The sequence below is a fragment of the Vombatus ursinus genome, unplaced genomic scaffold (genome assembly GCF_900497805.2).
Source record: "Vombatus ursinus unplaced genomic scaffold, bare-nosed wombat genome assembly UNPS02014861.1, whole genome shotgun sequence".
Taxonomy (NCBI): Eukaryota; Metazoa; Chordata; class Mammalia; order Diprotodontia; family Vombatidae; genus Vombatus; species Vombatus ursinus.
Genome location: NW_020954639.1, coordinates 9,789,755 through 9,933,933, shown reverse-complemented (window position 1 = coordinate 9,933,933; position 144,179 = coordinate 9,789,755). Strand labels below are relative to the sequence as shown.

General features: G+C 37.5%; 1 protein-coding gene across 5 annotated transcripts; it reads right to left on the bottom strand.

The window, feature by feature from the left end:
• Positions 1 to 25,759: 25,759 nt before the first annotated feature.
• Positions 25,760 to 131,186, bottom strand: EPC1 (enhancer of polycomb homolog 1). 5 transcript variants are annotated; one of them, XM_027841537.1, is made up of 15 exons: positions 130,908 to 131,186; positions 58,157 to 58,316; positions 51,821 to 51,966; positions 51,515 to 51,721; positions 51,005 to 51,153; positions 50,042 to 50,201; positions 46,894 to 47,070; positions 46,713 to 46,802; positions 46,476 to 46,624; positions 43,498 to 43,850; positions 33,823 to 33,941; positions 33,656 to 33,742; positions 32,462 to 32,603; positions 31,987 to 32,353; positions 25,760 to 27,127 (listed from the first exon to the last, which is right to left on the bottom strand). In XM_027841537.1, the coding sequence occupies exons 1-15, from the start codon at positions 130,908 to 130,910 to the stop codon at positions 27,055 to 27,057; spliced, it is 2,382 nt and encodes a 793-aa protein (XP_027697338.1). In that variant the 5' UTR covers positions 130,911 to 131,186; the 3' UTR covers positions 25,760 to 27,054. The 5 variants fall into 5 exon arrangements, with proteins under 5 accessions (XP_027697338.1, XP_027697335.1, XP_027697340.1 ...); XM_027841534.1 differs by lacking the exon at positions 130,908 to 131,186 and adding an exon at positions 97,521 to 97,947; XM_027841539.1 differs by lacking the exon at positions 130,908 to 131,186 and adding an exon at positions 96,730 to 96,850.
• Between the last annotated feature and the right edge of the window lie 12,993 nt (positions 131,187 to 144,179).

The following is a 144,179-nucleotide window of genomic DNA, read 5'->3' as shown; positions in this document are numbered from 1 at the left end:
ACAGTGCCGGCCACATAGCAAGTGCTACATAAATAATAGCTCGTATTAGCTATTAGTATCCTGGGAAAGTCACTTAACCTCTACCTGTCTCAGTTTCCCCATTTATAAAATAATAGCATCTACCTGCCAGGGTTTTTGGGAGGACCCCGTGAGACAGCACATGTAGAGTGCTTTGCAAACCTTCAATGCTACTTGATGGTGGTTATTATCATTAGTATTTCTCACTTTATTTTCTCTCTTGATAAGGTACGAGACAAAACAGGGTATTGCTAAAGTCAATAAATTTTAGTAAGGGAGACATGTAGACTAAATGGGAGCACAGTCAGGAGGAATCATAAGTGATAGATGGACGTTACCCAAAGACTGTTGATTAGTGGAACATTGTTAACATGCAATGAAGTTTTGTTTGTAATGTGCTACAAGGCTTTGTCCTTGGCCCTAGGCTATTCAACTACTTCTTTAGTTTTGGATAAAGACACAGATGGAAGGGGAGAGGGAATAATCATTTATTAAGCACCTACTATGTGCCAGGCATTGTGCTAAAAGCTATCTCTTTAGAGAGCATACTTACCAAATTTGCAAATGTCACAAATTTAAGAGGAATAGTAACGTCAGATGATGGAATCAGTATCCCAAACTATCCTGACAGGTTGGAACGAAGGACCAAATCCACTAAGAAAGAGTATAAGAGGGATAAATGTAAAGTTGTGCAGGTAAGCTGTAAAAAATGAACCTCCAGTGGCTGAGCAAACTGTGGTACAGAAATGGAATGCCATGGCATTGTAAGAAATGATGAACATAAGGAATGCAAGGAGGCATGGGAACTCTTACAGGAGTGGATGCAAAAAGGAGTTAGCACACTCAGAAAAACAATGTAAACAATTACTACAACAATGTAAATAGAACAATGAAAAAATCAAAACTCATGCTTTCTAATTATAATAGTAATTGTGATTTATATAGCAGTGGTATTCATAATTGTCAGATCCTGAGGAGATATGAGAAGGTACCACCCTCCTGTCTTTGCAGAGGTGGGGGACTATGGATGTGGAATGCTGCATATACTCTTGGATTTGATTGATGTGCTGAGTAGGTTTGCTGAATTGCTTTTTCCCCCTTTTCTTTTTTCTTTTTTCTTTTGTTGTTGTAACAGATGGTTCTGTGAGTTGTGGGGGTGGGGTCGGTTGGGAGAATTAGGAGAGGGTGGTATATATTGGCAAATGATGATAATGTTAAACCAAATATATCAATAATTTTTTTTAATTTTAAGAGAGAGAAAGTTGGTTTAATAATACCTCATATGAAAAAAGCTCCGGAGTATGGATAGCCATTGTTAGGAGGTTGGTGGTGAGGGGCTCAGGTTACACATAATGGAGCAGACATATCTCAGAAATAGATTTACCATGACAGATGTGATGAGGAGGAGTTTGAGACCTGGCAGGTTACGCTGACCAAAGTCAACGATGAACCAATGGGTCCCTAAGACCCACTTGCTGTCTGAGCCTGAGTTGGGGAACCTATGGTCCATTACATCAGTGGTGTCAAACCCAAACAGAAAAGAGGACTACTAATTGTATAAAAGAATTCCTGCAGGCTTCATACTGACTTTGTTGTTGTTTGGTTGTTTCAGTTGTGTCTGACTCTTTGTGACCCCGTTTGGGGTTTTCTTAACAAAGATATTGAAGTGGTTTGCCGATTTCCTTCTCCAGCTCATTTTACAGATGAGGAAACTGAGGCAAATTAGGTTAAGTGACTTGCCCAGTGTCACAGAGCTAATACATGTCTAAGGCTGGATTTGAACTCAGGTCTTCCCAACTCCAGGCCCACCACTGTCACCTAGCTGTCCCTTACTGACTTAGCAAACCACAAATTAATATTATCTATGGTGCATTGTATTTTTATTTATTTTGTTAAAAACTTTTTTCTAATTACATTTTAATATGCTTTGGGCTTCCCTGGGGGAAGGAGTTTTGTGGGAGCCTCTGTGGTGGGGAATTCAACATCTATGGTCTACATGATCTCATTTTTCTACATTCAACTGTAGTTGGGTATTGGCTGTAAGTCACAGTACACCTTCTGGAAGTCTTTGAACTTCCAGGAATATACTGAGATGGTTTCCAAAACCATCTTCCAAAGAAGACCTTACCACTCATATGCCACCAGAGAAAATATGGAAACCAGCCATGGTATTCATTACTTTTATTTTCCTCATAAATGAATTTTTTAATTTTCTGTAGATATGAAATAAACATTACTTATTTGGAGACACATTCAGCTTGGGAGAAGAGAGAGAAGAGTAATTCATAACATATGCCAAGCAAAATCTGCTTCCTATGCTAACATATGCAAAACACCACTCACTTCTCCCCTGGTTTTGCCAGTGTTTATTGTATATCATGTTTTGCTTCACATGGGATAATTTCACGCTACATTAACCATATAAGGAATGTTTACGGCAAATGAAATCGAACAGTCGCAATTAGCAGAAATGAATGCCAGGTGTGTGTGTGGTGTGTGATAATTGTAATTAGAGAGACACTAACCTTGTTCAGCAAGTACCCTAGTTACACAAAACATTATTTTAACATCTGCCTAAGTCATATTCATTAGTGAGCATTTGCAGCATTGTGAATAGAATACCGATTTCGAAAGACAAAGCAATCAACAGTTGCTTGAATTAGAAACAAAATGAGTCGTGTTATTTTACATAGCAGTCCCACTACACCGACAGGGGAACCGGTTGTTCCCCTATAGCTGGGAGGAAACAAACCTGAAGAAGTGGTGGGTGGGTGCTCACACTAGTGTGAACTGGAACCAGGCTCACTTCCAGTACGCCGTGAAATGGGAACACAGTTTTCTGATTCAGCTTTCCAGGCTTCCCTTTCTAATCGTGGATTATTGCATTTGCCTCCAAGTCCACAGAATTTTGGAGTTGGAAGGCACGTCCATGGCCATGCAGTCCAGTTCCAAGAATCCTGTTAGAATAAACTTGAAAAGTGGTCATCCCAGCTCTGCTTGAAGTGTTCCAATGGGGGTAACCCATTAACTCCTTAGTCAATCCATTTTACTTTTGAATAGCCCTCATTGTTAGGAAGTTTGTCCTTATAACGATCTTAAATTGGTATCTTTGCAACTTCCATCCATTCTTCCTGGTTCTGCTTTCTGAGATTTGTGAAGTAAAACAAGCCTTATCTCTTTTGCTTGTGAAAGTCCTTCAAATACGTGAACACACCAATCACTTCCACTCTTCCTTCCTTAAGGATAACTATTCCTAGTTCCTTGAACTCTTTCTATTATGATATGACTGATACCTTTCACCATCTTGCTCATCTTCCTCTGGAAACTCACCTGTTTATCGATGTCCTTCCAAAATTGTGGCTCCTAGAACAGAACACAGTATTTTGGATAAAGTCTGATCAGTGCAAAATAGAGTGGAACTATCACTAGCTTGGTGGCAGCTAGGTGGCACCATAGTGCATAGAACACTGGGCCTGGAGTCAGGAAGACTCATCTTTGTGAGTTCAAATCTGGCCTCAGACATTTACTAGCTATGTGACTTTGGACAAGTCACTTAACCCTGTTTTCCTCAGTTTCCCCACCTGTAAAATGATCTGGAAAAGGAAATGGCAAACCACTCCAGTATCTTTGCCAAGAAAACCCCAAGAAGTCACAAAGAGTCAGACACAATTGAAAAATGACCAAACAACAAAATTATGTAGTATAACGTAAGCTCTTTAAGGGCTGGAAGTATTTCATTTTTGCTGGTTGAATTCTTTTTTTTTTTCTTCTTTTTCTTTTTATTTATTTTTTTTTTCATGTAGAAGATGGGATTTTATTTTTTTTTTAATTTATTTATTTTTAGTTTTCAACATTTACTTCCACAAGATTTTGAGTTCCAAATTTTCACCCCATCCTGCCCCTCCCCCATCCCAAGATGGCATGCATTCTGAATACCCCTTCCCCTAGTCTGCCATCCCTTCTATCTCTCCCCCCCTTCTCTTATCCCCTTCCCCTTCAATTTTCCTGTAGGGCAGGATGGATTTCTGTACCCCATATCCTGTATTTCTTATTTCCCAGTTGTGTGTGAAAACATTTTTTTTAACCATGTGTTTTTAAAACTTTGGGTTCCAAATTTTCTCCCTTTATCCCTCCCCACCCACCCTCATTGAAAAGGCAAGCAACTCAATATCGGTTATACATGTGCAGTTATGCAAAACACTTCCACAGTAGTCATGTTGTGAAAAACTAACTCTATTTCCTTTAATCCTATCCCACCCCCCCATTTATTCTATTCTTTCTTTTGACGCTGTCCCTCCTCAGAAGTGTTTGCTTCTGATTACCCCCTTTTCCAATCTGCCCTCTTCTCTATCATTCCCCTGCTCTCTTGTCCCCTTCTCCCCCTATTTTCCCGTAGGATAAGACAGATTTCCATACCCAATCAAGTGTGTATGTTATTCCCTCCTTAAGCCAAATCCTATGAGAATAACATTCACTCATTCCCTCTCAACTTCCCCTGTTTCCCCTCCACTGTAAGAGCCTTTTCTTTTCTGTTTTTTTTATGAGATAATTTAACCCGTTCTACCTCTCCCTTTCTCGTTCTCCTAATACAATCCTTTCTCACCCCTTAATTTTATTCTCCAGATATGACCCCTTCATCTTCAACTCACCCTGTACCCTCTATCTATCTATCTATCTATCTATCTATCTATCTATCTATCTATCTATCTATCTATCTATCTATCTATCTATGTATCTCTCTCTCTCTCTCTCTCTCTCTCTCTCTCTCTATATATATATATATACATGTATATAATTTTTTCCCTCCAACTACCCTAATACTGACAAAGGTCTCATGAGTTATAAATATCATCTTTCCATGCAGGAATATAAACAGTTCAACCTTAATAAATCTCTTATGATTTCTCTTTTCTGTTTACTTCTTCATGTTCCACTTGAGTGTTGTATTGGGAAGTCAAATTTTCTATTCAGCTCTGGTCTTTTCATCAAGAATGCTTGAATGTCCTCTATTTCACTGAATGACCATTTTTTCCCCTGCAGGATTATACTCAATTTTGCTGGGTAGGTGATTCTTGGTTCTAACCCTATCTCCTTTGCTCTCTGGAATATTATATTCCATGCCCTGTGGTCCCTTAATGTGGAAGCTGCTAAATCTTGTGTTATCCTGATTGTGTTTCCATAATACTTGAATTGTTTCTTTCTGGCCGCTTGTAATGTTTTCTTCTTGACCTGGGAATTCTGGAATTTGACTACAATATTCCTAGGAGTTTTCCTTTGGGGATCTCTTTCAGGAGGAGATGGGTGGATTCTTTCAATTTCTATTTTGCTCTCTGGTTCTAAAATATCAGGGCAGTTTTCCTGGATAATTTCTTTAAAGATGATGTCTAAGCTCTTTTTTTGATCATGGCTTTCAGATAGTCCAATAATTTTTAAAATCTCTCTCCTGGAGCTATTCTCCAGGTCAGTTGTTTTTCCAATGAGATATTTCATTGTTTTCTATTTTTTCATCATTTTGGATTAGTGTTACAGTGTCTTGATTTCTCATAAAGTCACTAGCTTCCAATTGCTCTATTCTAATTTTTAAGGAAGTATTTTCCTCAGTAATCTTTTGGACTTCCTTTTCCATTTGGCCAATATTGCTTTTTAGGGCATTCTTCTCCTCATTGACTTTTTGGACCTCTTTTGCCATTTGGGTTAGGCTATTTTTTAAGGTGATACTTTCTTCAATATTTTTCTGGGTCTCCTTTAGCAAGCTGTTGACTTGTTTTTCATGATTTTCTTGCATCACTCTCATTTTTCTTCCCAGTTTTCCCTCTACTTCTCTTACTTGCTTCTCAAATTTTTTTTCTGAGCTCTTCCAAGGCCTGGGACTGATTCATATTTTTCTTGGAGGCTTTGGATGTAGGAGATTTGACTTTGTTGTCTTCTTCTGGTTGTATGTTTTGATCTTCTTTGTTACCAAAAAAGGATTCTATGGTCTGACACTTCTTGAGAGGTTTGCTCATGATCCCAGCCAATTACTTCTGTTATAAACTATTAAGGTAGAGGACTGCTTACAATGCGGAGAATGTATTGTCCCAAGCTTTGGGGGTTTGTACAGCTGTTTTCAGAGATACTTCTAGGGACCTGCAAATTTTCATTTCTTCCAAGGTGGTATGATAAGGGGGGAGGTGTTTACTCCTTTCCTGGCCTATGGTCTGGTATGTGAGTGACCACAAGCACTCTTTTCCATCTTGGAAGTGTGAAGAGGATTTCCTCTCCACGGCCACTACAAGCTCCACCACACCAGTGCTCCTCCTCACCCCAGGATTACCACCAGGACTGTGACCCAGATCCAAGCACAGGCAAAGCAAGAGAATCCTGCGCCAGCCTGCATTCCCCCTCTGATCAGGCTGGTTGAATTCTTTAGGAGACCCTAATGGACTTTAAACTCTAAACATTCCAGTCTCTTCCAGTCTTTGTATCCATATTATCACTGTTGTAAATAAAACCAGAAGACATCAAGAAGTTGCAGTTAAATGGAAGAAAACCTCACAAGACCTTGAAGAAAAGAGTAAAGGTGGAATTGGTTTCATTGTGTGTCCAAGGGCAACAAAAATATCACTTTAATAGGATGCTTGGTCATCTCATTTTCAGAGCACATGATAAATATGGGAATATCATGTGGATCATCATCATTATCAATAAGCATTTATTGACTGTCTACTGTGTGCCATTAAGATCATTATCAATCAATCAACAAGTATACAATAATTGCAGCTTGTGTGCCAACATCATGAAGTAGGAAATGTAGTATGAAGTAGGAAAATTTTGTGAAGAAATCAGCAGGACCTTCCAAACCAGGATAATCATTCAATCAATCAATCAACAAGCATTTGTTAAGTGTACGTTATGTACCAGGCCATGTGCTAGGCCCTGAGGGTACAAGCACAAATTTGAAGTGGTTCTTGTCCTCAATGAGCCCTCCCCTGGGTCAGAGGAGACGACATTTACATACCTAGGTATATAATAATAGTAACAATAACAATAAAATTAGCTAGCATTTATATAGCACTTTAAGATTTGCAAAGTACTTTACAAATATTATCTCATTTGATTGTCACCACAAACAACTTTGGGAGACAGGTGCTATTATTATCCTCACTTTACAGTTGAGGAAACTGAGGCAAACAAGTTAAGTGACTTGCCTTGGGTCACATAATATACAATACATGAAATATACATAATATTAGGTATAAAATAGACATAAGATAATGAGGAGACTAGCAGCTTGGAATACCAAATATCAGTTAAATCTTCATAGTAGAAGGTGGCCCTTGAACAGTGGTTTGAAAGAAATGGGATTCTAAGAAACAGAGATGAGGAAGGAGTGCATTCCAAGAATGGAGACCTTTTAAGTGCAAAGACAGAGGGGAAATAGATTGTTATAAATGAAAAATATTAAGAAGACCAAGTTGGCTGGACTCTAGTGTGTGTCAACAAATAGTGACTTTGATGCTAAGGAAAGCACAGGAGAGATTATAATAAAATATAAATAAATAATAATATATATTTGGAAAATATGATTCAGAATTCAGAATGAAAGAGATCAAAGGCTTGTCAAATATTCAAGGGTCTGCATCTGTTCGTAATGAATACTTTCATTAAGAAGAAAGTTGGAATCTGCTAGATATGGTAAGCACCAAACAACACCACAAAAAATAAAATGGACTTTTTCCAAACAGGAAATGACCAATATTTACTGAGTGCAGTCTAGTATTCACTTTATACTCTTCTACCACTTTGTGTATTTTGAACAATGAGTTTTTAATCAGTTGTCTTTGTCATATGTGTGTATTCTACCCACCCTGTTGCTTTTCTTTTGATATTTTTCAGTATGCAAATGTTTTTGATTTTGTATATTCAAACACATGCTTCTTGTTTTTAATGATACTATCCATTTCTTCCACAGTCATGGATTTCTCTTCCCTCTGCAGCTGGGGAAAATGGGCTATTCTGGTTTTTTTCCAGTTTTTTTTTTAATTGTTTGTTTAACTCTTTGGCTAATCTGGAATTTATTATAGTGTATGGTGTGAGGTAGGGACCCAAGTTAATTCTCCACCCCGTCAGTTAATGTTCTCAAAAACTTTTATTAAAAAGTGATTCATTTTCTTCATTATTGTTACTTCTGGTTTGTTCTTTATTAAGTTCTCTCATAATTTGTTTCTATTTCTGGAATCTCTATTTTACTGATCTTTTTTTGTTTGTTCCTAAACCAATGCCATTTTGATGATTATTGAGGTGCAATATTTTAAAAACTGGTAGGGCAAGTCTATCATCCATATTTGGCTTTTTAATATACTTTTTTGGCATTTTTCCAAATTAATTATACTACTAATTTGTTAAATTCTATTACAAATTCTAGGGATATTTTAATTGACATTACATTAAATGCATATCAATTTAGGATGCATTGTTATTTTTATCATGTCCAGTTTTTTAAGACAGGTGCAACTTATCTCTTTATTTATTCCCATCTTCATTTATTTCACTATTAGGTATATATATTTTATACAATATATACAAACTAAATCTCTTTCTATGCCCCAAGCTAACATACAAGTGTTTAATATCTTTGGTGTCATTATGGAGGGATCTTTTTCATAACTATATTTTCTACCTAGCTATCATAGGTAAATATGGATCTAATTTATTATTGTGTATTTCGCTGATGATTTTCCAGATCTATTTAAGTCATTTATTCATTCACAATTTTTTGTTCATTTACTTGGACTTTCAAGATATATGTTAAGGGGCAGTTTTGCCTTAGTAAGATGGACAGCTGTCTCTGGTAACCAAGAAAACTTGGGTTCAAGCTGTACCTCTGAAATATACTAGATGTTTGATCTCAGGCAAGTCTCTTATCACCTCAGTTCGAAGAAAAGGTGCCAAACTGCATTAATAGAGGGACTTTCCTTGTCCAGGAGTTCCCTATATCTTTGAAGTCATAGGTCTAGTCAGTATCCCTAGAAATAATCATGTTTATCTGTATATAAATGACCAATTAAATAGATGTAACCTGTGTGTCAAATGAGACTCCTAGACCTTTCCTTTCTCGGCCAATGAACCAGATTCAATCTTGGAGAACTTGACTCTAATATCAGTTAGTATAACTTGATGTTTACTCCTAATTAGAACTTTTTCTAGGAACAGCTTAATTTGGCTCATTTCCAGCCTGGGTATTCAATGATATTATGTGTAGGAAGAGCAAAATCCCAACCTCTTCTTCCATGAATGTTAGACTAATTTTTCCTTAAAAGATATTGAGACCCTTCACGAGACTTAATTGGCTCAGGGGACTAAAGGCTTAGGCTATTGATGTTACTTCTTGGTCACCAGAGTACAAAACAACCACAAGGAGCTCCAGGAGCCCTTTCTGATAGTTGGCTGGTGGAAAATGATGGACAGCTTAGGTAAGGGACTTTCTCTCAGCTAAATCAACTTGAGGCGTCCTCAATACTTACCCTTGTTGAGTATCCTTCTCTTGCTATGGCTAAGTAAATCTCCTTTCGTGAAGTGCTGAATGATTTATGAGTGTCTTATGTTGTTCCAACATCGAACTTAAGCTTCTAGGACAGTGGCACAGCCCAGAACACCATGCAAGCTCTGAGATCCTAATAGGCACTTGAACAAAGAACAGGAATGAGACTCACATCTGATCCAGACCAGCAAGAGAACATTATAAATTTAGAACTGGAAGGGACCTTAGAGACAGACCATCAAGTCATACATCTTTGTTTTACAGATGAGGAAACTGAGGCATAAAGAGGTTAAATGACTTGCCCAGGGTCACACAGATAGTAAGTGTCTGAGAAACAAAATAATGAGTAGGGGAATTCCCAGTACTTTAGTGTGGGTATATTGGTATGTGCAAGATATATATTTCTTACGTATTTATTTATTTATATATTTGTAATGGAAAGTAACCTCAGAGGGCAGCTACTGGGAGGGAGGAAGGGGACGAACCAAGAAAAGCCTTCTGTGGAAGGTAGGATTTGAGTTGAGTCTTGAAAGAACCTAGGAAAGTCAGGAGAATAAAAATACGACATTCCAGATGTGAGCAACAGCCAATGAAAAGTCATGGAGTCAGGAGATGGAGTATCATGGGAGAACAACAGCAAATAGTCCAGTGTACCTGGATTGTAGATTACATGGAAGGTAATCAAGCAAGAAGACTGGAATGGTCACTCTTTGAAGGCCTTTAAATCTCAAAGAAAGGATTCTACATTTGATCCTGGAGGTGATGGGGAACCACTGGAGTTTATTGAGTAGGGAGGAAACACATTCTAAACCATACTTTAAGAAAATCATTTTGATAGCCTAGAGAAGGATGGATTAGAGTGGAGAGAGATGAGTTAAGAGGCCAACCAACAGGCAATTGAAGTAGTCCAGGAGTGAGGAGATGAGGGCCTGCACTGGAGTGGGTAAGTTTGAGAGAGAAATTGAGGATAGCCAGGAGATTTTGAGCTTGATTGATTGGGAGGATGGTGGTGCTCTCAACAGCAATAGAAAAGTTGAGAAGAGGGAAAGGTTTGGTGAGGAAAGTTAATGAGTTCTGTTTGGGACATGTTGAGTTTTGAGATGTCTATGGAACATCCAGTTTGTGACATGATATGTGATAGGAGACTGGCTTCAGAAGAGAAGTGGAATAAATAGATCTGAGAATCATCAGCATAGAGATGATAATTGCACCCATGAAAGCTGCTCACTAAGTGAGATAGTAAAGGGAGAAGAAAACAGGACCCAAGACAGACTTGGGGGACACTCTTGACAAGAATGAAGATCCAAACATCAGATAAGGAGGAGGAGAACCAGGATAGAGTAATGGTAGGAAAACCTAGAGAGAAGAGTATCAAAGACAAAAAGGTGATTCTAAAGTGTAAAACATTGCACTGAGGTCAAGAAGGGTGAAGGTTGAGAAGAGGTCATTAGATTTGGCAATGAAAATATCACTGCTAACTTTGGAGAGAGCAGTTTAGAGTGAATGATGAGATTTGAAGGCAGATTGCATAAGGTTTAGAAGCTAGTAAGAGGAGAGGAAGTGAAGACACCTAGTGTTTACAACTTTCTCAAGGAATTTAGTGAAGGAGAGGACAGATATATGTTAAAAGCAACATTGATAGATCAAGTAAGGTTTTTTTTGTTTGTTTTTGTTTTTGTTTTGAGAATGAGGAGACTGGGTGCATTTAGCACAGTTCCTGGCATATAGAAGATGTTTAATAAATGTTTACTGATTGATTGACTGAGCCAGTACAGGGAGATATTAAAGATTAGAGAGGGGGGGGGATATGATAGTGGGGATAATCAAAGAAGATGAGAGCTTATGATCAAAGGAAAGGGGTATGATCTAAAGAACATTTTGAAGAGCTTGCTTGGTCAAGAAAAAGGTCCTCCCCATGGGAAACAAAATGAAAGAAGAGATAGTAGGGAAGTATGTCTCAGTGACATATGAGTTGGAGAGAAGAGACAGCTTCTGCCAAATGACCTCCTTTTTTTTAGTGGAAATATGAGCTGAGGTCCTCAGTAGGGAGGGTAGGTTGAGGCAGTACTGTGGTTCCTGTTCCTCTTCTCCTCCCACCACACTTAGTTGAGATAGTCATAGAATATAATTATAAATGACAAAGTGTTAATGTGGTGTCAACCCTTTGCTATTACTTTATGAAGTATGGACACCTTTCTGAGTGAGTCAGAAGGAAGTAACAGTAATTGTATATTATACATCACTTAGGACTTTGTCATTCTTTAGGTGTCCCCCTCCTCCCTTCTTAGGACTTTCATTTTCTCATCTGTAAAATGAAGAAGTTACATTAGAGTAGAAGAATGAAAAGATTGCTTTGTTGTGGTAAGACCCCAGGTTATTTCGTAGCCTGCAAATTTGCTAAAGCTATTAATCATTACAATTAGTATATTTGCTAATTCCCTAGAGTTTTCTTAGTCATGTCATCAACAGATAGGAATAGTTTTATCTCCTCCTTACCTATCTTTACCCCTTTAATTTCTTTCTCTTATTGCTATTGTTGGCATTTCCAGAACTATATCAAATAATAGTGGAAATAGTAGGTATCCCTGCTTCCCTCTCATATCTATTGCAAAAGGTTCTAATATGTCCCCATTGCACTTGATACTTGCTTTTGGATTCAGATAGATGTTTTCTATGATATAAAAAAAAAGTCCTTCTATGCCCGTACTTTGTAGGGTTGTTGTTTTAGGTTTTTTTTGGGTTTTTGTTTGTTTGTTTTTTAGCATAAATGAATGTTGTATTTTATCAAAGACTTTTTCTTCATCTCTTCTGTATAGAGCACTGGGCCTGGAGTCAGGAATACCTGAATTCAAATCCAGCCTCAGAAATTTACTAGCTAGCTGTGTGACCGTGGGCAAGTCACTTAATCTCTGCCTGCTTCTGTTTCCTCATCTGTAAAATGGGAATAATAATAGCACCTACCTCCCAGGGTTGCTGTGAGGATCAAATGAGATAATACTTGTAAAGTGCTTAGCACAGTGCCTGGCACATAAGTAAGCACTATATAAATGTTAGCTGTTATTAATATGATAAATTTGTTGATTGTTTTCCTAATGTTGAATCATATTTGCTTCCCTAGTATAAATCCGGCTTGGTCAGATTGAATGATGTTTTGGATATATTGCTGTAGTCTGTTTGACAGAATTTTATTTAAAAATTTTTGAATTGATATTCATTAATAATCTTCTTTAAAAATTCTCCTTCTGTGCTTATTCCTTCCTCATTTTATGTCCCATAAAAAGAATCTGGTAAAGTGCTTTCCTTCTCAGTTTTTGAGAATATAATACATATTTTCCTTTGGTAATTCTTTTACAGCTAGTTTGTTTGGAATTGGGTTATTTAAGATCCCTATTTGTAGTTTCTGTAAATATTGGTATTTTATATTTTTGAAGTTATTTCTGTATTTCTTTTGTGTTCTCAGTTTTATCATATAACTGATGTCATTTCTATAGGTTTGTTTTTCCCAGTTTATATGTTTCTCCTCTAATTTTTAATATTTCTTCTTTTATGCTTATTTTAGTTTTTTTAAATGTTAGTTTTTTAATTTTGAAAATTCACATTCAGTATATTAATTCTTTCTTTTTCTATTTCATTTATGTATTTTTGTAGATATGTTATTTTTTATCTGACTGCATCCTGGAAACATTGGTGTATTGTTTCATTAGTATCATTTTCTTTTACATGATTATTGTTTCTATGATTTGTCCTTTGACACATTCATTATTTAGGATTTCATTATTAAGTCTCTGCTTTGGTCTGTTTTTTTTTTTGTTTGTGCTTCCTAAACTGATAATGTTTTTTATTGCATCTGTAAAGGATATATTTACTATTTTTGCATTTCTATATGTTAGTAATGTCTCTGTGCCCTAGTACATATTAAGTTTTTGTAAAAATTCCATATGATACTGAGAAATGCATTTATTCTTTAGCAGTCCCATTTTCAAAACTCCAGGAATCTTTTTTAGCTCTGATTTTTTCCCAACTATTTGTCAAGTTCTTTATTTTTCCTTCTGTTCATCTTTCTACAGGACTTACTCAAAATTGAAAGAGCAACATTGAAATGGCCACTACTGTGTTTCTGTCTGTATTTTCTTGTAATTCAGTATATCTTTCCTTTGTGAATTTACATGCTAAGGCATTTGAAGCATATAAGTTTAAAATAGATATTGGTTTGTGGTCTGTGGTTTCCATCAGCATAATGTAGTTACCTTTTTATCTCTTTTTATGTTTTGAATATTTGTTTTTGCCTTGTTTGATATCATCATTGCAACTTCTGCTTTTTTGGATTCACTTGAGGCACAGTAATTTTTTTTCCAGTCCTTCATTTTAAATTCTGTGTATGTTTTTGTTTTTCTATAACATATTTTCCTGTAAACATTGTGGGATTGTAGGATTTTCTTTTACCTATCCACTTTGTCACTCTCTACCACTTTATTGGATTGTTTAATACATTCACATTTAAAGTTAGGAGAGTGGTTTTACTTTTCTTCCATTTGTCTCTAATTTTCCCCCCAAATTAGTATTCCTCCCTCCTTTGTAAACACAGTACCATGTCTCTTATTTTAGCTTAATTTATTTGAAGACAACCCTATTCCCAGCAGTTTATTCTCAAGCCCCACCTCTTCAATTTGTTATCCTTTTCCCTAGTTTAGGAATTTTATTTAACTTATTAATTCTTTATTCTTTCTTAATTGTATAGAGTTATTTAATCCTTCCTCTATTTTTCCTTTATTTTAAGTAAAATAAAATCAGCCTTCCTGACAACCCCCTTCAACATGTTGTTAAAATCTAATTTTCTGAACCTTTTCCCTAGAAGCACTTTTTACTCTCATTTTCTTCATATTTACTTTCCTTTTCCTCTCTGTTCTAGGCTCTTATTCTTTGATTCATGGTCCTTATATTTATTTAGTTCTTTTTGAGTCCTTATATTCTTCATAGAATTAAAGTTTCTAAGGTACCTATGTCGGGTTCTTCGAAGTAGTTTCTGCTTTTTCCTTATAGATTTTGCTCCCCAGCCTGCTCTTTTCTCTTGTGCATCTTAGAGATACTAGTTCTTGCAGGTGTTAGGGTTTTTCTATGTCCCCGTTTGTGTAATTCATTATTGACCTTTGCCTGCCACTGGGTCATTTCCCTTCTGATTGCCTTGACATCTCCTCCTTGGGTCCTTGCCCTTCCCCTCTTGTGGGTGTCAAGTGACATGCCCAGAGTCACACAGTTAGTGAGAGTTACCTGTCTGAGGCTGAATTTGAACTCAGGTCCTCCTGACTTCAGGGCCGGTACTCTATCCACTGGGCCACCTAGCTGCCCCTATAAAGGGTCTTCTTGAGCAATAAAATGCCTGCCTGTTATTCCCATAGTTATCCCCTTACTATTCTCCTGTAGGCTCTCTGTTTCCTGAGAGACTATAGGGAGTTAATTTCCCTTCATTGTTGTATTGTTGGCAGTTTTTACTGAGCTTTGATTTTCTCATTTTTAAAAGGAGAGGATTGGACGAGATGGCCCCTGAGACTAAATTTATGATACTCTGATGTTCTCAGGAGGACTGGTATAGTTGGTAGAGTTCTAGAATCATAGTCAAGAGATCTGGGTTTGAATCTTGCCTTACTAGTTATGTGGTCATGGGCAACTCATTTAACCCCTCTGAGCTTCAGTTTCCTAATTTGTAAAATGGTAGTAAGGGAAAACTAGGAGGCATAAACGGATAGACTTCTGGGTCTGAAGTCAGGAAGACCTGAGTTCAAATCCAGCCTCAGGCACTAGTTGTGTGATTGTGGGCAAGTCACTTCACCCTGTTTACCTTAGTTTCCTCATCTATAACAGGAGCCGGAGAAGGAAATGGCAAACCATTCCAGTATCTCTGCCAAGAAAACCCCAAATGGGTCACAAGGAGTAGGACAGGACTAAAACAATGGGGAAAAGTGGTATTAGCCTGTTCCATACAGCTCACAGGCTTATTCCATGATAGGCATCGTGCTTGGCACTGGGGATACAAATATAAAAAAAAACAATTAACCTTTACTCTCAGGAAAGTGCTTTGAAATCTTCTGTTACTATGATTATTAATGATAGTAAGAGTAGTAGTGGATTCCTTGAAAGCCAGATTCCACATTCCAAAACCTTGACTTTTATCACATCCATAGGGTGAAATGAAATGCTTAGTCTTTGGTTCTATAGGTATCAAATAAAAGTGGTTTGGCAGATAATGTGCTAGAAGAAAAATTTTATAATACTATCAAACGAACTGGAGCACTTTTTAAATGGAACGCTGCATCTGACAGTCTTCCCTTCAAGTGGAGAGCTGCCTCACTTAAGGAAAAAATCATGGTAAACATTTTGCAGCTGGAGCCTGAATTAGCAATCTAATCACTGCAAACACGAAAACATCTGGCACCAGCAGACTTCATGTTGAGTCTTGAATGGCTTTCAAAAATAAGTGGAAATAGAGCTATAAACAAGCCATGTTTTTACTGAGGGCAAAAACAGGTTTTGTGTGTGTGTGTGTGTGTGTGTGTTGGGGGGGAAGGGTATTGAGGGTGCAGCTGCACCATAAAAGTGGTTGATGGAGAAGGTGACCCAGGAAAGGGTGCCCTGGCAATGGAACGCTGGGAGTGGCAGATGCACTCCATAGCACCTCGGGTGGTAGATAATGGGGGCAGCAGCTGCCCAGAGGACCAAGAGATTAGCCGGAGGTTGTCTCATTCTGGGGATAGCCCAAGAAGGAAGCATTTCCCCCAGAAGAAAGCACATTCTACTGCCACCTTCACTGAAGGTCTAGGATCAAACCCTGCTTATTCCATGTTAGTATGCTTCTGGGAAGCCACGTGTTGCAATTGAAGACCCCTATTTCTGGAGTCAGAGAATCTAGGTTATAACCACAGCTTTGGTGTGTGTGTGTGTGTGAACACATATAAGCCACTTAACTATCTGGGACCTCAGTTGCCTCATTTCTAAGGGCAGATCTTCTCTACCTGCTCAGTCCACATGGAAGTTTGGGAGCTTGGGTCTGATTACGATGACTCAGGGTTGGTACTGTGTGTGCTGATGAAAAGTCTTCTAATTGGCTAAAGAGTCTGAACAACTGAGGATTCAGAAACTCCTTATCCAAAACTGAGTATACATTAGGGGGAAAAAAGTTGCAATTTCCTCCTCCTACTGCCAAATCTCTTACTCGTTTTCTTGTCAGCTTGGAGTCAGGGGAACCACTCGAGGTGGTGAGTTGGAGAGAGACAGCTAGTTGCATTCTCCCACCTGGCCACCTCGTGTCTGCAGTGCAGGGTCCCTGTTTGTACACATGGATGAATGTGCGTGCGTATGTGTGTGTGTTTACTCTTTCCTGATCTTAGGCATATTCTGAGGTATTCTGAGATAAGAGTCTTGTCAACCTTCTGAGATGGGAGTCTTATCTTGCCAACCTGAGTTGGTGGGATCTAGAGGTCCCACGGAGGACTGGCTAGCAACTGGAGTTGGTAGCTCTAATGGAACTGATGACAGTAGCCACAACCAAGCAGTGACCTTGAGATGAATGCATCCAGGCAGTGACCTTGTGGGAAGTGCGAGTCTGGAGAAATTACAGGCTGTGAAATGGAGTGGCAAGCACAGCAGCCAAGTCTGATGAGGGGGTCTGGTGGTTCAGTGCTTGACCCATCCCAGCAGCAGACTGACCCATCTAGCCATGACCCCATGGCCTGGGAATAAGCAGATCAGTTTAGCGAGGGAGACACTAGTCCACCGGCAATGTCCCACTCTACCGCAAACTTGATTTGCGGATTCTTCACTACCATTAGACTTTAAGTTTGAGATTACTCTCCTCAGGGACCTTGTGTATGCAAGGGAAGAATGTGCCCTGATTTGGGAGGAATTAAAAATCTTAATTAAATTAAAAATTAAATTAATTATTATATCACATTAAAATAATTATATTAAATTAAATTTAAAAATAACTATTGTTCTCACTATACCTTCTCAGTAAATACCTTTTCTAAGAGTTAGTGGAGTTCATCTGGTTTATTGCTAATGGGGGGCACACCATTAGAGGTCAGTGAATCTCTTAGTTACCCATGGAACCATTTGTAAGGAGTGGTCAACTAATCCTCTGGAGACCCCGACATGTGAATCTGAATGCAAGTAGGGAGAGTGATCCCAGAGGGGGTGCTGCATATGTAATCATGGTATTTTCTGTCATTTTGACAAGAATGAATAAAGCATTTATTAAGTGCTTACTATGTGCAAAGCAACAGGGATACAAAGAAAAAATGGGCTATTTTACTCAGATAAATGAGTCCTGTGCTAACAGGACTAGAGTTGACCTAGGTGACTTAGTGTCCAGTTTGAATAGATCCTTTGAAAACCCCAAAAGAGAAGACATCAACTAGAAGATCTGAAAGTGGCAGTGGGGAGCAAGAATTATGCTAACTCCTTTTGGCTAGGGTGTAGGTGGTGAGGGGTGGAAATGAGAGAAGATCCAACCCACAGTGGATACAATGGTCAGGGATGAGCTTTATTTATTTATTTTTAAAAAGAGGCAAGTTTCCATGAGAATCAGAAGACAGAAAAAATGTGAGATGAAGATATCTAGGGTGGAGGGAAGGTTCTTAAGAGTAGAGCATGAGATCCAGAGGGTATGAGGAATGGGTGAGCAGATGACTGAAGTAGGACTGAGGTGCATAAATGTTCAAGAGCATGAGGAGATGTAGCAGGTGAAAAGGATTTGTTTTTTTGCCTTAGGAATCAGTGATTTTGACCTACAGGGAGCAAGGGAGCAGGATGGAGGAGTTTGCTAGCCATGGGACGGGGAAGGAACTAGTCAATTAGGGCCCCAAAGTATCAGGAGTGACCGCATACTACATCGGTGGTATCAACTCCTACCTCTTGTTACTATCAACATTGGGAAGATGGAAATAGAAGTGTCCGTGAGCTCTGGCTGGGCAAGTGAGCCTGAAAATCAAGCAACCAACCAATAAGTATGCATTATGTTCTTACTATATACCAGTCACTGGGCTAGGTGATGCAAAAGCGAACAATGAAGCCATCCCCACGTTCAATCTTACATTCAAATGAAGATAACAAGTACATATATAGGCACACACAGCATAAATATACAGCGAATAAATCGAAATAAGTGTGAAGCAGTTAACTACAAGACGGTTCGAAAAGGAGGGAGCTAGCAGTTGGGGAGGTCATGAAAGGCTTTACGCTTGAGCTCTGTTTTAAAGAGAGGAGCTCTATGAGGTGGGTCTAAAGGAGGGAGTGCCATCCTGGCATATGGAATGGCCAATGCAAAGGCACAGTGATGGTACATGAACCTCATGATTGGACCCTCAGAATTGGATCGAACTCGTGCTAGACATGCGTGTAGGCAGGAGGAAAAGAAAGAAGAGATTCAGAGACATTGCAGATGAGAGAAAGGGTAGGAATGACATGCCATAGCTCTGCAGCTTCATCTCAAGATGGCCAGGGAACGAGGCACACCCAAGAGACACCCAAATGCAGCACACAATCAACTCCCCCATTTCAGTAGTTCTTGGTCTCTAGCACTGCCATCCGTCTTTGCTTTTGATGCTTTTCTTGATGATTCTAAAATTTTCTAGAAACCGGGGCCCAGATTCCTTTGCTTTTTTAAATTTTGCCGGATGTGACTAATTCTGAGGTTGTTGTAACCTTAATTATGTTGCTTCTTTCTATGGAAAGCCCACTTTCCCCTCCCCTCCTGTGTTGGGAATAATGTGTCATGAGCTTCTTAGAGGGTGAAGCTCCATGGGGTGGCTTAGATGCACAAGCTACCAGCTGGGGCTCTAATCACCGGCTGTGGGGCCCGAGCTATCCTGTGCACGTGTTCGTGTCATTCATGTCTCCCCAGGCTTTTCCCTCTCAATATTTTCACTATTCGGTTAAAGTCTAAGAGTAAAGATATTCTTATTACAATTCACTGGCCTCATTTTAGCCTCCATCCCATTCAGATCACTCTCTCTTTTCTTCTCTGGATGTGAACCCAGCAAGCATTATCCTCTGACATTTAGGTTAAATAAATGCACATGCAGAACAAAAAGTTATAGCCACGAAGTAGTTTTGTGGGGGGGAGTAGGCAGCCTAGCCCCCTCACCCATCTCTGAACCTGGGTTTCACAGGTATACCCAAAAGACAAGCATTGCCTTGTCCAGGGATCACAGGTAAAAGCATATCATCTCCCTACCCTCAGCTGCTCCAGGACAACCCCTTCTTAAATACCCAGTCATGCTCTGAGCCAAGGCCCTGCTTAATACCCTTGTGAGATGGTCAGCTTCCTTCTCCCGGCTAGTCCACGAGAGTGACTGACCATCTTCCAGGGACCTGTTGTGAAGACAAACCCCAGGACCCCAAGAGAGGTACAAAGGACCGTACAGTCCTTTCAGAGGTACCTCAGGAACATCTGGTGCAACCTTTTGTAATCCCTTTACAGTAATCTTCTAAAACTATTTAGCCTCATGCTTCCTATTTCTTTGTTGTCTCCAGATGTGGGAAAGGGAGGGGGAAACATGCCAGCTGCGTAGTGGGAGATAGCCATAGCAAGTGTAACATCTGTGCGTTTTCCAGTTATTCCAACAATAAAAGTATCATCTGAACTTGTTTTTGATGTCGGCAATTTTATTTTTAACCATATTGGTATTGGTAGCTTCTATTGATGATGGAAATTTTCAGATACTCTATTATTTCCTAAACATGGGTCATTTCCTCCTCATTAGCTCTTCTCAATATTTTTAGCATCTTTAAAACTTATTTTAAATTTCCAAAAGGTCTTCTTTTATTTGCTCTTTTGATTTTCTTCCTGGGGCTAATTCTTGCTTGAAATCGTTAATTACAAATAACATATTATTAACATATTTGAGGGTATCTTTTGATATATCTTGAATTATTTTTTTTCTGTCTTCATTGCTTTTGATACTTTATTTCATTTGTTCCATGGCACTTTTTTGAGGGGGGGTTGCCAATGGGGTTAAGTGACTTGCGCAGGTCACACAGTTAGTAAGTCGTACGTGTCTGAGGCCCCTCCATGGCATTTTAAAAACTGTACTGGCACTCTGCTTTATTCATTTAACTTTTGTAATACCATTGAATACTGTTGTGGATTGTGGAACTTGCCTGCCAGAACCTGATTTCTGCTTTCTCCTCTCCTCAGATTTATTTATCTCCTTCCTGGGTATGTGTATGTGTATGTGTGTGTGGAGGGGGGTAGTTCAGATATGATTTTTTTCCTTTTTTTGTTGGCCACCTTCCTCTATTTCCTATCATCCCTGGGAGTTGGGGTGGGGAGAGGGATTTAATCAGCTATATTCAACAATTAGAACAGTTACTTTTCAGCCTATTTTTCAATATGGTGGCTCTTAGATCCATATGCTGCCCTCCTCTGCTGGTTTATGGAGTTTATATCCAATGAAAAGTTAGTGGTACCATCATAATAGCTCAGAGACCCCAACTGGGAAAATTGCTAACATTCAGATGTTCAGATCTCTGCTCTAATTTAAATTTTTGTGTTATCTTCAACTAACCCCAACCTCTCTATGGATGAGGCATAATTAAGACACAGGAAACATTTAGATAAAAAGAGCACAATATTATAGTATCTGTTACTAGAGAGCCATGGGAAAGGGTAGTTGGAGAAAGATCAGATCTGCCCTCAGTCCTTGAAGAGGTAAGTACAACTTTTAGCGTCAGTCTGAATTTTCTATTCCGAGATGCCTGTAGGGAACCAATCTCTTCCTTCTGTCACACCTCTGCCCTCTTTTGGTTTCTCCAGTTATTGTCCTTTGCATCACTAAATGCTTTCTAGTTAGGCTCATTAATTCCTGGAAAAGGCCAGAGGTGCTGTCTCTCTGCTCCCTCCTCTCAGTCTGCTCCCTCATACACAATTCCCAAGTATGATTCAAATCCTCCTTCCAAACTCAAATCAAGTTAGCCATTTCTGCTCAGCACCACTTCTTGCTCTTCAATCTCTTGCCCCTATGTGTCACGGATACTTACCTATTGCCAAACTCGGCCCTAGAGCCCTCACCTACTGCCCCCACTTCTACTCGAGCTATTGAATGCAACGACAAGCCTCAGAACCATGTTGACTGAATTCATTACAAATTTATGTTATCCAGCCTCAAATAGGTTCTCATTGCAACAAAGCTGTCCTTTTATTCTTCCCTAATTTATTCCCTGTCTCACTCCCCCCCATAAACTATTCCAAACATTCTCTTCCTTCCTCAAATCTCCCATAGGTCCATTTAACCCCCTTATCAGTTGAGGTCCTCACTTCTTATTTTCCTGAAAAAACAGACCATTAAATGTGATCTGCCTCTTCTCATTCTCATCTCAAAACCTTTTGACATCATCTCCCATTCTCCTCATTCCCCTCCCATCCCCAATCTCTGACAAAGTCTTTCTTTTTGTCAAGCCAAGCCCTCTACATGTACATTTTATCCTATTCCCTCATATCTTCTCCAACAAACTGCATCTTCCATCAACTTCCCTCACCCTCACCTCAATTTCTCTTGACTCAACTGCTTCCTATCCAGATTCTTTTCCTACTGCCTTCAAATATGCCCCATCCTTAAAAATATAACAATCTTCATAAGACCCTACCATCCCCTCAAGGTATATCTACTGTACCTCTCCTCCCCTTTCCCGCTTTTCCCAAACTCCTTGAAAAACCTGCCTACACTTCCTCTACTCTCCCTCACACCTCACTCTTTGGGATCTCTCTAAAGTTACCATTGATTTCTTAATTGCCAGATTAGTCTTTTTCCTTTCTTAATCCTATCTGCTTCATTGGATACTGTCTACCATCCTCTCCTGGATACTACCCTTTCTCCATTTGTAGCTCCGCTCTCTCCTGGTTCACTTCTATGACTGCTCTTTCTCAGTTGCCTTCATCATCTACACCACATTCCTGCAGGAGTTTCTCAAGGTTTTATTCTAGATTCATGATCCAAGAGATAATTGGAATTACAAGAAATTTTCCTAACCCTCAATAATTCCTGAGACCATGGATTCTGAATGATTGCAAAACACAAAAAGAATAGACTTAATGTTACAAATCTATTGTAACATACACATAGATAGATGTAAAAACATATTTACACACATACAACACATGTAGGTGATGTATTTGTGTCATTTAACCTGAAACCTTCAGTTTCCTTATCTGTACAATAAGAGATTGGACTAGATTCTCTCTGAGATTCCTTTCACTTATAAATCCTGTGATTCCATATCCTTGGATATAAGCTTCTAGTTTTTCTATTTCACAGACACTTTCCAGACTCTACAACAAAAGTGAGAAGAATCTTTTTTCTAAGAGCCACTGAGCCTCAGGAGAAAAAAATGACATGGATTATTTTTTACAAATAAAAAGTAATCGACATAAGGCATTTTTGTTTTCAAGTAAAATAGAAGCACCAACAAACTCCAGGTAGTTCCGCAATCCTGTCTGCAGTCCTTTTTCAGTACCCTAGCTGGAACTGTCCTGGATCAGAGTCGAGTTCATTAAGGGACTCCAGATGCTCACTTAACCTCTTCTCTCCACTTGGGTTTCAGTTCCCTGTTGACTACTTTGTTCTCCCCTTTTCAGTCTGAAAATCATAGGATGTTAGCATTGGAAGGTTATTATAGAAATTCAATCAACTTTCCTATTCTGCACACAAGGAAATTGAAGACTATAAAAAAATTATTTGTTCACGGTCATGCTGGTTCCAAGTGGGAGAGAATTTGAACTCAGGCAGGCCTTTTGACTCCAAAATGCAGTATGGTATCATACCGCCTCTCCTCCACCCTCCCTAAAAGTAGCCCTCTCATTCTCTCTCTACCCCACCCCAAGAATACTCCTAGCCCTTAATTACCAATCCTTTTGCTCCCAACACACCTTTATAAAGTTGAGAATGCTACCCTTTTTCATCCTTTTGATTATCTTTGGCTACAGACTTTCAATAAATGCTTGAGAACCCAATGAGTTCAAAGTACTGTACCGGGGATAAAAGTTGTTAGGACCCTGCCAGAAATTACAAGACAGGTACAAAAATGCCAAGTATCTATCTTTCCCCCTTCTGTTGCTCAGAATTTAAGTTCTTTAAGGGTTGGGACCCTCATATTTGTCTTTATAGCTTCAGGACCTAGCATAAGCACGCACAATACATAGAAGGTGCTTAATAGATGTTTGGTCAATTGAACGGTGTAGAAAAGTGAAATATGACTCTCTAGCTCCACATTTTTGAGGTGCACAGTTCAAACTGCATTTAGCATATAATCATGCTCACGTCACTGTGCACGAGGATAAGATGTTTTGTTTACACAGTATCTTCTGAGAACGATCTAATTTCTACAGCAACTTCTCATGGGAACACCTTATCCTCGAAGTATTTCATTATTATAATTACTTTTGGTTTTAAATTACTATATATATGTATGTGTATTTATGTGTATCTATACATGTCTATCTATGTATATGTATATACATATATATATGTATGTCTATCTATATCTATAGATCTCCAAAGTAACATGATGTTTCTGCTCACTGTCAGGAAATACTCTTCCAAGATTTTTCTTTCAAATTATTTCCAGTCAAAGGGTAAAGTTTTTCAGCAAGTATCGTTGTAGGGACAAATCCTATTGATTTATCCAGTCTGTGGTGTTAGAGGACCACAGGATTCAATTCCCAACTCTGTATAAGCTCGGACGGGCCTTTCTGGGTCTCAGTTTCTCTATAATGAGGGGACTGGACTGGCTGGTCTCTGAGGCCCCTCCCAGCTCTGAGCACATGCTCCTAAAGTAATCCTACAATTGAATCAGTTTATAGAAATTCAAAGGTTTTCAGAACACTTACACATTTTTCTCTTTTTGCTTATGTGTTTCATTCAGCAGATACCTTTGCGTTAAACTTCTATTTTAGTTCAAAATAAGTGACCTCGCCCGTTGCCTGATGAAGGAACCTTTCCCAGATTAGAAATGCTGGCTCTAGACTTCCCTTCTCTAAATTTCTAACTGCCCCGCTGATACTCCCAACCCCACCAACAAAACAGAATGACTATTAGTAGCCTGAAGGGCAGAGCCATATTCTATTCACATTGAATGCAAGTTTTTGTGTGGGCACATTGGTCAACGCCAAGGACTTCAGGGAGACTTTAGAGGAAAGTGTCAGAGTGTCCACCACCAATTTCACATCTCTTTTCCCTTCCGCCTTTTTATTCTACTAAACATACAGAACCATTGGGGATCGACATCACTGGCTCTTCTGGGCAGAGGTGGCCTCAAGGCCTTATTAATCAGGGGCCACAAGCAGTGGCTGAAGCCCAGAACCCTGCCTGCCTGCTTAGTGGTCCAGACTAGAGGATGTCAGTGAGCAGGTAAAAAGGTGCACGTGTGGCCTCCAGCATTCAAAGCACAGAACTAGGTATATGATTATACAAACTTCTGGTGCTAAATACTGCTAGGGAATGAACATCAGCCAATGGGGAACCATCTGTTACTACTTATCTTTTTTTTTTTTTGGAGTTAAGTGACTTGCCCAGGGTCACACAGCTAGTAAGTGTCAAGTGTTTGGTCTGAGGCTGGATTTGAACTCAGGCTCTCCTGACTCCATCCACTGCGCCACCTACCTGCCCAGGGGTATACTGCTGGGTGATAGAGCTACAAGCACCACCTCTTTCCGCAGCTTTTCCTTAAATCCAATGGCAGAGTGAGCAGTCATGACTAGCTATGGGCCTCAGGGTAAACCTACTCCATGCATGACTCTAGTGTCCAAGCTTTTTCAGAAATTAGGCAGTCCTAAAGCAAAGGAGAAGGGTTTCCACCTCAACAGCTGCAAAGGCCAGAATGGAATTTCTAAAGGGGCAGAGGACATTTATATTATGAAATTGCTGCTTGGTTTGGATCAGTCCAAGAGTGAAGGAGTGGGATGAGATAGGTGGCCCTGACAGAGACCTAAGATGCTTTGGAGAAAACCAGAACTGGTTACCTTGGAAATTTGTCACTCCCAGTTACTTCTCCAAAGTATTGGCCTAGAACTGAAATCCCAACCACCCCACAGTGACCTCTGGTTCACACCATGACTTTTGTGATAAGTAAGTGAGCCATCCCCAGCCTCCCTCCTTGTATAAGTCACTGATTTAAATTAATCATACAACAGAACCGATTATCTAAAAGAAAACTGAACACCACGACACGTTAGCCAACATGTAATGCCCTGGGTTTATTTTGTGAGAGTTCTGTCACAATTTTTCCAGGTGGGATTAAAAACCTTAAGGATAGTGTACGCCGTTGGCCTGGGCATTCAGACTTCGGTACTGACAAAGCACTAGTCTAGTAGATGTCTGTTAAGTACCATTCTCTTCACAGAAGAGAGGTCAATATTTCCAAAGGAAGGCACCCGATAGTTGTGGTTCTGGCCTTGCAGCCTTCTGGAGAATCTTAAAAGGAAAAAAGCTGGCTGGCTGTTTTTAGAAACTGGAATGATGATACACGTACAGCAATTACTGCATTCTTCTCCCTTATATCCTTTTTCTGAAGAACAAGTAAAGAATGAAGTCTTTTTAAACAATTCGACAATTAAAAAAAAATACAATTTTGTGTGCTAAAAAAAGGGCAAGACAACATAAACTCCAGTTGTAAGGACTCCATTTGCATACTTGATTTAACACTTTTTGGTGTGGAAGGAAATGGGACTAACTGGGCTGTTTGTGGAGCAGCAACATAACCTTAGTGCTTTCAGTACCAGAGACCACCCACAGCTCCGTGGGTGAGTGGGGATGGGAAGATTCAAGAGACTTCATCTTTAGCTTGTTACTTATCTTAATGACAGTAGACCAGGAAGATCCCCATTTAATAGTACATTCCCCATTTTAAACTGATGCCTTTTTTTGTTTAATTCTGTATGTATGTCACCATTTTTTTTTCACATGATACACAGAAAACTCAGGGACCCAGAGGGGAACCAAGTTATGTTATACCATTTACAAAATACCAAGGAGTCCACAGCTACCTAACACATTTACTACAGCACAGGAACCAATGAAGGTACAGTGTACAAAAAACTGTAAACACGGCACAATAAATAGATAAAACAGCAGGTTCCGCACCATGCACATGATGTGATGACACTTCATCTCTATACAATCTCACATCTCACACTCTTTGTTGCAATTTGTTTCCCTCCCTCCCTCCCCCCACCCCAAGTGCAAAGCATCACAAATGAACATTTCTGTATTCAAGTAACATATATACAAGGGTATTACAAATATGCAGTACTGTACAGATAATTGCTGTATGCTTAATTTACAGATGTTGATTCTTTCCTATTAACAGTAAGAAAAGAAAATCAAAGCATGAGAGATGTGCATTGCTGTCTAGTCCCCACAGCTGCCACGAAACGCATGTGTTGCATTCCATCATCCCCTGCATTCAAAATGCTACTGATGCATAGCACCTAATCAAGTCCCCAAGGCTGCAGTGCATTCCAGTGGAAACTACGTCACCTCCATCGCTACTGTATTGTCCGCTATGTTGTTCAGTGCTGGCTTTTCTGCTTCGTGGTTTTCCCTGTTGAAAAGAAGATGCATTGTTTACTTAATATGTAATATAAAAATGCAAAAGACCAATAAATGTTTCACCACAAAATTTGTTAAAGTTGTACAAAAAAAAAAAAAGAGAAAGGAAGGAAGAAAACAAAGCTGATATCTCAGAAAATTATGCTCATATTAACCCCTCTCAGGGTAAGTTATAAACAACAGTTTATAAATATTCATTAATAACCAGTTCATCAGTATTTAATCCCCTATGAAACTTAAAAATTAACAATGTTGCTGGTAATAGTATAATTACTTGAATAACACAGAATTTTACTAAAAAGATAATTATTTGAGTTTTAATTCATAATCTCAATCTTCTACAAAACCTTTAGATATTGTTAAATTGCACAAAAACCATGTTGTTCAACTTTAATTTTCTTCATTTTGACCCTAGTAAGAAGTATCAAAAAATGAATGAAAAAATGCATCTAAGTCAGTAGGAGAAGGGGCAAACAAATAGCTAGATCTTTAGAACAGTCCTATCCTAAAGCTAGACTTTAGAATAATTAAGAATTTTATTTAATGGAGTTTTGAAAACATCCACTATAGAGACTCTGAGCATTTAAAACAAAAGAAAAGGAGTCCAGAATACATATGATATTAAATAGTTACATTTGGGGTTCTGGTTTAACATTTTTATTATAGTTTACCACACCAAATAGATTCTTTAAAAATCACTGGTTAACTTATTTCTAACATATTGGATGTTGTTTCAAAAATATATTCTACATGGCTATGTTCAGAGAAAAAAGGCTTTTTTGAAAACAACTGAAGTAGGATTCAGAAATTTGGATTTTTAGTTCTGGCTCTCTTAGCTATGTATCTTTGGACAAGTTTCCTCATTCATAAAATTGAGAGAACTACAGTATGAAATTCCCAAGTTCTCTGTCCAGTTCTAAAATTCTATTACAGCAACAACCATATCATTTTTAAGTAAGATAGAAACATGCCTTCTATGTCTTGAAAGATTTAATCCACCCTCTCAAGCACTGTAGCAATGGTACAAAGAAAAAGTGAAGGCGTTGCCCTAAGGGAGGGCAAGCTATTGTTTGACAAGGCTTCTTGAGTAAGTACAGCAGAACCACTCTTGGGGGGAGGTAAGGAAGAATGAAACAAGGTAGATTTGTCAGCGTCACTGTGGGAGCCAGGGAGGGCAGTCCTGATCATGACAAAAGGGAAGAATTCAACTATTACTCACAGCATTTTTGTCATTTTAAAGACAGCTGCTGCTTCTTAACAGTAATATTACAGGGTATATTCTGCTTTGTGATTCACCACAAACCTGAGAATCGGTCTGGCCAATCTCTTACTTTTTTTCTGGATGTGAATCATGTACAACATTTATTCTTATCAGTTCCATTAGGGACAAAATAGAGGAGATGAGTTGAAAACTTAGATTAGTTATAAGCAAGAATTTCTTGATTTTAAGGACTAGAATGTATGTGAAATTATAATGATAATAATAACAACAACTGACATTTATATAGTGCATACTATGTGTCAGGCTCAATGAGAAGTACTTTACAATTATTATCTCACTTGACCCTCACAAAACAATCCTGCTAGGTAGATTCTATTATTATCCCAATTTTACAGATAAGGAAACAGAAGCAAACAAGTATTAAGTGATTTGCCCAAGGTCACACAGCTAGTGAGTGTCTGGAGCCTGGATCTGATCCTGATAAAGGATGTTTCTTTCCCTTAAACCACCTACAACAGATACGGGTAGTCTCACCTGGAATCAGGGAGATGGACTGACATTTTGAAGGTAAAAGTTCAAGTCGAAGAACAGTTTTTAACTAAAACTTGTTTTGAACTTGTATCTACTATTTGAGCCACATCGGCTCAGCTCCTGTCAGTCCTACTGGTTTTTTTAAATCTCTCTCTTACCTAACCCCTTTCCATTTCCACTGCTCAGAATCACGGTACTTAAAGCTGGGAGGCACCTTAGAGATTCTAGCCTAATCCCTAGTCTAAATCCTAATGGACTTCTTCCAGGTCACTTTGTTGTTGCTGTTGACTCATTTTTCAGTTACATCTGCCTCTTCACGACCCCATTTGGGGTTTCTTGGCAGAGACACTGGAGTGGCTTGCCAAAAAGTCACACAGCTACTAAGTGTCTGAGGCCAGATTTGAACTCAGGAAGAGGAGTTCCAGGTCACAAAGAAGTACTAAGAAGCAGAATTGTCATTCACATACCAAATACAGTGCTCTTCTTATTACACTGTGCTTCAGATTCCTATCACCTCACACCTGAAATATTACAATTGTCTCCTAAATAGTTTTCCTACCAACCTACTGCTTCAGCTTTATTACTAGCTGCTCCCCTTCCCAAATCCTCCAAGAGTCAGACAAGTCTTACTCACTGTTCCTAAAATTAAACAAACTTTCATGTTTTCCTGGGCAGTGAGGTGACATAGTGGATCGAGTGCCGAGCCTAGAGTCAGGAAGACCTGAGTTCAAATCTGGCCTCATGTACTTACTAGCTATGTAACCCTAGGCAAGTCACTTAACCCTGTTTGCCCCAGTTCCTTCATCTGTAAAATAGGAAAACCAGTCTAGTATCTTTGCCAAGAAAACCCCAAATGGGGTCATGAAGAATCAGACATGAGTGAACATCATGTTTTCCCATTTCTGCATTTTCATACCTACTGTTCCACCTTCCCAAAATGTTTCTCTACAGCTAACTAAGTCATGGGGCAGTTAGGTGGATAAAGCACCGGACTGGGAGTCAGAAAAAACTGAGTTCAAACCCCTCTACACAGGTTTATCAGCTGTGTGATTCTGTGCAACTTGTATCACCTCTCTCAGCTTCAGGTTCTTCACTTGCATCATCTCCTACCTTACAAAGAGGGTTTATATGTCAGGCTGAAATAGGTAAAGCACTTGGCAAACCTTAAAGCACTATGTACTAACCTTTTAAGAAAAAGATCAACAAAACAGGAAAATGCCAAATGTTGGAGAAGATGGGGGAAAATTGGAACACTAATTGGTGTTGGTGGAGTTGTGAACTGATCCAACCATTCTGGAGAGCAATTTAGAACGATGCCCAAAGGGCTATAAAAATGTGCATATCCTTTGACCCAGCAATAGCACTTCTAGGGCTATATCCCAAAGAGATCATAAAAAATGGGAAAAGGACCCACACGTACAAAAATATTTATAGCAGCTCTTTCTGTGGTGGCCAAGAATTGGAAATTGAGGACATACCCATCAATTGGGGAATGGCTGAACATGTTGTGGTATATGAATTTAATGGAATTAAGAAATGATGAGCAGGTAGACTTCAGAAAAACCTAGGAAGACTTGTATGGACTGATGCTGGGTGAAGTGAGCAGAACCAGGAGAACATTGTACATAGTAGCAGCCAAGTTGTGTGATGACTAACTTTGACAGACTTATCTATTCTCAGCAACGCAAGGATTTAAGACAACTCCAAAAGACTCATGATGGAAAATGCTATCCACACCCAGAAAAAGAATTATGGAGTCTGAATGCAGATGGAAGCATACTATTTGCTCTCCTTTTCCTTTGTTGTTTTGTTTTGTCCTTCTTTCTCGTGGTTCCTGCCATTAGTTCTAATTCTTTTTTACATCACGACTAATGTGAAAATATGTTTAATAGGAATGTATATGCAGAGCCTAGATCAGATTACACCCCATCTTGGGAAGGGAGGAGGGAAGGGAGAAGGAGAAAATTTAAAACTCAAAAGCTTATATGGAAGTGAATGTTGAAAACTAAAAATAAAGCAATTAATTAAAAAAAAAAAAGAAAAAAAAACCAAATGGAACCTTTATAAATATTCCTCTGCCCTCTCTCTCTACCCCAGACTAAAATGAAGGCTCTTTCTTTGCATTCTTGTGGCAGGTATATACTGTACAATTCATTTTGCAATTATAGTGATCATTTTAAGAAATCTCTTCAATTATCAATTTAAACATTTTGTTATGACTCTTAGCAGTATTGGATAGTACTTTACAACTCTTAGCACTCCCCCCCCCAACGTTAAGCACAATACCAACACCTAGGACCCATAGTCCAATACATATCTGCCGATTTCCACCATCACTAGATTTACCTGAAGAAATATTCTGGACTCAATGAACACTGACTGGAAAACAGTATTAACCAAAGATTGCTGCAAAGAAAGCATCTTGGTACTGAAAGAAGGGGGGAAGGAAAGGGAATACATTGATATGGCATCTTCTATGTGCCAGGCACTGTGCTAATAAGCACTTTACAAATATTATCTCATTTGATAACTTGCAAATGATTGCTAAGTCACCTTCAGTGATCTTTGAAAGTTCAGAAGGAATGGAAATTGTACCTCAAAATTGGAGAAAAGCAAATTCCTCAAATTTCAAGAGAAAAAAAAAGAGGAGAATACGATATGCAAATCAGTCCAGTATTAAGACATGGTTGACTTACCTTTGCTAACTGCAGCAGTGAGAAGGAACAAATCCAAGAAATGTACCCTAAGGACTATTACTGGCCTTAAGAAAAAGGAAAGGCAGAAATACTCCAGAATCATGATAGAGATTTAGAGAAAGTGGTAAATATTTTGATGAAACAAAGGAAATTACACATGCAAGATGTATATGTGACATCTCATGGTACTGCCTCAAAATCTAAAAGAGAATTATCAAAATATCCCCCAATTTAATCGCCCAACCAAGTGAAGAACTGATTTTTAACCTATATTTTAAAAAAAATTGTTGTCACTGTTAGGGGCGCCTTTGGGAGCATCAACAATTGGCATCGTTTAAGTTAATAACTGTCATTTCCAAAAGACAAAATGAACAAAAGGCAGAGGATGCATTTCCTACTCACCTTGGAACTGTATCAACAGAAGATGAAGACGGGACCTTGGGCACCTGACAATTTGCTGCTGCAGACAGCTTTAAGGCAGATGATGGAACAGCACTTATAGTCCTAGGTATATGTCGTGCATTTAAGGTGGTAATAGAGTTTACAGTGGCAACTGAAGAGGGCACAGTTAATCGAATGTTGTTCCCAATCAGAACCTGAGTTGTTGCAGAATTGGCAGCAGTCACTTGATGACTCAGTGCACTGTGGGAACTTGAAGTCTGTGTTATATTAGAAGGCTGTAACAAGGTTGAACCTGCTGTTGATGATGGACTTGTATGTACAAGTGCTGTTGGCGTAGTACTACTGAGGTGTAAGCCCTTATATACTCCTAGAAAGAAACAAAATAAGACTTCAGAAAATATGTAATTCTGCTGTACCTAATGCAGAAATGCATTTTTAAATGAGAAGATCAACTTAAATGTCTACATCACTTTACCTGAGGCTTGAAAGATGCCATTCATTCCAATTCCAAGCACCACATCATCCTTCATTTTGAATCCCATCAGTTGTTCTGATGTCACCAAAGCAGAAGCAGCAAACTGAGCACTAACGGAATCCAATGTCTTAGAAACAAAACCCTTAAAAAAAGGCACAAATTATTGTACCACTTGGTCACTGCTTAATGGATACTTAAAGCTGCAAAGGACAGACGAACCAAAGTTAAGATAGAATAAAAATAAACTTGGTAAACTAGTAAAACCTAATGCCTTCTGACATTCAGAAAAATTTGGTGAGAGAAACAATATTATTTAGGAAGATTTAAGAGCTGTGAATTTTATTCTATTATCTGAATTAATAATCTCTTTAAGTCAATGACCCAATGAATCTCAAGTATGTTCAAGTGGTAAGTGGAATCAGCAATAAATTGCTCACTTTGAAGGGCCATATGAGAAATACCTAGTAAAGTTATTAAAATATTTCACAAACATAAAAACCACAAATAAGTGATTAAGTAATCCATCTTCAATTTTAGGGACAAAAATAATACCTCTTCACCCCTAACCTCCTTCATATTCCCTCCCCAAAGGTACTTCTGAAGGTCCTTTGTTTGAGAATTTAAAAATGAGATAAGTATCTTGAGGGCAAAGGCTGTAGAGGGCTTTTTTTGGAGGAGGGAGAAGATGTAGAGGTGAAGGGGAGAGATCCCCACCTAAGCAAAGTGTTTATAGTAGGTGCTGAATGCTTTTACTGAATGATAATAACCTTTTTAAGATTAGCCCCAATATACTGGAAAATAGGGCCATTTAAAACCAAAACCAAACCGAAACAAAACAAAACAAAAAAAAGAATAGTTCTTACAAAATGCTTTTTTTTCATAGGCCCAGAGCTTCAAACTTATCTTTTTCAATGCACTAAGGACCAAAATCTCAGTTTTTAGAAATTAAACCTAGGACATGTCAGGATTTACTATGTTCTAGGTTTAAAAGCAATTTTCTTAACAGAAGAGATGGTATCATATAATAAAACCAGTAAAACAACATATACATGTCTATGATAAAACTTAAGAAATGGTTATGATAAATGACATGTAGAGTTCTTTAATCTGGAGACAAGGTTCTACCTTATTTAACCAGGTTCTTAAGTTTTGTTTTTTAAAGGAGGGAGCAGAGGCAACACCTGCCACACTCACCTGTGTAGTCCCTTCTAAACCCTGTACACAATGGCTATGATGTAGATTCAGGCGAAAGCCACTTTTCTGCTGGTTAGATGCAAGGTTCTATGACAACAGGTGACAATTAGAGATGAACTCTGGCGGGAAACAATGAGGGATAATCATAAGACAGACAAATCCCTCACCTGTGGAGTGTTGGTAGAGGAATGACTATTTGCTTGCTGTTGATGGATTTGTGCAAGCTGCTGTTTCTGCATGAGTGCCAGCTGCTGCTGATGTTGCTGGTATTGTTCGGCTGTAAATGCTGAACAAAATACAAAATGAGAAAACATTGCATCAAAAAAGTTATAAAAATTTTGAAATCCTAAAACACAAAAGATTCCAACATCACCAAAAGCCTTCGTGTATAAGATCAGATTCCCTAAAAGGTTCATGATCCTGCTAAAGATCACCTCCAAACTAAATTTATCTCAGTTTGCTAGAGTTGGCAAGCACCCTGTCACATTTTACAAGAGTGGCTCAAGTCAAAATATCTTCCTGACCTAATCCTACGAAAATGAAATGCTTATTTCCCAGGTTCCAGACAATTATTTTTGTAAAGCGGTGACACTTTGCTAGACAGTGTAAAAGGTTAACACCAGCTTTCATACCCACAGGTTTGGATTTAAGTTTTCAAGAGCTTAACAGCAATAAATTTGTTAATTAAAACCAGTTTCTATTTCATCCACATTACATTTCCAATGCATTTGGATGACCCCTAACAGTTCTGTTACAAGTATTCATCATTTTACATTGTTTCCAATTTTACTTGTCATTCAAATTCCCTCTATATGAAGGATACAAGGTTGTTGGTTTGTTGTGTTTTTTTTTTTTTTTTAAAGAAATCATCCTCTAAATATAACAGGAGGAAAAGAGGCTCCAAAAGTAAAGGTTAATTACCCAATTTTCCCCACCCAATTAACCCACCTGGAAAAAATCCAGTCAATAAGAACGGAGTTGTTTATGTTGATTTACTGTACAGAATGATGTCTGAGGAAAGACACTGTGTTATGCTACTTATGTTTGTCTATGGAGAGCTCAGTTCTAAAAAAAACAAACAAAAAAATTTTCATTTATTACCCCCCAAAAAGGGTGTGTGCAATTTTTAAAGGAAACCTTTCTTGCCAATTAAAAAAAGGAAGGAAAAAAAAGCATATACATTCACAATACATCAGGCTTAAAGGCTTCTTTAAGAAGTCTGTCATGGTCGGGTAAGAGTTTAAAAATAAAAAAGTTATCATGCATTTATATCTAGTGATTACAGGGAATCTGTATTTCGTGCAGATTTCCTGAATCCAAAGGTTAATGTTTTCAAAATACGGTTTTTACTAAAAAAAAAAAAAAAAAAAAAAAAAAAGAATAAAAATAAAAAATAAAAATAGCATAATTGCATTTTGATAAGGTTAGCCAAATATTATTCAATCAAATTTGAAGTTCTTCAAATGTAACTCATGAAGGATCTCTCTTCCCAGGACACAGCTCCAATCTAGCAAACAGTAATAAGTTACTCTTAGTTGGGTATAAATTCTATCATTTTTTGATGGGATTAGAAAGTAACAGATAGGTACGTTATATCTCTGGCCATCTGGTGTATATGTATGTGACTTTTGTACTTAGCTGAACTACATCTGTATGGTTAAGGGAAAAACAATAGGGGAAAAAAGATCTGTCACTATCTGTTTCTACTGTCTCTTATGTAACAGATCTCTGAATGATTTTTCTTCCCTAACATTTTCTTTCTATTTAAACTTCTGTAAGTAGAATTTTTGGTGTTGTTTTATCCCTTAATATTAGCAGATAAACAGGTCTCCATCTAACAAGACTACTGCTATAGAGTTGTCTGAAAAGGATTGTGAGGGCTCAGTAAGTTATACAGAAAGACAATGTAGAGTCTCTAGGTGTTGTAAAGATTTAGGGTTATTTCTATTGGCAACTAAAAGTATGCATGTATGCTTAAAATAAGGTATTCTCAATTCCTTAGTGTTACATATAAAGGAGATGAGGGATATACCTGAATTTCTTAATTATAACACATCTTACTTCCTAATAAATGGCCATCTAATGGCCAATAATTTTACACTATGACTTTTAAAGAAGGTCTCACCACTGCTTTTCTACAAAAACTAATAATGAGACTCTGTTCAGTAATAGCTATCAATGATTTATTTTTAAAAATTTTGATAAAATTATTTCTCAAGAGTACCCAAATGTAAGATATGTAATAAATAAGAAAGCTGAAGTCAAGGAAGTAAATTTCAATCTTATTTCTGTCCTATTTAAATAAGGGAAATAAAAATATGATTCCCACATTCATTGGTTACTATCTAAATCCCAATTTAGCAAGGCATACCTCCTATGGGTTTTGGGTTTTTTAATTGCTTAAAAAAGCCATTTTCTATTAATGTGGATTTAGAAATAAAAGCATAATACACTTTTTTTTTTTTGGACTAGGCAATGGGGTTAAGTGACTTGCCCAGGGTCCCACAGCTAATAAGTGTTATGTGTCTGGAGTCGCATTTGAACTCAGGTCCTCCTAAATCCAGGGCCAGTGCTCTACCCACTGCACCACCTAGCTGACCCCCACAATACACTTTTGATCAACGGTGACCATTTGTATTATAGTCATGCCTATTTTCAGTTGATGCTGGAAATACAAAAACTAAAACTTAAATTTCAAATGTGTTATCTCCGGAAGTGGGGTTACAGGACAGGGAGGCATCCTAGGCAATCTTGAGGCTCATCTTCATACTAGGGCAACTTGACAGAATTTGTTAATAAAAAGGCAGGCTCATTAAAAACCTAACTGGAATGAATATAACAATCACAAATTCGCTATGAGGGCTCATGTCAAGCTAACTTATGATTGTATTTGGGAAGGTGGGTAAATAAGTAATTTGGATATGGGAAGCTAGGTTGTTTTTGTTTTTAAAGAATTATAACAAGCTTTCAGTCTAATGCCTGAGAAAAACTTGACATTAGATTGGGGTAGGTGGATAGGTTTACAGGAGGAGTTGAAAGGTAGGTATAAATGTAGAAATACTGAACATTTAAACCCCACTGAGGATCTATGCTTGCCCTGGTCTCCATCATGTAAGTATTCTAAAGAAGGAGCATACAGTAAAAATCTCCAAGTTTGCATGTGACAAATTCCTCCATTGACTGAGTGTGACTCTGGGCAAATCACTCTTCCTTTCTTGGCCACCAACTGATGGCACTGGACTAAATGATCTCTAAGAGCCCTTCTCATTATAAAATTCTAGTGTTTTATAAGCACAAAAAATATTGGATCAAGGCTCTAGAATCCCAGCTCTACCTGTCCTGTGTGATCTATGGCCAATTATTTCACTTCTCTGGACTGCAATTTTTTCATTTTATAATGTAGGGGCTATACTAGATGATCTCTAAGATCTCTTTCTAGCTATAAGTTTTGTGGATTTTCCTGTATAGTGAATCAGGGGCTGTATAACTCAGCAGGAAATGGTAAATGTACTTTACTATAGACAAAGTAAGAAAATGCTTTTAAGTATTTTAATTATAGATTCTCTGTTTTGACCCAGAAAAAGAAACTTGGAGCCTTAGAAAACTGGCCTAAAGACATCAAATTTGTGAATGTCAAGTTGGAGGAGAGAACATGAAAAAGCAGAAATCCAATTGATAACCTAGACAGATGGTTCAAATCTAAAATCAATTTTAATAGGTATAAATGTAATCTGCTCTGGGTAAGATGACCTCTAGAAAACAACTTAGGAAGGAGACTGACAAAGTGGGGTAGCTTATAAAGGGTAGTAACCAGACTTCAAACAGTACCATAACAGGATTAGCTGAAGTAATTGGGGATGCTTAACCCAGTGTAAACACTTCTGGGAAGGAATGTGACAGGGCACAATTCCTCTCTCAGTCCCATCGGACAGCAGGACTGTCATCTGGAAATGAAATAAGCTATGTTCTACTTGGCTCTACAGGGCAGAATTACTGTATCAATGGGTAGAAATTTCAAGGAGGAAGATTTTATCTAAATATAAGCCAACATTCCTCATTATTAGGGCTGTTCAAAAGTAAAATGAGCTGCCTTAAAAAGTAGCAAATTCCTTATTACTAGACATCTTCAAGGGTAAACTAGATAAAAACTTGGAGATGTTATTGAGGGGATTCATGTTTCAAACAGGGGACTGAACTAAATAACGTCCAAGATCTCTTTTAACCCCAAGATTCTATGGAAAAGGTTATACATTTAAAAAAAATAAAAAAAGATCTTTTTGAGAAAAGTAAAAATAAAAGGACCTTTCGGATAATTTATCAAAAGGTCTTTAGCTTCTACACATTTAAAAAGCTATGTCTGGAGCATTTGGGGGTATGTTTGAATTTCCAGTTTGAGGACATATACTAAAAGAAAGCACGTTAATCAAATTTACACAAAACTAGAAGTACATCTTATAGATCAAACAATCAAGATAGAGTGATCTGTGAGGGCTTCAATGAAGGCTACAAATCAGTAAGATTGAATTTTAAAATGATAACTATTAAATCATACACTGGGATCAAAAATAAATACTGCACAAGTAGAGAATGGGAGAGAATTAACATGGTAGCATTTCATATGAAAAAGTGGAAGGAAGAGGAAAAATCATGATAGCTTTTTTCAAATATCTCAAGGACTGATTTGGGAAAGAGAACTAACTTAACCTTTGTTGCTCTAGAGGGCAGAACTAGTACTTGTGAGTTTCAAGGAAATTTTGGCTTAATAGGAGGAAGAATTTCCTAACATTTGTGGCTTAGCTGTTCAACAAATGAACAGGTAAGCCACCAACTCCTCATCTTGAAGGAATGTTATTGAAGGGCCTTTTTTTTTCCTTTTTTAAATCTGCTGGGAAGTTCGATGAGAAAACATGTGACATCCTTTTTCCAACTCTAAGATTCAAAGATTCTACCTTTTTCACCAAAACCATGATATGCTTGAATCTGGAACACTGTGCAGTCCTGGCTGCTATATTTCAAGACAGATAAAGGAGACCTACCAAGGAGTAACTAAGATAATGAAGAGATTTTTGGGTGAAGAGATAACAGTTGCTGTGTAAGTAGGTAACCAAAATTTTCAATATTCAGTGTGCAATGGTAAAACTTACCAAAAAAAAAAATTATCAGTGTATATGATATTATGAAAGTTATGGGTAAGAGGAACATAGAATATTAGAACAAGACAATTTAGAACAAATACAGGTAAGTACTAATCTATATTCTATTAATTACCCCAGGAGGTGGTATAAAGCAGAAAATGTCAATAGACTCTAGTATATTCATGGATGACGAACCACAAAGACAGCAAGGGAAAAAGAAGGATGACTTAGGAACATATCTCTTAAATTTTGGAGTTTGAGATTAGGCTAAACAACATTTTTCCCTCTCACAAACTGTCATTAATTATCACGGTAAGAGATAGATGCACTAGAGCCCGATATAGCGTTCTGACATTAAATGTTTATTTTAATAAGAGAAGATTTTTAAATCATTGCTAAGAAGAGATTTGCTGCTAATGTACCAGACAGCTGTTACTTGTGGCAAATATACAAAAACCAGGCATCAAGAGGTACTTCTGAACCAGAATGCTCTTTTGAAGAGCTTATAAATTTTTTAAAAAGAAAAAAAAAGATCTTTGAGGAAGTTAAATAATTCACCAAAACGTCTTTAGCTTCTATTTATTTTAAAGTTTGGGTTTTTTGGGGGGGGGGAGGAAGGGGATGCCAAAATTTCTGCTTTGGGGACATGTGCTCAAAGAATATGACCACTGAAGAAGTCAAGTGCTTTCTGGAATTATTTTTTCCAATTAACATTTTATGTTACAATTTTTTTTGCACACATAAAATCTTAAATACACTATTTTGTTATGATGGTTCAAACTGATCAAGACTAACATGACAGCTGGAAAGCTCTAGGTTGCTTGGGTGATTCAGAAAGTTCCTTATTGATGGTACCATTTAAAATTTAAACTAATTTGGGTATAAATTTAATTGCTTTCTTATAGCATTAGATTGAATACTTGTGATCATTGTGCTGGGTTGTCTACACTTTCAAGTAACTCTACCCAGTTATTCCCTTTATGACTCTAAGTTATAGCACAACCATAGCATGTCCTAACACAAGTCTAGACTATTACTCATATAGTTTACTATTTGAAAGCTAGTTAAAAATATTACTAAAATTTATAATTGGGAATGAACCAAATAATGTCATAAAACTAAGAAGCAAAATTTCTGTACTCTACAATGAAGGATTAGAATCGCAAAACCAAAACAGCACTAAGCTGAGGTCATGAATCAAAGTGGCTATTATACACTAAACTAGATTTCAAAGTAAAATTTCTTTCTCTGTGACCTGTTTGACTTAACTTTGAAAAATTAATTTGTTCACATTCATAAATATAAAATTACATCACTGAAAATGAAGATTTTCCATCAATGGTTAGACATTAGAACTTTTAGTTATTTGGACTTGGAACAGATCATTCTAGCTACAAATTTTATTCACTGATGAAAACAAACAAAACTTTAGTCAAGACATGAAGGTTAGAAAACAAGTATCTAAAATGACGAAGAATTCTCAGTGACTGGGAGTTTGAAGTTTATGCAGACAATCTATAATTTCTAAAAGTCACTATTTTATTACAAAAGTGGCTTTCCCCCATACATTTAGATTTCTACATAAAATGCCAACTAAATTAAGACTGATATTGCTGGGTGTGGTGGCACCTGTAATTTTTGCTATTGGAGGAGGCTGAGGCTGACGGCTGCTTGACTGTGGAAGTTCTGAACGTCAGTCTGGTGCTCGCTCTAAGTCTGGCACCAATGTGGTAAGTAAACCTTGGAATCAAGGTCCTACTGAGCTGCCTAAAGAGGAATGAATCAGCCCAACTGGGAAATGGGGCAGGTCAAAGTATCTGAGATCCAGTCTCAAAAGATAGATTTATTAATTTATTAACAACTGGTATGTGGCAAGCAAGCAAATCAATTTACTTCAAAAGTCCAAAAGTTAACACTAATTTTCTATAAGTGCTTCTCAATAAAAATATCGCTTGCCACTTACACTAGCAAGATACTAAATTAAATGTTATTAAGAATGCGATATTCTCTTCCTCCCCCCTGTTAATATAGTTTAAAATTTGTTTTTTTGTGGATGATGAAAAATACAATCTGGAAGACATTCTTTGGGGACTGTAGGCTAGAATCTGAATAATGATGACCTTCTAAAGTTTGAACTTATGATTTTACAGATACACAGTAATTTACCACATTGCTATTAGAAACTAATTTAAATCAGTGCTTTTAGCCCACTGATATGAACAATTAAGATAACAAAATCCACTGGATATTTACAAAAAGAAACCTACATCAAACTTTAAACTTAAGAGACCAATGATATCACTCATCCACCATGAGGACCTAACAAACTGGCCTTCAGCAGTTCTGGATATAGACTAAATAATAAACCTGTACACAATTTCCTTTAATATTAGTTAAAATTATGGCATCATACATCTGGAGAAATAAAGATAGTTAATACCTTGCTTATCCAGAGGTCACTTATCAGCTGTCTCACCTATCCAGAAAAATAGGACACTCGGAATTACCCAGAAAAAAAAAAAAGTTGAGCCAAAACAGACTTTACTAAGACTACGCCATTCAAGATCATGCACCTTGCCCAAAGGGGAGCACTTTGACACCTATTTTCCTCTCGTTTTGCCTATAGTTCTAACGAGATTAGTCATTCAGCTTGTTAGCAAACTGATTAGGAATAGCACATATGGGGTGGGGTGAGGGGAAGGGGCAGCACACATGCAAATAAAGTATACAGACAGCAGAAGCGACATTTCATAGGAAGGGAAAGAAAGAGTTTGGGGCCTTTTAGCATAGGGTCAGCCAAACATCCCCTGAGAGTGTTTACACAAATGTAGTACAGGAACTGACTGATGATGAAAAGATTAAATTATGTTCCATATAATTTAAGAAGGCAATGGGGGTGTATGTAATATTTGAAATGATAAAAATTTTCTTTGTGAAAGCTGTAAAACCCCAAGTATCTAGAAGCATTATTGTGGATTAGGTACCCATGATACAATTGCCTTAAATATACTGGGAGCCCTAAGCAATAGTTAAAGAATATATAGCACAGTCATATAAAACAGATTAAACTGTGTAAGAAAAAAATGTTTTTTGCTAGCCAGTCCACTTAAATTACATAAGTAAATGAAGCACACTCCTAAAAAAGAGGACTCTGTGTCATTATTTAAGGCAAACTACTACAGATTTTAGAGCCAGTTTTTTGATATATTAACCTAGGACTACCCTTCTCAATATTCATAAGAAAAGCACAATAGAATTCGTCAGCCGATTATTTTTAGAACACCAATGTCTGCTTTGGCAGCATATGAAAAACTGTTTACAATGGATAGGATATTACAGGGATCCTATCATCCCAATTTTAATTCCTCTGTCTTGATGAAGAAGGTTTTCTTTCCTATGGTATATGTGCCTTTTCAGTAAGAAAACAGCAGAATAATCTAAAGAAATCTTTCTTAAAAAAAAACAAAAACAAACCTTAGAAATATGAATACTCAGGAAAAATATTACTGGATCTGTTGTCTTATGAAAGACAAAAAAGTAACTTAGCCTACAATGTAACTTGTGCAAAAATGATAAACCGATCTAATTTTTAAATTAAAACAGAAGCAAAATGGCTCTACAGCAGCTTCAATGTTAAATTTAATAGAACTGTATATGCTAATAAACATTTACGTGCAAATTATAAATGGAACTGTTAGGTCAAGACAAATGATATATTCCCTTTTAAGCAGAGTGACTTCAAATGTTGGTCTGAATTATTACTAGTTGACTTTTAAAACAGTGTTCTTAATGGTGCATGACAGTAGCAAACTTTCCCTAAAAGTTCAAATTTCTTCATAGTAAAGGTCATTAAATACACTGGACTAAATTATTGGGGGATTTGTAGAATATATTTCTCTTGAAGTATTTAAAAAATACAATAGACATTAATGTTTCTGGGAAGATTTAAATGTAATCCTGGAAGCTGTGAAAGGGATAAGTTGGTCCAATTTACAGCATCTTTCATTCTATATCTGAATTCATCTGTGGTGACAAAAATCTGTGGTAACATTCCTTTTCAGTGAATTTCCATATTCTATATGTTTCAAATTATGAAAAAGTTTTAGACAGAATTTATGATTATATGGACAATTTGTAAGGTGGAGAGTATTTATTGCAGACATTCTCTACAATGATATATAAGCCATAAGTGAAATGTCATCTGAAAAGAAGTATGGAAGTAACCTTTTATTTAAAAACATTTCATCATCCAAAAATTATATTGTTGCCCCTTTCCAAATTACTGTTATGCCTATCTTTTGGCTTATCTCAATAAAGGAGGCCATAAAAATCATTACTAATCTCTGCCTATAGCTAGACAAGGTGAAAGCCTACAGAATTACCCAAGTACAAAAGAGTAACAGTTTAGAGACCACAGTAGGGTGACTTTTGACATAAAATTAAAATAGTTTATTTAGCTTATAATTTATCAAGTGCATTCTAGAGAAGAATTTCATACATAAAAAAAGTGACAAATTGACTTTGCATATAAACTATACAAAATGTTCAAAATAAAAACTAGATCCCAAATGATTTTTCAGTGGCTTAGAGAAAGTTAAGATTTACCTTGAACAGAGACCACAAAAATAATAAAATTGATGAGCATATTTTAAAGTGTCTACACTAAACTTTACATTTCAACAGAAACATGTATTAAAACAAACATACCAAAGTGTGCTGAAGCACTGCTACTTTTACTTTGTGTGGAGGTACTGCAGGTCTGGGTCCCAGGTTGTGCTGTGCCTGTCCGATTTATACTCCTGTATAATTTCCTACACGAGAGCTCATCATTGTCACTGTCATGTAGGGATGGTGTCCGAGGCCTAAAATGCCGCCATCTACATGATTTGATATTGACTAGTATCTGACTGAGGTCTTTAGAGAAAGATTTGTCCGAGGTATTTGTTTCTGAGGTATTGGCAAACTGATTGATTGGAGAGTGTTGTGGGGAGGAAAGCATTTCCAAATCCAGCTGGCGAAACATACTATCATAGTCTGAATGAGTTCTGTCCAGTAATACCCTAAAATAAAAGCATAAAATTTACACAACTATTTAATAACCAAAGGGGAATAATTTCTTCTTCTCTTATTAACTATTAAAAAGAACCATACATTCAGAAGTAAGCTTCAAAAAATTATTACATGTAACCTTTTGTTGTATCCTGGTACATGTCCTAATTTTCCTTACATCTTGTGTAAAAGTAAATTTTCTTTTTGACTTATGAAAATTCAACCTATCTAATGCTAACATATATATACTTGTTAAAATTAATTCAAACATACAACATGTGTGTATGTTATGTGGAGGGGGAAGAGATTGAGCAGGAGGGGGAGGGAGAGAGAGGGGGGGAGGGAGAGAGAGAGAGAGGGAGAGAGGGAGAGCAATGAACAAACTTATTCTAGAGCAGTGAGTCTTTTAGGCATTTACTCTATCTATGGCCTGTTCCTGTTCTATGGCAAGTCGTCTAAAAACATGTGCAGTGCTTTAAAACAAATAAACTTTTCACTGTATTTTGATTTCCATTTAAAAGTAACAGCATATTTCAAAACATGACCATCATATTTATCCAGGAAAAAAGTCCACAAGACGTTTTTTCATGGGCAGGGAGAGGGAAACTGACTTGAGAAGGGACAAAGGCAAATAGGAACAGGCGATCTCATGTCCCAGTCCCTAGGAGATATCTTTTATACTGGCAAAAGAATTCCTTTTTAAATGAATCCATCTCAACTTATCAATGTTGTAACTAATTAAGAAACTTCTAAAAAGGTTTCCACAACAAAGGACCAAGAGAATTTTCTCTCATGGACACCATCAATCTATCGACAAACCTTGGAATAGTGGTTGTTATACATAGTTTTAACCCTTTGAGCTAATTCCAGATTATTCTCCAAAATGGTTGACAGCTCCACCAACAATGTATATTGTGCCAGGCTTTGTACAAAAGCAAAAATGGAACTGTCTCTGCCCTTAAAGAGCTTACATTCTTATCACCGGAGACACTATAAACACATAAATAATAATAATGCACAGCATTTCATAGCAACTACTGTGTACCACGCACTGTGCTAAATGCTTTACGATTATTCTTATTTGATCCTCACAACCACCCTGGGAGATAGATGCTGTTATCACCCCCATTTTTACAGATAGGGAAACTAAGGCAAACAGGGTGGCCCAAGGTCACACAGCTGCTAAGTGTCTGGTGCCAGATTTAATCTCACATCTTCCCAACCCCAGGTCCAGCACTCTACATACTGTGCCATCTGGCTGCCCCTATAGAAATATATAAATACACTGTAAATGTGAGGCAGGATGATTGGGGGGAGGCATTAGCAGCTGAAGGGACAAAGAAAAACCTCCTGTAGAAGGCAACATTTAAGCTGAGCTCTGAAGAAAACTAAGAAGTAGAGGTGAGGAGGGAGTAAATTTGAGTGGGGGTGGGAAAGGGTTGTGGGGGGCTGTGAAAAGGCATGAAGATGGTAGACAGTGTCATGTGTGAATGAGAAAGCCAGTCTGGCTGGACACACTGTGAACAAGAGTAAAATATAATAAAGGGAGAAAAGAAACAGAGCCTGGTTGTTTAGGACTTTAAGTACTTCATCTTTTGGGGGGGGGGGTGATGTGCTCTAGAAAATAAATTTGTTCAATTTTAAAGTGTTCCTACACTTTTGCTTCTGTTCAAATGTTTCTGAAACAAGTATATTTAAATGAAATAAAACTTCAAATACAAAATAAAAATTTAACAGCTTAATATTCTTTTAGCATACTACTGGAGAAGAGAATTATCTCACTTAAAGTGGAAAATAGCTATAAATGATGTATTCCCCTCTGATTAATCCAGATGAAGACAGAAATAACCAAGTTATGGTCACCACAACATAGCTCCTGGAAGGTTTCTCACCAACAAGGTTGAACCTGGTTTCTGCCCCCTCCAATCCAGTTTTGATACTACTGCTAGAATAATTTCTCTCATGTCATTTCTAAGCTCAAAAAGCCTTCAGTAGCTCTCAAATGCCACCAAATCAACACAATTCTTTTATCTAACGTTCAGAAAAAATGCTGGATTTGGAGTCAAAGGATTTGAGTTCACATTCCAGCTTTGCTCTTACTATCCTGGGTGACCTTGTGAAGGTTGTGATTCTCTGAGCCTTGGCTCCTCATCAATAGAATGAGAGCCTAGCACTGATGGCCTGTTCCTGTTCTATGATCCTATCATAATCACTCCCTTCACACGTTCTACACTGTAATAAAACTGGTCCACTCTCTGCTAGGAATCCCATTTACCCTCTCCTGCATTTGTGCCTTGGGCTCATGTTGGTCTGTGTGTTCAGGATACGTTACTCATTATTTGTCTATTGAACGTTGTTTAAATGAATGGGCTCTCTCCCTCCACAAATTAAAAAAAAAATTTTTTTAAGTCTGGCTCCTGTTACTATACACTAAGATAAACGCATCTTTAAGGTCTTAGTTTTTGCTTTTGATATAAAATGCAGACTCACAAAGGGACAAGAGCCAGGTGGCAAATACTTCAGCCAGTTAGTGATCAAACTGAATAGAATACCTAGAAGACGACTCTTAAAAATTACAATATAGAAATTACAAAATTATCTAAAACGGTCTTACAAATATATTAATAACATGTTACCTTCCACCACGCCCAACCCGTCTTCGTGCAAATCCAATACACCTCTGGGGTATGGTGAGGGTAGTTAAGCAATATCGATAGCGCACGTCTCCTAATCCTCCATCTTTAGGACTAGTCCATGGCCAATTGCCAGTTTGGTCTAAGTGAGGCTAAAAAGACAATTAATGCAAACTAAGTATTTTAGAATAATGTTAACAAATTGAAATCATTAACTCAAAAGAGAAGTCTTTCACTTACAGCATAGTACTGACAGCCTGCTTTCCTACGGAAAGCAAAAGGGCCATCAGGATCATTCTCTTCCTCAGCTTCAGAAGAACCAGATAAAACCTTTGGACAAATCAAATAAAGAGGGTCAAAAGATGACAACGATATTGCTACATTCCTCCTTGATGCTGATGACAAAGATGTTAAATCTTACCTGGGAGAGGGGGTCTTCATCTGAGCTGGGAAAGTCATACTGATTTAAATCTTTAGCATTAAAGACTGGCAGTGCAGCAGGGCTCGTCTGTTGTGGAGCAGCAGCAGCAGACGAGGCTAAGACTTTGGGCTTTTTCTCATATTTCCTTTTCGGTCGTATAAGATCAGCTTTTTCTTGCTACAATAAAATCACAAGTTAAGTGAAATCCTAAAGCTATTTAACTAAGCTAAAGTTTTCTGAAAAGTCTATCAGAAAACAAAAGAGATGGATTTTGAGGTTTTTAATCACTTAAAATAAGACTGGCTTAATAAAGCCTATTATGTTTGACTGCAGTGAGTCTCAAGAGGTTGGTCTGGGGTATATCACATGTATCAACTACATATACACAAGACCCATAATTAGTGCTATAAAACTTTCCATTTTATAAAACGCATCATTATAGCACATAGTCAGTTACATTTGAGTATGAACTAGGAGAGGCCAAGAGAAAAAACAGAAATGGTCTTTGCTTTCAAAAAATGTCATCTATATAGTGAGAAAAGTGGTAAGAAAGACTTAACAGCTAGAAAGCAACTAAAGTGAAAATTGAGCATGAAAGGCTAAAGATAACTGTACAGTTGCTCAATATTATGGATCTCTAGAGGATGAGAATTTTGAACAGAATTCGAAGGAGAAAGTCATTAATTAATGCTGGCTGACTTGAATACCAAGAAAATGATAATGTATACATAAAACACATAGAGAGAAATAAGTTGTATTCAGCATAACAGGCTAGACAATAATTCAATAAATATTCAGTAAATGTAGTCAAAATGAGAAGGAAAGCAGAAAATTGGGGGGGGTTATAGATAGTTTTTCAGATAAAGGTCTCATATATCAAATCTATAGAGAATTCTGTCAGATCTGTAAGAAAATGAATCACTCCCCAATTGAAAAATAGCCAAAGGATATGAACAGACAGTTTTTCAATGAAGAAATCAGAATAACATGCAGTCATATAAAAAATGTTCTAAATAATTACTGATTAAAGAGTTATTAAACAGTGTATAACAACCACTATTTCAAGGCAATACCACTATTCCAAGGTGATTAGGGAAAAAAGAAAAGAAACTATAGGTTCTAAAATGTTTATAGCAGCTCTCTTTGTGGTGGCAAAGAACTGGAAATTGAGGGGATGCCCATAAGTTGTGGCATATGACTGTGATATAAAGAAATGATGAGCTGGTTGATTTCAGAAAAACATGGAAATACTTGCATGAAATAAGGAAGAGAGAAATGAGCAGAACCAAGAGAATGTTATATACAGTAACAGCAATACCATTTGAAGAACAATCATGAATGGCCAAGTTATTTTGAGCATTATAAAATTCAAATTAACTATAAAGGACTTATGAAGAAAGATGCTATCCACCTCCAGAGAAAGAACTGATAAAACAGAAGTATGGATAGTATGGTTTTATACACACACACACACACACACACACACACACACACACACACACACACACCTGTGTCAAATGGCGACCTTCTCTAGTGTGAGGTGGGGATGGAAAAATTTTTTTATTAAGTTGCTATTATGTGTAGAATACTAACTCTAGGTGGGGACATATAAAGTTGAAGTAAGACAGTTCCCGCATTCAGAGTTCACTGTCTAGAAAGGTAAGTCACAAACACAAATAATACAAAATAGGCTTTAGGGAGATCTGAGAAAACTGCTACGTGACGTACAAGGACAGACAAAAGTCATGACCAACTACTGGAGATCAGAGAAGACTAGGAGGAGGTAGCATTTGAGTTGGGCTTCAAAGGATTGATGGGAATTCACAAAGGAAGCACTGAGTAGGCCTATTCAATGAGTTAACTGGAAAGGGAAGCTAATGTTATGTTGTAAAGGGCTTTGAATGCTAGGCTGAGTGTGAATTTTATTTGGTAGGCTACAGGGAAACATTTAAGGATTGGAGGCAGCAGAACAATACAGATAGACACGTTAAGAAAGTTAATTCTAGAAGCAACAGGAAAGATAGTAGAGACAAAGGAAATAGTGCTGGGAAGATCTATTAGAAGACTATTGCAATAGACCAAGTTAGACAGTCACGTTGTATAAGGGTAATGTAATGTAAAGAGACAGACAAACATGGATGCAAAAGACATGGCAACAGAATCAACATGGCTTAGGAACAAACTGGCTATAAGAGGTGATTGTGACAAAAGAATCAAAGATAACACCCAAACTTACACATGGAAGACTGGCTGACAACACTAGCAGATACAGTCAGAAAGAATAAATTTAAGGAGGAAAAGCTAATAAAGTGGATGCTGGACGTGTAGAGTTTAAAATTGGGGTCTCAAAGCAACTGGAGATGACATCTCTGAAGTGTGAAAGAGAGGTCAGGGCTTTAGAGAAAGAAGTAATTTCTACAGTCATACTTAAGCCTGTGGCCCTGAATGAGGCAGGCAAAGGAACAAGTGTGTAGAGGAGTACTGATTTCCTATCAGTTCTACCATTTTGCTTTCCAAGTACAATTTAAAGGCTTGGTCTTACTCCATGAAGTCTTATGTATGTAGTTTGAAGCATAATTAATTGAGATGTAATTTTATATGTTATGAGTAAGTAAAGCAAGTCTTGTTAGCAATATCTTGACTTAAATTAGGAAGAATCTGAAGCACAGTATTTTCTATAGACAGTTCACATTTCTGAAACAGGGCACAGTGAGAGCCTTCAATCTGACAACAATAAGAGCTTAAAGATAAAGGGTGCACCATTAAAATGATAAAATCATGAAAAGCATACATAAAATGAACATGATTTTATTTTAAAAAATGAAAGAATACTAGACGTGGGAACCCGTTTTAACTCAACTCAATATCTGAATGTATACTGAAAAACAAGATAGTGTGACCTACTAGGTAAAGAGGATAGTAGAATATAAGCTCTTTGAGGGTAGGTAGCATTTTGATTTTGTCTTAATATCCTCAGTATTTGCTTCAATGCCTTGCTTATAGCAGGTCCTTAATAAATTGTCAAAATGTCAGTTGAATAATGCCTCTGTCCTCAAGGAGTTTACATTCTAACAGGGATGAATGAGGCACGCATAAAAATAAATAAATAGAACAACTTGGAAGAGCAAATAAAGGCACATGGAGTTACCTTGTTAACTTTAAATTCCTTAACATCCATCGCTTCCTGATGTTTAAATTGATTGCTATTACCAATAGGAATGATGGGGATGGCGTAAGTAGGTTTCATTGGTTGCCTTTGTGCCATAACCTCAGTCATGATCTCTCCATTGTAGTCGCCCAAATTATACCTGAAATGATCAAAAAAAGACATATTTCTGAAGGTTTATTTCATAAATACTTGAGTTGATAATCACTTTACAAATGATTGGGGTACAACTTCAAAGAATAGCTACATATCATAGATAACAATTAGAAATGAAGAATACTTTAGAAATCATATCAACTCGCACCTTTGTTTTATAGATAAACAGGTTCAATTAAGTTTATGGCAGAATCAAGCCTCAAAACAAAGTTCTGAATTCTGAATACTAGGTCCAGTGATGTTTTCCTCACACCATGCTGTCATGATGTCAATTTAAAGCTAAGCAAAAGTTAGCCAATAAACTGTTAATAAGTTATTAGAATCACTTAAAGATTAAAAGCAACTCTCAATTATTCACCAGCTAATTACCAGGCTTCGGAATTTACTCAGTTCTTTTGCCTTTTTTTCCTTCCTCTTACTTGGCTATTTTATAATTTAACAATATCTATCCTTCAAAAAGAGATAGATATGAGAGGGAAGTACAGGTTCAAATCAATTAAACCTGCAAGTGTAGTGAAAATTTGATGGGAAGATTAAAACTGATAACTAAAGTTGAATTAAACACAGTGAAATCTTTATATGCAGTCAAATTTTAAGTGTAAGACCACAGGTTCCAAAACAAAGAGGAAAACAGAGTGTACTTTAATTTCCTTGAATTGGCCACTCTGGAAATACAGATGAATATATTAACAAATACATAAATGTACAAATTAACATTTAAGGTGATAGTTAAATGAGTTAATGGATAATTACTCGTTAAGTAATTTAGATGACAAAACAATACTTTACCTTTTCTCCATAATTTCCAGTGTTAAATGTAATAGTTCCCTCTTACTTTTTTCTCTTCTTTTTATCATTTCTAGAATAGTAACAGCCCGACTCAGATCTCTACGCAATTTAAGCATTTTTTCATATGAAGCTTCATCATTTTTACGATTCTGTAAATATGAAACTGTGTGTTAGTTTCAGTCAGTTGTAAATGATTTTATCCCAGGAAAAAAAAAAAGGAGTAGTAGTAGTTTACTTTAAAAAATACATATTGGAACTGAATAAATTTTTATACTTGTAAATGTAAAAGGGCCAGGGAAATAACCTATTACATAACTCTTACATAGATTAAAGTAAAAAAATATATCCACAGTCTTGACAGAATAAAGCAAGACTTTGCTTTAATTCTGTAGAAAGTCACTTCTAAATAACTACAGTAAAAGTTAAACACAAAATAAGAAATAAACACTGTAGTTCAGACTTGCAGTAATAATTTTTTCTCTTAACAAAGATGCTGCCAAACTGACTTACTTTTCGAGTCTGCATTTTTTCAGTACGCCTTCGGAAAGCCACATAAGGATCATTTGTGCTGGAGCCATCCCTCTTCTCTTGTTTTACTGTTGGGATAAGAGATAGACCTCGACAGTTTTTCCTCTTCCTAATCCAGTATTCGTATACTTCTTTAATCAATTCATCATCTTCTTTCAGCAGTAGCTTGGCCTCCTGCAGACTGACTGGCTAAATGTAAAATCCACAGTGTCATTTTTATATGTGCATACATCTATGCATATGTTGATTGTACTTACATTTTAAACTGAATCTGCAATACAGCCGTACCTGTTGGCCACTGCCTTTTTCTAGCCGGTCAATCATCTCTTCAAACTGCAAAGGAGAGATGTCCATTTTCTTCTTCAGCTTATTCACAAAGGCTTCATCTTCAGAATCCAAATCATAATCAGGCTGCTCAGCATCCAAACTAAAAGCTAACAGCATAATGAAAATCTCACATGACCATTCATTTACTCCTTCAACAACAATAAAACTACGTAAGCATGTGGAGAGAAATCTCAAAACTAAGATCTCACTTACATTCTGTTTTGGAAACCACGGAAAATCTAGACAACACATCAATATGCTTTCAATTTTAAAGCATTTAAAGCATAAAGTTACTTATCTTTTACGGTATAGGTTTTATATTATATCTTTAATACAGGTAAGACTAATGAAAGAAAAAGTCTGCAGACATGACCTTTACAAAAACCAAAAAAGAAACAGGACTTACAATGCAAATAAACGTTGTTACTGTTCAGATGTTTTTCAGTCCTGTACAACTCTTTGTGACCCCACTTGGGGTTTTTTCTGGCAAAGATAATACAGTGGTTTGCCATTTCTTTCTCCAGCTCAGATTATGGAGGAGGAAACTGAGGCCAACAGAGTTAAGTGATTTGCCCAGGGTCATACAGCTATAAGTGTCTGAGGTTTGATCTGAACTCAGGCCTTCCTGACTCCAAGGCCAGTTCTCTATCTACTATCCCACATAGCTGACCCATAAAAATAGGTGGTCTATTTTAAAAAAAAAAACTCTTATTTTACTAAAAGGGCTTCTGCTCAAAGTCTTAAAAAATAAATGTTGTAGAATATTTAGCTATTTGTTTATAGGTTATACTATCTCAGAAAGAATAGAGAGCAAAAACAGGAAGTCACTGCAAATTGAAGATCAAGAAATACAAAAATTTTAAATGTAAGCCAGTAAGAGGCAGTATGGAAAATGGAGTGGGTCCTAGCTGGGTGACCTTGGGCAATCATTCAACTTCTTAGTGCCATAAGCCACTTTATAACTGTCAATTACACAGCAGGTGCTAATCTCTAGAGACAGTTTTTTCCTGGGAGCCCCTCATTATGCCAATGAGTTTGAAGTTAGAATATCTGTTTTCCTGTGATCACAAAGCCAGAAGAAACCTTAGAGAGCTAGTGCAACCTGATTAAAGAAGAGAAAAGAGGCCTAGAGAGGTTTTAATAAAAGACATCCTCTGATTAAAAACACAGCAATCACACAATATTTGTGTTAGTATTAGTGAATTAGTAAACTGAATAAATGAAAATTAAGATAATTTCCTTTTTATGGCACCATCTCAGTTGTAAAGCAGCCCCTGGCACTGGTTTTCTCCTGTACTGATCACACTACACTCACTATTAACTTGTACATGAGGCTGGTAGAAAACAAAACAAGACACCCTGAAAAAACCTTAACTTCTCATCTACTGGCTACACAACCTAGAGTTTCAAATGGGTAGGGATTGGATAGGGCAAGGTCCTGTTACATCTATTTAAAAAAAAACTTTATCACTAATTATTACTACTAATTCATATTCTAGTTTGGTGTGAGCCTCTGGAAAATCACTGGAAAATCTTTAAAGTGCTTCCTTAAAAAAAAGAAAATCAATGCATAAATCACAGCATATAAATAAACCTGTATTATTAACTAAAAAAAAAACCCCAAAAAACAAAAACCAAGCAGATCCTTGTTTTAGCCTCTGACCTGAGTTCATCCTCCATCATCAACTGTCTATTAAATATTTACATCTGGATGCCCCAAAGGCATGTCAAACTCCAAATGTCCAAAACATTATTTTTACCACAAAAAGAATTCTCATCCTTCTTCCAAAGGTCCCTAAAAATTTCTGTTAAGAGTAAAAATCATCCTTCTAGTCTAGATACTCTGGAGTCAGTCTCCACTCCTGAACCCCCTTATCTAATCAGTAGCTAAGCCTTTTCAAGTCTACCAACATCTTTTGCACCCATCCCGTTCTCTGTACTCACATGGCCACTACTTTTGTTCAGGCCCCCAACCTCTCTTACCCGAACTATGCAATAGGCTTCCTAATTGGTCACCTTGCCTCAAGTTTCTCTCCTTTCCAACTTACCTTCTACTCAACCGCAAGTGAAATGATTCTCCCAAAGCATGTGTGACCAAGTCACAACTCCCTTACTCAAACTCCACTAGTTCCCTATTAACTCTAGGAATACTAAAAACTACTCTCTCTTTGGTCTTAAAGTCCTTCACAATTTGGCTCCTATCTACCTTTCCAGCCTTATTAAAACATCAACCCCCTTCACATACTCTGATCCAAACTGGCCTTCCTGCTGTTTCTCACGCATAAAACTATATTTATGTCTGTACATTTGCACAAACAGGCTTAAAGCTTTCTCACTTTTGCTTCTTAGAATCTGTAGTTTTTCTCATAGTTCAGTTCAAGCATCATTTTCTATTTGTGATCTTTCTTGATCCTCCAATCTGATAGTAAAGATTCTGTTATACCTTCCTCATCAATTTGCTATTCTATTTCCCATGGGAATTAATTTCTCACATACAGATCTATATCTGGTGTATTTATATGTGCATGTGTCTCCTTGCATTTATGGGTAAGTTACTTCAGAACACACTGTATCATTTTGTCTTCATATCCCAAATGAATAGTAGGGCCGCCCCTAGAACATAGTAAGTGTTTAATAAATGGCGAGTTTCCATGTGGCACTCTTCCATTTCAAAAGGCTAAAAAAAAAAATCTCATTCTCAAATAATGAGCCATAAAGGTCATCAATCAAATCTCATTCTACTTTGGGGGAAAATGTGACTATTTTTATGCATCCTGTCAAAAAACAACCTTGGGTATTTATTTTAAGGCAAGATGTCTGTCTCATAAACACCAAATGTATTTAAACTTAGCGAAACTTTGTAGGTTCAAATACATTTTCTTAATTTCTATTATTGTAGGATCTGATACTACTTCCACAAATCTAATAACCAATGGTTTCCTTTTAAATCACTGCCAAGGCTAAAGGGCAACTCTGGGCACAGGTGAGAGAACAGACACACGGAATAAAGATCATTTCGTCAAGTCTCAGAAACCAGACTGGATTGAAAAGGGGAGGGGAGGGAAAGAGGAAACAGGAGGAAAGACTGAATTCTTTATTTTTATTTGTGATCTAGAGAAATCATTCTTTTAAAAAAAATGTCATTTACTTGTCTATTTCTCTCACAGGCAACATCCCTATACATTTCTCAAAGGAAAAATCAAAAAGAATGTTTTCCCTAAATACTTTCTTTACTCTCCCCTTTCTTCTTGATAAAAAGAGCTACTATGGCTGCCAGAAGAAATTCCTTTCTGGATTTAACAATCAAGTTCAAACTGGACATGAGCCAATAAAGGTAAGAAAAGCAAAAAGCAGCCCAGAACTGTGAGGCTGGGGGAGCAGGAGCAATTTGTTGGAGAAGATAGATTAAGGGTGCGCACTGAAGGGTTTGCCTTAGCAAGGAAAAGGGCCACCTCTTCATGAGATGAGGTAGGTATTTGAGAGATTTGGGAGGACCAGAAAAGAAGAAAAGGAGTTCTCAGACGATGGTTTCTGGTAAGAAAAGACAAGGTTCTTATCTGAAAGGGTGGAGTCAAGGAGGGCTAATGGGAAGCTGGAGGAGGGATAAAAAGCACAAAGAAGTTTGGAACAAGCTGTGGTGGGGAGTGGTATACAAAAAGATTTTGTATACAAAAAGAGTTGTAAAAGGACTGTCTTCAAGAGTTTTTGCCCAGCTGATATTATTTAATCTAAATTTGTTAGAAATGCCTTCAGCATGGTTATGTGAGTTTCAGTGAAGGCGGCAGCAAGGTGAGAGTAATCCAAAGATGAGGTCTGAAAAGGCACGACTGATGATAGGACCAGGAGATAAAGGATTAGTTAAACTTTGTGGAGGTGAAAATGACATCACCACAAAATGTCAAAGGAGAGGAAGTGTAGCTAGTGCAAGGATGATGGCTTGATAAAGAACAGAGGGGCAGAAGTGGTCAGATGCAACGGTAGAGATGGGGGGCAACTAGGTGAGGCAATGGGGCTCAAGTGCTGGGCCTGGAGTGAGGAAGACTCATCTTCCTGAGTTCAAGTCTGGCCTCAGACACTTACTGGCTGTGTGACCTGGCAATCTAATTAACCACTCTATAGTCTTTGCCAAGAAAACCCCAAATGGGGTCATGAAGAGTCAGACATGACTGAACAACAAAAAGAGGTAGAGAAGGTTAGGGGAAAAAACAGAATGACACAAGATTATAATCAGATAAAGGAATTTCAGAGTTCATAAACATGGAACTGGAACATCTGTGAGTGAAGGCAAGATCTTCAATCCTTGTACACAAAAATCTGTAAGGTATAATTTGAAAAGTGATATACAAGAGGTATAAGCAGAAGTTCTGTGAAAGCATCAGAGTTGGGCCTTAATAAGGGTAGGCTATGAATAAGCAAAGACTGGTAGGGAGGTAATATCAGGCAGAAGGAGTATGAACAGCCAAGGGGAAAAAGGAAGGTTACTGCAGTATCTGGAAAATGGCTAGTAGTCCAATTTGAGGGCAGCATATTTTGAAGACCACTGAGAGGTAAGGCTGGAATGAGGCTGGGTACATACTATAAGAAGATCTTAAAGCTAAGCTACAAGTTTGAGCTTTATTCTGTAAGAAACGGGAAATCACTATAGGTTGAGTACACAACCATTCTTACACACCCTTTACTAATTAGAAAAATTAGTCTATTATTATCTTATGAGGAAAATAAGAGGTTAAGTAACTATTCTGTATGGGAGGCAGAATTCAAATCAGCTCTCCACTCACTTTTAAGTCCACTACTCTTTCCATTACACGGCATTGTCTTTCCATTGAAGACTTGGATCTGCTTGTTTGAAAACTGTACTTAAGAAAGAGTTAAAAATCTGGTTGTGGGTGTAGAGTGACTAAAGGTTGGAAAGACTACTGCAACAGTCCACAAGAGAGACTAAGATAACTGGAGCTTGGGTGCTGGCAGTGGGAATGAAAAGACGTGAATGACTACATGAAACTTAACAGACATGGTATAAAACAAGGCAAGGGATTGTGTGTGGGAGCAGAAAGAGGAGCCAGAAACAATGAACAATCTGAAAGCCTACTTCAAGCTAAGATGGGAAAAAGGGAACTGGGAGATTGATCTACCTGGGGTGTTTGTTCATAAGGTTTTGGAAGCACATGAACTTTTCTGATTAGATCACATCCTACAGATGCCCAATGGACCAAAAAGGTTTTCCAACATATTAAAGTGATATGTTAAAATAAATACCTAATATAACAAATGGCAGGAAATTTTTTTTTTGCAAACAGTTTTCCAACCTTTTCAAAAAAAGAATGAGGACAGTACCAAATTATATAAATTCAGTAGCTCCTCCATTTCCATTTTCCCCAATATACACAACTTTCCAAAAGCAAGGTGCCCCAAAACATGTAGTTTGCTCCCAAACATGCTGTTTAGGTGTTCCATGTTTCCAAAGAAATGTTCAGACTATGTAGAGACAGTATAACTCCAATTTAAACCACCACAGGAAATTATTCACTATCAAATGTAGACTAGCTAAAGGAGTATTTATTTCAAATGTCAGAGACTATTTATTAGCATTTGAAAAAAGTCTAACATCACCATTACTCCAAATTTCTTTTTTTGTTAGTTTATTAAGATTTCTCTAGTATAAATTCAGATCAAGAAACATACCTTTTTTACTCCATTAATATGATTAATTTATTATTCAGAAGAGAGATTTTGATCTTAATTACCAAGCAGCCTAAAACTATGATTAACTGTAACCAGAAATTCAGTGTGGTTAACATTTCTTTCATTAAAATCACTTTAAATGGGCAGCTAGGTGGCACGTGGATAGAGCTCTGGCCTTGGAGTCAGGAGGATCTGAGTTCAAGTCAGGCCTCAGATACTTGATACTAGCTGTGTGACTCTGGGCAAGTCAGTTAACCCTGACTGCCTCACCTTGCCCCCCCCCCAAAAAATCACTTTAAGTCACCATTGTTAATGAGTATCCTGTTCAATGTGGGAAAATGGCTTTAGAACTCAAAACTAATTGTGTGCTAACCTTGATGGTCAAATATTTTAGCATTTACATAGTTGTAGGAATAATCATCAACAAAAACACTTTCATATATGAAAAAATCCCCAATGACTTCAGAGAATCAACATTTCCTCTCCTAATTATCAATTCAATGCCAGAAGTGAACAAAGCATTAAAAAACAACAAAAAGGGACAAAACCAGAACAGCAGTAAGTGAAGATGTTTTGCAGAAAGTTTTTAGAAATTATAACAAAATAACTACTTACGCTGTATGTGAATTAGCTGCTTTGGCATCTTAAATTCCCCAGGATATATAGATTCATAGTAAGCAATATTACTCTCTGCCTCTGGGACGGGAATAACCATATTATCCCTCTTCTCGCCATATACCTGCTGTGCTGAAATAGCCCGCTGGAGATGATGTTCCTAAAAACAAAGGTAGAAAACAAACATAAAGCATATTTTAACAGAACATACCAAAAGTCTGAAATTCTGCTATTGTTTTAAATAGAGCTAGAATGTCAAAGTCAGCACAAAATGTTATAGCACAGAAAAATGGATCTCAAAATTGAATAGTCAACTTTTGAATACCTATTGGGATTGCCCACATTGTAGCTCATGTGGATTAGGTAGATAGGGAAGATGACTTGCTTGTCAAGCTTGTTAATACCTAAAATTTGTCAAGGTTTGATGACCCAAGGCATGCACAGTCTTTACTATAGATTCCTGTTGCTAACATTACTTAACTGGCACCAGATTTTATTTCTACCTACCACATTAACAGGGAAGCCCTAAAGAATCAAATCATTTTCCTTATACTAGATAATGTTTGGGAAGAGGGCAGTTCTATTTCATATCAGAATCAGAAATGACTGTTCAGAATGGGAAATGGGGAAGGGAGGAGAAAATTGAGAACAACAAACCAGGGGAACAGGAAAGGCTTCCCACAGGAGGTTGGGACCTAAACAGAGCCATGAAGGAAGCTAAGAATTCTAAGTAGAGGGAAAGTACTATATTCTACCAATAGGGGGTGGGAGCAGAAAACAAGGCCAGCCTAGATAGAAGCACGAGAGCAGATGAGAAGTTATGAAATGTTAGGAAATACCATCAATTTTTATATAGAGGGATTTCTGCTTTGAATTGCAAGCCAGACTTAAAAGGTAAAATAATGATTCCAAACCAAAATAAATAAGACTATTCTTCAAGAATAGGATCAGAAGAGAAAATTCATTTATTAGATACAGATTCCAACCATACATAAGAATTGGGTCATCTGTGTGCTTCATTCAATACCTATCTAACTCATTCTATTAAACATCATACAATCTCCTAAGTTATTGTTGAGGTTTGGGAAAACTAGACGTGCTAATAAGTTATTAACTCCAAGTTGTTAAATTTAATTCTAAGTAAGATGAAATTGGTCTACAGGCATTCATTTAGTGTAATACTCAATGAATACTCAATATTTTGAACGTGAACCCAATGTAAATAAAGACTAATTTTCAACAAATGTACCTCAGAAACAAGGAAGAAGCTAACTTATGTTAAGTCAGAAGTTGAAAAATACTTCAACCTGGAAAGACTTGCATGGGCTGATGCAAAGTGAAATGTACTGTGTACAAAGTAACAGCAATATTGTAAGATGATCAGCTGTGAATGACTTAGCTATTCTCAGAAACACAATGATACAACTCTGAAGGACTTAGGATGAAAAATCAACCTCAGAGAAAAAAATGGTGTCTGAATACAAACTGAGGCATACTTTTTTAAGCTTTATTTTTCTTGAGTTTTTTTTGGTCTATTTTTTCCTTCTCAACATGATTATTATGGATATGTTTTGCATGACTACACATGTATAAACTATATCAAATTGCTTGCCTTCTCCATGAGGTGGAGTGGGAAAAGAGAAAGGGAAAGAATTTGGAACTCAAAAGTTTTTAAAACGAATATTAAAAATTGTTTTTGCATGAAACTGGGGAAAAATAAAATGCTAAATTAAAATAAATAAATATGAGATTTATGCAGTTTGACATTGAGGCTCTTAGAGACAGCTGGCACTGGAAGTCAGAAGTTGTTGTTCAGTCATTTTCATAACCCCATTTGGGGTTTTCTTGGCAAAGTGGAGGGGTTTGTTAATTCCTTCTCTCTTAATCACCTATCACTTAATACTGATGAGGAAATTGAGGCAAACAGAGTTAAGTAATTTGCCCAGCGTCGTAAGTGGCTGAGACCAGACCTTCCTGACTCCAGGTCTGGCACTTTATCTACTGTGCCACTAAGCTAAAATCCCATCTCTGATAAATACTGGTGTGTGGCCCTGGGCAAATGGTGTCAAAATAAATTAGAAACAGGGTCAACTAAATAGTACAATAGGGTCACATAATGCCTTAGTTTTAAAATGTAATATTATCTATGTATTTTTATTTTATTAAAGACTTCTCACTCACAGTTTACTCTGGTTTGGCCTCCTCAGGAGCCCTAGGTTTTGACATCTCTGCTCTCAGCAACTATCTACGATTATGAATTGCAGAGAAGGTGCCACCCTGCACTGGCAAAGGGAGTTTCCTTATCAAGGAATGTTCTACACTAATGAACTCACAGATCCAGTCCCTATCTCTAATATCAAGATAACAACAAAGAAAATTTCACTTCTGTATTACAGAGACAAAACAATTTAAATGACTCCATAACATTCCAGTTAACAAATTCAAACACACTGCAATTTACCAGGCTGGAAACAAAACAGGACTTTAACACTCATCATAATTACACAAAATACATCCTAAATAGGACATTAATATTTCTTCATGCAGGGTTGTATTAGCAAGGATGATTATAAAAGACATAGTAAAAAATTGTATTTCTTTTGCAGTTTTAACTTTGAAAGGTCATATACACTAACAGGTTAATAAGCTCCATCACTCTGTTATACTTCATATACAGCCTTTTTATTCTTTGTATTTCCTTTCTTCTTCTTTTGAAATTGATTCCTTTCTTATTGTCTGTACCCACCCCACCCTCATCCTCTTCTATTGATCATTCACCCTGTTTAATCAGGCACCAGATGGCATAATGATGAGCACAGGGCCTGAAGTCAGGAGGACTTGACTCAAAACTCTAGCTACATAAATGCTAGCTATTATTACTATATTATTATCAGTCATCTATTTCTACTTAAACTAAATAATTTTCTCCCTTCCATCTAAACATTTCCTTTTCTTCCAAACCCACACATCTATGCTTAGCTACCCACCATCTTCCATTCACCCCCAAATTTTCTCCCATCCAACAAAGCTTCACTCTTTTTGTTCATTTCATAACCCTGTCTTAAAAGCAATTTTTCCTTTTTATATTTCTATCTTACCTATGACACTCATTTGTTCTCAATTCAACAAACCTTATATCATTTGTAAAGCACGTTGCAGCCCAAGAAAGAAAAAGGCATAGCCCCTGTTTTTAGGGGTTTATAATCTAATGTGAGAATGTAATATATACATACACAAGTAGAATGCAGGTGGAATGTAATTAGAGGCATAGATGAGATACAATATCCTCTGACGAAAATTTGAAGAAGGGAAGATCGATTTCAACTGGCTTGGGGGTGGGGGTGGGGTGGGGTGGGGTGGGTGGAGAGATACTAAAAGGAGCCAAAATGCAGAGATGGGGAGGTTGAGAGCACTTCAGAGGCAGGGAAGGAAACCTGAGTAAATACTCAAAGCCAAAGGAGATCAGGGAACTAAAACTAGTTCTGTCTGGAATGCAAAGTACATAAGGGAGTTAGAGTGAAACAAGACTTGAAGTCTGTGGTGGACCTTTTAAATACTAGGCTAAGGAACAATTTTATAGGCAATAGGGGAGACAGTGAAAGACAAGTGAATGAAAATGCACAGATAAATGAACGAAAATGCATTTATTAAAACAATTACTTTGTGCCAAGTACTGGACTAAGCAATGGGATACAAAAAGAGAAAGATGACATTCAACTGCAAGAAGCTCACATTCCAATAGTGGAAGACAATATACATTAGAGAGTTCTGCCACAGGCTGGATGGAAAGGCCTGGAGACGCCAAGGATGTAACTGCATTCAAACCTGGGCATTAGAAAATATTATTTAGGCAGCTAGATGTCTAAAGGAGAGTTTGAAGTGGCAAGAATCGAAGCACCTCTGAGGAGTGAAGAATGCCTTAACAAGAATGGTAGCTGCTGTGAATAAGGAGCAGGAGACAGAGGCAAAACGTGAGTGTACAGCAGACCCCCTCCCCCCATCTCCATCCCCACCCTCTTTTAAAATAGAATTGAGAAATATTTAACAAAATAAAAATACCATGGAACACAGATAATGTTAACATGTGGTTTTCTAAATCAATATACAGTTTAGTGGGCCTGTTTCTATATGAGTTCAATTCCACAAGTGAAGAGGTAGATTAGCCATGCTTTGGCAATTGATTTTAGGTGGGAAGTGAGGAAGAACGAAGAATGATTAAGTTTGGGGCCTAGATGACTATAGGATGGTGGTCCTATGAACAGAAATAGCTAAATTTGGTGAATATGTTTTTGGAGAGGATGACAGTACAGTTTTGAATGTGCTGAGTTTCATGTTCTATCACTACAGTTTAGCGAAGAAGTTCACAAAGTGGTTGGAAATATGGGACTTAGGTTCAGGGGTTAGATGAAGATTAATATAGAGATTTTGGCATCATCTTAATAGGTGACAATTAAACCTTCGGGAGTAGAAGAAAGAGCATGTAGTAAAAGAGGTATTTAAGGCTAGAGAGTACGTGTAAGCACAAAGACCAGCTGTATAAAAAGGGGAAGAGACTGAAGATGTAAGAAAGAGCGAGGGAATGAATTGTTCAGATCAAAGGACCTAGAGATGGAAAGGGACAAAATCAAGGCCACAATAAAATCTTTAAAATCTTATAAAGGGCTGATTCTGAGGCTGATGTGAAGCCAGAGATCATAGGCAGATTTTGAAGTGCTGAGGAGAAATGAAAGAACTCAAGACAGATAACAACAATATTATTAGCAAATACAAGGCAAGAAAAGTAAGCAAGGGCAAAATTTGGGGCTTTAAGAGAAAATTGGTCTGGATCACCTGCTGTAGAGATCAAAGAATCTCAGAGATGGAAACAACTTCAGAAGACATGTAGTTAAACATGTTCCTGAAGAATCCTTTGCAATATCTCTAACAAGTGATCATCCAAAACCTCTGCTTGAATATCTCAAAGACATGTCATGCCCCAAAGCAGGACATTCCACTTTTGGAGCTAATCCTCAGAAAGGTGTTTTTTTGTTTATTTTTTTTTGCATTAAGCCTGAATCTGTCCTTACACAATTTCCTCTCATTCTTACTACTTCTTCTGTCCCTCCGGGCCAAAGAGCATCAGTTTACCAGTCTGTTCTTCTTCCACTTGACAACTTTTCAAATATCTGAAGACAGTTATCATATAGGTCATCTCTTCTCAAGGTTAAGCATCTCCATTTCCTACTGCTGAGTTTCATATGGCATGAGTTCACAGTTCTTCATCATCTTCTATGTTCTCCAGCCTGTCAATATCCTTCCTAAAATGTGGTACCTATAAATGAGCATGTTGAGAATCTATCATAAATAAAACTTTAAAATGAAGTGTAGCCATGAAGGCCCAGTTGAAGTCAGGTAACAGAGCATGAATTTCTAGTGGACTTAGTTAGGATGTCTTCATGAATTCCTCCAGAAGTGCTTAGTCTATCAGGAATAGGAGTGTCAAAGGCGGGTGGTGGAAGTGATCCAGACAATTATTAGGGCTGGGTAAAGGACAAAGGGATAAGAAACTTGAAACTAGAGAAGAAAGCCTTGTTGAAATGGCTGTATGGCTATAAAAGTTCAATCAAAACAAGGATAAGTTGGGAGGATATGGAGATTCTGATGAACCAGAAGTCATTGTTGTTAGTCCTTCGTTATCAGAGAGAATCAATGACATCAGCAGGAGGATGTCTTGCCTTGCCAGTGAATAGGATTTAAGTGAGGCAGAGCTGTGCAGTCATTAGCCTTACTCTCTCCTCCACAGTCATGAGAGTCCAGTGGCAAGACATAGGTCAAGATGACCGGATGCAGTGGGAGACCGTGGCCTTTTTAAGCTAAGGTCTGGCAAACTGGGCCATCCTTTACCTCAATTCTTACCTACCCTTTAACTATCGAATGGGCATTGCCTCAGACAAACTGAGTACTGAGAAAGACCTTAGCTTAAAAAGGCCATGGGCTCCCACTGCATCCGGGGCCATTACTGGTCATCTTGACCTATGTCTTGCCACTAGGATCTCATGACCCTGATATGACTCTGGAGGAGAGGGTGAGGATGACAACTCCGCACAGCTCTGCCTCACTTAAATCTAATTCACTTGCAATCAAGACATCACCCTGTTGCTGTCACTGGTCCTCTCTGAGAATGAAGAATGAAACAAGAACAACCAGGAAGTCACAACGATAAGAAAGAACAAGTTCAGGAGCTAGAGATCATGAGACATAGTTTGGGTCATTTATACAAATAATGAAACACCAAGAATGATGGCAGGTGTTGGGATGAAAAGGACTGTAAGTTGAGTGCTAAAGACACTGAGGAAGATAGGAGAAAGTCCTAGAGGTTGGTAGATGATCAAAATAAGAATGTGGAAAAGTGACAACTGATGGCACAAACTTCAAAGTCAGCCTGGTTGTTGAGTGAAAATGGCTAAGCATAAGTGTAGAAATAGCACTTGATATAGAACAAAGATTATACCTTGTTTTAGGACCCTATGATTAGTGCATGAATGAATGAATGAATGAAATGTTTATTAAGAAGTTACTATATGCAAAGCCTTGTGCCAAGAAGCTGAGGATAGTAATAGAAAAGACTGTTACTGCTTTCAAGGAGCTCGTGGTCTAATGGGGAGGTAACAAATATGGAAGATTTCAGCTGCAAATCTCACGATCCTTAGGGTGCAGTGGAAAAGCAGATTTTAATGCCTCTTCTTTAATGTCATTTCCACTGAAAAAATGAACCAGTTTCTGATAGTGGATGATTTGAGAGTGCCAAGGCCTTTGGTGGCAAGAACTTTCTTTTCTGGATCATCATTAGCCATGGCTGCAGCAAGTGCAGGAGAAGCTGCCAGGCTGTGTCTACACAGGTGTTGCTTCCCTGGGTGATGGCTGGGGTACCAGGTAAGGTGGGAAGTATGGCTAATCCTAAGGCTCAGAGTCCTCAAGGGCTATTCTCATCAACATCTGAGGGGACATGGTGGTCAAGGGCACAGTGGTGGTTTGATGTGCCTGACAGATGCTGACTCTTGCCCTTCCCTCAGGGTGCCCTGCTACTTTTGTTAGGCTAGCTTGCCGGCCGTGTGGCAGTTGAAGGGGATGGCTGTGAGGGCTGTGCTTGTAGCATGACCAACAGACTACAAAATACTGCCACTCCTAGGGCTCTTGTGCCTATTATGAGAAGTAGCAGCTAATATTGAAGAAGGCAAGAGATGCAGTAAAAGCCAGGTTTCAATCAGTGCCATGACTAAAAGGGATAAAGGGGGTATTTGTTAACAACAGAGAGGGAGAAGGATGGACACTGCCCCCCCCCCGTTTTTTTTGGTGAGCTCAGTGGAAGGGGAAATTACAGGAAGAAATATAGCTGAAGTAGATAAAGAGAGAGTATGAAGGTAGCTTGGAAAATAGATTTTCAGATGATGGCCCTGAATGACAAGGATTATGGATGTGTTTATTAGATACCAACAAGGGCTAATATTAAATATGTGAAGACTTGTAGGAAAAAAATCAGTCCCAAAGTTTTAATTAGAACAGTGGTGAACTAGAATCTTCCTAGATTTCGTCTCCCCTCTTACTCCTTCAGATGTGATTGTAGCAGAGAGAGGTTCTATGTTTTGTTCCCTTTACTTCAATTGGCATTTTGTGTCTAAGAGAATAAATGAACATGAAAGACTTTTGGTCACTGATGGATGTAAGTTAAACAGTCACCTCTAAGTATATATCATGTATAGAGTACAGCATGAGGCATGTTAGATCTGATTAACAGAGAACCTACCCGAATATTGCCAAGAGAGTAATGAGGGCAAGAGTTGGTTAGGAAAAGGAACAAATTTGGGTAACTCAGTAGAAAATCTATCTTTCAACACTAATTCCATAGGACTGATGATGAGGTATGCTACCCACCGCCTGATAGTGGGGAAATCAACTCAGGTGTCAGAATGGCCATACGTTTTTTGGACACAGCCAATGTGGGAATTTTTTTTATTTTCTCAACTATGGAGGATAGTGGTGGGGGTGGTGTGTGCAGAGGGAGGGCAGAGGAGGGAAAAGGAGGTCAGAGAATGGAGTTACCAAAAATATAAAAGAAAAGATCACAAATATGTTTTTGTAGAACAGAAGTCAGAAGGAATGTCAGAAGAAATAAAAGATAGGCAGAAACAGTTTTTAAAGTAACATGCTGAATTTATTAACTACTTTTAAAAACCTCTCTTCTATTTTACTTATAAAGTGCTCACTTAGTTGATGTTTTTGTTATGTTCAAAATCTTTTAAAATGAAAAAAAGAATCTATCTCCAATTAGTAAATGGCATCACATATTGACTGTTGGTAACTGTTTTAAGTGTCTCAACTGTCAGTGTATTCAAAAAGAAATGGCTCACGACCTTCTAAATAAACAGTTAAATTCTACCACTAAATGAAAAGAGGACCAATGTTATTTATTTCTCTTGCTACAGGATCAAATAATAAAGATTTACATTGAGTAAAAGCATTTTGGTTCATGAATGGGCCTAACCATCAAAATTCCTCATGCAAAGAGCTATTCAGGTTTGTAGTGATTTTTGCACAAAGATCTAATTATGACTCACTTGATCCTGAAACTTAATTTTAAAGAAAAAACGGTCTATTTTCCCAACAATTCTAATTAAGCCTTGTTTTGTTATTATATAATTACATTAATGCAGTTTTAACCTCCATATATGCAAAAGATGAGTGAGTATTGGTGGATATGACCTGCCTTTTGTGTTTCTGAAGCCAGGCCCTTCCAGTGCACCCTACAGCAAGAGGTTAGAGTTGAGGTCTTCTTTGGTTACTCTCTCTGCTTGAAAATTGTAAGTGTCAATCCATCAAAATACAAATGAATGACACCGCACAGATTTAAGTTCTAGGCATAAATGTAGCTTGCAATATACTGAAATAAAAGATTATATCCTTTAAATGGAATACTCATGTTGAAAGTTTAATTAGTTGGGGAAGCATGGCAATAGGAAGGCAAAGGCCATCAACATTTCATAGTTTTGGTATGTAGAATGAGAAAGAGAATGACTACTTTTTCCATTCTTTCCTCCCATTATATTCTGTTATGAAATTACTGCAGTGGTGTATTTAATTTATTTTATGTCAAATTAGCTAGGAATGATTTCCTCCTAGTATTATTTGAAACCTAATCAACATTACATGTTTTCATCCCATTATTTTTTCTTAAGTGTGTAACATTTGTAAAAAATTTCATCTACTAGTCAAAACTGCTCATCTTTGATACACTACCTAAGAAATAATTAGCAACTATTTCCATACACTGGACCCATTTGAGTAAGATCATTTAACAGGGATTGGCTATCTATGGCACATGTCCATGTACTAAGTGATTTTGTACAGCATGATCTCATGTAAAACCGTTCAAAAAGTATTCTGACTTTGGCATCTTCTTCCTTCTCTGATATGAGCAGCCCTTTTTTCCCTCTTAGTAGTCACCACCCCAGGATATTTTCTTTAGCCTCACTCCCAATAACCTAATCTTTGTCCCCATTACCATTCAGAGGTATCTGGTCAACTCACCCCTAACTTCTGTTAGCGTTTAATAAGTGACAAAGGCATTTTCAAGAGTACATACATTTTTAAAAGAGATCCTCAGATGAAGGGGGGGAAAGCCTTTAAAAAAAAAATGAAGCCATCATGGTGAAATGACAGGTAATAGGGTTTGTACAAGATGCCTATTCATAAAACCAGTCTTTGATACAGCAGTCAGAATTGTAGAGAAGATAAACAGCTACATGTTTCAGGGGGAAAAAAGCATTCATCATTCACTTCTCTCCTCAATCTATGTATTTTGAGAGCTGGGCCCTGACTAACTCGTGCAAACAGCCAGGCCAACTTACAGCAGCAGCTTCCTGAGGCATGACCTACAGGAGGCTGCTAGCCATTTCCACCATAAAGACTTGTCACACAACCTCTGAAGAGGTTGCCAGTCCCTGGATTAAAATCCTTCATATCAAATTTAATATCAAATTTAATGTTTAATATCAAATATTAAGGACCTGTGTGTTCAACATTGTGCTAAGCCCCGTGAAGCAGATACAAAAAAAAAATCTGATAAACACAGATCTTGTTTTCAATGTGCTTGTCATTGTGGTTTTGCCAGTATCTATGCCACAAAAAAAAAAAACCAAAACCAAAACCAAAAAACCTTAACGGGGTCACAATGAGTTGGACATGACTTAAGTGATTGAACAACAAAGCTGTAACCTTGGGGCAGTCACTCAGTCTCTCATGGTTTTTTCCCATGTTAAACTAGATGAGGATGGTTTATACTAAGGCCTCTCCCAGCTCTAAATCTATGAAGCAATGATCTAGTTGCAAAGATGTATGCACACACACATATAAATAAATTGAAAAACAGAAAAAGACTACATACAAATCAAGAGCTTGTGTGGTGGCAACTCTCAATGCTATTCTCTTCAGAAGCAATAAAGATCAGTCTTGACTCAAGTCATCAGGAAAGGCTTCTTGAAGTAGAAGTGTTTCAACTTGGGCTTCCCAGAGGACTCAGGACTATTTTGTTTGTCTTTGTGTCCCTAGGACTAGAACCCTGCTTGACACTAAATTTTTTTTTTGTTGTTGTTGTTATTTGTTTTGGTGCTTTTTTAGGAAAGTGTCAGATTTGGGTTGATAATAAAGGATTTACTTTCAAAACCTACTTATAAATGCTTTACATCTGTTCATTTTAATAAATGAAGTATACCCTAGGCAAAGCCATAGAAACAGGAATAAACTAACATATGTATAGCAGACATTAAAAAGCTAAGTCTAAATGAAACAGAGGTTTTGTTAGGTGAGGTAAGGCTGACAGATAAGTTGGAACCCAGTGGACAAACTAAAATACAAAGCTGAGGAATTTGGACTTAACTGGGGTTAAACTAGGGAACTCTTGTTTTAAAAAATTAATCTGCAAGTGTTATGAGAGAATATAGAGGCATAAGGTAATAGTGAAGCTTCTCATAATAGGGAAAACTGGAAAAGTTGGAGCCAATGAATATCTTTGAGGAGTAAGACGGGAAGAAATGATAAGCTCACTTTCCATTTATCTTTTATATACTTCTGTTTATATAAGATCATCATTCCAGAGTTTAAAGTGACTTTAAAGACCCTGTAGTTCAATCCTCTCCTTGTACAGATGAGGAAACTGAGGCTGAGAGATTAAGCAACTTGCCCAAGGTCACAGAAATAGTAAGTAGCAAAGCTGGATTTTGATCCCAGGGCCAATGCTCTTCTCATAATAACAGGCTACCTAAATGTTACATATCTCTCAGAAGACGATAAGCTCTTTGTGGGCAAGAGCCATTTGTTATTTTTTTCCTTCGTATTCTCAGCAACTAGCACAATACCTTGGTACATGGTAGGTATTTAATAAATAAATACATTTTCATCTGAAGCATCTGGCTTTGAAGTGTGTATAGATAGCCTATAAAACATCTGGAAATAAGGAATTTGATCTGAGGGCTAGTGTTGTAGATGTCATGAATAGAGATGATAGCTGAAAGCAAAAAGAGTACCTTCAAAGGAATACAGAGGAAGAGCAGATAGCCAAGGACAGAGTCTTGCAGAATGGATACCACAGTTAAAAGATGAGAAAAAAGAAAAAGGATCTCATGAATCCAAGTTAGAGACTGGGAAGTCAGAAAACTATGTCATAGGAGACAAGGAATTTCTAATTAGTATCAAGCCTAGCAAAGAATTCTGACCATTATGACCACTCATAAAAGTTAAGGGACAAGGCAGTGAGGAAATAGCAACCTGTTCAAAGAGTTTGCTTCAGACACTAGCCTATTGGGTATCATAATTACCACAATCATCAAGTCACCTAAGAATGAAAGATGAAAAGAAACTAAAAGTTTTAACTTAGAAAAAAAAATGGGACAAGTTTCATTCATTCCACAAATATTTATTGAACCTCATGCCTAAATTGACATGGTTAATATGAATACACATACAGTTTGGTGGTAATAATTTGATGATCTGCACTATTCAGTGAACAAAAGCCCTAAAATACATCATTAATAAGTCACAGAAAATTTTTTTTCATGTTTAACAGTTTTGTCACGTATTGAAGATAACTTTACCCCATCTGTTATTGTTTATAAGTGATTTTTTCCCTAATTATTATTGTTTTCTAATATAATTATACAGATACTTCAACTGGCAAATCTTCTGAAAACAAAGCCCCTTTAACAAAGGATATTCCTGGGACACAAGTGGTGATAAAATGATTAAGGAAGTATGAGAATAGGAGAACTTCTTCTTCCCTGGTCATCTCCACATCTAACTGTGTCCTGATTGTCACCCAATGAAGAACATTCACTTCCAGCTACAGCAGACAGGTTCAGCCTGATCTTCAAGGGTCTCTTCATATTTAGGTCACCAGAGGAACATATCCTTTAGCAGGTGGCTTAATTTGCTACTACCCGAGTCAACGCCATACTTCCAGCTAAGCCAACACCTCTGCCTATGCAGAGGAGGTAGACTACAGTAAAAATTTCATTCTAGTACTTAACAAGCATACTTATGGATTACTTATGGAGAGCTTACTATGACATAAAACACCGTGCTACTTGTAATACATAGGTACAGTCGTATTGTTTTTACCTTATTAGATGAATGTCAAGATAAATGTTAAACATTAAAATTCCTATTAAAAAAGACTATTTCATATAGTCTAAAAGATATAAAATTATTTCATTTAGTATTAAATGATATTTTAGTCCCATTCACTTATTCCCCTCCTCCCCCATCTGATATTTTGCAAATATCCTAAAGGGTCTATGACTTCTACCTCTGGTAAGTTTCTGATAGCAATGTATGTGACTGCTATACACACTCTTCATTAACAGAGGCATTAATGTATAGCATTTATTTTATTGTGTATAATATACAAAAATCAGTACACGAGAATAAGAGTAAGTTCAAGTATATCTTCCACTTTCCTATTACATCTCTGAATACCTTCCTTCTACCAATCTTTTTATTTTATTTTATATTTGGTGAGGCAATTGGGGTTAAGTGACTTGTCCAGGGTCACACAGCTACTAAGCATCAAGTGTCCTGATGCCAGATTTCTCCTAACTCCAGGGCCAGTGCTCTATCCACTGTTCCACCTAGCTGCCCTTCCTTCTACCAATCTTAATAAAAGAATCTTCCTCAGCGTAACTCCTGTTAGTACACTGTCACTGTCAAGAACAGCAATGCAGGATTTCTGAAGGAATTCAGAATAGTAATCTTCCCCACTTTTTATAACAAATTCAGGCAATACTATCACCCAGAGAGTTAAGTCACTGTTAGTTTGGAAAAAGAATTAGACAACAGCACTGTAGGAGTGGGGGGGAGGGGGAGGAAACAAGTCTCTGGCAAAGTAAAGTGTCTTCTGATCTTTTTATGAATACTGATGTTGCTTTTTTCTGAGATCAAAAATTTTTAAATCATAACCTCTTCCAGTTAAGTCTAGATTAGTGTGTGTGTAAGTGTGTGTGTCTAAATATGTGTATGTGGGGGAAGAGAGGTTGGTAGAAGATTTCACAAAGCCCAAATGCTACATCTAGTACAATTTCAGAATTTCAAATATAATATAGTAATAGTTTAATGATTATCTTAACTATTTCAGTTTTCTCATGCTAAAAGATATGATTAGAGTGCTCTCTTATAAAGATGATGCTAGCCCAAAATGTTTAAAAAAAAAAGTATGCTTCCTCAATGCCTAATAACAAAAAATTTATTATAGGGTGTTCCAAAAGTCGCTGTATTAACAAATTGACTATAAACATCCATGTCAGAATTTAAAGAAGCACTAGTTTCATTTCCACAAACCGAAGGCAAATATACAGTTTTAAGAACAAGGAAATGAAATATATTAGCCTCTTCAGGTATTTTTTTACTTTACAAAGACAATGTAAGAAAAAAAAAATATTAGTACCTCACTGGAAACTTAATGCTGTTTTTTCATTCAATGTAACCTGTCATTAGCAAACCTACTAGCACAGTCCCAATTAATGCTTTCTGATATCAAGCCATAGCCTGGGGGGGGGGGGACAGTTATCAAAAAATAAATGCTTAACAGGCTTGTTATAATAAATAAGAAACAATCTGGTATTGCTGCTAAAGGGTCTATGTTGCTGAGATGGAAAAAGTCCAGATGTCAGACATGTCAAGTGTTTATAGGATGGAAACTCCAACCATACAACTCACTCCAACCCTTCCACCAGGACATACAAAACACCTGGGGGGGGGGCACAGATGCATTTACAATCATATGATTCAGTGCTAGAAGGGACCTTAGATACAATGCAACCCACCTCCCACACCCGCATTTTGGAGATGGGGAAGGAGGCCCAGAAAGGCTACATAATTTACTCTAGGTCATAGGTAGCACCATAGATTTAGAGTTGAAATTATCCTTAGGTCATCTAATCCAACCCCCTCATTTGCAAATGGAGGCTCAAAGGGATTCAGTGACTCACTGAAAGTTACACAGGTAGTAAAATGTCAATATTATAATTTAATACAGATCATCTGCCTAAAATAGCACTTTCCTCTTTAAATGGAGGTTCTCAGAGTGGGCTTTTAAAAAACTTTTAAAAAACATTTTGATACCTGTATTTCAATAACCGGTTTCCTCTGTAATCCTATGTATTTCATTTTATGCATTTAAAACCATTATCCTGAGAAGAGGATCCACAGGCTTCAGACTGCCAAAATAACTAGGGCTCTAAACCACGTAGCCTTGATCTTTCCCCTCCTCTCAGCTCCCAAAGGAGGTTGCTGGTACTTCACTTTATGCCCTTAGAAGTAATTTTATCAATCAATTAACAAGCATTTATTAAGCACCTACTATGTGCCAGGCACTGTGCTAAAAAGGTACAAAAATATAACATCCCAGATGTCTTATCTTCCCTAAAAGATAATAGGCTTCTAGAGGAAATGGGCAGTTTCTTATTTATCTACAGCCCTTTAACAAAGTGTTAAAGCAGGAAAAGGATCTTAAATAACTAGCCTAATCCTCTCATTCTGCAGATGGGCAAACTAAAGGGATAAAAGGAAGACTTGTGATTACTCTAAACACACTGGTCCCATTCTAATTCAGCGAACAGTCCTTTTTATAGCATCAAATTACCAAAGAAATCTCACCTCTGGATTGCATATCTGGCAGGTTACTCAAAAGGTATGACTTAGAGAAAAGAGAGTTGTCTCCCCAGAGTTGCTGAAGGCTATAGACGATATTTTTGCAAATGAAGCTCTTCTGTTATCTGACCACTTAATCTGCCCTATACAAAATAGGCTTTAAAACTTGAGCAGTGGCAGATGTCATAAAATAACTTTCTATATCTTTTGATAGCAATTAATTGAGATATAAGAAGAAACTGAATTGCATTGTGCTTCTCCCTGTCCTCAATGTTATTTTTGCTTTATTTCCATTCTAGCAGCGTGACTTTTGGGATCTAGTAACATCTTAACTTGAATTTTGGTGTGTATTAGGGTAGGAAGAACCTGTCCAGACTTTGCATATAACAAAGTGCCTATTCTACAATATGGTAATAATACCATACACATCACATAAGAAAATATAAAAACAATTCATCACAAAAGGAAGATCCAAAATTAGTTTAAGAACCTAATGAAATTTTATTCATTTGACAGGGGTTCATTAGTGTTGTGTCATGTCATGTCATGTCACGTCATGTGTATTTCTCATCTTCCCAATTAGAAGGCCCATACCCTTCAAGGAAGTTAGAAGCTCCAAGAAAGTGGGGAAGTTTTTTTGCTCATGTTTCTTCTCCAGAGCCTGCCACTGTGCCTTCAACATAGCACTTGCCAACTGACTATTGGGCCTGGAATGAATGTGTCACACCGTCCCTGCTGCATCTAGCACTGGACCAACCACACAACAGGCATCAGATTATTTTCTTACTGCTGTGGGATCAGCTAAAGTGAGGTGATTTCAACTTGCTGCATGTTTAGATAGGGTAGAACCAAGAAGAATGAGAGTTTAGTCATCTAGTTCAGTGTGGGCAAAATATAATAAATTTCAGTAATTGGAACCTATAAGCCCAGGACTATGAGAATTAGTCTTCAGTCTCTCTTCACCTTTGAAATAAATAATAAGCACCTTTCTATGGAACTAAGTTCCGGTTGATCTCATTATTTTCCTATAAAAAAGACAGCAACTTCCTTTAAGTGGAATGGCTAGGGATATAAAATTTCCACTTACAATGTCAAAATGCCATTTTTAGCAAAATATAGTTGCTACAAGTTAGTAAGGATTATGAAATACTAACTGCAACTCAGGTCTTAATTTTCAAACCATTTCAAATAAGGGGGAAAAGGCTTGAATTCATAAATTAAAAGGAGTAAAAACATTTTAAAATGCTGTTCTTGCTTTTATTAGTAATTTTTTTATAAAGAAAATTGAACTGGTATTTTTCAGTTCATAATCATTTATCATATCTTCTTTTACACAGAAATCAATTTCTATTTATATTAGTGATTAGCCCCTACATAAAAGAGGGCCTGATTTTCAGATATTATAGACAGGATGTAAACACTAATTTGTGTATTATTTACACATGTCAACTTTAAATAATTTAACTGAATTTAAAGTTTTATGCTACAATTCTACCTGTCATGAAAATTTAGAAAGTCATGCATGACAGGAATATGAAAGTACAATATCAATTCTTTTTTAAGTAGTAGCAGTTTAAGCTTTTCAAGGGGCTAAAGACAGAAGGATCAGATCTAAACAAGTTAACATATAAATGGCTTTGTAAGCCTTAACTCTAGGAATACTATTATTAAACAAACTTTAGTGAAAAGCAAGAATGTGTTAAGTTGGAGTAAGGATATTTTTGGGTCTCAGGTTAGATAATTAGCAAGCATGCACAAAGATTAAATAATAAAGAATCAATTTTTGTCCAAGTTCCTAAACTTTATCCTAAGAAAAATATCAGCTTATATATCTTGTACCTTATGTGATAGTCACTAAAGTTTTAAATTCAAAATTATATTATATTGCAATTAGTAACTTGTCACATTTTTTAACTTCGAAAAAGTTAATATTTTATTTTCCCCCAAACACATGTAAAAACAATTTTTAACATGTGTTTTTAAAAATTTGAGTTCCAAATTTTCTCCTTTCCTCCCTCCCATTGAGAAAGTAAGCAACTTGATATAGGTTATACATGTACATAACATATTTCCATGTTAGGCATGTTGTGAAAGAAAACACAGCCTAGTCATATTTCAAACTGACACGAAAGCCTCTATGATTCCTTCAAGACCCTGAAGCTTTTGATGAAAGTGATTGTTTTTAAAATTAATTATCACCTGGTCAGTACCGATTTGTACCTATTGCCTTATGTTATCATCATCTATGTATTTGTTTTATTTCTTCTACTATAACATCAGCTCTCTTAAGGGAAATGCCTGTCTTACTCCTCTCTGTATGGGGAGCTAAGTACTATTTTTATTCATGCTCCTTTCTTTTTAAAAAAGATTAATATTAATAGTACTGTGGATGTGTACAGGCTACAAATTTTTTTTTTTTACAGATGCCAAGCAAGATTATAGCATAACAGTATAATATTAAACTATTAAGTTGGAACATTATGTCTACAATGTATCGACTACATATAGTAAAAGCATGTAACAATGTAACAAGGTTAGTTCTGCTTCAAAATGTGTTCTACCCCATCTTAATAATTTCCATTTTTGTAAATCACCCTGGGAAAAGCATGACTATTACTATAATGAAAATTGTTAATATGCAAAGTGTCAATGTCCAAATCTATTATAGAAATTTTCATCTTTCCTAATCTCTAACCTGTGTTTCTTCATATCATGCCATCTTAATATGTTTTCCTGATTAAAAACTCCTGATCCAACGAGGTGGTTTCATATACTGCTTTATTTCCGCTGGAGTATCCATCACCATTATTAAGCCATTCTGCAGGGGAAGGGGTGGAGTTAGGGACAGGCATAGCAGGGCAGAAGCCCTATCCAAATCTAGGTATGTACAAGTCCTTGTAGATGCATGAATGATAGACACATTTGTTCTTTAGACAGAAATCTTCCCAAGCAATAAATCAGGCTTTTCCCCCGTTTCAATCAGAAAATATGGTAGTTTCCACGTTTTAGGTCAAAATCTACAGACAAAAAATAAAATAAAAGCAACACTCCTCTATCACATTAAAAAAGATGCTCATTTTCCTCCCTAATGGGTATTAAATCATACCACAGAATAAATATAAAGTCAACAACAATAAAATGTTCAATATATATAAAATGTTATGCCTTCATTCAAATGAATTTCTCCAACGAATTCTTTATTTTGAAAGAGGTAACATAAGCTACCAAACATTCTAATTGACTTGCTTCATGTACATAAATAATCAACCCGTGAGGTACATTTTTCCCGTAAGTGGTCTTTTCAGGAAGCTTAACAAAGAAACTATTTTCAATGAATTTATTTCAATTAGTTTAATTCAATAAATACTCATTAAGTACCTACTGTATGTGTGGGAGGCACAGTTTAAGGGGCATGGGATGATAAAGACCAAAATATTATCCTCAATGCCAAAGAATTATTATTATTATTATTTTACTATTTGGGAAGAGATAAATACATTCAAATCAAAGTAGTGAGGGATGAAGGACAAATAAGTTATCCTAAGAAAATGCTCTACGAAGATATAAGAGAATGCTTTTTGGGAGCACAGATATCACAGGAGAAAGTGATACCTGAGCTGAACTTTCAAGAGGAGGTTCTGGAAGGCTAGGGATTCCAGATATGCATAAATATGAAGAGGGTAGAGATATGTGGAGTTTCGTGAAGAGCTAATAGTCCAGTTTAGTTAGAACAGAGTTTAGAGGAGTAATGTTTCACTTCCCCCCCCCGCCAAAACTTTTTTCTCAAAACTTAAAAACTAGGTAGCTAGGTAGCTTTGGCCCACCTTGCACTCTCTTTGAACAATTTTCAGGAGTGCTGGGTGGCCACACTGTGAGGCATCAAAATGGGGCTTTAGAAGAACATTAAATTATACATTTAAACATCCACAACTGAAATCTATTCCTTTCTTTTCATTTCTACTGTTATCAAGTCCTTGCTAATGGAAAGAATCTAACTGGATTCCCTGACTCTAGTTTTCCTTCTAATCTTTCCTGCTCATTGCAAGTGCAACAACTTGTGTACATTACATTGATGCTCAAAATTCTCCAATAATTCTTTATTATTTAGAAGGGAAATCTAAACTTTGTAGCCAGACAGTGAACCTCAGTAATCAACACTATATAATAACCAACCTATAAAAACATGGTCCTTCAAACAGGTTAGACCCATTCTCACCTCTGGGTCCTTGGTGGAGTAATATCAAAGGCATTCTAAAATGACCTCTACCTTTTCCTCTTTGGTTTAAGTAAATCTTTCCTCTTCCTTCAACACCCAGCTTGAATGTCACCTGACCATTTCAACTCAGAGTAAATTTACTCGTAAATCCTTTACTTCTATCATCTAACACTCATTTGGATTTTCATTTACAGACCAATAAATATTTTGCTCCCAGACCCTCTTAACAAAGCAACAACCAACAAATACCATAAAAACTGAAACTTACAACCTATCACACCTACACAATTATAAACTTTTACTAAAAGTATGTTATCAGGTATTAGCTCAGCATTACAATGTAGTGTGACTAAAGTGAAGTAGTAGACATATAACTGTAAATAATACTTTAGATATATTCAAACATTTACTAGGTGCACCAATGTTAAAAGTACAAATAGAAAAAAATGGGCTCTTCTCACAAAGGGCTTAACATTTAATCTCTGGACAATTTCCTTTTAGAAGCAGGATATACTAAAAATTCTAAATAACCTTTTATTTTCCCTTCTGGGCAACAAAAAACAAACTTAAAGAACACTTTAGGTTTATCGTTTCTTTTAAACATATAATAGTCTTATTTGATCTCCATAATGCCTCTTTGAGATAAGTAGTTCAATATGCTTATGCCCTTTTCACACACTCTCACATATGTCCCATGCTCTACCCAACTTAGTTCAGTTATCATCACTTCTCTCCTAGAGCATTCAAACAGCTTCCTAAATTGGTCTCCCTGTGTCAAGCCTCTGTCCCTTCTCCAATTCATCCTTTATACAGCTACCAAACTGATTTTCCTTAAAGTACAAATCTGATGACTTTGTTAATCCCTTATGCAATCTCCAATGACTGACTCTATTGACCACCAGGATCAAATATAAACTACTCTATTTGCCATTTAAAGCCCTTTATCATCCAGTTCCAATAGACCTTTCTGGTACTCTGGTACTCACACTGAAGAGAAAAAGTTTTAATGATAGAGACAAATGGAGGCAGTAATTTCAAGGAGTCTGATTGAGAGAGGAGTGATAGCACCACCAAAGGAGATGATAGCATTTAATGAAGGTTGAGGGATTGGAGAAACTTGGGTATATTTGAAGACCAAAGGGGAAGAAACCAATTTGTTATCTGAAGATTCAAGAGGGAAGATAAGCAAGATAACTGAGGTACAATCTGCTGAATAAGACTGGAGGGAGTGGGAATAAGTGCACATATAAAGAGATTGGCTTTGGCAAAAAGAAGGCCAACACTTTGTCAGTGGCTGGGAAAAAGGAGAAGAGTGAGAGATGTCGTTGCAGGGTTTTGAAATGGAAAAAAGAGAGGCAGAGAGACAGACAGACAGTGAAGAGAGCTCATGTTGAATATCCTCAATTATTTTTAGTAAAGTTAAGAGATAAGGTCTTCAGCTGAGAGGGTATTGGGTCTAGAGTGTAGACAAGGCTTGGCCACAGCCTCTGAGGGTAGTGAGATAGGGAATCAGGGAAGAGTTAAGGGACTGTTTTGCCATCAGAGCATTGAGTTGAAGGTGGATAACTTGAATTTGTAATGTAGCTGGTTATCATTGTTGTGATGTAGGAGTGGAGGACAGCAATCTGTTCAAGATTGGACAAAGTATTATCTTCAAAGTACAAACAAGAAGGGCAGAGCCAAGATGGCGGAGAGAAAGCAGTGACTTGTTTGAGCTTTCTCCCCAAACCCCTCCAAATACCTATAAAAAATGGCTCTAAACAAATTCAAAAAACAACAGAACCCACAAAAAGACAGAGTGAAACAAATTTCCAGACCAAGCCAACCTGGATGGTTAATCAGAAAGGTATATCGCATCGGGTGGGGAGAGGAGCACAGTGCGGCGTGGGCGCACAGGCCTCACAGGACTGAATCGTGGGCAGCTGTGGCAGTTTCCAGACTTCTCAACCCATGAACACCAAAGACAACTTGGAAGGTCATTGGGAAAAGTCTGTGCCTGTGGTGAGAGAAGGAGCTAAGTCTCAGCCGCCCCCAGGGCCACGGCTGTTTCCTGAACTTCTGGCCCACAGACTGAAGGGGAATCTAGTGGCCGATCAGAGGGGGATTGCAGGGATCTCTTCGCCAGTGCTGAGGCACAAATCTCTTGCTTTACCGGTGCTTGGATCTGGGTCACAGTTCTGAGGGGCAGTCCTGGGGTGAGGAGGAATGCTGGTGTGGTGAAGCTTGTTGTGGTGGTGGAGAGAAAACACCTCGCCCCTTATCATACCACCTTGGAAGAAATGAAAATTTGCAGGTCCCTGGAAGTATCTCTGAAAACAGCTGCACAAACCCCCAAAGCTTGGGACAGTACATTCCCCACATTGGAAACAGATTTTTACTTTAACAAAGAGTTTAAAACTCAAGTAATTGGTTGGGATCATGAGTAAGCAGCACAAAAAGAATCAGACTATATTATCTTACTTTGGTGACTAAGATCAAAACATACAACCAGAAAAAGACAACGAAGCCAAAACTCCTACATCCAAAGCCTCCAAGAAGAACATGAATCAGTCCCAGGCCTTGGAAGAGCTCAAAAAAATTTTTGAGAAGCAAGTAAGAGAAGTAGAGGAAAAACTGGGAAGAAAAATGAGAGTGATGCAAGAAAATTATGAAAAACAAGTCAACAGCTTGCTAAAGAAGACCCCAAAAAATTCTGAAGAAAATAACACCTTAAAAAATAGCCTAACCCAAATGGCTAAAGAGGTCCAAAAAGCCAATGAGGAGAAGAATGCCCTAATAAACAAAATTGGCCAAATGGAAAAGGAAGTCCAAAAGATTACTGAAGAAAATACTTCCTTAAAAATTAGAATACAGCAATTGGAAGCTAGTGACTTTATGAGAAATTAAGACACTGTAAAACAAATCCAAAAGAATGAAAAATCAGAAAACAATGTGAAATATCTCATTGGAAAAACAACTGACCTGGAAAATAGATCCAGGAGAGAGAAATTTAAAAATTATTGGACTATCTGAAAGCCATGATCAAAAAAAGAGCCTAGACATCATCTTTCAAGAAATTATCCAGGAAAACTGCCCTGATATTTTAGAACCAGAAGGCAAAATGGAAATTGAAAGAATCCACCAATCGCTGCCTGAAAGAAATCCCCAAAGGAAAACTCCTAGGAATATTCTGGCCAAATTCCAGAGTTCCCAGGTCAAGGAGAAAATATTACAAGAAGCCAGAAAGAAACAATTCAAGTATTGTGGAAACACAATCAGGATAACACAAGATTTAGCTGCTTCTACATTAAGGGACCACAGGGCATGGAATATAATATTCCGAAGGGCAAAGGAGATAGGATTACAATCAAGAATCACCTACCCAGCAAAACTGAGTATAATCCTGCAGGGGAAAAAATGGTCATTCAGTGAAATAGAGGACTTTCAGGCATTCTTGATGAAAAGACCAGAGTTGAATCAAAAATTTGATTTTCAAATACAAGACTCAAGTGAAACATGAAGAGGTAAACAGGAAAGAGAAAATCATAAGAGACTTATTAAGGTTGAACTGTTTACATTCCTGCATGGAAAGATGATATTTGTAACTCATGAGACCTTTGTCAGTATTAGGGTAGTTGGAGGGAAAAAAAGTATATGTATGTAGGGCACAGGGTGCGTTGAAGATGAAGAGGTCATATCTGGAGAATAAAATTAAGGGGTAAGAGAGGATTACACTAGGAGAAGGAGAAAGGGAGAGGCAGAACAGGGTAAATTATCTCACAAAAAAATAACAGAAAAGAAAAGGCTCTTACAGTGGAGGGGAAACAAGGAAAGGTGAGAGGGAATGAGTGAATCTTATTCTCATAGAATTTGACTTAAGGAGGGAATAACATACACATTCAATTGGGCATGGAAATCTGTCTTATCCTACTGGAAAAAAGGAGGGGGAGGGGACAAGAGAGTAGGGGGATGATAGAGAGGAGGGCAGATTGGGAAAGGGGGTAATCAGAAGCAAATACTTCTGAGGAGGGTCAGAGTCAAAAGAAAGAATAGAATAAATGGAGGGGCATGGGATAGGATTAAGGGAAATAGAGTTAGTTTTTCACAGCATGTCTACTATGGAAGTATTTTGCATAACTGCACATATATAACCTATACTTAGTTGCCTGCCTTATCAATGAGGGTTGGAGGGGAGGGAGGAAGGGAGAAAATTTGGAACCCAAAGTTTTAAAAACTCGTTTAAAAAAAAATGTTTTCATATGCAACTGGGAAATAAGAAACACAGGAAATGGGGTACAGAAATCCATCCTGCCCTACAGGAAAATTGAAGGAGAAGGGGATAAGAGAAGGGGGGGAGAGATAGAAGGGATGGCAGACTAGGGGAAGGGGTATTCAGAATGCATGCCATCTTGGGATGGGGGAGGGGCAAAATAGGGTGAAAATTTGGAACTCAAACTCTTGTGGAAGTAAATGTTGAAAACAAAAAAAAAACAAACAAAGTACAAACAAATCACAATGATATTTAAGCTGTGCCTCAAACAACCTAATATTTGAATCAATATCACAAGAGGCAATGGTGGGGAAAAAAGTAAAATAAAAAGCTGACACCCAAATGACTTTGAGGTAACTATATTGTTGTTCCTCAAGACAGTTAAAATCTCACCTTCTGTAGGCCAGTCTTGATCCACCCTTGATGCCAGTGATCTTCCCTTGTCAGCTTATTTTTCATATACTTTATAAATATCTTTTATGTACCTAGTTGTTCACATGTTGTCTTTCATTAGAAAGTAAGCTCCCAGAGGGTAAGGACTAGCTTTTGACTTTAATAACTTAGCACAATGCCAGGCATATAATCACAAAATAATAATATAATGTAATATATAATAAATGCTTGCTGATGTAATGAAAATCCAATAAAATGATCATATTGATTAAAAGAAAAATCACATTTCCAATCTATAGGAACTAGTGATAAACAGGAACAAAGAGCTGGTCTCTTTGTTATTAACAAGCAAATGATTTTTAATCCAGTAAGGAAAATGGAGTGGTTTTATATAAATCCAGAAGGTTTTTATACAGGAGAGATCAATTTTCAGGCAGAGGGAGAGAACAAGTACAAATGTACAGAGAGGGCAGGATGAAATCATGGAAAAGTAATGCAGTTTGGACTTCATGCAAAACCTTTCTTTCTATTTGCCATCATACGAGTCTAACTGAATTTCCTAAATCTTTTGACATCATATCATGCCCCCCATTAAAAGACCTCCAGTTATCTAACAGAACAATCACAAAATTCCTCTCAGGTTTTCAAAAACAATTAAAAACCTAAATCCTCCTCCCTTGACAGAAAATGTTATTTTCCTGCACATACACTCCCCCTTCACCTTCCCATTCCTTAACTCTCAATACCAGAAACAACAGGCAAGGACTTTCTGAAAATCAATCCATATGCTTATAGCCCTCAAGTCACTTAGAACTTTCCTAATTAGTTTGCTTAATTAAACTAGACCCACACAACTTCATACAACCAAACTCTTCACATCCTCTATGTTCATCATTTAACAGATAGTACCCTTACTTATTAAATAGCCAATAATTACATAAAACACTTTAATATATAATACTCAAATGTACTATATACATGACAACACGGTTCACACGATATGTGTTCACAAATCTCATTTTCAAAACTGAAGTTCTCAAGGGCAAGTGCATCCAATGTTACCAAATACAAATTTTCAGAGGCTGCCAACTGCTTTTAGATAAAATGGAAACTCCTCTTTAAGTTTTAAAGTTCTTCACAATCTGGTTCCAAACTACCTCATTCAGCCTTATTTCATATCACTGTCTTCCACAAAAACTACCTATCCTGATCTCCACAACTGCATGGTATGTCTCCACGCCTGGAATGTACTCTCTCCACAAAGTATCATAAGTCTAGAACAGGAAGTGACCTTAGACGCCACTGAGTCTATCCCCCTCATTTTACAAATGGAGAAATTGAAGCCTAGAGGTTATGTGGTCTATTCAATGCCATACAAGTATTCAGTGGCAAAGGTGGGACCAAAGCCACAAGCTTCCCAATCAACACCTCTTCAGAATCTCCATCCAGGATCCTAAGATTTTTCTTCAAGGCTCAAAATTAGGTTCTACTTCCTCTGTGAAACTCTCCTTTATTCAGGTTCTCCAGACTATTAATGCTCTTTCTCCTCAAAATTATCTTCTATTCCTTTATCTCTATTGCTCTTATCTATTTACTAGGTCCTCTCACCTCTCTTGACAAAATTTAATTCCTAATCACTCTACCACCTATCTCCTCCACTCCTACGTCACAGCAGTGATAACCAGCTACATTACAAATTCAAGTTATCCACCTACAACTCAATGCCCAGATGGCAAGGCAGTCCCTTAACTCTTCCCTAACTGATTCTCTATCTCACTACCCTCAGAGGCTATGGCCAAGTCTTGTCTACCCTCTCAGCCCCAATACCCTCTCAGCTGAAGACCTTACCTCTTACTGGACTGAAAATAATTGAGGATATTCAACATAAGCTCTCTTTTCTCTCTCTCTTTCCATTTCAAAACCCTTTAACATCATCTCTCACTCTTCTCCTTTTCTCCCAGCCACTGACAAAGTGATGGCCTTTTTGTCAAAGCCAATCTCTTTACAAATGCACTTATTTCCACTCCCTCCAATCTTATTCAGCAGACTGTACCTCAATTATCTTGCCTAACTTCCCTCTTGAATCTTCTGATAATAAATTGATTTCTTTCCCATAGGTCTTCAAATATACCCAAGTTTCTCTAATTCCTAAACCTTCTTCATTAGATGCTATCATGTCCTTATGTAGAGGTTGTCCTGTATCACTCCTCCCTCAATCAAACTTCTTGAAATTCCTGCCTCCATTTGTCTCCTCTGTCATTTAAAACTTTGTTCTCTTCAGAATTGCCAAAGGTATCTTAATCACCAAATTTGATTTGTCTTTTCTTGGTCATAACCCTTGATGCTAACATTGATATAGCAAAGCAATTTACAAATAGTATTTGTTCCCCAAGGTTTCCAAAGCCTACTATATTTTCCTCTATACTCACTCTCCTGGTAACCTCATCAAATCCTATCATTTCTATGAATATCTCCCATAATGATGACTCCCATATCTATATATTCAGCCCTAGCGCTTCTCATGAACATCAGTCTTTTATCACCAGCTGCCTAAAGGAGAGTTTAAACTGGATGTCTTAAACACAAGGTAACCAAAACTGAAATCATTATCTTTCCTCCTAACAAATTCCCTCTTTCAAATTTCCCTACTACGGTTGAAAGCACTATCTTCCAGTTTCACGGGTTTGTGATCTTGTTATTATCTTGGACCCCTTTCCCTTAATTCACTCATTTCCCAAATTGTGCCCTTCCTACTTTCACAGAGTCTTTTGTGTTTGACCTCTTTCTCTCCACTCACACAGCCACCATCTTAATTCTGATCTTCATCACCTCTCACTTACACAAACCTCACTACTCCAGAACAGTCTCTACAGCAGCCAAACTAATTTTCCTTAAGTGCAGATCTGACTATTGTCCCACTTTACCAACTCCAGTGGCTTCCTTTTGCCTCTTTTTGTTGTTGGTGAGTCATTTTTGTCATGTCTCACTCTTTGTGACCCATTTGGAGTTTCTAGGAGAAAAAACAAACTCCTCTGTTTAGTTTTTAAAGTCCTATACAACCTGATCCCAACCTATCTTTCCAGTCTCACTGGATATCCCTTTTGCTCCATCCCTCTGCAATCTAGCTACACCGGCCTGTCCCTCTCTTCATCCGCCACTCCTTGAATTTGTTCCCTTCCTTCTTCAGTCTCAGTCTCAGAATGGGCTCTTTCTTTCTTTAAGATGCTGCTTAAGTTTTTCCTTCAGGAAGTCTTTCCTGATTCCTCAACTGCAAATGTCCTCTCTCCCATACTACTTTGTATCTAGCTATTTTGTATATATGTATATTGACCAACTTTATATTTATGCTATATATGAATTTTGTGTACTTGATATCTCTCCTGCATTACTCATAGATTATTTTCATTCTTTGTACCCCAGCAGCCTAGCAAAGTGCCTGGCATGGGAAAAAAAAAAGTGTTTATTAAATACTTGCTGATTCATTAACATATACATATTGTAGATTCCTCCAGTAGAATGGGAGTTCCCATAGCTACAGTTTCTAGCAGTGTCTTAATAAATGTTTGCTGAGTTTCATGTGTCATGTGGGTGTTCAAATTCATGTTTCATGTTTATGGCACATTTTCCTAGAAAATGAACATTAGGTATTATTCCATCTCAAAACTACAAATCATTCCAAGACAGTCCTTCTAAATAAACACTACAGAAAAAGCAATTATCTCCATAACTGACACAACAATCTCTTATCAAAATGGCAGGTGACTCAGAAGCCCAATGTATAGTTCCAGGCTACAGCTGTAGCACAATTCAAAGGATAAGGTACATGCAAGTGGCCAAAGAGATTTTTCTGGTCTGGACCTGTACCAAAGGGAATTCCCTTCCACAGAAACAGAGATGTACTCCCAGGGTAACAAATCCAGTTGAGAACTGCCTGGGGACACTAGGAGATTAAGTGACTTTACCTACAGTTACATTTCAGAGGAAGGACTTGAAACTAGGTCTTCTAGACACTAAGGTTAGGTTTTTAACCACTACACCATGCTCAGCTTCTGTATAATAACAAAAATATCATAAATAAAATGCATGCTCTGAAAAGAAGAGGCTCAATAATTAGCAAGAGCCACGGTTGACAGCCCAGAATCTTCTGTTCCCATAGAATGATCTCTTTTAAAAGTGCTAAACGATGGCTTTCAATACTTTGGGTAAATTTTCTGTGAAAATATTTATGAGAGAACAAGAAGATCACAGGGTAAGTTATGGATGGATACAATCCTCATCACTGGAGGATATATATCCAACACTAATGAGAGAAAGGAGTCACCAGGCATCAAATTCTATGCATGATGCCTTCCCAGCTTCTACCTTTTTTTCCCCCCATAAATGTCTGCTCAGTGAAGGCAAACTAGTTTTAAATATCTGCTGCAACAAAAATATAATTTGTTACTTGACTAAGAATGGCACTTCAAAACTTAACCAAAATGATTTCTGTTGTACCTTCATTATTATGGACAACCAAACTGACTTTTTATTTCCTTAAGCGCATTACATAAACATAAAAATTCAGAAATATCTCGGTAACAAATTGACCAAGACAAATCAAGTATGTGAAACCACTGCCATGGATAACAATACAAAAGGGAAGATTTTTTCAAAGGAGTAAATGAATAAATTTCCTTCCTATACTTAAAAAATACAGTATGTTTGGATTACAGTAATGAAACTATTTCCCCAAGTACAGCGAATATCATTAAGTTAAGGATGGAAGAAAAAGAACTAAATATTAAAATACTACCTGTGAACCACAGGGCTCTAAGTTTTGTTATTGAATTTGTAAACATACTTTTAAAAATTATGGTAACAGTTTGACCTTGGTTTTCCAAGAAAAGCATTCTGAATATATGTTTTAGAATATTTGAATGTTATCATATTCTCTCCACTTATTTCCATTAAAAGTTTGAAGACCTCAAAGTAAGGTCTGATTACATTTGGGAAGCCTAGCTTTAAAGACAAAGTGAACACCTTGCTTGCATAACTTCATTTAAACAATATGCACTTTACCATCTCATACCCTCAAGTGCTCATGTGTAATCATACTCCTAGAAAAAATTATCCATACTCCCTGCTTCCACTTTCTCATATTCTATATTCACTTACTCCCTTAATTTGGCTTCCACTACACCACTCCCTCTCTAACACTGCTCCTTCTCCCTCCTTTTTATTGCTAAATCTGATGGGCTTTTTTTCAGTCCTCATTCTTCTTGACCTCTCTGTAACATCTGATGCTTCTAATCATCCCCCTCCTCCTAAAAAAACAAATTTGGGAATCCCAAGTTAGAAAGCCTTGTTCTGGATGCTCTCTCTTCCTGGTATTTTTCGTGAAACTATCTTTCAGGGACCAACCCTTACTGATCTCACTTGCAGGTGAGACCAATTACCCATATTCTACCCTATGTGCATGGTTCCCTTTACATTCCACTCCCCTGGTGATCTCATCAGCACTTGTGTATTCAACTACCATTTCTATTGCAGATGACTGCCCAAGTGTCTGAATCCAGACAATCTCTTCTCCTGGGCTTCAGTCCTCTATCTCCAAATACTTGTTAGACATCACTTCTATTTGGATACACCACAGGCATGGTAAACAAATGTCTAAAATGAATTCATTATCTTTTCCCCCTAAACCCACCCAAAGCTCCTAACTTCCTTGTTCAGTCAAGAGGACTACTAAGAGTCATCCTTACCGCCCCCCAATCTCCTAAGTTGTCAACTGTATCTCCACAACATTTCTCAAATCCATCCCCTTACCTCCACGTACATAATCACACCGACTTCTTCAAGATTCATCACTGCTTCCCTGAACTAATTTCATAGTGTTCCAAGTGGTGTTTCCTTTCAGTCTTTCCTCCATACAGCTGCCCAATTGACAGTTCTAAAACCCTGTCACTACCCTACTCAAGAAGAAGCTCTCCACTCACTGTCTTTAGAATAAAACACAAATTTCCTGTTTTGGCTTTTAAAATCCTTCATAATCTTGCTTTCCAAACTGATTACAGAGCACTATCCTACCTACCCCCCCCCCCCCACCCTGCCCCCATGCACTATACATTTCAGCCAAACTGGTCTATTCTCAGTAGACCAAATTTTCTCTCCTTCCTCCCCATCTACACATAGGCTTCACTCCCCTTGCCCACCCCACCCTCCCTGCTCAGAATTCTCTAGCTCACCTCCCTACTCCCGAGAACCCTGCACTCCCTTCAAAGTTCGACTCAAAGGCCACACCAACTCCTTTAATCATAGGCCTCTCCTCTAGGCAGCTCCATGGGATAGAGGGTGGAGCCAGAAGTCAGGACTTGAGTTCAAATCTAAGCTCAGACCCTTAGTACAGGTGTGGCCCTGGGAAACCACTTAACGTCTATCTGCCTCCATTTCCTCTTGGGGATAACAATAGCAACTACCTCCAAGGATTGTCATTGAGGACCAAAAGAGATATCTGTAAAGGGCTTAGCATAGTGCCTGGCACAAAGGAGGCATTTAATAAATGTTCCTTTCCTCCATCTGTTTCTCCACTTTCCATCTTCATACCATGCTGTGTACCCTTTGGCTATGGTCCTTCCTCTCCTTCCCTTTCCCCCATTCTGTCTGTTTCTGGATATGTGGGTTCTGACAGGCAAAATCTTACCTCATCTTTGTCCTAAATGAGGCTCAGCCATCTCAACATCATGACACTGCACAAGAACCACAGAGTCTCCCCTTGTATATGTTGTCTTCCTCCTTTAGAATGTAAACTTCTTGAGGGCAGGGATAGCTTTGCTTGTTTGTATTCTTAGCCCTTACTGCACTGTGCCTGACATTAAGAGCTTAATAAATTAATGCTCTCTCATGCCCCCTCCCATAACTCTGTATCCTGTATTTACTTCATCTGCATAAAAATAAAAATGAAAAGCAATCTTCAAGTTTGTGGCATTTGTGTTAATTCATATCACAGTAATTTTTTTTATTCTAGTTACTCCACTGGGATTGAATATTTGAGTTGCCTTACTGCCCCTGCCACGACTTACTAGGAAGTTAAAGAGACCACACAATGAAATGTCTTTCAGAGTTAAGTCAGCTAAGCTCAGGTATACTATTTTTACAGACATTATGGTATTATATTTCTTTTTAACATACCCTTTGCTGCTTTGCTCTTTAACTGCTTTTTACTAATTAAACACCCAACTTCTGAGTAAGAATTTTCAAGCACAAATGGAAGATTAGCAACATACCAACTATTCACTGAACCACTGCTGAAATTCTGTGCAAAATTTTATTAAATAAACACATGCCAAGGATGCCCTGCATATGATTACACTCTAAATGTGCAGGTGCCAAGTTTTTATTAAATATCACTTGGTACAAAGCAGCAAAATATAAAGTTAAACATCTTGATAATGATCAATTCAAGCATTTAGGGGCTTACTGTGCACAGTGGACTGTGCAAGGGTTAAGCACTAGAGGAGATACAAAGTTTGGATGAGATTATCCCCACTTTCATAAAGCTTACAGTCTAGCAAATGAGGCAAAACTATAATACTTGTCTTTCACCTATCCCTTTCTTTCTACTCACATAATCTTCACCTAGGTTCTGGGTCAGCTTCAACTCCCACATGGACTACTGAAGTAACCTTTTAATTGATCTCTTTGCTTCCAATACATCCTCCAAACATCTGCCAAACTGATGTTCTTAGATCACTGCTTTGACAACATAATCCTGCTACTAAAAGATTTTTAGATAAATTTTCAAATCTCAAATGTCTCCTACAATAATACACAAAATCCTTGAGACTGGTCTTAAATGCCTTCCACAATCAGACTTCCATCAACTTGCCTTTGTAGTTTTATTTTACATCACTACTCTTCTCACAAGAGCCTGCTAACTGTGGCCTCTAGACAACATTCTGTCTCCCAACTTTTGTACAGGTGATCGACCAGTCATATAGTATTTTGTACAGGTGATCGACCAGTCATATAGTATCACTGATTTAGAGCTGCCTCATGAAGCCATTGGGTTCAACCCTCTAATTTTACAAGTGAAGAAACTGAGGCTCAGAGAGCTTTGTCTGAGTTATGCGGGATCTGAACCAAGGTTTTCATGACTACAAGTCCAGTGCCCTAACCATTACACCATGCTGCCTCTCTGGGCTCTCCCACATCTAAGATGTAACTTCTTACTTTTACCAGCTCCAAAGAATACGAACATTCTTCTGAAACCTTTCCTGATGTCAACTGATATTATTTTCTGTTTACCTATCTGTGCAGAAAAATGTATTCCACCCTTTCCCCTGTAGACTGTAAATTCCTTGAGGGCAGGGCATCCCCCCCCCCCCCCCAATATCCAAAGTGCCTACCTTACACACACTTGAATAGCAAATAGCACATGAATGCTTTAGAGTGGTACAAAGAACCAATCAGAGAAAACCCTGAGCAGGGGTGTCTCTGTTGAGAATCAGAAGGCAGCACTTTAAATCTAGTATGGTAGGCAAATCTCTAATTATATTACAAAGCAGTCAACATCAAAACTATCTGATGAAAAGTCGGTCAGGGGAAGCAGCTAAGGATTAGCAAGACCTAGAAACAAATGTATGATGCAGTCTTCGAACCCAAGGGGGGGGATGAAGGGAAGGGACCCTGATCCTATGCCTTTCCCTCAAAAAACAAAAACAAAAACCTGCGGAGGCAACTGGAAAGCAGTCTGACAGGAAACAGTTTTAGATCAGGATTTTACACAAAATATCAAGAAAAAAACCAAATGAACAAACTATTTAAATCATAGTCATATCTCAAAAACACATTCAAGAATGCAAAGTTATAGTTTTCCAAACCATATTTAAGGGAAGAATTCATAGCGGTATTAAAAAAGGAGATCACAAATATATAAATCTTTAAAATTTGTGCATTAAATATCTAACAAAAGTTTTGGTCAAATACCATTCAGTAGACAAGATCAAAGGAGATCAAACGTTAAAAAAAACTTCACAACAAATTAAAAAAATCAATGATAATTATCTGAAACTATCCAAAATCAACTAATAAGAAGAGAAATGCAGATAACAACCCTGAGATTCCCTCATTGACATCAATTTAGCAAAGACTGGAAAATTTAGTGTGGAGGGGCTTTTAGAAGTCAGACACCATTTGCTACTGGTGCAACTGTGATTTGTTTCAACCATTCTAGAAAACAATTTGGAACTATGAAAGAAAACTTACTAAATTGTTCTTACCCTTTGACTCATTTCACTGCTAAATATCACACACTCCAAAGGAAATTACAGATAACATGAAAAGAATCCATAAGTACAAAAAATGATAGCAGCATCATGTGTAGTAAAAACAAAACGTGCGCCCGAATCCTGTTATTTGGATGTAATGGAATATTATTGCATAAGGAATGAAATATACAAGAGTAAATGTTATCACACCATCATAAAAAAAAAGACATCCCTCCTTTGTTATCAAGAAATTGATATGTAATATAAATATTAAAGGTCACACCATTAAAAAAATTAGAAGAGATCCAGATCAAACACCTCTCACAGCTATGGCTTAGGTCTTAACCAAAGATAGAAATGAAAGATAAACTAGGATGTTCAATTTAATGAAACTGAAAAGCTTTTGCACAAATTTAATGGCCCAAGAAGAGAAACTATCAACTGGGGGAAAATATCTTTGCATCATCCCCGATACCAATTTAAAAATTCTCCTAAGGGAACCAAAACAAATAGGAAAGACCAAAAGTCATGAATTCATCCAAGGATAAGTAGACAACAGATATGAACAGTTCTCAAAAGAATTTCAAATAATTAACAACCAACCATATGAAAGAGTGCTCCAAATGACAAACAAAAGAAATGAAAATCAAAACAACTCAGGTTTCACCTGACACCCAGCAAATTTGCATAGGTGTCAAAAAGATGGGAATAGTCAATGTAGGAGGGGTAGTGGAAAGGTGGGATCACTAATGCATGGTTGTTGATGGTGAAAATTGGTCCCACTTACTCTGGAAAACAATTAAGATGTGCCTACCTTTTGACCAAGAGGTCCCAAGGCTTAGTCACATGCCCCAAGAAGGGCAAAAACAAACAGATCCCATTTACACTAAAATATTCATAGCAGTACTTTTTGTGGTAGCAATGACCTGTTAACAAAGTAGTAGATGCCTGTCAATTGGGGAACAGTTAAAACTGCAACAAAACATTATTGCTCTCATAAAATTATGAATATGAAAAATTCAGAAGCATGGGAAGACTTCTATGAACTGACAAAGCACAATCAGGAAAATAATATATAACTACAATCACCTAAATGGAAAGAAAATAATCAAACTGTACAAATATAACAAACAAGCTAGTCCCCAAAGACAAGGAAGACTGCCCTCTCTTTTCCGCAAAAGTGAGGGAATGGGCATGTGGAACATTTCATCCACCATAAGATGCAGGTGATGCGCTGGCTAAAACGTTTACCTTAACTGATGTTTTTTTTTCTTCTCTTTTTTATTCATTATTAGATGGGATAGCACAGCAGGCAAAGGAAAGGGGTAAAGATATATTAAAAATAAATGATATATAAAACCAAAAGATAGTAGTGAAGTTTCTAAGACAGACTAACTTCAGGAAATGTACTTTGTAGGAGGGCTTGTTCAAGAGAGTTGCAGCAGAACAAAACATATTAATCAATTTTTAAAAAAACCATAAAACTCATAATTTTTAAAACAAAAGAATAGTACCAAGTTCCTAAAATTTGGTTAATTTCATGTTTGACAGGAATTTATAATTTGATTTTGACAAGCTGAAATTTGCATAAGAACAAAACAGATCATACTAAAAAAATAAGATGACAACAATTTAGGAGGTGGGGGAGAAGAAACATTTCTAGGTACAGGGAATAGTATCTATGGAGAATAATCTAATCTATGAATAGGAAGAGAATAAGGTAAAGCAGACTAGACAGGGTGGTATCAGACTACAAAGGGCATTTAATGTTAGGCCAAGGATTAGTTACTGATTTCAGATTTTTTACTATTTACATAGCTGGAATCACATACATAAAGTTTCTTTTCATAAAGGATCACAGGACTTGCTTTCTACCTCCACCCTCAAAAAATTTGTTTTTCTTTTCCTCAAAAATCAAAGAGCAGATCACTTGTTTAAAAACACTTCAGAGTATTACCTTTTAAAAATTAGATTCTCTTGGTCTGTTTCAAGGAAAAAGATTCGAAAAATGGATTTCATACTTTTTCAGGATTAGTAAATTAAGGATATTTTAATACAAATAAGGATTTCTCTTATTTTAGAAACATATTATATTAACAGACGATTGCTTCCATTTCTTCCCCTTACTGTTTTTTGGAAGTTGTGATCCTCATAAAGTAACCAGAATTGAACCAGAGTTCAACTGAACTCTTATACTAGAGAAGAATAGCATGAACAAACCAAAGTTTGGGGTCACTATTATCTGGAACTTAACTGTCTTGCTGATGGTGTTAAGTATAGGCTGAACTAATTAGGACAAATGTGACATTACCACTTAAGTCTCCACCCCACAACCTCAAAGCAACCCAGCTGTTATTTCTCTCATTCGTGAATTGTATTAAGTTCTGCTAAAAGAGAATACATGTACAATCCAGTTTTTAAAAAATACCAAATTAATTAAATCCATACTTTCTAAATTACAGCAATTCTTATCAGAGATGAATTTGTACCAATTTTATAATTAACATCAAGAGGAAAAAAATGATACAATTTGCAGAACCTTTCCAGAATAAAACTCTATAAAATGAAGTACACCAAATTGTAAGAGTACTCTAACAACACATGTAAACACAATTAGGGTGTACAGAAAGTCAACAGAGCAGCACAATGGTTAAGCAAGGGCTGAGTAACAAAAAAACATATTTGAAGGGAGAGGAGGAATAGTTTATTTTTTCAGATTTGTCATATAGTAGAAAGAGCACTGGATAGGAAATCAACAGTGTAATTTCATCTCTCAGGGCCTCAGTCTATCAATTGAATGGGAGGGTTCAAGGTGTGTAAATATCTAGGAGATAATCTCTAAGGCCCTTATTGCTCCAAAAATATTTCAATGATTCTATAATCTGAAATTGCCACTGTAAAATAGCTTCTTGAATTTCATTGAGAAAACAACGGTTTCCATCGTTCTCCATCCTAATTCTATGCACTGATTTTATTGTCCTTAAACTTGGGGACATAAAGTTGGCTTCCTAATTCAGAGTATAGAATAGCTGATTTTTAACTGTTTTTTTTTAAGAGTTCAAATATTCAGTTTTTATTCTGATCTTCACAAAAAATATTAACTTTACAAAATGAAAAAAGATCCCATAAACACAAAGCCTTTTACCTGTCCATAAATTATTGATTTAAGAACTTGCCATACCAAACTCCCCACTCGAAAGTAGAGTAATACGTTTGGTTTCATTTGTTCCCATATTTCTATCCAGTTGATGATTATGTAATAAATCCAATTCTAAATTCAGTCATCTTGGTCCACCCAGATGACTCAGTCACATCCTTTGAAACCAATTCCTTTACAAACTGAGGCTCCTTTTCAACCCTATCGTAATCAAAAGAATAGCTATGACCGTAATTCTTCTGATAAAAAGATCAGGCTAAATTAAGACAACTCACTTCAGGTCTTATTATCTTTTTCCACTCCCACCAAATAGTGTTTGTTTAATAACCATGGCTATATAACATATTGGTGTATTTAACTGACCTATATTTGGTGGAATCATTTTGCTTACATTTACAGCAGCAGTATTATGTTTCTACTGTGACAGATATTTGACAGGCTTAATGGTAAACAAAACTCTTTTCAGATTACCAAGTAAATCTATCTTGGGTTTCATTTATCTTGACACGAACATAGGATTGGAGGGTCCCAATTTAATTAAACCTGTAGTATCTAAAAGACCCTGAAACTAGATGTCAATGAAAGATTTTTCTTATTTCCCCATATTTTAAAGGAACTGAAAAGTTTTCTGTGGTATAAGATAAAAGTTTATCCCTTAGTGTTTGGTCTAGAGGCTTAATATGGAAACCAACTACTAAGATCTGAAGATGAAGAGTATGTCTAATGTAAAATTTCTTTTAATGGCTGTCATTCCTCCTCAGTTTGGCCTTTTATTTTAAGGTCCATTCTCTGGTTAGTGAAATCAGGCAAATTTTGAATTGAAAATGGAAAAAATAATTTAAATGGTAAACAGAATTTTGCCTTCAACCATGCATATGCTATAGATACATCAAATCTACAGAACTGGCATGTTGCAACTGATGTAATTTCCCTCATAAACTTAAAATTTTAAATGCAAAATCAAATATAGTTGCCAACTTAACAAGCAGTTACACTCAAGACAAGCATAACTGAGGTACTCCTGGGAATGCCTACATTTAATTTATAAGACATTCCTAAAAGCATTATTACCTATGGAGCAAATTAAGCAATTAAGGGTCTCTCTTCTTGCTTCCATTACAGAGCTACTTATGTGTAAAAAGGTGTATCTACTAACCCCCTCCCACATCAGATAATTTTCAAAGCCTACATACAAATAAAAATAAAACAAAAAGACAAGATACTGCAGTCACAAGTACTTTAATTTTTTTAAAATCACTTATCAAAAACAAAAATTGCACTATTCTATTCTAAAGTTAACATAAGTAAAAATTAAAGAGGTATTGTCTCACAGATAAGGTGCTGAAAGTCAGTGAGAGCTTGATGCCTCACACTACACTTGATTCCATCAGTGTATATGAAAATTTGATGAATTTGACACTACTCCCTTTCAAAAAATGTTAACATTCAACTGACACAACTATTTCACTTTAATACGCTAAGCAACCAAAACAATTTAATCAGTTTTTATTTTTTGAGTAACATTACAATGTGTAATCACTACTATACAATTTAAATCCTTTATATTACAGTACCAAAGAAAAGCATTACAGCACAATAATACACGAGTCTGTTAAAAGTACTGTGTTCTAATTGGGTAACTGTTCCACAAATTGCTGTATGTGTGCTTCGTTGATTTCCTGGAATTGTCAATACACTGCACCCTGTTTTAAGTGGGCTGTACCTGAAAACCAAGGCATGCAATTCCTCAGGATTAGAAGTCATCAAGTTATGCAGTGAAGGAGGGAGGGGAAGGGGTAGAGGAGGAGAAAAGATAAAAAGAGTCTAAGGAGCTTCCCGTCAGAACCCAACTTATTATTAAAAAAAAAAATAGTTTCTGCTCTGCCTGTGCTTCTATGTAAGCCTAAAACAACAAAAAACAAAAATAGTAAGTAGGCAGCAGAAGGCAGAATGCTCTAAACCCAGAAACTCGCCCCTCCGGAGCCCTTGTCACAATTACCACACGCTCGTCCTTCCTCCCCTCGGCCAGTCACCCCCGCGCGGGGTGCCCGCAATTCCGGAGAGCTCGGATGCCTTAGCCGGCCTCCGGAGCGGCAGGCCCCCTCCTCGGGGTTGAGAAGCCCAATGGCCCCAACAAACCTGCAGCCCATTCCTCCTGGAGGCTCGGCCGAGGACGAGGAGGCATGGCTTTTACCCGCAGCGCTCCGGGAATTGGGGAGGGAAGAGGCGACCCGGGGCCGGGGTCCCGAGCTCGGATCTAACCGACCTCCGCGCAGGCTGAGCACGGCCAGCCCGCGGCACCCCGGCCTTTGCGAGGGGCTCTCAGGGACGGGACGTGGCGGGGCGCAGTCGGTCCTGAGAGTAAACGGGAGCTCCGGGGGCCTGCAGTAAACACGGGCCTCCGAGATGCCCCACGTGGGAGCTGCATAGAAACGGAAATGCTTTCCCGGTCAAAGCAGCCTAGCAAAATCCCCCAGCGCGCCGCCCAGCGCGCGGGCCCCGACGACCTGACGGCGCCACCCAGCGGCGAGCCGGGAGGCCTGCAGGCGGGCGCTCCTTCTCCGCTCCCCCCCGCCGCCCCCCCAACCCGTTCCCCTCTCTCGCTGCACAAGGCCCAACCCAAGAACTAAAGACCACAAAATGGCTGCCGGCCGCTTCGTCACGTGACCCCCTTTGTGCCTTTCGGGCCCCCGAACCCGGCGGGTCCCGGGTGGAAGCGGCCGGGGAGGGGGGGGCGGTGGGCAGCGCCGGTGCGGGCCCGGCGGGGCCGGGGGTCGCGGCCGAGGGAGTCGGGGTAAAGGCCGGGCCGGCGACTGAATGTCGGCGGGGAAGAGAAGATGGCGGCCATTTTGTGTGGGGCTGGCTGCTCCGTCGCGGCAGCAGGGGGAGCGGGGCCTGGCGGTGGGTCGGGCAGGGGAGTTTACACGTACCGACTCCTCTTCCTTCTCCATTCCGGTGGGCATCTGCGGCACGGCCCGGTTTATCGAGGCGTATTCGTGCAGATCGGGCAGATCCTCACAGCGGAACACCGGCAGCGGCTTCGAGGCGTCCAGCGCCCGCGCCCGGAACGACAATTTACTCATCTCAGGCGCAGCAGATACCTCTCCGCTCTGGGGAAACGGCCCCGGCCAGCGGGATCATGGAGAACCCGGGGTTCGGTCCCCACTCGCCTGCCGCTGCCGGGGACTTGAGGGGCGGAGCGTGGAGCCCGCCGTCCGGGCCCTCACAGCAGCCGGGAGGGTGGGTGCCTGTGCCGCTCCGCTCCGCTCTCACTCGCTCTCCTCAATACGCCATGGCCAACATGGCGGACATTAAAACTCCACTGTGCGCTCTTCAGCCAACCCCAGCCATTCCCCACACTGCATCGCGCAGCGGCGCGGGCACGCGGCGGAGGGGGGGAGCGCGGGCTCGAGGCCGGGCGCCGGCACGGGCTGCGCGCGCCCCCGCCAACCCCTGCTCCCCAAGCAGGCTCCGGCTGCGGCTGCGGCTCCCTCCGGCCCCGGCTCCGGCTCCGGCTCCGGCTCCCGCCGCCGCCGCCGCCGCCTGCTCCGCTCTCCTCCGCTCTCCTCCCCCCGGCCCTCCCCGCCCGGGCCCCGCTCCCCGCTCCCCGCTCCCCGCTTCCGCCCGACGCGGCCCGGAGGGGACCGCGCCGCCGGAGCGCCGCACACGCCCCTGTCCCGGCTGCCGGCCGAGGCTGCCCGGAGAGCCGCGGGGGGCGCTCGGTCGGGCCGCCGCCGGACTCAGGGGGGCCCCCCGCCATCTCTGCCGCTCCTCCGGCCCGCCCCCAGCCCCGGTGCCCGCGGGCGAGCGCGACCGCTGCTGCCGCGGGAGGGCAGCCTGCAAGAGCTCGACTGTTCCGAGCGGCCGGGGGGCGCCAGGGCGCGCTCCTGCAGGCCGGCGAGCAACCTGGGGGGCTTCGGGGGGGAAAGCCAGGAGCGACGGAGGTGGCGGAGGGAGCACACACTCCCATCTCTCTCACACTCTCTCACACACACACACACGAACACAAACACGCGGGCGCGCGCGCCGAGACAGCTCTAGAGTTTCTCTACAACGAAACGGTCATGAAGTCAGTCAAGTCAACAAGCGTGCATTAAGCGCTAGCTGGGAGTACAGAGAAAAGCAAAAGCAGCCCCTGCCCTCAAGGAGCTCCCAATCTAATAGGGGGGACAACATGGAAGCCACTAACAAGGGAGATGCTAATAAGGAGATAGTTTAACCTGGTGCTGCACCAAGCACAGCACTATTTCCCCAGCCACAGGACTTCTGCATAAATATTAAACACTCGGTTCCAAAACAGCAAAGTTTTATTTTGTCGATATAGGTAGACGCATTTTCTACCCCTTGGAACTGGATGGAGGAAAGGAAATTATTAATGTAATCTCTGGAACGGTAGCTTTCAGAAAGAATTTAATCTTTGCAAAAGCAATGACCCATTCCCCCAATTTTCCTGGTGCTGAAAGCTTTATTGTCAAGTGCTGATTTCCTGTTGGTGGTAGAAGAAAATGCTGTTTCCACACTAGCCATGATTGATAGACATTCTTTGTATTTAGGCATCTTTCTTTTAAAACATTTTGTAAACATTAAATAAATACCAATTGTGGGAAGGATAGTAAAATAACCTACAGGTTGTCTAACTAAAATAAGAACATGAGGGCATTTAATTATTTATTAGCAGGAAAGATTTAGACGGGCGGGAAGGCAACCTTGTCATTTAAGGGTCATTCCAGACGCTGAAATAGGTATTCCAACAGCTCCTTCCACTGAAATGTTTTAAAACAGTCTAGGATAGGGGCAGCTAGGTGGCGCAGTGCATAGAGCACCGGCCCTGAAGTCAGGAGTTCAAATCCAGCCTCAGACCAAACATTTGACAATAGCTGTGTGACCCTGGGCAAATCACTTAACCTCAATTGTCTTTAAAAAAAAAAAAAAAAAACCAAACCGGTCTAGGATGGGTTGATTGGTTTTGCAGAAAAATCCCAAGCATTCACTCAACAAAAATGTTTTATCAATCCATTTCCCCAGGATACACATCCCACATCACATCAAAATAAATACGATCAGTATCATTAACTATAAGGTTAGGGCTCTGCTTAGGGCAAATGGGCAAACTGCTATTTACTAGCTTGGGTTAGCTCTAGCCCATCCTGGAGACAGGAATATCCACCACTTCCCTACAACGTGAGGATTCTAATATAAAAGAAGATTGATTCAACAAACTTCTGAAAGAAGAGTCAGATTTCTTTTAACTTTGTACAAAAACCCTTCTTCCTCCAGAAACAAATGTGACAACTCCTTTAGACAAGTAAATCCCCTTAAAACAACAACAAACCACTGAGGATTCTATTGTTGATTCCCAAATCAAACATATTTATTGAATAGATCCTATATGCAAGACACTTCACAGGTGTTACTTAAAATACCAAGGCACAAAGATACTTGCTTTATGATTGAGCAAATCACTTCTCTCTGTCTCCATTTCCTTATCCATAAAATGGATATAATTGTATTATCTACTTTACAGAATTATTATGATGAAAATGCCTTGGAAATATATAAATGTGAGCTATTACACGAAGATGAAAGACACACAGTCTCTGACCTCAAGGTGCTTACAGTCTAGTAGGGGAGATAAGTACAACATACAACACAAGGCTGTAATAAGTACCATGAGTACAAGGGAAGGAACAATCACTTTAAGCCAAGAAAAACTTCAATGGAAAAGGTAGCATTTGAGATTAGTTTTGAAGAATGCATAGGATTTCAGTAGGTTGAGTTGTGGGGGTGAGGTCAAATATGTTTGCTCAACATAAGCAAAGGGTTGATGAAAAAGAGAGCAGTGGATGTTTGGGGAATAGCAAGAGGTCTGATTTTGTTAGAGCACAGTGTTTGTTTAGCTAACTACTCGAAGGTAAGGCTAAAAAAAAAAAAGATGGTTAGATCCAATTTCAGAGAGCTTTGAGTATCAGGAATTTGGACTTTATTCGGTTGCCGATGGGCGTTTTTGACAAGAGACTAATGTGATTGAAGCTGTCCTTTCAGAAGAATAACTTGAGAAGTGGTATATAGGAGAGACTGAAGTATATGGGGAAGGCTACAAGAGAAAATAGTTAGGAGGCTAACGGAATAGGTCTGTTTTGAGGTAATAGCTGTGGGAATGGACAGGAAATGGCAGATGATTAAGTGATAATCCTGATAAGTTGTGAAAAAAAAAATTTTAAACCTGAAACATAGATTCTATTCCCAAACTGGGATTTCTGCTAGAATTAATGAACATTTAGCAAGGAAAGCAAAGAGTCAAACCAACAGAACCTAAAGACAGTACCCTCATATATTTGTACATATATACATAGATAAGCATATAACCGTGCTTACAACACTTATACACACACCCAATCTATTACCAGGTCCTGTCATTTACTTCTTCAAAAGGTGTCTACAATTCATGATACAATTCATTCTTTCCTGTCCTACTCTCATCCCACTTAGTCCAGAATGGACTTCCTAACTCTTTTCCCTATCTCTATGTCCTCTTGCCAGCCCATCCAACAATATTCTCTCAATCCAATATTCCTCAAACGCTACTTTCGTTGTTCCTACTCAGATCAAATACCTGCAATGGCTCTCTACCGACATCCTGTTCTAACATCCAACATTATTTTCATTGCTACCCAAAAGCCACGATCCTCTCTTGTCAGGACAATTGGTTCCCTGTCATTGCTGCACTCATTCTCGCCTCCCTTATCCTTTCTTCCTTGGTCTCCCTTTCATTTCAAGTCTAACCTCTATTATGAACTAATGACTTTTTCTGGGCTTCAGCTTCCTTATCAGAGGGTTGCACTTCATCTCCAAGATTTCTTTCAACTCTAAAAATTCAATGAAAGACTAGTAATCTCCTGTATCTCTGAGCTCCTATTACTTGTGTAGTTAGTTGTACAAAACTTTGTTAGTTGTTTTATGTTTTATCTCTGCAACTAGAATAGAACAAGCTTCTGGAGGGCAGGTGCCATATCCTCCCAAAATGTCTAGCAAGGTAGCAGTGCTGAGTACACAGAAGCCATTTGTTAAATGCTTGTCAATCAAATGATTTGCATATAAAAGCATATGTTACATACACACACTTTAAATGTTATCACTATTTGTAAAATCCTAGTTGATGGAAAATGAGATCTTAAAATATTAGGATATTTTTTCCCTGAATAATGGGAATCTAAATGCCTTCATCTCTAAAATTCCATGATAGATTAGTTTGTGAAAATGAAGATTTCTTCCTCCACCTCAAAAAAAAAAAAAAGGTTCTTAGGGAAATTGATGCTCCTAATATTCAAAAGTTAATGTAGCACTTTAGTCACAAAACACTTTGTGACAGTAAAGTAAGTTCTCATTTGAAGGAAAGGCAATTAATTTATTGCTTCACATTTTATTTGAGAATAATGTAACAATCATAACAAATAAATTTGCCCGAACTAGAGTTTCCTAAAAATACTTTTAAAAAGGGTCATGAGGCTAGTCTAAGACATTTTAATTATAGTTAAATCTCCAGTGTTACCTTGGACAAATCATTAAGTTCTCTGGGTCTTTTTTTTTTAAATTTTCTAAAGAGGAAAAATACATGGGATGGCTGTGAGCATCTATATTAATTGTTACTATCAACAAAGTGCTTTGAGTTCCTCTGAGATAAAAAACTCTACAAACACAAAGCACTTTATTTTATATTACTTGAAGACTAAGTTGTGTTGAAGTTAAAAGCCAGTGAAAAAAGCTTCACTAAAATTTAGACCAAAAAATCAGAAGTGATTGGGCATTTTCCACTACTTCCAAGTCTAACCTTAATTTCTCAAAACCCAGATTGATAAATAACCTTATCTCTGTCTTACTAGGCTGGCAAGAAGCTGATGAAAAGGAAGCTTAATAGAGGTTAAGACCAGTGTAGTAATGTTTAATGGGGCTATTTCTAGGTGTAGTTGATGAGACAGAATAGTGAGATGTACAGAGACAGTAATTTGAGACATTAAAATAACCCACAACTGAATATCGACTGAGATTATGGTATTACTCAATTAGTAAAAATAGTCTTGGTTTTTGTTATGATCTGCATGTCTGTCTGCCAAGTGAAACCAACGGTTTAAAGTGTTGCTGGCTTTTATGAAAAATTAATTAAGTGGTTGGAAAGCATTATGATATTTTGGTTGCAGCTTTTCATAGATCATAGTTTTAGAACAGGAAGAGACCTTAGAGGCCATGTGAGGTCAACTGCTTCATTTTATAGAGGAGGAAACTGAGGCCAAAGATGTGACTCTTCCAAGGTCATATATCTTCTAAATGCCATAGGTGACATTCACACTCAGGTCCCTAGACCCTAAATTCATCACACTTTCCATAGAACTACCTTTATCTTAACAATGCTTTGGTTAGTATTTGATAAAAGAGTTTTTTGGTGTGTTTTTTTTAGTTATATTTAATTTATTAAAAATAAAAGTATCTTTGAAAACTAAAAGTTAAGAATTAAAAATCAGTCACATTAGGAGGAGCATTTAAAAATTATTATACTGACTTATATAATTATGTTATATTGAATTAATATCAGTTGACAACATTTATGGAGAGCCTACTGCATGCAGAACACTAGGTTAGGTAGGCATTAAATATGAAGAAATTGAAGGAAACAATCTCCATTTTCAAGAATCAAAGAATTACAGAATGTCAGAGCTAGAACAGACCTCAGGAGTCATTCATTCAGCACACCTTTATTAAGCACCTACTATGTACAGAGTCCAGTGGTTAGTACTAAAGATACAAAGTTTATATAAGACATTGTCTTTGACCTCATACTATAGGATGAGATGAAAACACAAATGACTATAATGCACTGTAATTACATGTCAAGTATGTTATAGAGGCACAAAATAAAGGTCCAAGAAGAAGATCATATCTGGAAGGGGACATCAGGAAAGTTTCATGAAAGTTTCATAGTTGGCATATGTATCAGATAGGCAATCAACAGGTGAATAGCTAAAGGAGAGTTTTCCAAGTGAATGTGAATAAAAGTATGGAGGCAAGAAAATGCCTGTTGCGTTTGAAGGCAGAATAGTCTATTTCATCTGGACCTTGGAATGTGTTTAAGGGGAGTAGTATGAGATAAGTACAGAAAAGTAAAGGGACAAGATTGTGGAGGGCCTTGAATGACAGACAAATGAATGTGAATTTTGCTTGTGGAAAGAGTCCTGGCTTCTGAGTAGGGGGTTGTTATTGTTCATTTGTTCAGTCGTGTCCAACTCTTTGTGATCCCATGCCTCTCCTGTCTCTTCAAGTCTATGCTATCTATCCATCTCATCCTCTGCCATCCCCTTTTCCTTTTGCCTTTAATCTTTCCCAACAGCAGGGTGTTTTCTAATGAATCCCATCTTATTATGTGGCCAAAATATTTAAGTTTCAGCTTCAGTATTTGGTCTTCCAGTGAATAGTCTGAATTGATTTCTTTAAGTATTGACTGATTTGATCTCCTGGCTGTCTAAGGGACTCTCAAAAATCCTCTCCAGCATCACAGTTTTCAAGTGTCAATTCTGCAGCTCTCAGCTTTCCTTATAGTTCAGCTCTCACAGCCATACATTGCTACTGGAAAAACCATAACTTTGACTATATGGACCTTTGTTGGCAAGGTGGTATCTCTGCTTTTTAGTGTGCTGTCCAGATTTGCCATAGCTTTCCTTCCAAGAAGCAAGTGTCTTCTAATTTCATGTCTATAGATGCCATCTGCACAGATCTTTGAACCCAAGAATACAAAATCTGACACTACTTCCATTTCTTCCCCCTCTGTTTGCCAGGAAGATCAGTTGCCAATATCTTTGGTGTTTTTTTTTTAATCTTAGGGTTTTTTTATGTTAAGCTTCAAGCCAGGTTTACATAGTCTTCTTTCACCCTCATCAAGAGGCTTCTTAATTCTTCTTCACTTTCTGCCATCAGAATGGAATGGTCTGCATATCTGAGATTATTGATATTTCTCCTAGCTACCTTAATTTCAGCTTTTGATTCATCCAGCCTGGCATTTTGCATGATGTACTCTATGTGTAAGTTAAATAAATAAGGTGGTAATATACAACCTGGCCTAACTCCTTTTCCAATCTTAAACCAGTCAGCTGTTCCATGTTCTGTTCTAACTGTTGCTTCTTGACTGGTATACAGGTTCCTCAGGAGACAAGATAATCTGGTACTCTTCTCTCTTTGAAGACTTGCCACATTTTGTTGTAATCCATACAGTCAAAGGCTTTAGTGTAGTCAATGAAGCAGAAGTAGATTTTTCTTTTTCTGGAACTCCATTGCTTTCTCCATAATTCAATGAATGTTGGTAATTTGGTCTCCAGTTCCTCTGCCTCTTTGAAAACTAGCCAGCTGTCTTGGTAATTTTCAGTTCACATATTGCTAAAGCCTAGCTTGCAGAATCTTAAACGTAACCTTGCTATGGCATGTGAAAATGAGTACAATTGTTTGGTAATTTGAACATTCCTTGGTATTACCCTTCTCCAGGATTGGGATGTAAACTGATCTTTTCCAATCTAGTGGCCACTGTTATGTTTTCCAAATTTGCTGGCATATTGAATGCAGCACTTTAACAGCATCATCTTTTAAGGTTTTAAATAGCTCACCTGGAATTCTATCACCTCCACTAACCTTATTGTTAACAATGCTTCCTAAGGCACACTTGACTTCATTCTCCAGGATGTCTGGCTCTAGATCAGTAACCACATCATCATGGTTATTGGTGATGTTCAGATCTTTCTTGTATAGTTCTTATGTGTATTCTTGCCACCTCTTCTTAATCTCTTCTGCTTCTGTTAAATCCCTACCATTTTTGTCTTTTATCATGCCCACTTTTGCCTGAAAGTTCCCTTGATATCTCTGATTTTCTTGAAGATATCTTGTCTTTCCCATTCTATTGTTTTCTTCTATTTCTCTGCATTCTCATTTAAGAAAACCTTCTTATCTCTCCTTGCTGTGGAATTCAGCATTCAGTTGAGTATATCTTTCCCTTTATCCTTTCCCTTTCCCTTTCCTTCTTTTCCTAGCTATTAGTAAAACTTCAGACAACCATTTTGCTTTCTTGCTCTTCTTTTTCTTTGGATTTTTTTTTTTTTGTTGACGCCTCCTGTATAATATGGCAAACCTCTGTGTATAGTTCTGCCGGTACTCTATCAGATCTAATCCCTTAAATCTATTCATCACTTCTACTTCATATTCATAAGGAATGTTATTTAGGTCATGTCTATATGGTAAGATGGTTTTCCCTACTTTCTTCAATTTAAGTCTGAGTTTTTCAATAAAAAGCTCATGATCTGATCCACAGTCAGCTCCAGGTCTTGTTTTAACTGACTGTATAGACCATCTTCACCTCTAGCTGCAAAGTATATAATGAATCTAATTTCTATATTGACTATCTGGTGATGTCCATGTGTAGAGTTGTCTTTTGGGTTGTTGAAAAAGAGTGTTTGTGATGACCAGCAAGTTATCTTGACAAAACGCTATTAGTCTCTACCCTGCTTCATTTTGTACTCAAAAGCTAAACTTGTCTATTATTCCAATTATCTTTTAATTTCCTACTTTAGCATTCCAATCCCTTATGATGAATGTGACATCTTTTTTGTGTTATTTCCAGAAGATGTTTTAGGTGTTCATAGAACTGATCAACTTTGCTTCTTTACCATCCGTGGTTGGAGCATAGACTTGTATTATTATGATGCTGAATGGTTTGCCTTGGATTCTGATAGATATCTTTTGGTCATTTTGGAGATTATAGCCCAGTACTGCTTTGCTCACCCTTTAAATGACTATGAGGGCTACTCCATTTCTTCTAAGGAATTCTTGCCCACAGTAGCCTATGTAGTGATCACCTGAATTAAATTCACCCATTCCTTGGGATTCATATCCTGCCTCTGATGTTTATTTACTTCTTGTGTGATGTTAGGCAAGGTGACTAATCTTGCTGGGCCTCAATTTCCTAATTTATAAAATAAGAATATTAGCTTTTGTGGACTCTGAGGCCCAAGTCACTAAAACTTTTTGAGCAGAGCAACATAACTAGCTTTGTGCATAAGAAATATTAGTCTATCCGTCATATAAAGCATGAGTTGGGAGTACAGGAGAAAAGTGATGCAGAAAGACCTGTTCAGAGACTGGTCCAACTACTGAGGCCTGTGAAAGTTAATGTTCTCATATGGTAGAAGCGGGCACAGAGTAAGAAGGAGAGATGCGGGAAGTATGAGGGAGGAATCGGAGGGACGTGGTACGTGACTGGATATGAGAGGTGAAGGAAGGGGAGGAATCAATGCTCACAGAGATTAGAGGCTAGGAGAAGGTGGAAGCCACAATTTGTGGAATTTATTTGCCAAATAACAACAAAAGGAGCACCATGTTTAATGGGAACCATAAGAAGTTTCATTCAAGTGTGAAGTTTGGGGTGGTAAGAACTCAGAATAGATCTCAGGCCTAGAAAAAGATTTGGGAATCACCTGCATGGAAGCGGAGGTAGGAAGACCATCAACAGTATGAAATCACTGAAGCCAGGGATGGTCCTCAGTGACTTGCTGCAGAGAAGTCAATGTAACAACTATTTACTAAGCACCTACTATATGGAAGACTTAGTTCTTGCCCACAAGAAACTCACATTCTACTTGGGTGGGGGTGGGCAGAGCAATGAGGGAGGGATGCAGCCTGTACATTGGTAGCATTTGATAGTGGGAAGCAAAGGAAAGATCCAAAGTAATGGGGAAATTTTGAAAAGTGAGCAAATACTTTCAATTGGGGATGAGGGAATGTTTCACGGTGGCGATATCATTTTAGGTCAGCAGTTTTCTTAAACTTTTTTGAGCATGGTCTTCCTTGGCAGTCTAGTAAAGCCTATGGACCTCTTCTCAGAATATATATATTTTTTTTAAATTATGACCCAAGGAAATGCTAAATTTCAGTTATAGGTTAGTGAAAATAAAGATGCTATTTTTTTCCCATCCACAATCATGGGACTCCCTGAAATCTGTCCATGAATTCCTTGAGGAGTCTGTTCCCACACCTTTTCAGGTGAAGAGCCCTTGCTTTCGGTAGTAAGCCTTGAAGGAAGAGAATGAGCATGACAGAAAGCTGAAACGGGGAAGAGTACATAGAAGGAAGAGCTGAAATGTCTGGTCCCTGCAGTCCCTTTTGGCAGGAACATTGAGTACACAAAGGAGTGTGACAGAAAATGAAGCTGGAAGGATATGTTGAAACTAGATTGCAGAATGTCTTAAAAGCCAGGTCACGGGATGTTTTATCTTAGAGGCAACAGGGAGGCACTGAAGATTGTTGAGGGGAGGAGTGACATGGTCAGACCTATGCCTTGGGCAGAACATTTTGACAACTCTGACTGGAAAAAAAGGGACCAATTCCACTTTTGGAAAGCTCTAATTATTAGGTAATTTTCCCTTATGTGACAATGAAATCTACTCTCTATAAATTCCACTCTCAGTTCTTCCTTCTGGGACCAAGGAAAACAAGTCCAATACCTCTGGCCTATGATAGTTCTTAAATGCTTAAAAAATAGTTCTTATGTTCTCCTATGTTCACTTCTTAAGGTTTAACATTCCCAGTTCTTTGAACCAATTTTTACGTGTATAGTTTTGAATTCCCTCATCAACTCTAGTCACGTTCGTCTGGACCCATTCCTGCTGATCAATACCCCTCTGAAGATGTGTCACCTCTACCTAAACATAATATTGCCTACATGATCTGTCTTGGGCATACGACAATGACATTATCACACACCTCTTTCAACTGAGTTCAGCAAATATTTTATTTAGTGACTACTGTGTGGATAGCACCATGCTAAGTGATGGGGTAGATACAAGGGTGAGACAAGTCATGGTCCCTGACCTCATGGAATTTGGAATCCTTTTAGGAGGGCATAAGACAACAGCACAAATGAAAATCAAACAAGTGTTTCTTAAGCCTTTACTATGTTCCAGGCACTATAACATAACCATACAAGATGAATAAACAATATTATATGAGAAGTGATATGTTATAAAACACAGTGCTAAATGGGGGAAAGTATTATTGACAGAAGGGCACCAAGAAATGCTTCATCACAGGAGCATGAGGGATCACCTAGTTCCTCTCCCTGATCGTGAAAATGAGGGGAATTGAGGTGAGGCCACGTATGTATGGGTCTGAAGTAGCAGGGCCGAGATTCAAATCCAGCTTCTCTGACTGGAGACTTGGGGTTCTTAACCACTCTCCCACATCGAGCTACCTAGTAGACTTTCAGCTAATGGGATTTAATAGAAAAAAGGGGGAGAACATCAGGAGTAAAGGTATGCAGGTGGAAAAGTGAAGAGCTTCTTCACAGGGCAAAACATAAGTCCACTTTTTCCTGAGTAGGTAACAAGAGTCATACTAAGGGGCAGCTAGGTGGTGCAGTGGATAGAGCACTGGAGCTCTGGAGTCAGGAGGACTTGAGTTCAAATCCAGCCTCAGACACTTGACACTAGTTGTGTGATCTGGGCAAGTCCTATATCACTGCGATTAAAGCTCCATTGGAATATGGGCCTATGCTTCACTAAAGGCTGACTCTCACGATAGCCTGGAGAAGACCCCAGGTTGTTAAAGAGTATGTCAGAATGCAGATTCCACCAAGGGGAAAAGGCTTGAGTATCCAGAGGAGCAACTAGGTGGTGCAGTGGATTGAGTGCTGGGCCCGAAGACGAGTCTTCCTGAGTTCAAATTCAGCCTTAACCACTTACTAGCTGGGCAGCCCTGGACAAGTCACTTAACCCCAACTGCCTCCAATAAAAAAAAAAGTTTATTCTTTTTAAAAAGTCTTACTAAAGTAGTGGTAGTGGGCATTTTACCTTCTATATTTGTATTAAGGCAGCCTAAGATTGCCTTAGCTTTTTTGGATGCTGATGCATACTTGACATTCTTGAGATGTATTCATCTTATGGCTCACCAAACCACCTGGTGTGTTTCAAATAAAGTACTGACCCATATCACCCTCAACCATCCTGAACTTATACCACTGATTTTTTTTTGGTGGAAGTGTGAGACATTCATCCCTACTGAATTTCATCCAATTAAGATTTAGTTGATCATTCTAGTGTGTTAAGATCTTTTAGGATAGTAGCTGTCATCTAGTTGTGCTATCTATCTCTTTCACAAATTGTATCAACACAATGCCATTTATGCTATTTAAATCATTTAAAGATAATGTTTTCTTATGAAACAAAATCCTTAACAAAATATACACACAGGAACCTACTGAAAATTACTTTTGCCAAGAAAAATATCATCAAAGACACATAAGTGTAGTACAAATTGAATATATAATGAAAGTATCATAAGTAGAGGAATAATAAAATGAGGTGATAATCATTCATTAACGTTCATTGCTAAGGTCCCTTCCCATATCTAAATCTTATTATCCTCTGTATAGATTCCTAGAAGGAGGTTTGAGCTAGCCTTATCAGAAGGTAAGGGCAAAGGTTGGGTTAGGATTGGGACAGGGAGAAAGGAATTCAGAATGAAGGTAATCATATATTTTGATACAATACTATGGTTTGAGTAGGGAAATAATTTTGAATCAATGTCATGACATTCTGTGAACTTAAGCATAAAAGCATCTTACTTATAATGTAGCAAGCTTAAATTATGAAAAAGGTTCTCTGCTAGTTATCCTTAAAATCAGTTTAAGCAATGTGTCAATTGATCATTAGTACATTATGGTACAATGAAGTCTAGTCTAGTACAGCCTTGAATAATATAGTACAGCATAGTATAAAGAATTTGTTGAATATAGGTATATACTTTAAGCTCAAATCTTCTTCTCACTCCATTTGAGTAGAAAGAGTGAATTTCTGAAAACCTATAGCAGTTTGGGGAGAATAGCTTTCAATTATGGTCACATGGAAAGTCATTTTGCTCCTTTTTTCATGATGAAAGTCTCCCTAAGAGAGCATAACTAAATCCATCAAGAGTGGAGCAAGCAATTGAATACAATCCAATCGTCCTGGCTCCCAAATTGTCCCCCAAATACTCCCTAGAAAGAGTTTTGTAAAACAAATACTGACGTCTTAGCATCTGCTGATAGCCTGCTATGGGAAATATTGAAAGGGAGAAAGAACATGTTGAGCTCCTTAAGGACTGAGTTCTTTGAAGACAGGAATAGATATAGGAGGCCTTTATTCATCCACCCAACTGCTAATGCCTTCCCTACCAATTACCTTGTATTTATCTTTTAATGTATTTTGTATATGCTTAAATGTGAATCTATGGTCTTCCAAAATAGAATAAGGAAGATTTCATTATTGCCCTTGTATCTCCATCACTTAATATAGTGCTTGGTACATAGTAGCCATTTAGTCAATGCTCTTTTGACTGACTGACTGTTTATTAACTTAACCCAAGTAATATTTATTTTTATTAATTTTTCAATGAATAAACATTTATTTTTTCCCTTTTGCCTTTTCCCATCCAACTGGGAATAAAAAGAAAAAGAAAATCCTTGTAACAAATAAACATAGTCAAGTGATTCAAATTCCCGTATTGGTCATGTTCAAAAATGTTTATCTTATTCTACATATTGGTCCATTACCACTCTGTCATGAGGTATGTAGTATTCTTCATCATTGGTCCTCTGGAATTATGGTTGATCACTGAGTTGATTCTTAAGTCTTTCAGAATAGTTCATATTTCACAATATTTAGGTTATAGGATAAATTGTTCACCTGGTTCTGCTCACTGCATTCTACGTCAGTTCTTACATGGCTTCACAGGTTTATCTGCCCAAACAATATTAATATGCTCTGTTCTGAACAATCCACACTTATACAAAAACTTTCAGTTACTCTTCATTGCGTTCCTTCCACAATCTAGCTCCAACCTATCTCCCAACCTTGTGTCATGGTAGTGCCATTCATCATGAGAAGTTTCTATTGTAGGCAATGGGTAATCACTGAAAAGTTTTTCCAGTAGAGATGTAAAATGTTCAGAACAGAGTATTGTGGAAGAAATGGATAAATCCTATATTACAAATATTATTTGAGCCAATTTAATATATCAATCAATCAAAATACATTTATTAAACACCTCCTATTGCCAGGCACTGTTAGGTGCAAGAGAATACAAAAACAAAAATGAAACTAACCTCCTGTCTGTCTTCTATTCTCATTCTTGTCATTTCCATCTTTATGCCTTTACTTACACTGTTCCTCATTTCTGGAACAGACTTTCTGCCATTTCTCTGTTGAAATACCTGCCTTCTTTTAAGGTCCAACTTAAGTATTAACTCCCGTATTAACTCTTAAGTCAAGTGATATTCAACATAAGAAAACAAACATGGAAAAGTTCTTATAGCTCAGTGTAAAGGAATTTGATCTACATATGTAAGAATTATTGTTAATTGGCATATTAGTAGATTTCAAATTCTATGGTATTTATAGTCTCAAATAGGATATTACATAAGAAGCCTTAACAGTTTGTTTATTTCATTTTCAACATTAAGAACTTTAGCACAAAAAAGGGTATATTTATAGAACCTCACATTTAGGATTATAAACATAAGTAAAATTTTACCAAGTTCAAGAAGTTGAATTTTGATATATTAGTCCCTAGTGAAGGCAACACCCATCACTGATGCAATAATAATGTTCAAAATTGGATTGAGAAACAATGTCAACATAGGCACCATTTACTAATGTGCTGATTATTAATCATTGAAAATTTTTTTAGCACAATATATGAAAAACAGAAGCTGTTTACAGGTTTCCATAGTCAAAAATAAAGAAGGAAATTGGGCCAATCCTCCACTTCTTCATCTGCCAGGACACTTTGCTGCTCACCTGGCCCAACATGAAGAGTGATGCTCACCTAGGTACAGCCATGTACCTGTTCCTGCTCACAAGTGCCCCCAGGCACTTGACTCCAGGCCAGATTCTGAGGGAGCACAGAGATAAGACTCTTCCCTAATGTCATAGCTTTTGAACTGAAAGTGACTTTTGGGGCCACTTAGTCCAATTTCCTCATTTTGTAGATAAGGAACCCGAGGCCAGGGAGCCTTAGTAAACTGGTTTTCCCAAGGTCACTTGAATAGTTAAGTGACTGACCTGAGATTCAAACCCACATCCTCTGAAATAAACCCAGCATTCTTTCTACTACACCTCCCCAAGCTGTAAATCAAGGAATGCATATTCTTGAGCAATCAGGGGAGAATTTGAGTTATTTAAGTTGCAGAAATGACTCGGAAACAGATCTGTGAGCCAAATTCAAGTCTTATCATTTTTCCTTGATTAGTTATTAGATAGCAAAAATAATTGCTTTTCTATTATTACATTGGGCCTACAAGGACAAAACAAATACAATTCCGAATAAGATTTAATGATTCAATGATAGCAGATTCAGTGTCACTCATACTATAGATTTTGGAATACAGTATTCAAATTACTGTGATTTAAAAAATATTTTCTTCAGTTCTTTAAGCTTCTGTGATTTTATCAGTATCGGTGGCTCCTCCTCTATGTCTCAGGTAGAAGTCTTCAAGTGTTACTATCACTGGAAAGTTAAGCAACTTCCTGCCAACCTGGAGATGACCTTCTCTGACCTTAGCCAACTGGGTCCTTGGACAATTAACTGTTAACAGGCCCATACTCAAAGCTTTTTCAGCTTGAGAGGCTCTGCCAGGGCTTACTCTCCAGTAGCACAGTCTTTAACATAAGGTAACCCGTTTTATGATAAGGCATCAGAGAAGGGCTTTAGATGAGGCACTGTATGATTATTTTAAAAGTATGTCTTCACACACAAATGTGTATTGAGCACCTATTATGTATAGGGTATTTGTGCTAGGTACTTTACAGCAAACAAAGTCTTGTAACTTTCTAGGGAGTCCCTGTGCCCCCTAGAACTCTACATTCTAAATAAAGACTTGTACCTAAACATAATAATTTTTTCTGGTTTAAGATACAGAACAAATGCTTATTCTTCCATAAATAATAATAATGATAAGACTTGGGCCTCATACCCTTTTTCCTCCCTAATATTAACTTAATTTAGGCAATTTAAATATATGCTAGATTTTCTGCCTGTCTCTGATTCCTGAGATAAATATATATCAAAGGACTTTAGGAAGTATAAAGGGCTCTACAAAAGTAAAGTATTATCTATCTGAGATAAGATAATTAAAGCTAAAACAGAACAGAGCTCTTCTAAAGGAAACAGGAGTAGATGCTTTCAGGCACCAGAATTATCCAATCAATTTGGCTCTAATTTTCTGAAACACCCTGGAAATCACTGTTTTCTTTTCCTTCTTTTTCCTTCTTTCTTTTCTTTTCTTTTTTCTTTTCTTTTCTTTTCTTTTCCTTTCTTTTCTTTCTTTCTTTTTTTTTGGATGACAAAAATCATACACATTGACCTGCAGAAACAAAGTTCTTGCTGAAACTAAACTCAAGCAAAAAATTATCAGATGGGTATTTGTATAATATCCTTACTTGGCATAAAGTAAAAATGGTACAAAATACATTCAGATTGCTGAGCAGATGCTTGAGCAGCATCCAGACAGGCAAAAATTTAGATGGCCTAGAGAAATGGATTGGGACCCTACCACTGCAGGGAGTTTATTCTTTCCTACTAAAAGAAGAACTACAGAAAGCTTGCACTGTAAAATACTCTGAATAAACTGTAGCTCTGGCTAATCGGGAATCAGATCAACAGACTGTCCTGTCACATTATTACTATCATTATTGAAAGGAATATGTTTCCTCAAGCATCATATCCTCACACTGTCCCAGAAAATGACGGAAGTCTATAGCAGAAAGGGATAGAGATGGTCATGTTGTCATTCAGTTGTTTCTGACTCTTTGTGACTCCTTGTGAGGTTTTCTTGGCAAAGATGCTGCAGTGGTTTGCCATTTTCTTTTCCAGCACATTTTACAGATGAGGCAACTGCGGCAAATAGGTTAAGTGATTTGCCCAGGGTCACATAGCTAGGACGTGTCTAAGGCCAGATTGGACTCAAGAAGATGAATCTTCCTGACTTCAAGGCCTGGTGTTCTATTCACTGCCCATAGAGCTATCATGTACATCAGTTTAAATTCTGGGCCTATAAGCAAAGCTTTCCAAAAGGGGTTTCCCCTGCAAGCAGGCATATCCTTCTACCCATGGAGAAAAAGTCTTACTGTACACTGGGGTGGAAAGGGAAGAAAAGGAAAGAATCTTGCTATTAATTCTCCCTCCTCTACTATGCCCTGGGCACCACCACCCTCCCCCCCCCCAAAAAAAAAGAAAAAAGAAAAAAAAGAACACATTTCAAGAGCTCTACAGGTATAGCATCTACACCAAGGTATCCTGCTCAAAGTACAAGGCTATGTGATATAGTAAAGCAAATCATTACATTTCTTTCATTTAACTCAGTTAACTTCAAATTTTCTAAAATGTTTCCTTAAAATGTATACACTCTATCTATGGCTACAACTGCAACAAAAAATTATCTTAAAGGTTGCAATCTGTATCACTGATGGGGAGGACCAACACTGATGTAATCATCAAGGCAGTAGGGCATAAAATTATGGAAATATCACCATTTTGTAGTATTAAAATTACGTGTACATATTTTTACTGATACTGTCTAGAACACAGTATGACTAAATAGACGTGAGACCTGATCATAATTGGATTACATTTTCTCTACCAACAAAGCATGATAGACTTGGGGAATGGAACTTAAGAGTCCTAATTTTATTCCCTGCTCAATTAACTTGAATAAATGATTTGACTTTTCTGATCTTCCTTTCCTCGTATATAAAGTTGGAAGGCATTTAAAAAGACTGAAATTCTTAATGAGATGAAAGCATTAAAGCATCAAAAGAAAAGCCATCTGCAAACTAGTTACTAAAATTAGCTTATATTAAAAGGCAATAGTTATTTTCTAGATTCAATTAAGTTTCCATTTAGTCAACCAATATTTAAATATGCACATGTTTAGATACAAAAAAAAATACAATTGTGTATTTTCCCTTTGGTGTAGCTACAAAGTGGCCATATTAAAAGAGTTTTGCTCCAGGACCAGGCCCCATAACACACTGGGTCAAATTTCCTTTGGGATGGTACAGTGCCTACCTGCATAAAATGACACTGTTTTTGTCAAGCATGTGTACTTTCACTGAAAAAATGTCTTTTCTTCTAACATGGTAGCAGGGAGAATCAAAATGAAGAAGAATCATGCAACTATAATTTATATAGAGTATTTTACCTCTAACCATGTTAAATAGAGATTATTTCATTTTATCTTCACCTTAGGTTGATGAGAAAGACACCTATTTTTATGATCTGATAATTGGGAATCTGAAGCACTGAAAAATTGGGATTTGCCTAGCATCATATAATCGGTGGTGAAGAAATTACTTTTTGGCTGCTATAGTTTTTATTTCAAGAATACAGTTTCCTTTCCAGTACATGCTTAATTTCTATTTAAAATTGAACATTTTTGAAGTCTTACCTTTATTTCTTATTTGCTGGTTTAAAAAAACAACAACCAATTTTTGCTCTGGAAGGAAGAGAACATTAGATGGAGAATCTCTAAGACATACCATTACATAGTCATCGTTTGGACTGACCGTGCATTATTGTTCTAACTTAGTTTCTAAAGGAATGGGATCATTTCTTTAGTACTTCACATTTAGGTGTGGCACAATGGACAATAAACTATAACTTTGCAGGGAGAAGACCCAGGATTAAATCTTGCCTTTATTACTTTTGTGTGTCCCTACCCGTCACTTAACCTCTTTCGGTCTCAGTCTTTTCATCTGAAAAATGAGGAGGTTGGACTAGATAGCCTTTAGCTTCCCTTTTAGTTCTTAATCTATGATTTATTGCCAGATACTCCTTTATTTTAATCCTTTATTTATCTTTGGGATGAAATTTTATATAAGTAAAGGTGATAATTTAGGTGATAAATAATGTAAAATCACCCTGTTTACAAGCCTTCTTCCAAAATACATAGAAAATACTGAAGAGATGTCATTTAAGAGATGGATTAGAAAAATATGGCAAGACTTTTTTGCTCAAGGGGAGAAAGGACTGGACAGCTACTCTGGCCCCAGATGACTGCCAAAGTCTGGTTGGAAGTACTTTGTTTCTCTATCCATACTTCTCGGGGACAAGTTACCACAGTTTACTTTCATATCTCCCCTTCATATATTTACCACAACCGTATTTTTTTAAAGAAAACCAAGAAAAAATGTTTTCTTCCCACAAATTCCCCCTTCCTCTTCTTTCCCCATTTGCTTTGAAGTATGACCAACAAAGATGCCTTGGGTGTTTTAAAAGCACAAATCATTTTCACAGCTTAGAGACAGAGCACTCACAAGGGCAGGAAAGGATTAAAATCAAGGAACAGCTAGCTGACACTGAACTACGGCAACTGGTCAGTGAATAGGCTGGACAAGGAGAAAAGCAACTCCAAACCCTAGCTAAGTAACCAACTCAGAGTGTGATGTCTGTGTAATCTTTTCTCCCCATGAGCAAATATGTGCCAACCCAAACTTAAAACTTAGAAGCTACCACTAAATCACATTAAAAATAATTTTGTATTATCTCCCTATCAAAAATGTTAGTGCACATATATCAACACCTTTAGGTATAGAAATATTTTACACTAATCTGAGGGTGATGACAGATCAGGGCCTAATTGCTGGTATAATCCCCATAGATTTTAGAATAAAAAGGTCTGGGGAAAAGAGAAAAAATTATTTGAGAAAATAAGGTGCTCCCTGAAGACTAATTTCTGCTAGGTATCAAGCTTGGGCAACCTTTTATCCCTGCATTGCTCCATGATATAGATTTTTACTTCAATAGCACAGTTTCGTTGACTGTATATATTTAATTTCCACCTCAGATTTAAACATTCTTGAAGTCTTATCTTTCCTCTTATTCACTGAAGAAAATCCTGACTTTTTATTCTTGAAAGTAAAGAATGTCACATCTTACTTTGTTGTTTAAAAAGGGTAAGGACATTATTGCTTAAGGCTTTAAAAATCGCGTTGTACTTTGAAAGACTTCAGAATTCTGATTAATACAATGATCAGCTATGATTCTAGGAGACCAAAAATGAAGCATGCTACCCATCTCCTGACAAAAAATTGAAGGACTTAGGATACAGGATGACATACATTTTTTAACATGGCTGATGAAGGAATTTGTTTTGTTTTACTATGCATATTTATCACAAGAGTTTTTTCCCCCAATGTGGGAAGGTAGGAGGGAGAGAAAATAGATTTTTATTAATTGAAAGAAATAAAGTTAAATATAAAAAATAAGTCATCTTGTGTTTCCACAGTCTTACCCACAAATTGTTTTTTAAACAAGTTAATCCATTACTCCTTTATTTATATAGGGCATGGAATGGGACTGGCCAATGAGAGTCCAGTCAGTAGAGCACAATATACATGTTCTAGGGACGGGGCTGCCATTGGCCAGGCCTGCCCTATGCCCCTTACACTTATATTAAGTAAGATGGGAGTCATTCATATTAATTCTATCAACTTATAAATATTGTTGTGGTTACAGTAAATTTTAGTTGCAAAGAGGCAACTTAATCTTGATGTAAGGAAACATTTTCTAACAATTAGTGCTCACCAAAGGCAGAAAGAGATGCCTTGGGAGGTGGCAAATTTCCCATCACTGGAGGTCTACCAGCAAAGGCTGGATGAACACTTGTGAGATGTGTTGTGGTAGGAATTCTTTTTCTAATATGAGTTGGATTACATGGTGCTGATGCCCTTTCTAATTCTAAAATATCATGATTCTATAATTCAGAAATGGGTCCTAGTCTTGGTTCTGTCACTGTTACTGTAAGACTCTGAGCACATTGCTTACCTTCTGCAAGCTCCTGTCTTCTCATAGAAAATGAATCTCTGAGATGCCTTCCAGGTCTAACACTCAAAAACAATGATAATGATGAGTATGAGAAAACGGCACAATAGCTTCAGCTAATAGTTTCTTCACAAGATGGTGTAGTATAGGGAATTCTTAATTGTGTTTTTAAAACTTGTTTTAAAAACTATTTTGATAACTATATTTGAATAAAGTTTGTTTCCTTTGTAATCCCATATATTTTATTTCATACATTTATAAACATTATTCTGGCTGGGTGTGGTGGCCCATGCCTATAATCCCTGCTACTTGGGGAGGCTGAGGTTGGTGGACTGTTTGAGCTGCAGTAGGGCTTAAGCTCCTGGGGTGTCCATACTAAGTACAATTCCAATATATTGACACCCCCTCCCCCATATCCCAGGACTAGAAGGCCTCCAGGCTGTCTAAGGAGTGGTTAGGTGAACTGACCCAGTTGGACAAACAACAGGTCAAAGCTTTCTTGCTAATCAGCAAGGGGATTAGTCCCATGAGAAGATCCTGAACTTCTAGTCTGGATAAAATAGGGAAACAAAGTCTCACAAACACCCCACCAACACCACCACATTATTCTGAGAAGGGGTCCATAGGTTTCACTAGACTGCCAAAAGGGGCAATGACATACACTAAAAAGGTTAAAAATCCTTGGTATAGTGGGGAAAACTACTAGACTCAAGGTTAAGGATAGCTGGATTTGGGTTCTTTCCATTTACTACCTTGGGCCAGTTACCTTATCTGGGCCTCAGGTTGTCTATTTGTAAAACGAGAGAATTAGACAAGATGACCTTTAGTCTAAGCTGTCTTCAAGTTCTAAATCTGGGATCCTATTTATATTTTCCCTAAGTGTCCAGCAGATGACAGAATTTAATCATATCTTTTTTCATATACTTGAGAAAGAACATCAGGCATTTTCATTTTAATCATTTAACATCTACAAAAGTGTTCCTCATTGTGTAGAGGTGACCGATGACTTTCAAAGGCTCTGTTGGCAGAGTAGGAGTTCTGAAAGGTCCTTCAACAAGTTGGACAGACTCAGAGTACAGACTGATGGTGGTCCGTACATCAGTCATCCGAGCACCAGTGAGAGCAGTTCATTACCAACCAGGCAGGGTGCAGAATGATGAATGACTAAATAGTCTTTTCTGTGCAAAAAGCACAGAATTAATCCTGGGAATAGAGTTAGCAATGGTGAGGTTGTCTTTTTGGTCAGCTAACCGTAACTATAACACTAACCTTTACTTCTAAGCCTTGCTTATAGAGTTGTTTCCTTTCCAAATAAAGGGAGTAGGTATGCCCTAACCTGACCCTACATTACTTCTGGTATAAGTTTGGATTTCCTTAGGGAACAGCTGAATAGTTACTTGCCTGTTAAATTGTGGAGCAGACTAGTAGAATGTTGAGGGGGAAGGAATGTTGGAGATTATTCTGTCTAATCCTCTCACTTTACTGATGAAGAAATTAAGCCCAAAGACATGAAGGTCATTACCTGCCCCAAATCACAGTTATTTAGTGGTGGAATTGATACTAGAACACAGGTGTCCAGTGCCTTCTATACTTTATATTGGGTAGGAAATGCAGGCTAAGTAGCACTGGATTTGTGCCCTAAGAAATGATGGCTAGTGGCTGGCTAGTATGTTGGTCTGCTTTCTGGAGGTAATCTAATCTTGTCTTGGTCTGATGGACCCAAAAAAATTCAGATAAGGTTAACAGTGGCTCAACAGGTTTTAGGTTCATTTTAGGGCACTCATTACATGGCTCCAGTCTTAAAAGCCCAAATCAAACTCCAGGCATGCCCTAGAATAGAATAGAAACCCCAGGTTGGCTGTACCACCATAGTAACCTTGCTAGGGTGCTTCACACTACTAGGCATTGAGGGATGACTGAGTCAGGGGCTGGACCTCTAGGAGCATCATGTGATCTCTTTTGTATTCCCAATTGTTTGGAACAAAACTGGCTTCTGGAAACAGAAGGCCAAGAGCATGGAACAAGAGGCTACTCACCTGATGGCTTTTTCTTCCAAATTGTCCTAGAGTTAAAAGTGGGGTAACAATAGGGAATAGGTTCCTGTACCTGTGATTTCATTGCTAAAGGGGACTTCTTGGCTGAGGAAACTCCCTCCACCAATGCAGGGCATTGCCTTCTGTGAAAGTTAGTTTTAGAGTTTGCCTAAGGCAGAACTGTCAAACTGGTAAGCCCCAAATGGCTGAAGCCCCAGCCAGATTAAAATGTTATTGGAAATGATTAACAAAATAAATAAATAAGAATACAATAGAAGACAGATAGTGTTAATTTGTGGTTTTCTAAATTAATATGTGGCCATTAAGGATCTATTTTTATTTGCAGTTGACATCACTGACCTAGAGCACTAGAAGTTATTTGGCCAATAGATGTCACAGGTGGGGTTGAACCCAAATCTTCCTGGTTATACATATAGCTAACTCTGAAGATCAGGTGTTTCTTGAAAATATTCACAAGACAAAGGTCTCTGGAATTGTTTCCTAAGTACTAGAGGAAAATAGCAGGGTTATTAGATCTTTGGAAACATACTATATTCCTCCTCAGAAAGTTGCAGTGTTTCTCTAACAGTTTTGGAACACCTGTGTTCCTGTCAAGGTAGATGTGGAATTAATTCCAAGGGGGAAATGTGGAGGAGGCCTGAGATGCAATCCGACATCTATCATTAGCATCACATCCTCCCCAATAGTGTTCTTTTCTCCACGACACTGAAATCTTCTTGTGTATTTATTACTGAAGGGTGATACAAGGCATAAAGATTTAGAGGATAAAAATCCTAAGGCCTGCTAGTGCCACAAGTAGGGAGAGTCTCCAGATATAATTTGCTATTTGTTTAGCAAAGCAAGGTTATACCAGTTTTATACTATTACTGAATAACTTGTAAAATTTGTGTAAGCACAATGTTGAAGGGCACAAAGAAGTTAAACCACATGCCATCAGTTTAAATTTATGTTTTTAAATGTTGGCAGATAAATGCCAAGAACTGGGATAATAAAACTGAGCTAAACTAACTAAAAGAAAACAGCAAGCAAAAAAGGAGAAAACAATTTCTCAAAAATAGAAACATTTTAGCGACTTATCAAGTCTATGAGAAGAATAAACCCAGATATTTGTTCATGAAATCTCAGAATACAAAAATTAGTAAGAAGGGAAAACCCTTGAAATTCAAAGAAGATCATTTTAGAGACAAATAAAATTAAATATTTCTCTGCTATGGTGGCTAGTAAATGTCTAGAATTCATTCATTGTCCTTGAAGGTTGTACAAACCGAAAATGGTTGTTGTTGTTGTTGTTGCTGCTGTTGTTGTTATTTAGTTGTGTCTGATTCTTTGTGACCCCATTTGGGGTTTTCTTGGCAGAGATACTGGAGTGGTTTGCTATTTCCTCCAGCTCATTTACAGATGAGGAACTGAGGCCAACAGGGTTGAGTGACTTGCCCAGGGTCACACCTCTAGTTAAGTGTCTGAGGTCACATTTGAACTCAGGAAGATGAGTCTTCCTGACTCCAGACCCTACATTCTATCTACAATGCCACCTGGAGGATTAAAAAGAGCTGGATGGACTGTAGAATCTATTTAGTCCAACCCTCCCATGTTAAATATGAGGAAACTAAGGCCCATAGCAGGTAAATGACATGCCCATGGACACACAGATTGTAGAAGGGTGCAATTCAAGTTTATGTCCTTGGACTCCCAAACTGCACCATGTTGCCTTTCTCAATATTGAAGCTGATGAGGCTTAATAACCAAAGATGGGCCAGTAAATCCAAGTTAAGGCTATGCCCGGTACATCCTAAATTTCTGAAGTCAACTTCATGGAGAACAAAATGCTTGTTAATATTAATGTTAGAATAACGGGTTGAACAAAGCCCTGGCTGGTGACTGATTTGGGACAGCATCCTTCATGGTCATATGCTATGTATTCTTCAGTGTTCTGAACTATAATTCAAATATCAACTATAAAGCAAATATCAAATTTCAAATATAATTCAAATATATTCTCATAATGTTGCATTTCTTCATTGACCCTTCCTCATTACTGAACCTGCCTCCTCATTTACCTTTCTAAATTGGCCAATTCAGGGGCTATTGGTAAACATAATGTTCATCACATTGTCATCGTGGCATTTTCTCATATTACTATCACTTCCTATAGCTATTGTGGAAACAGTTCAGTTGATTTCTCTCCTTCAAATACCAGCAACTGAAAACTTTCCACACACAAGACAGTGTGCAGCCAAAGATGAAAGAGGACGGAAATAATCAACTGAATGTTTGTGTGATTATCATGACCCCACTAGGCTCTGAAAAAGAACTGAAAAAATGTACTCTGTAGAAGTGGAAGACTATAAGCATAAAACACAGCACGCTGTTTGACTTAGTTGGTGCATTGCTTGGCTTTCCTGAATGGTTATTTTTTTCTTTTTGTTATTTAATCTTTGTAGCAAGGGATGGCTACCAGCATAGGGAGAGGGGTAGGGATATATTTGGAAATGGAAGTGATATAAAAACAAAAGGCAACATTTTTTAAAGGGCCGGATAATATCTGTCTCATTTTGGCTTATTTTCCTTGCCTTACTGTTATATTGCACCATGAAAGGTTTTTAGTAGTTCTCCAACTGCTGCCTCTTGTGTGAAAAGTAAAATTTCTAGCCAATAATGATACCTAAACTTTTGCCAAATTTTCATTGAACTGAGATAATTCAACTAATATCAGAGGGACTCTTTAAGATGTAGTTCTGTAAGTTCCTGGGTCAGTTTTATTATGTTTACCTCATTCAATTCACTAAAGTCAAATTGCCTTTCTAATTTCTTTATGTAGGACAATCAAGTTCTAAAAGTAATCACAGAAAAAACAGAATTTATAGTCTCATAGAGATTATCTAGTCTAACCTTCTTATTTTACAAATGGGAAAACTGATGGTCAGAGAAATTAAATAACTCTGCCGAGGTTAACACAGCTTGTTAGGAGCAGAACTGAAATTAGAATCCAGATTTCCCAGCTCCTAGGTTGGTACTCTTTCTTCCACCACTGTTTTTTTCTGCAAATTTTTCAGTATCTTAATGAGTTTCAGGAAAAATTCTAGAAGAGTTATTATGGTACCAGCACACTTTGATTTAAGTAAACCCAACATATGAACAATAGGATTTATCAAAATGTAACTTACAAAATTATTAAATAAAATATTCCTTTAGAGGGCTCCCCTAATGCATGTAAATGTAATTATATCTACATACATTACCGAATATACTTATTACATAAAATGAGGTATATTAGTACCCTAATATGGAAATTATTAATTATAAATGTGTTGTGGCTCAGGATGGCTTGTCCAAAGCAATCACAGAGTAAAACACTCATTTGTTCAAATTTTATTTTATTATCTTTTGATAATAAAACACTTGAGAGATTCATTGTTAAAAATGAATAATTCTACCTTATTTCGTGGTATCAGAATGGGGTCCAGACTTGTGATTTCATTGATAAAACGAACTTGCAGAGTAAGGAACCTCTCCCTACTAGTAAAGATCAGCAACTATTCTGCAATTTATAGTCTCATAGAGTTGTTTGGGGGCACAAAGATACTTGACTTGCTCAAGATCCTACAGTCTTGAGGTGTCACAAGCTGCAGATGAATCCAAGTCTTCTCGATTCTGAGTCTAGTTCTCTATCTACCAAGCCACACTGTCTTTTTTTGTGTTTCCCTGGTTTGTATTCACCCTGAACATCAGTATCTAGTGAATTTTTTTACTTCTCAGCAGGAAGTTTCTATCCTACCTGAGCCTATCCTAGGAAATCTGCCTTATAGTTTGACAAATGTACTGCCCCAGTCAAACACCCCATCTTGATACTCTCCTTGGAGTGGGTCACTTATCATGGAAATTTGAACTAGAAAATCCTGAAAATATTTGCTCCTCCATCAATCATTCAATTTACAAACATTTATTAATTGCTTAAAGGTAACTGCCTTCAAGGAGCTCACATCTAACAGGGGATTTTTGTTTTTCAGTAGTTTCAGTCTTGTCCAACTCTTCGGGACCTCTTGTGGGGTTTTTTTCTTGGCAAAGAGATTGGAATGGTTTGCCATTTCCTTCTCCAGCTCATTTTACAGATGAGGAAACTAAGGCAAACAGGGTTAAGTGACTTGCCCAGGGTCACACAGCTATTAAGTGTCTGAGACCAGATTTGAACTCAAGAAGATGAGTCTTTCTGCCTCTAGGCCCAGCACTTAGTCTACTATGCCACCTAGCTGCTCATAATGAGAGATACAACATGTAAATAACTATGTACCTAGAAGATAAATATAAGGTAGATGGCAGGTAATCCTAGAAGGAAGGAAGTAGCAGAAGGAAAAACTGGGAAAGGACTTTAGAAGAAGATGGGTTTTGAGCTGAATCTTGAAGGAAGTCAAGGAAGCCTAGAGGCAGAAGTGAGAAGGGAGGGCATTTGAGGCATGGGGGACAGCTAGTACAAAGGCAAGAGAAGGGGTATCTATTCAGTGAGAAAGAATTAGGCAGAGGAGTAAAGAGCAATTCTGGTGCCCAGGGCAAGCAACGCAAAATACAGACAGAGCAACCTGCCATTTTCAGAGAAATTTAGTTGGAGTAGGGGGATCTGGAGAGAAACTTTAAACTTCAAGACATAAAGCACCTTTGAGGGAATCTGGGACATCATAAGGCTACTGCTGGGAAGGCCATTTCTGGGGGTGGGTACAGATCCAGGCCAAGGAGAAGATCAATGGGGTGGGACTACAGATATAAGAGGGGAGAAAGCAAGCCATCTGCAGCTTCCTATTTTTAACTATCCTGGCTAACTATGTCTTGGGAAAGGCTAAAGAAGTACATGTATTATTAGCATACTTTCAGTTTCAGTACTCCCGGGGTACCTTAGTCACTAGAACAGGGTGACAACAGGTCCCAAAACGTAAGGGGAACCGACGGAGAAAAAAAAAATTGAGCTTAGCACTTACTAAGCAAGAATAATTAGTCAAAAGAAAGCTACTGGGTGGTCCCATTTCTCCCCCCCCCCCCCAGGTTATGCTCCTCCTTGGCTTGGCCCCACCTAATTCCTTCTACCAGCAGCAGCTTCAAGGTGTTTCTAGATCTCCCCATTACCCTTCATCCCCTATTCCTTGTAGCCCAAGGCCTGAAGTCTCTCCACACAACTAACAACTGATCTAAGGGTGCCTTTCCTCTTGTTTGTCCAGACAGTTTTTTAGTGTTAGCCCAGGTGCCAGCATGGGTAGTTACCGTTAAGCCAATCACGTCACCTTAGTCATATGGCTCTGTGTATAAGAAAAAAATATTTTCATCGTGTGATTCCTGAGGTCACCTTAATAAACATTCTCTATTTTAGCTGGCTAACATGCCTATCTAATACATGAGTTCATTAGTTTTAATTCCAGTGAAGCTCTGCCTGCTCCTTTTTAAAGCATCTTGGTATAGAGACAAAAATTGAATTCTGAGGATGTGTCTGAATCCCAGCTTTGTTACTTGCTACTTAGTCACTCCATCTCTTTGGGCATCTATTACTTAGTCTTCAAGATGAGAGGTTTGGAATAGATTTCTAAGTTTTCTTCCAGCTCTAAATACTATGAAACAAACAGGGAATACCCACTTCCTCGTATAAGACCATGTGGATACCATAGCAAATAGCACCTTTTTGAATATTTCGATGCTAACCAATTTATCCATATAGTCCTCAATCTCACTTTCTTTGTCAATGCATTCTAATTAGCCATTATAGAAAATGCCCTATTATGTAATCTTCATAAATATTTAATTTATTTTCATTTTAAAGATACTTCAATAACAATGTCTAATGGTAGCACATTAGGAATGGGGCTTTTAAGAAAAATTTTCTCTAGAGATTATTTCTTCTGTTTCTTCTCTTTACAGATTATATTTATTTATATGTTTCTCCCTTGAAAATGTGAGCAAATTGCTCAGTGTAGTACTTTATCAAGCTCTCAAAAACAAAATGTCTATTATCTGGATCTTCCAAAGACACACCCATGACTGCCAGAAGATTGGGCCTTGTGTTCTACTCAATCTTTTTTTTTTTTTCGAGAAAAATACTGAACCTGTAATTTCTCACCTGAAAGCCTAATTGACCTGCCTCACTGAAACTGAGAGTTTAACAAACTTAAAATTCTTAGCCTTAAAATGCCTCAGATCACTGAGAAAGACATAAAATTAAATAAAAGTTCTTTTTAACTGTAAATAAATAAGCATTTTAAATATATTGTCCCTTTGTTTTTCCCAGTTGTTTTTGTTTTTAAATCAAGTAACACAAACACCATCTTCTCTCCCATCCTCTATTCAATTATTCCCTTTTCAAAATTCAACCTATGATTTGAGAAAAAAAAATCCCCAATACAATAATTCATCTGTATTCTCTCGTGGGGAAAATAGCAAATCTCTCAAATGGCAATGATATTTCCAAGAAATCTTTTTTGTTAGAAATGTTCATCATTTCTTTTTTCTCCCTATCAGATCAGAATTTTCAATCACATGATGAGAATCTAATGGAATATTCCTATGTTGGGTTTTTTTTTTTGGTGTTGTTTCTGGAAAATTTCAAGCTTATCCTATCTCCAGTATTTTTCCTTTCATATTAGTTTATTTCAGTGTGTTCTAGAGCTTATTTTACATATTCATCTTAAATAATTTCAATTTCTCTGATAATACTTCTTTTAGCTCTTTATTAACTTTCCTTGGATAGATTTTTTGTAGCCTGGAAAATTCACTAGTCTTCCACCATGCTAAGTCCTACACCTTCTCCCCCTACTACTTAATTTAACATTATTTTCGAAAGCTAAAGTATCTCTCCTATGAAAAATTTGTTCCTGGGATTTACCAACTCCATTCTAGCCAACTCTTAAACCAAAGTTCAACTCATTTAATGGCAGTCAACTCACAGCTGTTAGAGGTTAATTGTTTGGACCGTGGATTATCCATGTAGTAGGATGTTATTTCTCTCTTTTTGGATCATAGATTTAGAGCTGGAAGGGACTTTGGGACTTAATCATCTAATCCAATCCCTTCATTTTACAGATGAAGAAACTGTGGCCCAGAGATGCCCAAGGTCACACAGGCAGTAAGTAGCAGACCCAGGATTCAAACACAAGGTCCTATGACTTTAAATCCAGTGTTTTTGCTGCCATGTCATTACATTCATTAGTCCTTCAATTAGAAGGGCTGAGAGAAATCAAAGGAGATGAAAGTCAATCTAGTATATTTCAGCTAATAGTTCTCATTAAAGACTGCTGGGAGAGGGGGTGTTTAACTGATGAAAATATTATTTTTGTATTTTTTGTCTATTTCAGTTATCCTAGGTAACCCTTATTTAGCTCCTTAAGCATGTAATATGAAACAATATTAAAAATATGTCTGTAGACCTTCATAGACTGAGAGAAGGTTGGAGTTGGAAGGATCCTTAGATTTGAACTCTCTCTTTTCTACCAAAGAAGAAACCAGCCCCAATAGGAGGAATGAGTAAATCAGGGTCATATTGCTAATAAATGGCAGAGTTAGAATCCCTATGTCTTCCAAGTCTAAATCTAATTATCTGAACATATCATCATACTGAATGAATAATTTACTACAATATACTAGTCCAAACATTTTAAAACTAATTACTTTTAAAAGATCATATTAAATTTTTTAAAATTATTTTTAAAAAATGTGAGTGACTCAAAAGATAAAGTGAAGCATGATGACACATTGGGTTTTATAAATCGAGACTAGTTGAAAGTAGAGATGTAGGCAAACATGTACACATATGTAGGTATGGCCTTTTAAACCTCTCTCACACAATGTAATGATGTCATTTACAAATGCACACTTAAAAAGCAAATCTATACACAAGAGGTGTCTTGTTTAAACTTATCTCCCTGAGCTCTTAGCACAGCATTCTGCATACAGCAGGCAATTAATAAGTGCTTGTTGAATTGAATCCAAATGAATCTGCAACTGTATTGGATACTTCATAATCAGGGATGTAACTAACAGTCAGTGATGTAGGAGAACAAAGAGCATTGCATAGCTACATATGGAGTTCACAGCATCAGTTTGTTTAAAAGGGTGGGAGGTTAGACAAGTACATATATTTTTCACGATGAAAAAGACTGAAAATATTACCAGTTGAGTAACCAAAGATCTTTAGCAAATAAATTTGAAAGAAAGCATAATCTATTCTGCAGATAAACTTCTTTCAGAAGGCTAAACTCCCCAGCAGAATGTCAGAGGTTTAAATATATATATGCAGTATTTCATTCATAAGCAGTCTACAAAACGGTTCAATGTAGACATTTAAAAGCTTTTCAAATAAAAGATGTAGCACATTTTAAAAATTAATATAGTAAAGTACAAACAAAATAAAACTAAAAAGGAAAAGCCCCCTATGTATAACAGGGACATGATTTTCTTAGAAAAACCAAAAACAATATTTTAAAACATTCTTCACAAATACTCTTCAAATGTTTTAACTGGTGAAATGACATAAGTGAAAAAGAGCACTTGTACAGTTTCCAGGGAATCAAATCACTGAACAATCATGTCAATATTATTTTTGGAGTTGGAGGTTTCAGTCTCTCTAGAAAGAATGTATTTAATCACACCTCGAAGTGCATTGAGAAGTCTATTTCAATCATTTTAAAATTTTTTCATTTGACAAAGCAATGTACTTTTAAGTCATCATACCAATTCTTCCTTTTTTCTTTTAGAAGGGGGAGTCTGCTTAGTGCTTCTGTAAACAATAGAAATGTTTGCAGAGATCAGTAAAATCGATCTTGTATCCTTACACATTTTTGTTCAGAACAGGCTTGGGCCTGATCTCATATTCTCTAATCAAGAGAAATTCCCAATAAGAACATGGGTTGAGAAGACCCTATTTTTGCCCTTAGTTACATGTGTCCAAGTACCCTTAAGTCAGGGATAGCTGTACATAAAAACCTAAAAGATCATCCCAGCCCTAAAACTATTTTAAAAGACAGTGTAAATGTATTAAGACAACATCTTTTTTTTAAAACTTAATAACAATCTCATTAAAAAAAAACAACAGGAAAATGAATAATCATGTAAACGTTAAAATCTACCAAACTATTAGATAATTCTATGGAGAAAACTTAGAACAGTTACTTAAGAAATATAAATCAAGAAATTGAACTTTCACAACTGTTCAATTATTTTAAAAAAAGGCAAACGTTTTGGTAACTTGGGAAGGTGTGTGTATGCCTTAATGAATATTTTATGCAGCATGATTTTGGAATATAAGAAAATACAAAATCCTATCGTGAAGGGGCAAGTGGGAGCTGAAACGGTTATTGCTGGAGAAATCTGATCTACTGACACATCCCATCGAGCCCCTTCTAAAACACAGCTGCAAACTGTACGCCTAGCCTTGATATCTCCTGGACGGGCTGTGACGACATGTCTGCTCTCGTCCAGGGTTCACAGAAAACACAGCTTAGATAATGCAACTGAATAATTTCCTCTGACCAAACTGAACTTTCTCTGATAAAAGAAAAAGAAAAGATAATAGATCCCATCTTGCCCCACCTCTTTCTTTTTTTCTCCTTTTTTCTTTTAGTGAAAACTGACATAAATTGTTGAGGAGCACTACAGCGCCACCAACACAGATCAATGCAAAACAAAAAAGATCTCCCACCGTGTGCAAAAAAAAAAAAAAAAAAAACCCTAGAAAAATGCCAAAAATTACAAAATGTCTCCCAAATGTACCTTTTCGGAAACAAACAAGATAATCTGTGAAAGACGCCTAATGAGGAGCTTGTGAGAAATAAGGCCTCCAAGGAGTAGCCCTTACAAAAGATCTGCTCTGCAAATAAAAGACCCACTATTTAGTAACAGCCATAACTTAATATAAACCCTGTTATGTCAATCTCCACCTTCATTACACCAAGGGCAGCTTTTCGGTACTTTGTATCGAAGTAATCCATGAAGAGCAACCGGAATCGTTTTAGAAATTGTTTAAACCACAACCGTAATGCATGCTGATAATTTAGACGTGGACAAATTAGGTAATACAAGATTTTTTATAAAGGAGGATATGCACATATTTGGCATTGCCAGCATTTCTGGCACAAAACAAGTCCATCTTGAAATATTTGAGTTCTTCTACAGTTCACGGTAATTAAAGTATAACCTACGTTTTAAAAATATTTTGCTTTAACGATAGAAAGAACTATTTTTTTTATTGTCAAAATTAACCAGATTGGATTAGGTGGAATATGCAGAGACCAAAGCTAAAGAAAAAAAAAATCATCAAGATTTGTTTTGTTCACTAAAAATACAGTGAAAATCCTTTTAATCTGGCGGCTCGTTTCAAAGATTCAACAATAGACATGTTTAAAATTACAAACTTACCATAAGTGTAGGAAGAAAAGAAGCCAGTCCTTGCAAAATAATTGTAACAATATAAGCTGGATACTTGTACCCTTAGAAACAGCAGCCTCCATGCAGCATATGGATCTTCAAACATCTTAGAAATATTTGGTAAATAAAAAGTAATACTTTCTTTCACGACCAGTGGCTCCATGAGGTGGTTTCCCCCAGGATCTGTGGGCGTTTGGGAAAAATCGGAGCAATATCCACAGAAGATTAAAAGCAGAGGAGGCAGCCAGCAGCCAGAAGACTCTGGGGTTAACAACTTTGCAATGGCAAACAGGCGTGTTCTGATTGGTTAGGAGGGCAGTGTCCCTACAGTCTGCACTATCCCCCGCTCCCCCCTCCTGCAGCCTGGGAAAAAAAAAATGCAGTGTGTGTGCCATTTTACACTGGGCTTTTAAAAGCACAGCCACCCAAATGACAAAAGTCTGGGCTCGATATTAAGTGATACTGCAAAACAATAGCTCTCAATGATTGTCTTGCTTGCTCTGGAAAATACCTTTCTCATGGCCTCAAGAAATGAATTTCTGTTCTTTCTTTCTTTTTTTTTAAACTGTGTGACTTGCCAAGACAATATGGTTTTCTCAAGGAAGTGTTTGATTTTAAAAAAAATATATATTATATATATTTTATTGTTAAATCACCCAGCAATTTGGACACAAAGATGGTCATTCTAAAGTCATCCTGTAGGAGTCTTTTAGATTCAACGTTGTCAGGCCACCTATAAAGCCCTCTTACCCTGAACAAAATCCACGACTCCTTTAAGGCTTCAGGTCCACAAAATTATTTTGGTTAATAAGGAATACAACTACCTATCATGTCAGTGTTTGACAATGATACCAATTTCACTAAGCACATGAAAACGGGAGGAATAATCTGTGGTCTAAAAATTCTATTTAAAAACCCCTCCTTATACTGACTGACAGAATTCTACCATGCTGCCCACAAACAAAATGGCTGTGGCAATGGGTTTTTTGGTTCCTCCCACTGTGCCTCCCCCTGGCCTCCAGGAAGTATATTTGTGTGTGTATACACATACATACATAAAATATGTATGTATTTTTTTAAAATCCCAAATACACACAATTCTACAAGTACAATGCACAGCTTGAACTCTGGGTGACATCTTTAGTGAGGGCCACTTTGTGAAAAAGGTTTTGCTTTTATTGGTCATCTTTCTTTAAAAAAAATGTTTGAAAGTGCATCAATCACTGGAAATTTACATGACTGTGTTATTTGAACTTCCTATTTTACATATTTATGTGGTCTTTCACCTATCTTGGCAGGCTTTCAAATTAAGTGGACTGGGAAATTTGATGCTCTGTCCCTTTCGGTTGTGAGCTGAGTCAGGCACTCAGTTGTTGCAACTGTGCTTTTCAAAACAGACAAAAAACTAGTCATTTAAAATTTTAATCATAAAACTAATGCAGCACCAGCCTTGAAAATATAAACTCGCAAAAGTCAGTAAATTCAAAAGTATATACTGGATATTACAGATACATGCACATATGAGTTAATGAATTAATACTCTACAAAGAATGTGTTGTTTTCTTAACTATTTGTACCCTAAATTTCCAGTTAATCAAGGATGGGCTTTGTTTGTAGAAAAGAGGTGGGTTAGTAGGGGTGAGGGAGGAAGAGCATGAAGAAGAGTTTTGCCTACAATGGCATGGGGCAGATGCCCCTTGCTCTCCTGGTACATCCCCGTTTGGCAGTTAATAGCACATTCAAAGGGCTTTAGCCAACTGCAGGGTCAAGGGGACAGTTCCTTGAACTATCGATAGACTGGTGTTCTCTAGACATTGTCCTTTAGCTGACACGCAAGTCCTGGCCTTTCTTTGGAAGTGTATCTTCTTACCTTGTAGGTAAACAGAACAGAAGCTGAAGGCACTGGCTTTCAGAGCTGGCATGTATTACTCTTCCCCTGACCACCAATTGACAGGCACACCGAAGCCTCAGAAAACACTTTTGTATGTGGCTCAGATTCAGAAACTAACAGTGGGCCACTGTGCTATGGGCTGAATTGGAAAACCCAGATTCTAAGGTTAATAGATTCTAAGTATGAGATATGTTTTTATATTCCCATATAGCAAAAATTCCTTAAGGTCGCAACTGAGTGAAGAAAATGGACCTTTTGAGATGTGTTTTGTGGACAAATGTTTTCTTTTAATGGAAACCATGTCCTAGAGATATTTTGCTTTTTGTATGTGTATTTATATATGTGTACATATCATATATATGCACATATATATACATAATATATATCCCTAGTTTAGTATATTCTGGGCCACTGAACTGTGAGGCCTGTAGTTATAGATATTACATGTAATTATTTGGACATAATAATAATTTTATATAACTTGGTAGAAGAAGTTTCTTAGACATCTGGGGACATAATCATGACAAAATCACTGTAGCATGTAGTATTTGTTCATTTGAAATGTACAGTGAAAATAGCTAGAAAAATTATAACACGAATAAGGAATTTTAAATTTTTATTGACAAGACATTGAACTCCTCTGAGCCTCAGTTTCCTTATCTGTAAAATGGGCATAGTACCTGTAGCATCTACCCCACAGGGCTGCTGGGAGCCTCAGATGAAATAGATATGTGAAATGATTTTTAACTTTAAAGGATTTTGAGTCAAATACTGTTGTTGTTGTTGTTGACTACTTGGCAATTCTGTATCCTCTAGTTACATTCCATGGTTTTTCTGTCTGTATTAGAGTCTTGGTGTTACAGTTTTTCTGGCTAGGCAATGGGGTTAAGTGACTTGCCCAGGGTCACACAGCTAGTAAGTGTTATGTGTCTGAGGCCGAATTTGAACTCAGGTCCTCCTGAATCCAGGGCCGGTGCTCTATTCACTGCGCCACCTAGCTGCCCCTTGGTGTTACATTTTGAGAGGGCTTCTTGTTCCATTTTTTCCTGCACAATTGCATTCACTGATTTTATGATGTAACAATAAATAAAATGAGACCATTCAACAACTTTCCAAGACCATAAAGGTTAGAGTTACACTGGTAAAATGAAGTGAGAAATTTAGGCAATTATCTTACTTGATGTCCTACTGACCTTTGATAATGTTTCCTTCTTTCTCTCTCTCTCCCTCTCTCTCTCTCTCTGTTAATGTTAGAGTAGGAAATAACAATTAGCAATTCATGAAATTAGTTTTCATTTTGTTCAGTTAACAGATCATTGTGGCCACTGACAAATGAGACCATTTTTATACTGCATAAGTATATTTGAATTTCACAAATTTTACATTCAATACTAGGGAATCAGGTCAGTTACCATTTTCAGTTTCAACAAACATTTATTAGACCTCTATAAAGCTCAGGACACTATATTATGTACTGGGGGAGATAGAAAGGACAAATAAAGAATTACTTTCACTGTCACACAGCTAACTATCTATATATAGTGTTTGCTGTTAAAAAATAAGTAAATATTATGTTCAGGCTTTGCAGTACGGGTCTTCTGTTATTCAAGGCCCAGAGAAGTGACTTCTTGGGCCCATAGGAAAGACACAGGGAATGGGGGAAACAAAAGAAAAGCACAGAACAAGAGATCAATAGACTTAGTTGTGGAAATTGAAGTATTAAGAAGATATTCGATCAATTTGGTAATATTACTCTTTTTGATTAATATGCAATTGGATATCTGAACCCTGCTCAAAATGTTAGAAAACCATTTTAGATCATTCATTACCAAATGAAGTATCAACATGCTTTCAAAGAGGTAGTTGGTAATGAAAATGCCAAAATACATCAACCAGAAATCCAAGTAGAAAGTAAAGGCTTTGAGAACATTGCTTTACTGACTTTGGAAGTCAGAGAAAAGGAACAGAGCTAGAATCTGTCTTGCTCAGCTCAGAGTTAATGGTTTGAATGGTGCGTCTATTGGTGAATATACAGATTACCACAGTTTGGCCATGATATATATAGATATACGTATGTGTGTGTGTATGTGTGTAATATATTTTAGTATAGAACATCTGTCTAATATTCACATAGGCCTTCACATATTATGCATATTATTTATAAGCCCTTGTAAAAACATTCCTGGATGGTGTCCCTTTCATTTTTCCCTAAACTGAACCCCTCTTCACCATGTTAGGATGCCAAAGTGAAATTCTAAAAGCATGGGTCTGACCATGTTACTGCCCTTCTCAAAAAGTTTCAGTGAATCTCTCTTTCCTCTAGGATCAAATGAAAACTCTTCTGTTGGACATTTAAAACCTTTTGCCATTTGCTCCAGATTTCATTTCCAGACTTATCATATAATTACTACCCTTTATATATTATACATTCCAGCAAAACTGAACACCTTGCTGTTTCTGACAAATGACATTCTATTTTCCCTCACTGTGCCTTTGCAGTCTGTCCTCCATGCCTAGAATGCACTAACTCCTCACCTCTACTTCTGAGCATCCTTAACTGCCTTCAAAGCTCTCACATCAACTACTGTCTCTTACCTGAGGCCTTTTCAGATTCCCTCTAACTGTTAGGGTCTCCCTCCACCCATCATTTGAATTACCTTATATTTAATTAGAGTGTATTTTGTATTAACTTATATATGCTGTTTCCCCTGAGAGAATGTAAGCCCTCTGAGGTCAGAGACATTTGGTTTTGTCTTTATATACCCAGCACCTAGCACAGTGACTGGCACATAGAAAAATGCTTATTAAATGCTTGTCAATTGATTGATAAAGTTTATACCATTATAAAATATATTTTAAAGCAATGCCTTATGAGCCTTGTAACACACTGATATTTCAATAATGGCTATGCCATTAAGACTTATTCAGTAGTTATTTGTGACATGACTTTGGGTCATAGTTATCTATTGCATATTTTTAAAAAATCACTTTCATTTAAAAAAAACTTTCATCAGAGCAGTTTGTGAGCATTAATATAAGATAAATCTTCAAAGAGATTTTAAGAGAACTTACTTCAATATAATTGTGAATGTGGCTAACTGGGGGTGGGATTTGATCACTTCAACAAGCACATAAGATACTCAGGCTGCCCTACTTGGTGTTGGTAGAGATACAAATATCCTAATAATTGAATGGACCAGTGATCTTCTCAGATCTTGTAGGTAGTCCTTCCAACTATGGAGATCACAACCCATCTGTGCAGGCTCATCATACAGAAAAATTTCCCATGTCCTCCCACAAATGAGCCACAGGGTTTCTCCTCAATACGTTGGGGAAGGATATAAAATTCAAATGAAAAATTATCCTCACTCCCATGAGGCTCACCATCTATCAGAGGTTCTTAACTATTTTTGTGTCATGGACCCTTTTGGCAGTCTAGTAAAGCCTACAGATTCCTTCTTAGAATATTATTTTTAAAGGCATAAAATAAAAAATATAGAATTACAAAAAACTGCAATTACATTGAAATAGTTATCAAAAATTTTTTTAAAGTTTACCAACACAAGGTTAAGAACCCCTGCTGTAGATATTGACTTTTACTTTTTTTCTTGATTATATATTGTTTTCTGGGCCTTACATTATGAGCTTCCTGTTATGCAAAAGAACAAGACAAAGATGCTCCCTTTGCCCACAGGAAAAAGAATTGCTGTATTTACTCATTATGATCACTTTGCTGACTACACAAAGTCCTAACTCAGTATTTCCCTGCTTTTTAATGTGGATATATGTATAAATATCACTTGAGAATCAATGTGGCCTGGTGGAGATACTGCTGGACTTGGAGAAAATTCTCATTCAGACTAAATCACAGTCCTTTGATATACGAAAACCTCTCCCTGCTACCTCAAGCCTTCTTCCCCACATCTAATCTCAACCCCCAACACACACATCTGTCAGCAACAACAGATAAGTTTCATTTTAGATTTTTCTTTTTGTCTGCACAATTTCAGATAAACATAATCAATAGAGTACTCCTCTCTTTACCCTGTTGCAGTATGGGACAGCCATCACTGTGTCTCAGAAGTGACAACAAAGACTATTGCCCATGGAACAAAGCACAGATTCCCTAATCCAGACTGGTTAGCATATCAAAAAATTTTCTGTAAAGTTTTAACAGTGGGAGATTTGGTGTGAGTACTGTATACACTTTCAGGACCAAGCTTCCCAGAGACACTAGGCTTCATAAGATTAGGTGATCTGCCCCTGCATTTATAATGCTGTGGGTTATGCACATTGGTTCTGTCTATTGCCCTAGTCCAGGCTTTGGCAGTGGCCCAGAATACATGCATGCTGTCCTAAATGTTCCTGGGAGAATGAGGTTCTTTTTGTCTGTGTGTATTTGTGAGGAAATTGGGGCCCAGGCCTGGGCTAATAGAGCCTCTCTTATGGAGGGGGCCTCTAATGAATACTGACTCTCAAGCTAGTTTGACCTTTAGACTTTTAAATGAATGACCACAATCTGAGTCTACACCTTTCTGCATGAGTAAAGGAGTATAACTGATGGAGAGACAACACCTATCATACCACTCTGCTTTGTATTTTGTCAATTCTAAATCTTAGGCACCTTTGGAATTTACTCAAATTCTCTACTGTTGGGAACAGGTGTGGAGGGACACAACTAGGGCTGTGTTTTGGAGATGAACTCTAGAACTGCTTCTTCCTGCACCTGAGGAGTGAGAGGTGGGATCAGTGCTGAATAATAGCACTGGCATGTAATAAATGTCGATCTAGATGACCTTTGGTGCCACTTGCCACACAATGTGTAGGATAATGTGTGAGTAAATGTCAAAGTGACATTGGGAGGAGGAGTGTAATGGCTTGGCTAGGGTAGAGAGCTTCTTTTTCTTTTCCTTCTGTGTTTTGTTATGTATGACTTGGAGAAATGAACAGGAGCCCATATGGCAGGCCACTCTATGTGAATCCATAATTGAGTTCTGAATTGCTTAGATCCATGACAAAGGAGCTGGGGCAGTTAAATGGTGCAGTGGATAGAGTACTGGGTCTGGAGTCAGGAAAACCTGAGTTCAAATCTGGCCTCAAGATACTTACTAGTTGTGTGACCCTGGGCAAGTCACTTAACCTTTTTTGCCTCAGTTTCCTCAGCTATAAAATGAGCTGGAGAAGGAAATAGCAAACCACTCCAGTATCTTTGCCAAGAAAACCCTAAATGGGGTCATGAAGAGTCGGACATGACTGAAAGGACTGAACAACAACAAATGATAAAGGATATATGAAAAGGGAATCTAAATCTATAGATTTAGAGCTAGAGGACAGCTTTGGAACTATTGTGTTGTTTGTGACTTTTAAAAATCATGAGCTATAAATATAATAGATATCTATGGTTTAATATACAATCCTGTTTTTCATTGTATATGGAAATGTTCATGTTTATTGATATTTGTCAAGTTCATAATAATAAGGATAGCAATAGAGATTTAAACTGTGATTTTATTTGTGTGAAGAACTTATGGATAAGGAAACTCTCCCTTCTTTCCCTCCATCCCCTAAAAATGTGGCATTGTTTTTTTGTTTTTGTTTTTGTTTTTTGCAACTTACAGACTTATTGAGTTGCCTCGAGCATCGAGAAGTTAAGTAACTTGAGCCTGGGCAAGCTCTTCTTGGCTTTGAGGCTACTTCTTTATCCAATTTGATCCTCTGATATCTTCAAAATTAAAAAATAAAATAAAAAAAATACAGCATCAAGGAACTATCAAAATGATTTAGTTTCAACCCTCTTATTTTATAGATGAACAAACTGAGTCCAGGACAAAGGTTAAATCCACATCCTCTGAATTGAAGTGTAATAATCTTTCCAGTACACCATACTTCTTCAGAAGTGGATCTAAGCAAAAACGGTGGCACAGATTCAGCTTGAGATTTGTGCATCTGACCTTCAACTACTGAATTCAGTTCCCCTTTCTCAAAAGAGTGTCTGGCAGCAGGTACTGGGATATGACTTGTATGTATTTGAAGTTGTGTTACAATCCCAGAAGCATGAAGGAACTTTTATTTTGGTGGCTGAATTGGCTACTAAAAGAAGGAGAGGTCCTGAAGGGTAATTTCTGGAGTGCCAGTGAGGTGACTCACAATAATTTTTCAGCCAGAAAAATAAGCCCTTCAGGCAACTTTTAGTACATTGATAGCCAACTACTATCCAAAAGCAAATCTTTTCTCTCAAGTTATTGATTCACACTGTAACAGGGGTTTGCAGTCAGACTGGCCTACTGCCAATCAGTTTCAGCAAAGCAGCTGGTAACCCCAAATTTAAAATGTTTCCTTTCTCCTCAGATTTTCCATAGACCATTTTATCTGGACTTCTCTTTTGTCCTCATCACTTTACACCTTTTATTACACTTATCTTTGTACATGTCATATCCTTCCTAGTCTCCTGTAAGCTCTTAAGGGTAGGAATTCTAAAATTTCTCAAATGCAATCTACTCCACTCTCTTTCTTTTATTCAATTTTGGGCCTACCTCATGTTCTATCTGTAGTTACTGTCCTACACATAAGTACTAATGAAGGAACTCAATTAACTGGTCTTCTGATGGCATACCATAATTGGAACAATAGACATTCTTCATCCATTTCACTTTTTCTAAAATAGATTTGATTCAGTTTTAAATAATTAAGAAACTACTAGGTTTAAGACTATGTGCTAGATGCTGGGAATGCAGACAAAAATAAAAACAACAATTGCTCTCAAGGAACTCTTGTTCTCTTGGAGGATATAATATGTGAACAGAAAGCAGTGGAAGGAATGCTAGATTTAGAATTAAAGGACATAGCTTTAACTACTAGCTCTCCTTCTCCTTACCTGTGTGACCTTAGACAAGTCATTGAACTTTCTCAACTTAAGTTCCCAAAGCTGTGGAATGAAGGAGTGGTCTGAACTAGACCAAAGGTTCTTAACTTGCGGTTCCTGAACTTTTAAAATTATATTTTGATATAATTAGTTTCCTATGCATTTTGTTTTATGCATTTGAAAACATTATTTATAGATTCACCAGACTGACACAAAAAAGTTTAAGGACCCCTGGACTAGGCAATGTTTAAGGTTTTTTAACTTTCTAGCTATAAATCTATAATCCTAAATACAAGATATTTCGAAGTGATAGAGGACATTTACAAAGGATATTTGAGGTCTTTGCCATTCTGTCTTAATACCAGAGAGGAGCCTGAAGATCCAGTTCTCTGAACCTCAAAGATCCAGAGAAACTTAACTTCAAAAAGTAGAGATCAATGAAGAAACCCAGGGAACCCTTTGCAGGCAGGGCAGGTCATACCACTCAAAAGCAAAAGAAGAGGTGGAACTTGTCCTTCGTGATTTGTTTGGCACAAAGCCCAATTCAGGTACTAAAGCTGGAGAGATGAAGAAATCAAATATAACACCAACCAATATAAAACAATTTTGCAAATGTTGAGACACCCAAAACAAGGAGCAAATGACTCTATAACAACTTTAAACAGAAATTCAAAGGAAAAAATATATTTTCCACAAGTACTACATGAATACCTAGAAAAAAATGAAACAAGAGATTAAAAAAAAAAAGAAAGAAAAGCTCTGGAGGAAAGAAATGGAAGGAGAATAAGTAGCTTAGAAGAGAAAATGGTCAACCTTATACAAGAATTGAAAACTAGAAGAAACCAAGAAATCAGTACTTCATGAAACAGCAAGAAATATGGAACAAGGACAACAAATTGAAAAAATAGAAGGAAAGTAAGATATCTTATAAATGATCTAGAAAAAAAGATCGATCATGGACAATTTATGAATCACTGAATTCCCTAAAAGCTATAATTAAAAAGTCTAGGCATTATATTTCAAGAAATCATAAATGAAAACTGCCCAGATCTATTAGAGCCAGAGGGGAAAATATGGATAGAAAATATTCACCAATCATCTTCTGAAAGGAATCTCCAAAGGAAAAGTCCCTGTACCAAAACCTAAAGCTCCCTCACTAAAGAAAAAATACTTCATGCATCCCCATACAAGCAGTTCAAGTATCAAGGAAATACACATGATTACAAAAAACCTGGCATCCTCTACTAAAAACTAAAGGTGATTTTGGAGGACCACTTTGATACTATTGTGTTGAGTTTTTCACTTACACACACACACACACACACATGCACACATGCACACGCGCACACATACAGAGACAAGCAATAAATAATAGAGATCTGTGTTTTCACATACAATCTTCCTTTTTTGTTTTTCACTGTATATGTAAATGTTCATGTTTATTGATATTTGTCAAGTTCATAATAATAGGGTTAGCAATAGAGACTGAACCTGTGATTTTATTTGTATAAGGAACTCATGGATAAGGAAACTCTCACTCTCATCTCAAATTGCTTCAAAAAGGGAAAAATACATGTACACAGTCAATTGGGTATGGAAATCCATCTCACCCAACAGGGAAGTAGGAGAGGAAGGGGATAAGAGAAAGGTGGGGGGGTGATAAAAGGGAAGATAGATAAAGGAAGACAGTGATCAGAAACAAAACAGACTTTAGAGGAGGGATAGGATAAAAAAAGACAGGGGGAGGAAGGAGAAGAGAGAGAGAGAGAATAATGGGATGGAGGAAAATGTACAGTTGGTAATCATAACTGTGAAGGGTTGAATTCATCCATAAAACAGAAATGGATAGCAGAATGGATTAGAAACCAGAATCCACAATATGTTGTTTACAAGAAACACACTTGAAACAGAGAGACACACATAGAATTAAAATAAGGGGCTGGATCAGAATCTATTATGCTTCAGCTGAAGTAAAAAAAAAAAAAGGCAGGGGTAACAATTATGATATCAGACAAAATAAAAGCAAAAATAGACTTAAATAAAAGAGATAAGTAGGGAAACTACATCTTGCTAAAAGGGATAATAGACAATGGAGTAATATCAATATTATATATGTATCAAATTTGGATACAGAACATCCAAATTCTTAAAGGAAAAGTCAAGTGAATTACAAGAGGAAATAGACAGTAAAACTATATTAGTGGGAGACCTCAACTTTCCCCTCTCAGAGCCCAGATGAATTAAACAATAAAATAAATAAGAAAGAAGTTAAGTATATTGGAAAAGTTAGATATGATAGACCTCTAGAGAAAAGGAATAAAAAGGAATATACTTTTTTCTCAGTTGTACATGGCATCTTCACAAAAATTGACCATGTATTAGGGCATAAAAATCTCACAACCAAATGCAAAAAAGCAGAAATATCAAATGCCCCCTTTTCAAACAACAATGCAATAAAATACATTTAATAAAGGACAATAGAAGCATAGATTAAAAATTAATTGGAAACTAAATAAGTAATTCTAAAGAATGAATGAGTCAAAGAACAAATCATAGAAACAATCAATAATTTCATTAAAAAGAATGACAACAATGAGACGACATACCAAAATTTGTGGGATGCAGCCAAAGCAGTACTGAGAGGGAAATTTATATCTCTAAACATGTATATCAATAAAAGAGAGAAAGAGCCAATAAATGAATTGGGCTTGCAACTAAAAAAAATTTTAAAAAGGAACAAATTAAAATCACCATTTAAACACCAAAATGGAAATCCAGAAAATAAAAGCAGAGATTAATAAAACTAAAACAAAACAAACAAACCATTGAACTAATAAATAAAACTAGAAAATAGTTTTGTGGAAAAAATCAATAAAACAAATCATTAATTTGATTAAAAAAAAAGAAAACCAAATTACCAGCATAAAAAATGAAAAGGGTGAATGCATTACAAGTGAAGATGAAATTAAAGCAATTATTAAGAGCGATCTTGCTTAATCATATGACAGTAAAATTGACATTCTAAATGAAACGGAAGAATATTTACAAAAATATAAATTGCCCAGACGAATTGAAGAGGAAATAGAATACTTAACCCTATCTTAGGAAAAGAAATTGAACAAGCCATAAATGAACTCCCTAAGAAAAAATCCCAAGGACTAGATGTATTTACAAATGAATTCTACCTAACATTTAAGGAATAATTAATAAAGTATTTGAAAAAATAGGTAAAGAAGGAGCTCTACAAAATTCCTTTTATGACACAAATATGCTTTTGATACCTAAACCGTCGAGAGCAAAAACAGAAAAAGACTATAAACCAATTTCCCTAATGAATATTGATACAAAAATTTTAAATAAAATACCAGCAAGGAGATTACAGCAATATATCATAAAGATTACACATCATGACCAGGTGGGATTTATATCAGGAATTAGGGCTGATTCAATATTGGAAAAGCTATAAGCATAACTGGTCATATCGGTAACAAAAACAACAAAACCATGATTATAGCAATAGGTACAGAAAAAGCTTTTGACAAAATACAGTGCCCATTCCTGTCAAAAAAGCCAGAAAGCATAGGAATAAATTGAGCTTTCCTTAAAATGATAAGCAATATCTATCTAAAACTAAGAGCAATACTGTAATGGGAAGAAGCTAGAAGCCTTCCCAATAAGATCAGGGGTGAAGCAAGGAAGGCCATTATTATCACTATTATTCAATATAGTGTTTTATTAGAAATGTCAGTTACATCAATAAGATAAGAAAAAGAAATTGAAGGAATAAAAATTGGCAGTGAGAAAACAAAACTATCACTCCTTGCAGATGACATGATGGTATACTTAGAGAACCTTAGAAATTCAACTAAAAAAACTAGATGAAACAATTAATAACTTTAGCAAAGTTGCTGGATATAAAATAGACCCACATAAATAATCAGCATTTTATAGAAATATACTACCAACAAAACCCAGTAGGAAGGGATAGAAAGAAAATTACAGACAATATAAAATATTTCTAAGTCTATCTGCCAAGACAAAGTCAGGGATATATGAACATGACTACAAAACAGTTTTCATACAAATAAAGATAGATCTAAACAACTGGAGAAGTAATAATTGTTCACGGGTAGGCTAAGCCAATTTAATAAAAATGACAATTCTACCTAAGTTAATTTACTTATTCAATGCTGTATCAATCAAACTATCAAAGAATTATCTTATAGAACCAGAAAAAAAAATAGTAACAAAATTATTCTGGAAGAACAAAAGATCAATAATATCAAGAGAATCAATGAAAAAAAATGTGAAGGGAGGCAGTCTAGCAATACCTGATTTCAAACTATATTACAAAATGGTAATCATGAAAACAATCTGGTACTGGTGGAACAGTGGAATAGATTAGGTACACAATACACAGTAGTAAATGACTATAGTAATCTAACATTTGAGAAATGCAAAGATCCAAACTTTGGGGGCAAGAACTTACCATTTGACAAAAATTGTTAAG

What these genes read in the sequence shown, in the direction of transcription:
- EPC1 (XM_027841534.1), bottom strand. Translation starts at nt 97,673, where the DNA reads ATGAGTAAATTGTCGTTCCGGGCGCGGGCGCTGGACGCCTCGAAGCCG. An exon ending in AAAAAGGCAGTGGCCAACAG is followed by an intron (nt 51,722 to 51,820) that starts GTACGGCTGTAT and finishes TTTTACATTTAG; the next exon opens with CCAGTCAGTCTGCAGGAGGC. An exon ending in CGGGTTGGGCGTGGTGGAAG is followed by an intron (nt 43,851 to 46,475) that starts GTAACATGTTAT and finishes CTTTTATTTTAG; the next exon opens with GGTATTACTGGACAGAACTC.